The sequence below is a fragment of the Tenrec ecaudatus genome, chromosome 8 (genome assembly GCF_050624435.1).
Source record: "Tenrec ecaudatus isolate mTenEca1 chromosome 8, mTenEca1.hap1, whole genome shotgun sequence".
In the NCBI taxonomy this organism is placed as follows: domain Eukaryota; kingdom Metazoa; phylum Chordata; class Mammalia; order Afrosoricida; family Tenrecidae; genus Tenrec; species Tenrec ecaudatus.
In genome coordinates, this window is record NC_134537.1 from 44,895,165 (window position 1) to 44,999,583 (window position 104,419).

The 104,419-nt window shown below is 44.8% G+C and overlaps 1 protein-coding gene across 1 annotated transcript; it reads right to left on the reverse strand.

Moving 5' to 3' along the window:
- Positions 1-3,104: 3,104 nt before the first annotated feature.
- Positions 3,105-68,249, reverse strand: PARP14 (poly(ADP-ribose) polymerase family member 14). The gene is made up of 17 exons (XM_075556328.1): positions 67,937-68,249; positions 63,453-63,586; positions 61,742-61,775; positions 57,593-57,847; positions 54,819-55,055; positions 44,640-46,894; positions 36,469-36,702; positions 35,711-35,929; positions 33,287-33,365; positions 28,599-28,748; positions 20,720-20,782; positions 20,232-20,399; positions 19,190-19,396; positions 18,503-19,102; positions 17,175-17,308; positions 4,677-4,851; positions 3,105-4,283 (listed from the first exon to the last, which is right to left on the reverse strand). The coding sequence occupies exons 1-17, from the start codon at positions 68,121-68,123 to the stop codon at positions 3,994-3,996; spliced, it is 5,421 nt and encodes a 1,806-aa protein (XP_075412443.1). The 5' UTR covers positions 68,124-68,249; the 3' UTR covers positions 3,105-3,993.
- Positions 68,250-104,419: the final 36,170 nt, after the last annotated feature.

A 104,419-nucleotide genomic window follows, 5' to 3' on the forward strand; every position in this document is an offset into this window, starting at 1 on the left:
GTCTCCTCCTTTATCATTTTTGTACCTTTTTTCATACAAATATATACAAGAGGATTTCAAAAAAATCTGTTGAAAATGGAATTAAAAGATGATGGGATTTTCCCACTAACTTTTCATTTGAAGCCCCTCATAGAGGAAAACAGTATTTACATGTCCACATCTTTCCCACGCGCGATTCAGTTACACCAATTCCATTCATCCTGCTGTGTAAGTCACCATGATCACGTCCAGCATTTCCTGTCCCTCAGGAAACACTCAGAGCCTCCCCTAGACAGTGACACACCCTCCCTTTTGCTCTCTATTAATAACCACTAGAAACCTTGGGTCTTGATGCATGTAGAGATTCTGGTTGTTGCGTATAAATTAGATTATGCACTATCTCTTTTGTGACTAACTTCATTTCACATGTTTGCAAACATCTCTAGTCACTCTTTGAATCAGAAAAATATAATCCGGACTCAACATTCATCTTTGTAACAGCAGAGCTACAAGATAGAATGATAGGTATTTATGTATTTCACAGTGGACGTGGGCCTCAAACGTGCCTAGAGCCCGAGAGAGTATCACCGTGGTCTTTGGATCTCACTTGAGGCTCTTGAAGGTGCAGATTCTGGGCATCGCCCTAGAGCAATGGGACCTCCCTCCTGTGGGGCACTGCTGTCCCAGCAGCTGCCTCCGGTCTCCCACATCAACAAGCTCCCCTGCTTTTGCCTTCTAGGATAAAAATCTTACCACCAAATGACATTTTTCAGATGTTTTCTTCCAAATCAGAAGGAAATTACCTATTTCATCAGAGAAATGATGACTGTACATCCTTAATCTAATAGTTCATTTTCTTCCAGTTTTGGAGGGGGAAGAAAGGAGCCCTAGTGAGGTAGTGGGTTACGCATTAGGCTGCTAACCACAAGGTCGGCAGTTCGAAGCCACTCTGCAAGAGAAGGTGAGGCTTCCAGTTGGTCTCAGAAATCCACAGGGGCAGTTCTACCCTGCCCTAGAGGGTCACTATGAGTTGGCATCAATTCGATGGAAATAAATAAGGGGAGTGGGGGCGCAGAAACACTTAACTGTTGGGATCACCTCACTGAGCACAGATCTGATCGCCAGCCATGTCCTAATCGTAGGTAACCAAACCTGGGAACAGGGACAAGTTAGAGAGCAAGTCTCTGTATTTGTGTCTGTTCTAATTCCTTGCATCTAATGTCAGTGCTGAGTTCAGATGCCAGTGGCCAGAAAGTCACTCTGAAGCCATAGGCGTCTTTGCCGATCCATTTGCAAAGAGCAAATTGCAATGAGAGAAATTTCCACGTATCCTTGCTAATGAAGCAGTAACTGTGGCCCCCTCAACACCCCCCACTTGAAGGGCTCACGTTGTGTCCAGCAGCCATGGAGGAGCACCTGTCCTCCAAGCCACCCTGGGTCCCGGGGCTTGTCATCTACACACCCCGGCCCCTGCTCGCTGGGCATCAGCTTTGGTTCTTTCGTGGCATAGCTTCAGTAAAGAGGCTGTCATGGAAACCAAACCCAGAGGGAAAGGCACCAGGAAAGAGTCATTCCCAGGTTGACTGGCATGTCCCTGAATCTGTACCATTAATGGAGAGGGCACATGCTTCGATGGCAGGTTGAGGCCCCAGGGACCAAAGTGCTGTTGATCTGAGAACTTCTTGGATGGCCTCAGCCTTCACCACTGCGCGTGGGTTTCCTCGACCCTGAAATGGGGTTATAATTGTTAACGTGATTATTCCGGGGAATAAAAGAATGTCCAAGCTGCAGTGCGAGCTGTCTACATTGCAGACAGGCTGTTCCTCAACTTCCAGCATCCATTAGATCCCCAGAACGAGACGCATACACCCAGTCATCCTGGGAGTGTTAGGTTCAACTGTGATCAAGCGAGACACACGAGACAGCACATAGCAAGTGAAAACCCGTGTTCTTCTTTGTAGAAAGTGAACAGTAAGAACAGATTCTCAAAGAGGAGCGCTCCCCCTTCCCCAAATCACCCATGTCCACTCTTAGGCTGTTGGGCTACGCTCAGGCCACTACCACTATGGCCAGGGCTGGCCATGGGGAACTCCTAATAGGCCTCGCGGCTAACCCTTTTCACACTGCCCTGACCTGCATGGTTCTCACTTGCTACCTGCACCCACGCTGCCCCAGAGCCCAAATGGTTCCCATCATAGCAGAGTGGGGATAGCATGTTGCACTGCACCTCAGCCCGGATAGGCACTTTCGCTCTGCTGTCAAGATGCAGACTTGGAGGTACTCCGTTCCCCCTGTGGTAGGAAGGCCTTTGTACAAGGTCTTCTGAGTCTGCCTTCGATCCTTGCATGGGGTACCTACCTGCGGCCTTTGCCTTGTTCAGACAAGTGCTACACATGCTTAGCTACACAGACAGGCCTCCCGCTCAGAGGCCCTCACTGCCCAGAGCACTAGCTCTTGATCTCTGTGCGTTTTCGTTCTCTCTCTCTCTCTCTCTCTCTCTCTCTCACTCACTCACTCTCGTGTGTGTGTGTGTGTGTGTGTGTGAGAGAGAGAGAGAGAAGCCCACTGTCTCTCTCTCTGGGCGAGTAAGTTACTCTATGTGGGCGTTAGTAATACCAATCTCTCCCCTGGATAAAATTTGTTCTCATCACGGGGACCCCAGGTCCAGAGGTCATGCTTCACTCCAGACTCTTCTTGCTGGTGGTGAGGTGTCTCCCAGAGTCTCTCTGGAATGGGTGTGTGTGTGTGTGTATATATATATATATATATATATATATATATATATATATATATATATATATGCCTACTGGACTGTCAAAACTGATACATTGCCTAGCTGACTTGGAGAGGACCGTGAATTATTACGCCACTGTGCAAAGCTAACTGACTAATCTCTTGCAAGATGGTGGCCCAGGCAATCATTTTACAGGAGTTGCAAAAGGATGGCAGAAAAGCCACATAAAAGCGAGGCATTGGACTACAGGACCTATTACCCTACCTGAGAAAACCAGTCTGCTCAGTCAACCATGTTTGAATCTAAAATTTACTCAAAATCAAGTTATTTTAAAACATACAAACACGCCTTTACCACTCAATGAAAATCAAATTATGAACAGACCACTTAATTCCTTTGGCTCATTTATCCAAAGTGCTCTGAAATCATGAAAAGCTAGGCTACTAAGGAAAAAACAGTATGTAACAACCTTGGTAAATCATTTAATATTTAAAAAGTAGAGGCGTTCACACACAAGATGCAGGCGGCACAGCCCCCCTTTCACTGGGCAGAACTGGGACAAGCGTGTGGAAGTGCTAACCAGGCAGATTTGGGTCAACCTTAAAAAGGACCTTAGGCACTGACACCAGGGCTGCTGCACTGCACGACTCCACGGGACACACTTCTCTGGACCACGGGCAAGTCCCAGCCCCTGGAGGTGGGAGGACACAGCCGCCCTGCAATCCCAGGGTCCTGATGAGCTGCCCTGCATGTTACCAAGCTTTGGACCACTAACCGCAGAGAGCAGCTCAACCCCCACCCAGCCATTCCTCAGGAGGAAGACGAGGCTACCTTGGAAACCTCTCTAGGCTCACCACGAGTTGGAGTCAACTCGATAGCTGTGGGCAGACTTTTCCAGTCTCAACATGTATGGAGCATCTCCTGAATATCAGACCTAACTTCAGCCCAGGGTAAAACATGAAGACAGAAGACAGCAGCTCTCAGCCACTTCCAATACTGTTCTTTCTCAGCACTGCGCCATCCTGATGTGATCGGAGCTCTCTGCTCAGCAGCAGCTCAAGGTCCACCGCTGTGCCCCCTGAAAGGTAGGTTCCATCCAGATTTTGACAGGGAAGTTGAAAAAAACCTCATTTCGGTGACAAAGAACGATCCATCAAGCTCAGAAAACAACTGTTAAGGGGTGGGGGTGGGGGAGGGGTGGGGGTGAAACCCACCCGAAACTTGTTTTACAACTAGGTCTGCATCAGTGAAAAATGTCTTTGGGGAAGGAAGCAAGAGGGTTACTGTGTGAAAGTAATGAGGTACTCTGGGTAAGCCTGGTAGTCTGAGAAGACCACAAATAAACTTGGGTTGTTCACATTATCTGTGACAGTGTCGTACAGGTCAGTAGGGTCATGCGTGGTCTTTGGAGGAGGCACAATTAATGAAGCGTTTCCAAGTGTGTAGAGGCCAGTCAGCACCCGCACGACATACATGTACTTCCTTCCATTTGGGTCTGGTCGGGAGTACGTGTTATTGGCAGAATAGTTAGCGTTGATGGCAAAGTAAGTTCCTTTTCCAAATGCCGTAGCTGAGAAGAGGAAAAAACAATGTTAAGAATTACAATGGAGTGTAAAATTGATCTGTTGGCCCTATATATCAAATCATGTTGAAATGATGTTTAATTTTGCTCTTTGAAGCCTATTATTTATTTATTTATCCATTTATTTATTTATTTGAAGCCTCCTTTTTAGAAAAAAACAAGTTTAAAAAATCAATTATCAACCTCCACCCCACCCCACCCAGAAGAACAGGACAGTCAGTTCATAAAACAGCTCATCCCATCCTGAAGCTCTGACTGCAACATGCCACCCCTCCCGCCCCCACTACCTAACACCCACCACAAAGGAACAGAACGCAGCCCATACCATGCTGGGGTGCCCATGGCTGACCCCATCGGGAGTCACTCATGCTCACTTCTTACCATTCTTTCCAGCGTAACTGCGGTTAAAGCCGTTCTGGTTGACATGTGGCAATGAGGCTGCATCTGTCCCATGGAAGAGGAGCTTCTCGTTGTTGGTTTGGCCATTCTTGTCATCCATGGTTTTTTTCTTTGCCTGGTAGTAATTCCAGAGACTTGGATTCTGGATCCTTTCAATCTACAAATTACCAAAGAAAGGGAAAGAAGATCTGCCCGTGAGGAGAGCGCTTGCCCAAATACAGCAAATGAAGAAGGGCCACTGTCTAAGAAAGTGCAACAACTAGCAAATCGGACACCAGGTGGCAGGTTTCCATATTCAGAAATCCTTCTGGTGGCCGTGTTTTCTGATAGCAGGCCTTGGGAAGAATGTGGGTTTGATTTTTCACAGTTTGTAATATACCAAACAGCAAGCGCACACAGTGTTTAGGATCGTAAGGCATTGTTGGAATGCAAGTTGTAGAACAGATGCATAGTAAGAAAGAAACACGAAAGATGAAGCAGAAATAAATTGAGTCCTATGTAGGATGGGTAGAAATGGGGTAAAGAGGATAAGGATCGAGAAGATATTTTGCTAAAGATCCCTTGGTATGGAGTTTTGATTCTCTGATCGTATAAATGCCTTGCCTATTCTAAGTTTAATATACATTTTTAAAGGAAATCCAACAAAACCACAGAGAAATTTTTTTTAAAGTATTCGATGACATAATGGCTGAAATAGCTTAGACGTGAAGAAAATTAGAAACCTGCAAATCAAAGGGGCTCAATAAACTCAAAATACAAGGGGGAAAAAAGAACCTACTCATATACCAAAGCACATCTCAGTCAGAATGCTTAAAACCAGTGATTAAAAACAAAAATCTTAGGAAGGTGGGTTAGAAAGGGGGAACTCATTACAAGGATATACATATAACCTCCTCCCTGGGGGACGGTCAACAGAAAAGTGGGTGAAGGGAGACATCGGACAGGGCAAGATATGACAAAATAATTTACATATTATCAAGGGTTCATGAGGGACGGGGGTGCAGAGAGGGAGAGGTAAAAATGGAGCTGATGGCAGGGGCTTAAGTGGAGAGCAAATGTTTTGAGAATGATGAGGGCAATGAATGTACAAATGGGCTTTATATAATTGATGTATGTTTGGATTGTGATAAGAGTTGTATAAGCCCCTAATAAAATGATTTTTTTTAAAAACCTTAAAAGCACGCAGAAGACAAAGGCATTATTACATATAGAAGCAAGCTCCTCCCAGAAACAGCACAGGCCAGAAGGCAGTGCAATAAACCCCAAACTCGCTGCCATGCTGTCAATTCCAACTCATTGTGACCCTTTGTAGGCTGTCTAAACCTGTATGCCTTTACTGGAGTAGACAGTCTCTTCTTTCTCCCTTGGAGTGACTGGTAGGTTTTCCATTAGTGGACCAACACTTAGCCTGCAGTACCACCAAAACTCCTTGAGCATGCTATAAACCAACAAAGCAAACTCTGCCACTGTGTCACACAACCCTCCCGATTGCTCACATGGAATGAGAGGTATCATTGCTGATGTTAGATAGATGTTGGCTGAAAGCAAAGAACACGAGAAAGATGTTGACTTGTGTTTCATTGACTATCCAAAGGCATTCTACCATGTAGATCATAACAAACTATGGGTAGCCTTGAGAAGAATGGAAATTCCAGAACGCTTCGTTGTGCTCATGCACAACTTGTACATGAACCAAGAGGCAGTTGTTTGAACAGGGGGAAAAAAGGATACTGCATGATTTAAAACCAGAAAAAGTATGTGTCAGGGTTGTGTCCTTTCATCATACCTACTCTGTGTACTGAGCATATGGTCAGAGCAGCTGGAGTCTATGAAGAAGAATGTGGCATCAGGATTAAAGGAAGGCTTATTAACTACCTGCAATACGCAAATGGTTCAACCTTGCTTGCTGAAAGTCAAGAGAACTTGAAGCACTTGCTGATAAAGATGGAAGACCAGAGCCTTCGAGATGAATTACAACTAAATGGGAAGAAAACAAAAATCCTCACACCTGGACCAACAAACACCACAATCAACAGATTGAAGATGTTAATTTTATTGTGATCTTCATGGCGTGTTGGTGTTGTCAGGTGCCATCAAGTTAATTCACAGAAGCTGCAGTCAAGAAATCAAATGCCAAGGGCTAAAGTCGATGTTTTAGAAATGATGGCAACATACCATATGTGCAAATATGCTTGAGACAATTGATGTATGGAATGTGGTAAGAGCTGTAAGAGCCCCCAAGTAAATGACTTAAAAAAAATTTTTTTAAAGAAAGAAATCAAATGACAGATTTCACTGGGCAAATCTGCTGCAAAAGACCTCTTTAAAGTGTTAAAAAGCAAAGATGGTAGTTTGAAGACAAAACAAAGTTCAATACTACCAAATCTGCACTCAGAGGAAAATGACCTTGAATAAAAGCATGGACACACGGGCAGGATTTAAGAGCGGTGGGGAAAGGATCAATACGTTGGTGGATCTAAGTAAGTATGACTTATTAAAAATAAAATGCTTTATAGAATTTCATATGCAGACAGAATTAAAGTACTTATTAACAAGAGCTCAAAAGGCAAGAGTATCAAAAAGAAGCTAAAGCGTTCAAAGACCATTGCATTGTCTGCGTAATGACAAACCTAATTTACATTAGGGTTCGAGTTGATAGTGCCTATTGTGAACTCTGAAGTAACCAATGCAAAAATAGCAATAGATTGTATAATCATGGAGAAATGTATGGATTTGTGAGAAGAGATGTAAGAGCCCCCAATAAAAGTATCTTTAAAAAAAAGTATAACCAAGTATCTAGAAAATAGAATATTAAAGATACTCCAAAAGAAAGAAGAGAGCAAATGGATGTGATACATAGAAAACAAAAAGTGATATGATATCCTTAAACTCAAACATACCAGTAAAAACATTAGCTGCATACTGACAAAAAAGACTCCAACTTTGAGATAAGAGTTGTATGAGCCCCTAATAAAACGTTTAAAAAAAAAAAGATTCTAACTAATAAGACAATTAGGTTATTTTTTTCATTTGCTCAGACTTGATGGAGAAAAGTGAAATTCAACTACATGCTGCCACCAAGAGATATACCTTAGATATCGATTATAGGAAGAATTAAAAGAGAAGCTATAACATGCTAACGACAAAGGAAAGTTGGCATAGCAATTCAAATATAATGATATTGGCATTTTACATTTAAAACAATTTTATGGATACTGTGCATACAAAGGGGCTTCAAAAAATTCACAGAGAGATTCTATGTCACTGAATTCAATTTTTCCATGGACTTTTAGGGCCCACTCCTATATGTATGTACTGTTTTCCTCGGAAACATTAGAGGCCAGAAGGCAATGAAGTGAAATATTTAACATGCCAAAAGAGAGGCAAAACTGTCGACCAAAATTACTATACGTAGTGAAGCTGTCCTTGAAGGATGAAGATGAAATTAACACATTCCCAGAATAATGGAAGCTGAGAGAGTTCACACCCATCAGAGAGGTCCTAAGGTAAATACTAATGGGATAGAGATAGAAGAGGAAAGACACTAGAAAATAATTCACAGATGCCCCATAAAGAGAATGGATGAGTAGAAGGGCTACTGATAAGGTATTCATGCTTGATAATTCTAATTATTTTGTTCTTCATACTTTTTAATGACAAATGTAAAAAAGGTGGGGATAAAATTACAGCGTACAAAAACAAAACAATTTTAAAATTAGAGTGTACATGAAACATAAATATGTAATTAAAATAACAATGAAAAATAAGGGAGGGCCTGGAAGGATTTTGTGCTGTGGTTGGGGGATAGAATGTTGACGGTTATGTATACTTATACTTTTATGTTTGTTAAGTCTAGTTGTATTACAGTGTCATTTAGGGACACTGTTTCCTTGTTGATCTTCTTTCTAGAGGTTCAATCAAATATTTAAATTAGTGTGTTGAAGTCTCCAACTATTATTGTAGTGGTACCTATAGACACAATTTCTTGTGTTACTAAAGTTTACAAACTATTAAATGTAATTGGAGTAGCACAATGGATTTAAAAAATAAATACCATGATCCAACTCTGTGCTGTTTACAAAAGACACACTTTAGGTATTAAGACACAAAATTGGTTGAATGCAAAAATATGGGGGAAATATTCCAGGCAAATAATATCCAAAAGAGAGCTGGAGAGACATTTTAATGCCAGACAACTAGACTTTAAGAAAAATAGGGGGTCAATGTGACAAGGGAAAAAAGGGTCAGCCAAGTTAATTTCATCTTTATTCATCAAGGATAGTATCACTGGGTATAATATTCTTAGTTGATCGACTCTTCATTTTTTTCCTTTCAGCACATAAAAAAGGGCCAATCCATCAAGATTTAACAATAAAAAAATATATAAGTACCCAGTATCAGAGCACCTAAATATGCAAAGCAAACACTGATAGAATTGAGGGGTATAAAAAGTAGCACTACCTTACTTAATAGCTGGAAATTTCAACATACTACTTTAAATATTGGATGGAATACCTAGAAAGAACAAGGAAACAGTAAACTTAAATGATGCTATAAATCAACGAGTGTGTGTGTGTGTGTGTGTGTGTGTGTGTGTGGTTTTATTGGGGGAAACCAACAAGTCTTAAACATATATAGAACACTCTACCCAACAACAGCATAATATATATTCTACTCCAGTGCACATTAACTATTCTTCAGGATAGATCACATGTCAGGTCACAAAGCAGGTCTTGATAAACTTAAAAAGATTGGAATCATGTAGAGTATTTTCTCTGACCACGTAGAATGAAGATAGAAATCAATAAAAGAACGGGGTAAAACATGGAAAATACACAATTATTTAGAAATAAAGTGACACACTTTTAAACTACCGATGGATCAAGCAGAAATCAAATGAGAAACAATGAATTTTCAGAGGTAAGTAAAAATGAAAGAACAATATATCAAAATATATACGATGCAGTGAAGACAGTATGCATGGGCTAACTAAAAACAATACATTTCTGCATTCAAAGAGAAAAAAGAAAAGAAAACTCTCAAATCAAAAGCCTAACTCACTAATTGAATGAACTAGAAAGAGAAGAGCAAATGAAGTCTAAATCTCTGACAAGAAAGTAGGTATCAAAGATCAGAAAAGAAATAAAATAGAAAAAAAATAGAATCGACAAGAACCAGATGTTGTAGGGAGAGGGGAGCAGGGAGGGAGGGAGGGGGAAAATGAGGAGCTGGATGCCAGGGGCTTACATGGAGAGCAAATGTTTAGAAAATGATGATGACAATGAATGTACAAATGTGCTTTACACAATTGATGTATGTATGGATGGTGATAAGAGTTGTATGAGCCCCCAATAAAATGATTTTTAAAAAAAGAACCAGATGTGTTTTTTAATATCAATAAAAGGAACAAAACAACTTTTGCTATACTAACAGAGAAAAGATGGGAATACTAAAAAAGAAATGAAAATCGACATTACAACTAACCCAGAAATAAAGATACAATAGTATGAATAATTAATTGTACGGCAACAAACTGGCTCACCTAGATGAAACGGACAAGTTGTTAGACGCACACAGCCTACTCAAATTGACCCGAGGAAACAGAGAACCTTATTAGCCTGTAACAAGTGAACAGATGGAGTCAGTGATCAAGAACCTCCTAACAACAAAAAAGTCCTGGACCAGATAGCTTCGATGGGGAATTCTACCAAAAATTCATAGAATGGACATGAATCAATTAAATAGTAGCAGAAAAAAAATGCTCCCTAATTCGTTCTATGAAAGGAGCCCTGGAAGTGCCTGATTAAACTCTCAGCTGCTGAAAGATCAGTTCTTTGAACCTGCCAGTTGCTCCACTGGAAAAAGGTGTCCCAGGCGACTTCCATAAAGATGTACAGGTTTGCAAATTCTCAGAATCAGCACCATGGCAGTGAGTTTGGATTTTGGTCTGGGTAGTTCTGTGTCCTATAGGGTTGCTATGAGTTGGAATTGACTTGTTTACCATAAGTGAGTTTCAGTCTATGAAACAAACAACCCCATTGTCAAACAGGGCAACGACACCACAAAAAAGGAAACTATCTTTGATAATACATACAAAAATCATTTTTAAAAGACTAGCAAACAGACTCTAAAAGCATATTAAGAGCCATATACCATGACTAAGAAGGATTTATTCCAGAGTAAATGATGATTCAATATTTAAAAATCAATAAATACAATGCACCACATCAGTAGAAGAGAAAATCACATGATCATTATGAATACAGAAATAAACATTTGATAAAATCCAAAGGCTTGACGAAAGCCCTAAAGAATATTAGAACAGAAGAGATATTCCTCAATGTGATTCAGAGCATATTTGGAAAGCCAGTAATTTAACATTTAATAGAGAAGGACTGAGAGTTTCTCCCCGGAAATGTAGAACAAGATTAGGGTGCCTGCCCTAACCATTTCTATTCAATATTGTATTAGAAACCTTAGCCATAGCAATAAGACCTAAATAAATGTCTCCTTGGAGAGATCAACCAGCAACCTGGTGGCATGTTGATTACATAGGACCACTTCCATCATAGAGGGGGCAATGTTTTGTTTTTACTGGAATAGACACCTACTCTGGATATGGATTTGCCTTCTGTGCATGCAATGCCTCTACCAAAACTACTATTTGTGGCCTTACAGAATGCCTCATCCACCAGCATGGCATCCCACATAGCGTTGCTTCAGATCAAAGAACTCACTTCACAGCAAATGAAGTGCGGCAATGGGCCCATTCCCATGGAATCCACTGGTCGTATCATGTCCTTCATCATCCTGAATCAGCTGGCTTGATAGAACAATGGAATGGCTTCCTAAAAACACAATTACAGTACCAGCTAGGTGGCAACACCTTGCAGGGTGAGGGCAGTGTTCTCCAGGAGGCTGTATATGCTCTAAGTCAGTGGCCAGTGTATGGTGCTGTGTCTCCAGAATAGTCAGGATTCACGGGTCCAGGAACCAAGGGGTGGAAGCTGGAATGGCACCACTCACTATTACTCCTATGATCCACTTGCCGCATTTTCACTTCCTGTCTCAACAACCCTGTGTTCCTCAGGCCTGGAGGAACATTCCCACCTGGAAACACAGCACTGATTCCACTGAACTGGCAGCTAAGAATAACCCGCCGACCATTTCAGACTCCATGTCTTTGGATCAACAGGTCAGAAAGGATGTCTCTGTACTGAGTTGGTGACTGATCCTGATTACCAAGGAGAAATTGGACTGGTGTTACATAATGGAGGTAAAGAAGAATATGTCTGGAATCCAGGAGATCCCATAGGCCAACTCTTAGTGCTACCATGCCCTGTGATTAAAGTAAATGGTAAATTACAGCAACCGAATCCTGACAGGATGCAATAATGACCCTGAGCCCTCAGGAATGAAGGTCCAGGTCACTCTTACCCCCACCCCGACCCCCCAAGGCAAAATAACCATGACCAGCTGAGGTGCTGGCCAAGGGCAAAGGTAATACAGAATGGGTAGTGAAAGAAGGTAGTTCTACCTATCAGTTATGACCATGTGATTAATTGCAAAAGGGAGGTTTGATTGTCAGTATTTCTTCTTTATATGTACTTATTGAATATCTTTCCCTTGTTCATGTATAATATACTAGATACAAATAGATCCAGTGTATTTTCATTTATATGTGTGCTATCTATGTGATGCTGGGTGTAATTATAATTTCATTAATGTCTAGAAATTATATATAGCTAAAGAATTGTGTACAAGTGCCAAGTTGGCAAGGGGTGGTCTGTGATAGTTAGGTTTATTGTGCCAACTAGGCTTCCATAGGAACATGTGGGTAGAATTTAACCACGTCACTGCTTGATTGAAGGGTGACCGAGATAAATGCTTTCTGAAGCTGGCCTCTATCTCCCTTTTCTCCCTGGTGATCTGACCAGTGTGCTGCTGCTTGAGCTAGTCCTGTACCTCAACCATGTGCAACACTACCAGGAGGCTGAGCCAACCCAAGGATCCTGTAGCCTTGCTGTGCCATTGCTAGAGCTTGAAGCTCCTTTGAGACCCACTTCTCCACACTGCTCGTGAATTATGTCAGTGTGTGTGCAACACTAGAGCATGAGAATTCATGGGGGCCTGCTTTGCTATGCTCCTGTGCTGCCTGCAGGCCGGCTCTCCTGTCTGCTTCCTTGACGTTGGGCCAGCAGCCAGCGTGAATTGAAGGACCTTCAGTGTATTAACTGTTCCATGAAAGTTAGCTGAATTGAGCCCTCTGTACCACTACTGTGTGGATTAATTAGCTGTTATATTCCTCCTTGTTATATAAACCTGTGTGTGTGTGTGTGTGTGTGTGTGTGTGTGTCCTGGTTCTGTTTCTCTAGAGAACCCTGCCTAACACAGAAGTAAAGAATAGGTATCCAGACAAAAAAAAATGCAACATTCCTAGGGAGTTGAGTTGATTCTGGCTCATAGTAGCCCTACATACGGATTTCCAAGACTAACTTGAAGGGAACCAACAACCCCATTTTTCTCCCACTGGTGGATTTAAATTACCATCCTGTGGTTAGCAGTCCCACACTTAATAAACAGGGGCCTTCAGGGGCACTTCCAGATTGGAAATGAAGAATTAAATTATCTCTATTCATGTACAATATGATCCTATATGTAGAAAACCACAAATAACCCACAAGAAAACTTCTAGGCTTTTGGTATCTGTTTTTCTGTTTGCAGGACATGAAACCCAAGATTGATGAACCTATAGAGACACAAAGTAGAATAAGGGTCCTTAAGAAGGAAGAGAAGGTTTAGAAACTGACTGTGGTAGCAATTGTATAATACTGCTTGATGTGATCGAACTATGGAATGATATGATAGCTCCCAGTAAAATGGTTTCGGAAAAAAAAAAGGGTGATGTGCATATGAAATCCAGGAGAGGTAATCTATAGAGACCGTATGAAATGCAGGAGAGGTAATCTACAGAGACAGTATGAAATCCAGGAGAGGTAATCTACAGAGACAGTATGAAATCCAGGAGAGGTAATCTATAGAGACCGTATGAAATCCAGGAGAGGTAAATCTACAGAGACAGTATGAAATCCAGGAGAGGTAATCTATAGAGACCGTATGAAATCCAGGAGAGGTAAATCTACAGAGACAGTATGAAATCCAGGAGAGGTAATCTACAGAGACAGTATGAAATCCAGGAGAGGTAAATCTACAGAGACAGTATGAAATCCAGGAGAGGTAATCTATAGAGACAGTATGAAATCCAGGAGAGGTAATCTACAGAGACAGTATGAAATCCAGGAGAGGTAATCTATAGAGACCGTATGAAATGCAGGAGAGGTAATCTACAGAGACAGTATGAAATCCAGGAGAGGTAATCTATAGAGACTGTATGAAATCCAGGAGAGGTAATCTACAGAGAGCGTATGAAATCCAGGAGAGGTAATCTATAGAGACAGTATGAAATCCAGGAGAGGTAAATCTACAGAGACAGTATGAAATCCAGGAGAGGTAATCTACAGAGACAGTATGAAATCCAGGAGAGGTAAATCTACAGAGACAGTATGAAATCCAGGAGAGGTAATCTATAGAGACAGTATGAAATCCAGGAGAGGTAATCTACAGAGACAGTATGAAATCCAGGAGAGGTAAATCTACAGAGACAGTATGAAATCCAGGAGAGGTAATCTATAGAGACAGTATGAAATCCAGGAGAGGTAATCTACAGAGACAGTATGAAATCCAGGAGAGGTAATCTACAGAGACCATATGAAATCCAGGAGAGGTAATCTATAGAGACTGTATGAAATCCAGGAGAGGTAATCTACAGAGACCATATGAAATCCAGGAGAGGTAATCTACAGAGACCGTATGAAATCCAGGAGAGGTAATCTACAGAGAGCGTAACTGGATTAGTGGTCCCTGGGCGGGAACTGGGGCGATCATAACAATAAGCGCAAGAGTGAAGAGCAGGCTCTAAAACTGACTGTGGTGATGAGTGTACAACTCTACTTGCTGTGATTAAACTATTGAATTGTGTGATGTGTCAAATATACCTCAATAAAACAATTTAAGAAAGAAAGAAAACTTCTAGAGCGGGTCTAGGCAGTCAGCAAAGTTTCAGATGACACGACAGGCAGACACACGTCACTAGTGTTTCTACCCAACAGCTGTGAAGAATCTGACATGGGAACGAGGAAAACACTCCATGACAAGAGCATCCCAACAAAGAAAACACATTGGAATAAACAGCCACAGATATGAAGGGCTTAAACAATGAAAATGTGAAAATTATACCACACTGCTGAAAGAAACTCGACCTAAAACACCGCTGCCATAGTCTACGCTTGTTCGCAGTGGCCCTGTCGGACAGCATAGACCTGTCTCTTTGGGTTTCCAAGGTGATACATTTTTACACAGAGCAGATGTCTCATCTTTCTCCTCATGTGGGGCTGGAGGGCTTGAACTGCTGAACTTGAGGTTAGCAATCCAATGCATAGACTACTCTATCGCCAGGGCTCCCCAAAAGAAACTAAAGAAGGCTTAAATAAATGCAAAACCATTTCTTGGGTTCGATGACAACATTACTAAGGTGTCAATACTACCCAAAACAATCTATAGATTCACTGCAATCTTCAATAAAACTCCAACAGCTTTCTGTACAGAAATGGGAAAAACACTCCTCAATGTTATACAGAATGGCAGCAAGTCTTGGTCCCAACTAGCTAAAGAATGTCAGCTAAGGCAATGTTGAAAGAGAAAGCAGAGGAGGACTCACGCTTCCTGATTTAGAGCATATTATACAGGGATAGTAGTCAAAACAGCCTGGTGTGGTCCAAGAATAGACACCTACACCACTGGAATAGAACTGAAAGTTCAGAAGTAAACTCACACATCGATGGTCAACTGATTTCCGACACAGGTGCTAAGTCAACTTGATAGTGAAAGAAGAGTCTGTTCCATAAATGTTGCCAGGAAAACTGGGTTTCCACATTCAGGAAAAAAATGAAGCATGACCCATGCCTCACACCACACACAAAAACAAAATCAAAATGGATTAAGGACCAAGAGGAGTAAAACAATACATCTTCACAGAAAATGGAAAGGCTTAGCTTTTAACAATAGATTTTTGAAGAACAAAAGTATAAACAAATGAAAAAATAACCAATGGGACTGCATAAGAATTACAAGCTTAACATTTTAAAAACTGCTGTTGTTGAGAATGAACACTGCAAAGCATAAACCAATCCCACAGTTTCGACACGATATTAATGTGCAGTCATTCTGACCCTCCTTCTCCAAGTTGTTCTCCCTGCTCACACAAACCCACTCTTCCTTAAGGTGGCTATCTAATCTTTGAATGGCCAGTGTTAGTTTACCCCCAAAGCGTTCATGGTAGGCAGGCAGCAACCAGTGCTTCTGGTCTCATGAAAAGGATGGAGTTGTTCGCGAAGGTAATTAGCTAAATATTCCATGTCCTCCTTCTATTCTTGATCCCCTGCCTCTGTTGCTCCAGGTGACTAGAGACCAATTGTCATGCCTTGAATCGCCACTTGCAAGATCAGCAGATTGAATCTATCAGCTGTTTTCTGGGAGAAAGATGAGGCTTTCTGCTCTTAAGAAAGACAATCTTGGAAACTTCACGGTGCCAGTTCTACCCTGTTCGATAATAGGGTCGCTGTAAGGCGGGGTCAACTTGATGCCCATGGGGTTTTGTTTTGATATGTGTGACTAAAGTGATAACCACACCTGAAAGATTAGCAAAGAACCCAAAAAGGCAGTGGGCCTCCAGGACAGTTGAGAACTTTCACACAGGAAAGGGGAGTGGCCTGACCCTGGGGACACTGGAAGTCTGAGGCTGGGCGCACTCCTTGAATTTTGCCTGATGCATCTCTTCACAGAAGAGGATGCTGCCTGCCTAAGAAGAGGAACAGAAGGGACTGACCTCCCTAGGACCCTCGGCCTCCACACAGAGGTTATGCTGCTTTCCAGGCCAGACAGGCAAGATTAAAATACCAAGGCCCACCCCCACCAGAGTTGGAGAGAGTATATTGCACACAAAATGGTGTGGCGTTCCATCTTTTTCCGGATGGCTGGGTTGTATTTCCACCACTTTTGGAGACTTCTTCACACTATCATATAATAGCATTTCTGCAGGACTGCAATAGCCGTGGCAGTCCTGAGGGTGCATTCAGATATGGGCTGGACCGCTAACCACAAGGTGGGAAGCTCAGCCCCACCAGCCCCGCCGGGAGAGAAAGACGAAAAGGCTCTCTGCTCCAGGAAGAGTGATAGCCTGCAGTCTTTTACAGGGTTCCTATGGGTCAGGATCGAAGCATGGGGATGAGTTTGGTTGTTAGGGGCTTTTTTTGTTGTTGTTTTTGTTTTGTGCAGGGGGGAGAGGGGGGGGTGTTCTTTTGTTTTGTTTTTTATACTGCTTGTGTCCATGATGAAGAAACTCCATGTCAACAGAAGACTTACCTTCAGTATTTTGAAGTTTGAGCAGGTCTGGTTAAACATGCTGGCCACGTTTTGGTATTCCGAATGGCTGGGCTGCAGCTCCACCAAACAGGAAGTCTGCTGTTTCATATCACTCCAGTTTTCCGGGTTCTTAGCTGCGAAAACAGACATTGGAGGATTTACCCAAACCTCGAAGGCTCATCTCCAGATTCCACATTCCTGGTAAGCTTTGAACCCCTGAATCTCTTCTGTGTTCTTGCTTGACAATCTACCGATTCTGTTTGTTGAAGAAGTTCCTTCTCTTTGCAGGAGAGTGTTTGCCAAAATGTAGACCACACACAATCAAAGACCAAAACCCAAAGGAAGGCTTTGTTTAAAGAGCCAGCCCCACAGAGCTACCAAATCAGAGTCGCCTGCATGTAAATCCTGCAGGGTCTGGATGGTGCTAAGAGATGAGAATGGTCAATATGGTGTAACTCAGCTGCATGGTTTGTTCGGTGTCTAACTGTCCTAGTTTTTAAATGTAATAATCTAGTTCCCTATAATGTGTGAAACAGTCACTACTGTTATGAGTTTACAATTATGAGTTTCTATCAGAACTCCTCACCACCACAATCTATTTGTTCATTATTCTTCCCAGTGTCCTTAAGTGCTTGGCAACTGACCGGTTGGGTTGGCAGCTCTGTTCCCTCCTCTGCTAACACAGCATATGAGATTTGTCAGGTCCCCACGATTGCTCAGAGTCTAAGGAATTAGTTCCCACTGAGACCACAGAGTTGAATATAGTATATTTGTAACCCAATTAACCAGTTTTCCATGGAGTTCAAAGGCAAGAACGAACCCTCTCTACACCAGACAGACATTTCTATCTTGGGGAGGAGATCCATTTAGCAAACTCTGGAACCTTCTGGAAGGAGTTCCCACATGCTCCTGGTCCTTCGGGGTCCTCAGTCACAGACACAGAAAGAGGGCCCACACTAACTAGCTTGCCTTCTTCATTTCTGCCTTTGACTCTTCCTCCAGGAGATAATGAGCCACTAGCCGTTTAAGTGCAAGGCTTTCCCTCCCCTGACCGCAGGGACTATTAGCTCGCCAGCAGAACTGACTCTGGGAAACTTGTCACCCAGAGCCATGAAAACAAGTGCAAGGCTTGATGACCGTTACCATTTGGTTGGTCAACCTCAGGCAGGTGGGCATGTCCACGCTGCCTTTCTCAGGCTATGGCACACATTCCGCCAGCCCAGAGTCCATGTTTAAGATTTTGTTCTGCAAGGCTTACTTGAGTTTTGAGTAAAATTTGGACTTGGGTACCAAAAGGTCAAGAGTGGATGTAAAATCAGGGAACCCACCTTCAGCTTTGTTGATGCGCTGGATAGGTAAGGTGTTTCCTTGTGCATCTGTAGCGAGGTTCGCCTTCAAGTCCACTGTGTAGTTCTGTTTATTAATTTTGATATGCACTGTGCTTTGATTGCCTTTCTTTGCTTTTTCCAATTTCAGATTGGTTATTTTGTCAAAAGGATAGAAATTGTTCTTGTCGTTATACTGCCATTCTACAAATTCACTGATACACTCAGCCCGCGTCTCCTGCTCTGTGGCCTCTCGGACTTTTTTGATCATTTTCTCAATTTCACTGGTGGCTGTCTTCACATCGGTTTTAACTCCCGATACTTCAAGCAAAGGTTTCTTCGGATCCAGAGAAATAGTGATATTTAGGCTCCTCTGCAGCTGATTCAAATCCCGATATTCCTCTTCATCAAAGTGTTTAATACACTCATCTTCATTGGGGACCGTGAAAACTTCCTTTTTCATCGCTTCCTGTATCCAGGTAATAGCACTTCCCACGCTTTTTTCATCTTCACCACACACCTGAAAAATGACTGACTCTGTCTTCTTTTCCAAAACCAAAGGAGTTTGTTTTTTGGGAGACTTCTGCGAGAAACCAAAATAGGCTACAACAGAAGAAAAGAGGAAGATGAGGTCTTTTCCAAGTAACATCAAGATTAAGACTATGCGTGGCATCGAAACAAACAACTCACATGCAATTTTAGTTATCATCGACAGGTAGGAAGAAGACTGCGGCCCTTCTCTTTTTTTCATGTGGGCATAGAACACATCCAGCACTGGGGTCAGCAAGATAACAACTTTAACCTGTTTCACAGAGTTGGCGGATCCTTTCTTGACAAAATCTTCAATGGCGTCCATCATGGCTTTAGCGACCTTGTCTGGGGATTGTTTGGCATTCCCTAGAAAAGCAAATAACAGAAATGAGGGAAAATAAGACGAATAAAAGACCCAACTAGAAAAGGCTGAGGAGTAAATGAGGGATTCCAACTCTTGCAGAGTAAATGCCCACGACCTGTCGTCCGTCGAATGTTCTAGCACGATCTCAGCAAGCACGTGTTAAGTTTTAGATATCATGGAAAGGTTTGGGACCACAATGTCAGGAAGCCACAATGGACAAGGTTGCCTGTGGTGTCTGACGTTCATATCTGCTCCGCTGATCCGTCCGATTACAGAGAACAGTCATTTCTCCTTGGCCTGACTTAAACTAAGCTCATTTTTAAAGAGACCAGAAACTCTAAACTATTAGTTATAATCTATAATTATTTGCATAAAGCTATCCAAAGGCTTCTGGGAAGGCTTCCCTGGCATATCCAGTGAGATGTTCACTGTCGGTCAGGCTTCAAAGTTGCCACCCAGGGCAGGTCCTTTCCTGTGTTCAGGCTATTCTCTGTCTATCTTTCTGTCTAGCTGTGTGAGCCACAACCTGTCCTAGGTAACCAAGCCAAACCAACAGAGTAGAACTGCCCCCACGGGTTACCAAAATGGACTATCAGACTCATTTTTCTCCCAAGGAGTGAAAACAGCCGAAACTTTAATCCATTGTGCCACTAGGGTTCCTTATTCCCTATGTCAGTGGTTCTCAACCTGTGGTCATGACTCCTTTGGGAGTCGATCAATCCTTTCACAGGGGTCACCTGAGACCATCGGAAGACACATCTTTCCGGTAGTCTTAGGAACTGAGACACCGCTCCTCTCTCCATCTCCAGGTGGGTCTGCCCACATTCGCCCACAAACCTGTTCCAATGGCTGGGAGGCAAATGGATGCATAATTCATTTTCTCACACTCTTGCAAGATACAGGTCACAGATTTTTTGACATCATTTCCTCCAATGACATGGATAATACTCTTGCACTTCAGTAATCCGCCTTTGGTAATTATGTAATCATTGTTGCTCTGTTGAGCTGGAAAACAGAGGACACACAGAAGCAAAATTAGACGGTGATTCCCTTCTTTGTTCACAAAGCAAGATGTCTAATTTGGCTAACAGAACATTAATATGAAAAGAGACTCCAAAAGTACATCTGCAATGGGCTTTTCTTATATAACTTCACTTTCAAAAATAGTTAGTATTACTTGTTGCTTCTAATTATGGGTTATTGGAAGTGTGATTTTACGGGTTGTCTTGGTGGTGTTTCCCCAGTTCCAAGAGGTTTCCTAGCCTTCCCACATTACACCGTGTTGTCTTCCACAAAACATATAAAAGACACAGCATGCGACTTACCTTGAACAGCACATTCTTTCTCCACATCTTGTCCAGCACCTTCTAAAATTGCTTTGGAGACTCCTACATGAGAGAATTAAGGTTGGAATATACTTGAATAAAGACACCAAATGTGAGTTTGGATCAGAACTGTAGCCTTGTATAAATGTTTCTACATCACCAAAGAATCTTATAACCTGAGTATTTCTGACAACTAGAAAGAAAAACAAATGGTGCTACAGGAAGTCAACTGCACTTGTCTGTCAGTGTCTCATACTGTGGTGCCTTGCATGTTGCTGCTATATTGGTAGCTACACATTCAGTAACTGAAATACCAGCTGAGTCATCGATGGTGAACAAATTTCAGCAGAGCTTCCAGATTGAGAACGGACTAGAAAGAAGGAAGAGGTGGCCCATTTCTGAAAAATTAGCCCTGAGAAACTTATGAATGGTAGCAGAACAATCGTGTGCTAGAAGATAGGTCTCTCAAGTTGGAAAACTCAAAATATGACTGAAGAAGAGCTGCCTTCTCAAATTAGAGTTGACCGTAATGATGTGGATGGAACTTTCATTTACCGATGGGCATGACTCAAAATGAGAAGAAACCACTGAAAATATCCACTGATAACAAGGCATGGAATGCACGAAGTATGAATCTGGGAAAGCTGGAGGGTGTCAAAATTTAAATGGGATGTATAAAAATCAATATCGTGTTAGTAAACTAAAATGTACTGGTATTGGGCATTTTAAATTAGATAGTCATGTAACTGGAATGACAGATTCGAGAAGAATGGCAATGCATTTATCACCAAGAGGAATATTTCAATATTGTTTTGAAGTACAATGTTCTATGTGATACAATGTACACACCTATAAAGTCAATTAATGCTATTAGTCAAATTTATGTACTGACCACCTATGCTTGTGATAAAGAATTTGACCGACTTCTTCAGTCTGAAATTGGTCAAATATGCTATCAAGATGTATTAATAGTTATTGGAAGTGATGGGATTCAGCGGGTGTCCACCAGTTCAATAGAACTGATACCTAATTTTTTTGTTGCATTCAGTGAACTTGTTATTAAAATGGCACTTGTAACCAGTGTGCACAAATCAAGAAGTAAGATAAGAGTTCCTGGGCAGACACTTTTGAATTAGTTTCTATTCAACCATCAGCGAACCTCACCATGGACTAAGCAATATGGTAACCTTAGATGCAGACTTTATGGGGAACATGACATCCCCTAAAAGCCACATCAGAAGGATTTGTGGAAATTCCACTGAATGAACTGGGCCTTACCTCAAGACAACCCGAAGCCCTTGGACTTAAGACTGAAATTCTCTGATGAGAGGAGAAAGAAATGACGGCCACCCTCGACTGTGAAATTGGCAGGTGTTGAACCTTAGTTAGGATCCCTGTCTTAGCAGGTATCCAATGAAAGGGGACAAGAGCCACCGTGCATTTACTGTCTTTATGCCCTTCTTGCATTAATATGACATGTACTGATCTGAGAGGCAAGGTTCTCCCCTTGTGTAGAATGTTACAGGGAACTTCCCCCTAGCACCAATGCCCATGCTCAATGTAAATGAAACTCAATCGTGTAAGAATTCAATCTGTGCGAAGCATCAATTCATAGACTGCAGTCCACAGTTGGACTATCCGCTTATAACCTCCTTTCCTCAACAGTACCTTGAATTCTGTGCCATTGGATAAGTTATTGTTATCAATGGAATCACTTTATATCCCAGGGGGGTGATTGGTAATGTTTTTTCTTTGTCATCAAATGATAACAAGACTGCTAAAGTAACCTAGTAACAAGCAGCTGGATTCTTGGCTCCCACTTAATTCTAGCCCCAATCCAAGAACAGTTAGTTCGTCTAGCAAAGCCCTGCTCAACTCCTGCCTGCATGAAGCCAGCACTGAAGATGTGGTGCTACAGCAACATGCGGTGAAAAAGCAGATGGTGCCCTGCTATCGACTGGAATAATGTCTGAGGTCAAAGGCTTATACTCAAACAAGTAGCCATATAAGAGAGGAGTTGACTAAGACCACATGGAAAAAGCACACCAGCCTGTGTGATCCAAAATCCAAATATGATGAAGGGAAAGGTATCAGAGTTCAAATTATGAACACCCAATTTGTAGAAGGCTGTGCAAGGAGCCCCGAATTCATCTGCAGATTAAGCCTCTGGCAGATCCCCTCTGACCACAGTCAAGGGACTAGAACAGTTTTGCTGTCAGGCAGAGATAATTATAAATTGATCATGGTAGATAGAACTATGGTATAATGTGATACCTGGTCAGTTGATCTCCCTCTTGACCCAACCGGAATTTTCTCTAGGTTTAAATAGTTCTCACTTGCTCCATGACAGAAATTTTCTCTATAGCTTATTTTAATATTGCTGGAATTCTTTTCTTTCTTCTTGTTTATTATTTTTATTTTTTCTATTCTGATTTTGTCTTTTATTGTTTCTGATATTTCCCAGTTTATTAAAACACAGACGGATCGGATGTACAGAGACAATAACTGATACAATGGTTTATCGGGGATGTGGGGTAAGATTGAGGGGAATTGGGGAGCAAATAATGAATGCAGGAGGGGAAGGGTGCACTAGAACTGATTGTGATGATGTATATACAACTTTTTAAAAGCAAAGCTAAGATATGTGAATTTTATATCAGTAAAACTATTAGGAGAAAAAAGAAGCAATATGTTAATATCTTAAATAACAGTTTTATTGTTTTGTCACATTAAAAATATTTTTCATTCATCTTTTAAGACTCTTATAGCAATCTAGTTTTGTGTGCCTCTTTTATTGTTCTTATTTGTGTATTAGCTGTGTGAAACAATAAACTACCTTATGGTACAGTATTTGTTATACTTAAAACAGTCATTAGGGCAGCCAACTGGTTGTTAAGTTATCTGAATTCCACCAGTATTACTGGTGATTGGAATGCAAAAGTTGGAAACAAAAAGGAAGGACCAACCCACCAACACACTGCCACTGAGTTCCTTTTGACTCATAGCTACCCAATATAGCGTTTCCAAGCTGTGAATCCTGGCAGGTCCAAATAGCCTCATCTTTCTCTTCAAGAGCAGATGGTGGGTTTGAATCACTGGCCTTGCAGTTAGTAGTTTCATGCTTATACGCCAGCACCACTAGGAATCCATACTGAACTCAAACTCACTGCCAGTGGGTCGACTCCAATTCATAGTGACCCTGTAGGCCAGGGTAGAAATGCCCCTGCGGGTTTCTGAGACTGTGACGCTACAAGAACATAAAGCCTCATCTTTCTCCTGCAGAATCACTGATGGTTTCAAGCTGCTGACCTTGTGATTAACAGCCCAATCCACTATGCCACCCGGGCTCTCCACAAGACTCCTTAGTAGCCAAGATATATATGACCTTGGCAATATAAGTGAAGCTGAAGAGTACATGATCGAATTTTGCTAATACCTTTTTTTCAACAACATAAATGGTGAGTATACACATAAATCTCACCAGATGAAATCAAATTGACTACATCTGTGAGAAGCAGATATAAAAAAGCTCAATATCATCAGCCAAAATAAGGCCAGTGGCCAACTGTGAAACAGACTAGCCATTGCTCATACACAAGTTCAGGTTGAAGCTGAAGAAAATTAAAACAAGTCGATGAGAGTCAAAATTGAATAAGCGTGGTGAGTCGATCCCACCTGGATTCAGAGAACATCTCAAGAACTGATTCGATGCACTGACCACAAATGAGCATGCATCAGATGGGTTAGGGGTGATGACAAGACCATTACACAGAAGGGAAGCAAAAGGGCGCTCAAAGGACATGAAAGAAAGAAAAAGATCAAAGTTGATGCCAGAAGAGACTCTGAAGCTTGCTCTTGATCATAGGGTAGCTGAAGCAGATGGAAGAAATGAAGTGAAAAATTGAAGAGAACATCCCAAAGGGCAGCTCGAGAAGACAAAGTACAGCAGTGTAATGAGATACGTAAACGCCTGGAGTTAGGAAATGAAAAAGGAAGACTCTACTCAATGTGTCTCAGCTGAAAGAACTGAAGAAGAAATTAAAACCTTGACTTAGAATAGTGAGAGATTGAATATTATTCAAAATATTGAATAATGTAGGAAACATCAAAAGAAGGAAAGATATCTATGGTCACTACCAAAAAGAACTGGTTTATGTTCTACCATTTCAAGAGGTGGCATATGATCAAGAAGGGATGATACTGAAGGGAGAAGTCCGAGCTACACTAGAAACACTCGTAAAAACACGGGTCTGGGAATTATGGAATGCCAATTAAAAGGTTTCCAAAAAATCTATGCAGTGCTGGAAGCACGCAATAGTCTATCCCAATAAACTTGGGAGACAGATACCTGGCCAACCAACTGGAATGTGCCCATTCCACACATAATGCGCAAAACCAGGCCGTTTCATTCTGCTGGGCATCGGGTCACCTGACTGGCAGCGGACTCCAGGGGACCGAGCGACAGCTACACAGGCAATCAGTGTGCAGCTCTGCAGCTTTAAGCCCCAGATTTCATCTTCCAAACGGGGGGCTCGACCTCCTGAGGTGCTGTTTTAAAGAACAGCAAGGCCTGCAGCCCGGTGGGCAAGAACGCTGTGCTGATGTTGCTGCTGGCCAATCACGTATGGTCTGTCCTGGCCACCAGGCGGCTCTCCTGATCTTAGGCTGATGCAGACAAACCTGGGCAGGAGAGGAAGTAAGTACGAGAGCAAGCTGGCCCTATTCCTACAGAACAGCGGTTCTCAACCTTCCTAATGCCGCGCATGACTCTTTCATACAGTTCTTCATGTGGTGGTGACCCCCCAGCCGTAAAATTATTTTTGTTGCTACTTCATCGCTATAATTTTGCTACTGTTATGAATCGGGCGACCCCTGTGAAAGGGTCATTTGACCCCCAGAGTGGCCGTGACCCACAGGTTAAGAACTGCTGTTATAAAAGAAGATATGCCAAGTGTGTTCGATTTACAAAGAAGAACGCTATTCCTACTCACAACTTCTTAAACTATTCAAACTACAGAAATCCATATTATTTTCATAATCTATTCAGAGAGCAGTGCCACCTGCCCGAACTTTGAATACTGATAGTAACCAAAGAGCATAAGTCTGTGACTTTGAACCAACACTTCTCCTCGCTTGGCAGCGATCACATTATCTGACATTTTGCATTTAGGACAATAAAAAATTTACTGTAGGACTACTTTGCACATGAACAATGTATGTCCCGCAGTAACAAAGTCATGGTGTGAGGCAAGATGGTTAAGGTAATGTTTCAATTTGACGAGGCCATGGTTCTTAGTGATATGGCAACAATACAATGATGTAATTTGATCTTGATCGTCACGTTGAGATAGTTACTGCCAACCTGGCTGATAAACACATGTAGGATTAACTGAAGGGCAGAGAGATAAATGGCTCTGTGAGCCTTGCCTTCCTAGTTCTCAGGTCTCTTGCTTTCTGATGGTCAGACCAGGGTGCAGCTGCCTTAGCCAGTTCCCTGCTTCAGCTGACAAGGCTCAATAAATCCCTTAGGAGAAGCCACATGGACCTGCCCTGATGCTGGAGCAGCCCCTGTCAGTGGTGAGATGCTTACATACTCACTGATTTGGCTTTTCTCCTGCAGTCGGCATCATTGCATGTATTTTATGAGATTGAGGAGGACTTTGTGGATTGGTGTTGGACATACGGGCTATGTTGGACTATGGGCTTGGACAGCACTGGGTTATGATGCTTTCTTAATGTACACTTAACCTTTATAGAAAACTCTCTCTTATGCATATGAGTTTCTGTAAATTTGTTTCCCTAGTTTACCCAGACTAACGCACACATAATGATGTTATTTGGCAGCTACGTGATGATGTAACTCGGCAGGTATACAATGGTGTAATGTGGTAGTTATGTAACAATGTCATCCTCCTGTTTTGTGATTTGCCTCCATTTTCACATAACATTGATTTTTGCATAATACCCTAGCCTTTGGAACTTAGTCATGTGGGTTAAGTGAGAGGTTGGTATATAAGCTATTGCTATAAGAAATATTAGGGCAAGGAGTATTTTGATATATACCTTTACACTTTTTAGTCATGTGAAATCATTGGCTGCTAGGCAACCAATTTCTGTCAGTTTCTAAAAGAACCTGAAATTAATGAGATGTGAAGCTATAAATCTTCCAAATAGGATTGCTAAAATCTGTCTGTTCCCGGTTTAGATATTTTTTCATGGCTAGAGAAACATCCTATTAATTCTCAAAGTGTTTGAATTAATCTTTAAAATTAGGCGGGTAAAGCAGAACCTGATAGTGCCCTTGGGTGAGTGGAGCTACATTACTGCGTGGGATGTGCTACTCAGGAGCCGGTCAGTGAAGCCCAGAAGGTCCAAGTGGTCCCACCCCAATGTAGGCCTGCAGTGCTGCCCCATGACCTCCTCCAAAGCCTATGTCAAGATAGGAAGCTGAAAAATGATGATGGCAGCATATGTACAAGCATGTTTGGTACAATTGATGTATAAAATGTTGTAAGAGCTCCCAATAAAGTGATTTAGTTGGGGGGCAGAAGGGTATCCTCCTGGAAAAGAGAACACCAGAGGACCACACCCGGGCTTGGGGATTCCACTCCCCTGGATGCAAAGCCCTAGCAAACAGGGGTGCTGAGATCCAGGGATGGGCGGGTCCACACAGTGAGCAACAGTCATCCCTCACATCTGGAGAGAGGTTGATGGCAGAGCCAAGTCATCTGGCCAGCACCAGAAAAGAGAACCAGTCACCTGGACCACGCCAGGCCTCGCTTTCTAGTGTATGCCTTCACGTACACGGGTTGCGACCTTGTAAGGTTTGTTATTTGTTGTTTCTCCCCCGTGTACCAGTTTGGAACCCAAGCAAACATTAAAAACAAAAAAGAAACAACTTAGGAATTAAAAAAAAAAACCAAACCAATAATCATCTAAATTATTGATAATCCCTAAAATGTGTAAAATAACTCTATTTTCATCTAAGTAACATATTTCATAGTAATGTAACCAAAAGAAACATTTTTGCTGGTACTAACACGATCATTTATTTTAACAAATGCCAATGGCAACAGCTGACAGTTGTTCCCTACATCATCCCTCAGGCACTATCGTAAACACTGTTGATTGGCTTACCCTTTCACAGCAAACTGTGAAGCGGACCCTTACTTTAGAGAGGAGAAAGTTAACGTTTACAAAGGTTAAGCAGCGTGCCCAAGGGGGGTGGATGTGTGTCTCTTTGCCTGTCCAGCATCCTTTTCGGTTTCTTTTGATAAATGGGTCCTGACTTCAGTAGAAGGGGCCACATTCTTCCCCATTCAAAACCCAGACTCACTGCCATTGAGTTGATGCTGCATCGTATGGACCCCTGCTGGGGTCAGAACTGCCGACCGTGTGGGTCGCAGTGCATCTCGTAATCACGACACCACCAGGGATCACAAAGTTAATTTTCCTAGTCACAGTGATGGGTCATATGCCATACAAATATTTTTATAGATAAACACAAAGAGGTCACCTACCATACAAATATTTTTACCTTTGTAACTATAAAAATATATAGTCTGGTTGATCATCAGAAGCGATCAAATTTACCCAGGTACAAATGCCCTATTTAGCTCACCAGAAGGAGCAAACATATGGCTACCAACTCTTAATCTGTAGCTAAACAAACAATCCATATCAGAACTTCTCCAAGCGACACTGGTACACACCGTACAAAAATAAGGCTTAGTAAACTGTGAGCAACCATGTCAAAATAATTTGCAGATGATTGATTCGTATTACTAAGTCATCGACTATAGAGACTCTCTCCATGGGAGCTTGGGATCTATCTATCATGCTAACTCTCACACCAGTCCAAATCATACAAGAAAAGTACCTGCTTTGAGATTAAATCCCTTTGCGGTTGAATTTACAATCACATCTGCATCTTCTTTGGTGATATCACCAGAGGCCACCTGGAAGATGATGGGACCAATACTCATCTCGTGCACTCCTGACTTAGGGCTAGTCACGGCCCCATATAAGCCTGAGGAAGAAAAGAAAGGGAGTCAATAGCCACGTGATCGAGGATAAGGGTGACTGATGTCTCATGGGCCTTCAGTCCATCTGTCCACTTTTTCCTCTCTCAGCGATGCTTGTAACCGTGCCCTTGGCCCTGAGCTCTATTTTTATTATTATTATATTTTTCTTACATTTAAAGATTTTTTACATTTTTTATATTTAAAGTTTTTAGAGCCGTTTTATTGAGATATAGTTCACATACCATACAATTCAATGCCTAGTTTAAGAGAATTAAGCAATCATCACCACAATCAATTTTAGAACATTTTCTTCAATTTTGTACTCATTGTTATGAGCTCCCATTCACACACCCCTAAAGAACATCCCTCCCTGCTATAACTCTAAGAAATGACTAATTTAGTTACTGTCTCTATAGATTTGCTTGTCCTGGATTTCCTACAAAGAAAACAATACAAAAAACACAACAAAACCAATAACAAAATAAAACACAGGAAAATCTCCGTCCAAAGATAGCAGAAAATAATAAAAACTAGAAAAAATTTAAATGGTTCATAGGGAAAGCAAATGATAAGATGCTACAATTTAACCTAATTATTGCTGCAGTAAGCTACTCTCCAGTGTACTTTGTCCGAGGGCAAGGCTATTTACTACTCTTATCAATGGGCGGACATAAGTTAATGACGGTCTAATCCTCATGAGAACTCTGCAAATGGATTTTGGGCTTTCATTGTCATCCATAACCTTCTGAAAACTAGGTCTCAGAATTTAAGCTCTAATACAATTCCCTTCTCTGATCTTGGATTTTATTATTTACAATCCTTGTATCACTCAGGCGGGTGTGCTTTTTCATTTGGACTTGGCTAGCACCTCTCTTAGATGGCTGCTTGTTTTAAAAACATTCAGTACCCATGACATTATTCTGACAGCCAGGTACCCTCTGAATTCTTTACCACACCCTTTATAAGGGTAAAGTATCGAGTAGGCCACATCCTAAGCACTAATTGTTCTTATGTTAAGGATTATGGATAAGTGTAAAGAGCTCCATTTCTGACACAGTATTTGAAAATAAATATATAATGTGGACTTGTGTTGGCCAAGGAGAGGTAAGTCCACTAGAGCATATCTCTCCAGCATAATTAAAATAGTGGGTTAAAAAAATTTTTTTCCCACTACTCAAGGACTCTGAAAAGTCAACAATAGTAGGCAGATTGAAGAGAGGAGTAAAAACATCAAGAATCAACTTGTATAGGAGTGAATAACCTTGCTTTTGTTTTCTTCTTTTCCCCCCAACTTTCATGACAAAAATGCACAATAGGTGCGTGCAGCAAAATTCCTCAACGAATCCCTGCCTTTGTGGCCAGAGCACCCAAAAAAAGGAGTCCCTGTTACCTGAAGAGTGTAACAGGAAGTGTTCTATCTATCTATCTATCTATCTATCTATCTATCTATCAACTATCAATCTCTCCAGGGCCAACCCAAAGGGTAAGCCAATTTTAAAAGTCCACAAGAGCACTGCAGAGAGCTAGAACTCTGAGAGATATTCTGTATTTCAGGGTAGAAATCAGAAATAGGGAACCCTATAGTCTGAAGTGTGTGTGTGTACGTGCACGTGTGTGTGTGTGAAAGAGAGAGAGCCCAGTAACTCTTTCATTCTCTCTCTCCACTTTGTCCCAAGAAAACCCCATCTTTCTGGTCAGAGTACCTGGAAAATTGATATCCGAAAGACAGAAAAATATGAAGAGAATCTTAGCAAGAAGAATCTGGAGGAGTGGACTCTCTGATTCTACATACAAGGGGGTACCCCAAAAAACCTGGAATTTTTTTTCCAAAGCTATGTACTAAAAATGTTTTTATATTTTTTTTACAAAACACCCTTATCACCTTCAAAGTACTCTCCATTACACTTAATATATTTGTCAAATCTGCTATTTCATTCTTGGAAACATTTTTTAAACTCATCTGTTTGGATGGCAAACACTACCTCCCTTGTTTTTTTCTTCACCTCTTCTACATCATCAAATCGCTGTCCTTTCATGTCCGTCTTCATTCACAGAAACAAAAAGAAGACACACAGAGCCAAGGTCGGGTGAGTAAGGTTCATGGGATAAGAGAGGCATGCGGTTTTTGACACACTGAGATGGCTGTGTAAGCAGGTGCATTGTCGTAGTGGTGAAACCAGTCCCCCATCTGCCACAAATCAGCCCTTTTTTGTCACACACTCTTTCCCTATCTTTTCGGAACCTTTAAATAGAAAGCTTGAGTAACAGTCTGACTTGGTGGAACAAACTCCAAATGCACTATCCCTCTCACATAAAAAAGAAGGGAAAAAAGAGCATCATCTTGACCTTTGATTTCTCTTGATGAGCGTTTTGGGGCCGAGGTGACAATGGCGTTTTTACCACTGACTTGATTGAGGTTGGCTTTTGGGGTCGTAAGAATAGCACCATGTCTGTCACCAGTAATGACCTTGGAGGCGGAAATCTTGTCTCTGTGGAGCTGTTCTTTCAAAGCAGCTCTTTTTCCAAGTGAGTCAGAACCAGAGGAACAGATTTCGGAATGACCCTTCTCATCCTCAAATCTTCCATTAAAATTCACTGAACCGAGCTCCAAGACAGTCCAGATAACCTCTCCATGCTTTCAAAGGTTTGTTGTCGGTCTTTGAGCACAAGTGCATGAATTTTGTCTACATTTTCATCTGTTCAGTAAGTTGATGGACATCCAGAACAAGGTTTGTCATCAGTCAACATTTCATGTTTTTTGTAACCAGAAAACCATTCGTATACACTTGAGTTTTTCCCATAGCGCTGCCGTTGTAAGCTGTGTTCAATATCACAAACGTTTCTGTGGCGTTTTTCCTGAACAAGAAACAAAATTGCACAGCCACACGCTGTTCTTTTAAATCAGTCATCACAAATACATGAGGTTGGCGCAAAACTGCTTTTATGAAAAAAATTCACTGTGACCTTCCCTGTAAGAACTTTCCAGGGGATGCCAGAGTGCACTAACTCAGAGTGAGTTGCTGGATGCTTGCCTAGCAGGAAAAATGCATACTACAATAGCTCTGCCCAGTGGAGCTTTTTCCTAGTTTGTTTGTTTTATGAGGGGTACCCCTTCGTATGCACCGGAACCAATAGCAGGCTCACCCCTGACCATGCATGAGGCAGAACCAAAGCAACATAGCAAGAGCTCTCAGAACTGAGCTGACATTTGAACCACTGCCAGCAGAAGAGGAGACATTGTAGAATGAAATAATACATAATATCTGAAATAATGGAATAAAACTTAATATCTGAAATGAAATATCTACTGGTTTCACTCAATAGTACAGTGGAGAATACATAGAAATGGATCAGTTGGGGGGTGAACAACAGAAATGCTGGTGAAGGGAGATAGAGGATGGTGTAAGATATGAAAATAATAATAATTTATCATTTAACAAGGGTTTACGAGAGTGGGAAGGAAAAAAGAGATGCTGATACCAAGGGCTCAAGTAGAAAGAAAATGCTTTGAAAGTGATGATGGCAACAAATGTACAAATGTGCTTGGCGCAATGGAGGGATGTATGGATTGTGATAAGAGTTGTAAGAGCTTCCAATAAAATGACTTTTTTTTTAAAAAGAAAGGAAGAAAATGATGATGGCAACATAGGCACAAACATAATTCATACAATTTTGTGTGGATTGTTAGAAGAGCTGTAAGAGCCCCCAGTAAAATGATTTAAAAAAGAAAAGCAAGAACGAAATAAGAAGGAGAACATTGTCATGGAATTGAAATAAAAGATGATAAGCCAAAAGAGAGAATGACATGGATCAGTGAGCTACTTGAAATATGATCGACAGAAATTATCCAATCTAAAACACAGAGGGGAAAAAGTTTGAGGGGGAAAGATCCGCCGGGACTTGTGGGAGACCATTAAAAGGTCCACCATTCATAGGCATAAAGTCCCAGAAAGAGAGGAAAAAGACACCAGTGCAGAAAAAATTACTGAATGCAGAAATAATGACTTAAAAAAATTCCCCAAATTGATGCAAGATATACACTTTCAGATCCGAGAAATCTGAGAGAGGCTCAAGATAGCAAAAGTCATCTCTATTCTATCCCAGAAAGGACGGCCGAGAGGATGCATTTGGTTGGTACTGTTCTTCTAAGTTTGTCTAGTTCTGAAAACATATATCACATCATCCTTATCAAATCATCCCTATCTGAAAATGTTGCGTTGATTATATAACTTGGTCTGCCTTCTGTTTCTCTCCTGATCACATGAGCCTGGCCAGGGGCCTGCATGCTCAGGTGGATGGAATATACCATATATACTTGTGTAGAAGCTACTTTTCAGCACATTTTTTATGGAGTTTTTGTGGTACAATTAGGTGCCTCGGCTGACAGTCGGGTCGGCTTATACTAGAGTATACACACTAACACCTATCTCATGTATCACCAGGTGACTTTTAAAACCATCAATGCCTGTCACTACCCTTCATCTATTACTGACAGTTACTTAGCAACTAGAAAGCATTTCTCAATTGCAAAGCGTTACTGAACCTTGCTTATCTTCATTCTTGGGGATTTTGTCGCTGACGAGTTTCCCATGACGCCTTTTGGTAAATTCATCTGAAAATGCCTGGAAAGACAAACACAGTTTTGACCACTACAATCCTCAGGAAATGCAAGACTTTAATCATCGATCTTTAGATCCAACATGGCACACAACTTTAAAAAAACCCATTGCTATTGAGTCGGCTCCAACCCAACCCTACAGCGACCCTATAGGACAGAATAGAACTGCCCCATTGGATTTCCAAGGCTGAAAAATGTATGGGAGCAGATTGCCCTATCTTTCTCCCATAGTGCAGCTAGTGAACTTGAACCTCTGACCTTCTGGTTAGCAGTGAGCACTTCAATTACTGTGCCACCAGAGATCCTTGCATACGTATTTAAAAGAGAACACTTTTTAAAAAAAATCATTTTATTGAGAGTTCAAACCCACCAGCTGCACCAAGGGAAGAAGACTAGGATGTCTACTCTGGTAACGATTTTCAGCCTCAGAAACGCGATACAACACTGCAACTCTGCGCTATCGGGTTGCTATGCATCACATCGGGATTGCCTTGATTGCAGTGAGTTTCATGTTGGGGGGTGAGCTTTTCTTGTGTGCCGGGCACTGAGATAGGTAGCAGATGTATAACAGAGACGGATGACCTTTCCTTGCCATTCTCAGCATTTAGTGTCTCCCATTTGGTTAGTTTATTGGGTATAAATCTTGATTTCCAAATAGTTTCGATTTACAGGAAAAAGTGGAACTACTCAGCCTGTTCCTTCATCCATATCATGTCACACGATGCAAGTCCCAGGGAGCTTGCTACAAAGAATTTTCTGATTCAAAGCTACTGTACAGGTTAACTAAGTGGATCATATACTGCATATACTCGAATATAAGCCTATCTGAATATAGCCGAGGCACTTAAGTTTACCACAAAAACGGCATCAATAATGTGCTGAAAAACTTGGCTTATAAGCAAGTATATAGGGTAGTTTGCTCCTGCAGCTTGATTTTCTGATTTGAATTTAGAGTAGATCTGCCTGCTTCCAAAGAAAAATTAAAAGTATGACGTAACATTTCAGATGGTCTAGGGAAATCTCTTGCAATCTTGAATGATGTGAACATCTTGCGATGTCATGACACTGCCCACACACTTCATGTGGTCCATTCCAAAGGATTGCGAGGACTTGGAGGGCGGTGGTCATGGCTCAGAGAGCTAGCTCATGGTGACATGGCAAAGCCCAGTCTAGAGTACCACCCACAGCTGGTGCTCAATAAATGTGCGCGGGCAAATGAATTTGCTATGACTGAAGAGGGTCCCAGCTCTACCACTCCGGTCTGGATACGGGGACTTCATTCTAACCATATCCTTCAGTGGAATCATTTTCCCATTGATAGGACCCTAACTGTACTTTTATTATGTATTAAGAGTTCTTTGTCCATACAAAAGGGCATTCTCTCTATCTAAAAAGGCTGAAAAGGCTGAAGGGTTATATCCACTCTGTTGAAATATGTAGGCTGTGTTTAAATTCTGACTCAAACCAATTAGCGGTACAAACAAAATAAAGCAAAATTAAATAAGTTGAAAATGTGAACATTGACTTGATCATTGAGGAAATAAATATTTTATCAATTTCTTTCAGGTTTGGTATAGTATCGTAATTAGGACTCTTTTTAAAGGAATTTTTATTGCTTAAAATAAACAGTGGGAAGGTGGAGGGAAGGTGAGGGAGAAAGGGGGAACAGATTACAAGGAACTACATATAACCTCCTCCCTGGGGGACAGACGGCGGAGAAGTGGGGAAGGGAGATGTCAGATGGTGTAAGATATGACAAAACAATAATAATTTATAAATTACCAAGGGTTCATGGGAGAGGGGGTACCGTGGAGGGAGGAGGAAAAATGAGGAGCTGATACCAAGGGCTCAAGTAGAAAGCAAATGTTTTGAGAATGATGAGAGAAACAAATGTACAAAAGTGCTTGACGCAATGGATGTATGTGTGGATTGTGATAAGAGTTATACAAGCCCCCAATAAAATGATTTAATTTTTTTTTAAAAAACCACTGAATTATTTATGGGTGAGAGCTATGTATGGGACTTCTTCAATGTGGAAGAAGAGGAAATGAATAGAAATAAAGATGAGAAAATACTGTCCACAATATAATAATTGTTAAAACTGAATGATGGACACAGAGTGCTAATTACACATCTTTGTTGATATTTTGTATGTTTTAAGTTTCCATTAATAATACATTTTTATATCCATAGTTCATCTGAAATTTGCGATGCGATTGTAATGGTTTACCTACTCCCTTGTATTTCCACAGGAACGATCCTTGAAAGGCGCACTTTATGAGAGCAAGAAGACATTTGAGAACACTGGGGCTGAGTTGCCAAAATAACCAGCAACAAGTGAGACTTTACCTGAATATTTTCATGATCACTTGGATGTAACAGAAAGTGAACTTCTTCCACAGCTTTCAGCCGCGTGCTGCTAAATTTTAACACTTCTGAAACAATTAATTCGGCAAAAACGGTTTTAGGAAATCCCAAATTTCCTGTTCCGATAGCTGGGAATGTAATTGATTTTACTGACAAGTACTCAGCGTTCTCCAAGCACTGTGTGATTAAGTCTTCCATAATCTGAAAAGCACAAAGCACATGTGTATAAGCCGTGGCCGAGAAAGAGGAGTTAGAGCAAAATGAACAAGAATTGAGCAACTTTGACTATGACATCTGTCGATTCCTTTTTGGTTTTAACAGAGGCTGTGGGCAGTCAGAAAGGGAATTTTAAGAAATGCAGGAGCCAAGGGGAAAGGGAAAAGGACAATAGAGACTCTCCACCAAGATTCAAACGCACTCAAGAACGATGGGGGCAAACAAAGCACCTGCTGTCCGGACTCCCAAATCTGCCCTCCCCCCACCCTCTCCTTCTCTTCACTAAGGGATCATCTTCAAGAACCCTCACCTGAGGAGCCCCGACCATGTTTGAGAACTCACATCAAGCTCTATTACACTCCAGTCTGCAGAGAAGTCAGCTATCGCTGAAGTAAATTACCATACGCTGCCAGGAATGTGGCCTGATTACACAAGAGTAACGTGTATGCTCCAATCGACAGTATACTGAAGGAAGAGTCCAAAGGAGTGCCCAATTATCTGAAGAATCGAAAACCAGTGTCTACCTTCCGAGATGATGCGTTGTTGGCCCACGCTGGTGGCACCACATGCAGCACATGCTGGCAGTGTAGATTGTAACCACTGGTCGTCAGTATTGTGCCATCACCGACGAGAACCCCTTGTCCGACTTGGTTCAATTCCACCTGGAGCTGTGGCCCAGCTTTTTCTAAGAGAGCCCGAGAGAGGGGCCCTCGATCAAGCCCCAGGTCCGTGGGAATGGAGTTGACAACAACATCAGTCTAAAGACAAAAGCAAACATTTGTTTCAAATTCTAGCAACAGCATTCGCCCAAAATTACTGTATTTGAACCACTGACCTTGCACAATGGGGGAACACTATAATGCTTAGGATTTCATAGATCAAAATGTATAATGAGCTAATAGTCACAGACCTTTAAAACCCTGCCTGAGTGGGGCACTGATATCAGGGCTCAAGTGAGAAGAGAATGCTCTGAAAATGATGGTGGCGGCATACGTGCAAATGTGCTTGACACACTGGATGAATGTGTGGATTATAATAAGAGATGTAAGAGCCCCCAATAAAAATACTTAATGAAAAAATCTGCGAGGCTGAACTATATAAGAATGTGACTTCAAAAAAATAAATTAAAAAAAAATAATGTAACTTTAATATCGGAGTAAGTCTCATTAACAAATTGCTGTATGCCGGGATTTGGAGTTTCAAAGGATAAGCTCTACTCTTAGTTTTTCTCTCTAGGACGATCGATCCTCACCTCCTGCTGTGGCATATCCTGACTTGCTGATGGGAAAGACTACCTGGAATATTTATGGAATGAACAGGTAGCATCACCAAAAGTGGAGACGCGATGCAGGTTGTCAAAATTTAATCTTACCTGGATTCCCCAATCAATTCCCATGGAAACAACAGCCAAGAGCTCAAATGGCATATTGCATTAGGCAGATTTGCTTCAAAAGATCCTTTAAGTGTTGAAGAGTGACGTTATTGTTTTTAAGACTAAGATGTGTTTGATCCAAACGTTGTGTTGGTAATTAATGCACGTGAAAATTGGGAATTGACTGAAGAAGAGAAATTGTAAGTGTACACCTTGGAATGATAGTATTTGCAAAGGAAACTAAAAATAGCATCAGCATTGGAAGAAGCGAGCACAGTGAGATTTCTTCTCATGCGCTTTGGATATTTTATCAGAAGGGAACAGTCCCTGGAGAAAGGCAACATGCTCTCTAGGGAAAGCAGAGGATCAACAAAAAGAGGACGCCCCTCACAGCGCGGATGGACACAGTCACTCCAACAGAGGAATGAATGACTATCAAAATGACAGAGGTCTAGCAGTATCTTGTTCTTTTTTATGATGAGTCGCAGATTCCTATTAATCTTCTTAGTTCATATCGGGTTATTAAATATTTGTAATACACATTTTGATGCAAGTATTTGTATTAGAATTTTTTATATTTTCCAAAATATCTATTAAAATACATCATTAAAAAAACACTGCATGACAAACTAAGACCTTTTTTTTTGTTGCATTTTTCTTACTTTTATTGGGGGCTATTACATCTCTTATCACAATCCATGCATTCATCCAGTGTGCCAAGCACATTTGCACACGTGCTGCCATCATCATTTTCAAAGCATTCTCTTCCCACTTGAGCCCTTGATATCAGCTCCCCATTTCTTCCCCTTTCCTCCCCTGCCTGACCTCCCTCACGAACCCTTGATAAGTTATAGATTATTTTCATATCTTAAATCATCCTCCGTTGCCCTTCACCCACTTTTTCATTATTCATCCCCCTGGGAGGGGGTCATATGGCAATCATTGTGATAGATTTCCCCTTTCTCCCCCCCCCCACCCTCTCCTAATCCTCCTGGTATCTCTACTCTCATTGTTTGCCCTGGGGGATTTATCTATCCTGGATTCCCTGTGTTGCAGGCTCTTGTCTGTAGCAGTGTGCATGCTCTGGTCTAATCCAATTAGTAAGGTAGAATTGAGGTCATGATAGTGGGGGGAAGGAAGCACCAAAGAACTAGAGGAAAGTTGTGTGTTTCATCGGTGCTATTCTGCACCCTGACTGGCTTGTCTCTTCTCTGTGACTGGGTGTCTAATTGTCTACAGATGGGCATTAGGTCTCCACTCCATGCTGCGCTCCTCACCATCCCCCTCATTCACATCGGGTATGATTTTGTTCTGGGTCTTAGATGAATGATACCTGACCCCATTGACACCTCATGATCACCCAGGCTGGTGTGTTTCTTCCATGTGGGTTTTGTTGCTTCTGAGCTAGATGGCTGCTTGTTTATCTTTAAGCCTTTAAGACCCCAGACTCCATATCTTTTTATAGCCAGGCACCATCACCTTTCTTCACCACATTTGCTTATACACCTATTTTGTCTTCAGCAATCGTGTTGGGAAGGTGAGCATCACAGAAAAGAGACAAACTAAGACTTGTCAAAACAAAACAATATATAAAATGTTATGGGTCTGCTAAAGGAATCCAGAGAATAAGTGGGGTGTGTGTGTGTGTGTGTGTGTGTGTGTGTGTGTTTAGAAAATGTAGCCTTCCATCATGAAAAAATATATATGTGTGTGTATATGCTCACCTTCGGTGATGCTCACCTTCCCTGACACGATTGCTGAAGACAAAAATGGGTACATAAGCAAATGTGGTGAAGAAAGCTGATGGTGCCTGGTTTTCAAAAGACAGAGCATCTGGGTCTTAAAGACTTGAAGATAAACAAGCAGCCATCTAGCTCAGAAGCAACAGAGCCCACATGGAAGAAGCATGCCAGCATGGATAATCATAAGGTGTTGATGGGATAAGGTATCAAAGACCCAGAACAAAAAAATCATATCAATGTGAAGTGGAGACCCAAAGTCCATCTGTAGACAATTGGACATCTCCTTACAGAAGGGTCACAAGCCAGTCAGGGTGCAGCATAGCCCTGATGAAACATACAACTTTCTTCTAGTTCTTGAATGCTTCCTTTCCCCCACTATCATGACCCCAATACTACCTTACAAATCCAACTAGACCAGAGCATGTACACGGGTACAGACAAGAGCTAGAAACACAGAGAATCCAGGACTGATACACCCCCCGAGAGCAATATTGAGAGTAACCATACCAGAAGGGGAAGGGGAAGGTGGGGGAAGAAAAGGGGAACCGATCACAATGATTGCCATATGACCCCCTCCCAGGGGGATGGACAACAGAAAAGTGGGTGAAGGGAGACAGCAGTCGGTGTAAGATATTGAAAAAAAAATTATCAAGGATTCACAAGGGAGGGAGGGGGACAATGAACTGACACTAAACGTTTAAGCAGATAAAATGTTTTTAAAATGATGATGGCAACATATGAACAAATGTGCTTGACACAATGGGTGGATGTATGGATTCTGATAAGAGCTGTTAGAGACCTTAAAAAGTGATTTTTTAAAAAGATGTGGATGATCCCACCCCACCGAGGCAAAGCACTGGGGGAGTGCAGCGGAACAGCAAGGGAATGGAGCGGCAAGGTCCCCAGGGAATGCTGAAGGTGGACTTTGGGGCCAGGGCGTGGTGCCCCAACAGACTGGACTGGAAAATGCTCCTAAAGCCCAACAAACAATCCTTGAATTAACTACAAGCTTTTCTTTCTTGTTGTGTTGTGTTTTGTTCTTTGTCAGTGGTTTGTTGTTGCTGTTTTGTTGTATACTGTTGCTTGGTTTTGCTCTGTCTTGTTTTTGTGCATGTTATTATCTCCGCAGGTCTGTCTAAATAAGATAGGCTGGATGAACAAGCTGGAGGAAAAACAACGGGACCGACAGTTCCGGCAGGAAATGGGATAGGAGGAGGTGGGGGATAAGGAAGTGGTGTTAACAAACCCAGGGACAAGGCAACAATAAGTGATCCAAATTGGTGGTGAGATGGGTGTGGCAGGCCTCATAGGGCATGATCAAGGGTAATGTAACGAAGAGGTATTGCTGAAACCCAGGTGGGGACGGAGCATGAGAGTGGGACAGGAGGAAAGTCAAGGGAAATAGAGGAAAGAGCTGAGAGGCAAAGGGCATTTATAGAGGTCTAGACAAAGACATGTACATATGCAAATATATATCTATGAGGATGGGGAAATAGATCTATGTGCCTATGTTTATGGGGTTGGCATTAAGGTGGTGGAAGGACCTTGGGCCTCTACTCAAGGACTCCCTCAGTGCAAGAATACTTTCTTCTATTAAATTGGCATTCTATGATGCTCACCCTCCCGACACAACCGCTGAAGACAAAGCGGGTGAATAAACAAATGTGGTGAAGAAAGTTAATGGTGCCCGGCTATCAAAAGAGACAGCGTCTGGGGTCTTAAAGACTTGGAAGATAAACAAGCGGCCATCGAGCTCAGAAGCAACAAAGACCACATGGAAGAAGCACACCAGCCTGTGCGATCACGAGGTGTCAAAGAGATCAGGTATAAGGCATCATCAGACCAAAAAAATCTTACCATAGTGAATGAAGGGGGAAGTGCAGAGTGGAAACCCAAAGCCCATTTGTCAGCCACTGGAGATCCCCTTGCAGAGGGGTCTAGGGGAGGAGATGAGTCAGTCAGGGTGCAATGTAGCACCGATGAAAAATACAGCTTTCCTCCAGTTCCTAAATGCTTCCTCCCCACCAACTATCATGATCTGAATTCTACCTTGCAAGTCTGGATAGAGCAGAGGTTGTACATTGGTACAGATAGGAGCTGGAGGCACAGGGAATCCAGGGCGGACGATATCTTCAGGACCAGGGGTGTGAGTGGCGATACTGGGAGGGTAGAGGGAAAGGGGGTTGGAAAGAGGGAATCGATTACAAGGATCTACATGTGACTTCTCCCCCTGGGGGATGGACAACAGAAAAGGGGGAGAAAAGAGATGTTGGACAGGACAAGATATGACAAAATAATAATTTATAAACTATCAAGGGCTCATGAGGGAGAGGGGAGAGGGGAGGGGGAAAAAAGAGGACCTGATGCAAAGGGCTTAAGTGGAGAGCAAATGCTTTGAAAACGATTAGGGCAAAGAATGTACAGATGTGCTTTTTACAATTGATGTATGTATGGATTGTGATAAGAGTTGTATGAGCTCCTAATAAAACGTTTAAAAAAAAGATGTGGAACATAAGTTAACATATGATCCAGTTGGTACTCTTCAATATAACTAATATAATTGAGAATTAAGTCTATGCAAATATTTCTGTGCAAATGTTCATAGCCATATTATTTACAATAATGAAAATCAGAAATACTTCAAATATCCATGAGCGGATAAATTGAAAACCAAAATGTCATGAATCTATATCATGGAATATGGATCATTCATGCATATAATGACAGGGACAAACCTTGAAAACATTACACCAAGTGGAAGATGACAGACACAGAGAGAGCACCCGGGACCTGCTTCCATTTATATTCAGTCAGTAGCATAAGTGCATCTGCTGGTCAGAAGTTAGATGAGGGCCTGGTTAGGCCTGAGGGAGGGGCACGTACTGGGATGTGACTGCTGGTGTATATGGAATTTCTTTGGGGTTAAAGAAAAAGTTCTAAAATGGACAGTGGTGCTGGTTGCACACGTCTGTGAATTTAGTAAAGACCATAATAGTACTGTATATTTTAATGGGGTGGGGTATAACTTGCACCCCAATTAAGCTGTTTCACAAAAGGAGGAGGATTGGCCATGACTGTGAAAAACAAAAAACTTCATTTTCACATGTGCTGTGGGAACATGCTGACCAGAGAGGATGTTCAGGTTAAAGCTGCGTTTCCCCACATTGCACTGGGCCCTGTTTGAATGGATGCTTAGAGATGACCACAGTGAAGCATTTGGCAAATTTGTAAAATCTAGTTCATTTCATTGAAATATCCTGGCATAGATTCCTAAACTTATCGGACCTACTGGTCCCTTTTCAGGAAAAAAAAAAAAAATCTCAGCGCCCCCCCCCCCCATGGCAATGAAATACTTTTGTGTTATAACGCATCATCAGGACCAAGTGCAAATATTTGCTTTTGCAGCCCCCCTGGATCGTTCCAGTGCCTCCCAAGGGCAGTGTCGCCTACACTGGAAAATACTGCTGTAGAACATAGACAATTGCATTTCCCTTAAAGTAACGAGGGTGCCTAACACCCAATGTTGATAAGACTTTGATTATAGTTTTTGAATAAAACAATTAGATCTTGATTGAAACTTCCACCGAATTATGATTTTTGCTATTATGCTAGGAAACTTGGTTTTCTAGCTTTTGGTTTTTAAAATTTCCCTCTTAAGGTGTAGAATGCAAATGAGACCAGTGTAGGAGTCAAACGGGGATTCACTAAGTCTGCACCCTCAGCCCTTCCCCCAGCCCAAGGTGGGCAGAGGAAGAGGTAATTACATAATTTTCTCAGGTTGAAAGGTTGGGGTGGAAAACAAGCAATTACAGCAACGCGAAAGAGGGAGGTTGGAGTGGAGCCCCAAAGACCATTTGTAGACAATTGGATATTCCTCCACAGATGGGTTACAAGGAAGGGACAAGGAGGGTGCAGAAGAGCCCAGACGAATGCTTCCTCCACCCACCCCACTACCGTGACCCAGTTCAACCTTACAAATCCTGCTCAACCTTACAAATCCAGCTAGACTGGAGTATACACATTGGTACAGATAAGAGCCCTCAACACATGGAATTGAGGACAGATAAAACCCTCAGGAACAGTAGTGGGAGAAGCCATATCATGAGGGTAAGGGAATAGTGGGGAGCGGGGGAAGGAGTAGACAGGGGAAACCCATTACAAGGTTGGATATATAGACCCTCACCAGAGGGACGAATAACAGACATGTGGTGAAGGGAGACAACGGACAAGATAACAATAATGTAAATGATCAAGGATTCCTGAAGGTGGGAGCATAGGGGAGGGAGAGGAAAATGAGAAGCTGATACCAAGGGTTCAAGTAGAAAGAAAATGTTTGGGGAATGTTGATAACAACATGTACAAGTGTGCTTAATACAATTGAATGATAAGATTTGTAAAAGTCCCCTAATAAAATGATTAATAATAATAATTAAAAAAACGTTGGGATGGAGGCTAGCCTGTCAATCAGGTCCCAGGCTGAAGGTGCCTCCTTGTGGGCGTGACCTCCTCCTAAGGAGGGTGCTGGGAACCTCCCCCTCTCTCCCTGCCTCCACCTTCCTGTTGGTAAGCCGCACGGAGCCACCAAGAGCCCTGGAGGTGCTCTGCTTCCTTTCTTGAGGCTTCCAGGGTTGGACACTGCTTCCAAGCTTTGCATAAGGTTTTCAGTGGTGGCTTCTTCCCCGCCAAGTGGGGAGCCAAGTCCTTGTTCATTTTCTGTTCTTCGTCTGGAAGCTGTACTGAGACCTGGCTGCTTAGAGCAGCGGTTCTCAACCTTCCTCATGTCGCAACTCTTTCATACAGTTCCTCATGTTGTGGTGACTACCCCCTGCCCCCGAACCATAAAATGATTTTGTTGCTACTTCAGAACTGTCATTTTGCTGCTGTGATGAACTGGGCGACCCCTGTGGAAGGGTCGTTCGACCCCCACAGGTTGAGAAGTGCTGACTTAGAGTGACCCTGCTGGCATTTGAATTACCAGTGACATCGCTTCCAGCAGCACAGCAACACACAAGCCACCACAGTACGACAAACCGGCAGACAAGTGGTGGATCACCCTCTTAGCCAGTCGAAAACTGTCCCTGCAGAAAGCCCAGACCTTCCCCAAGTCTATGTTCCCTTGTCTACCACCTTCCCTACTGGTACGGAGTGCTGAAATGCCTCCTTTTCCAGGTCACACACGCAGCCTCACACGATTCCTGTCCCCTGCCTGCTCCACGTGCTAATTTCCCCGTATCTATCACCCATAAATTTGACCGCCCAAACCACCTAACATTCGCCACAAGATGCCAGCAGAGCAGACACTGAAGAAGTATAGAGAGCCACGCAAAGGTTAGGTCTTAGTACGCTTTCCCATTTACTGGCAATCGGATTTCAATATACTTGCATTTCCTAGAAATAATTGGACAAATCTTTTCGCAAATTACATGGGGAAGGAGCTCGTATAGCCAGGCAAAGGCCTGGAGGCACAGAAGTCTCGCCTATATATATCGCCTATAACATGGACTCATCTTTGGCCCCGGGTGAGAGAACAAGGGGCCAGTTGGAGGTCCCGGCCTTTGGTGGGATAGGGACACTCACTCACCATCACATTCTGCACATCTCCTTTCATAAGGTGGAGCTGCAGGCCTTCGGGGGATACCAGAACATTGCTGGTCCCGGGATCATTTCTCGGCATGGCTTGGCTTGCTGCTGCCGGCGCACTAGGCAGGACAGTATTAGTAGGCTCTGTTGCTTTAAATACAGTTTTCACAACTTTAGCAAAAGCCTCGACAGTCTTCTCAGATGAATCCACAAGGTAAATCTCTTTCAAATTGCGTCCGTCCCTGTGGCACTGGAAGTTTTCCTTGATGGCCAGCACGATGGTCTCCGCACACTGATCCAAAGGAAAGCCGAGCGACCCAGAGCTAATGGCTGGGATAGCAATGGACTGGGCCTTGTGTTTTTCAGCCAGACTAAGACTTTCATCCACTACTTTCCTTAGCAGGGACAGACACCACGGGACATCAAGCAGGTCCCACCGGGGCCCAACTGCATGGATCACATGCTGGCAGGGGAGCTTTCCGGCTTTGGACATGATGGCGCTGCCTTGTGGGAGCCGGCCCTTCGCCTTTATCAGGTGGTCACAGTCAGACTGGAAGTCAGGGCCGGCAGCTTTCGAAAGCGCACCGGCCAGGCCTCTGTCGTGCTTGAGGACCTCGTTCGCAGCATTCACCAGCACGTCTACAGGAAAGCGGGTCAAGTCGCCCCGCTGAACCAGCAGTGAGACTCCAGGAGCCAAGAGAGCCTTTGCACAGCAATGCTGCCCAGCTGCGTGGCCACCATCCGCCCTCTCCTCATCTTCCTGAAGTTCAATAAAACAACCAAAGCGCCTCTTGGTCTCACCCTTATAATAGCGGTCTTTGTCCTGGAAGAAATGGCGGGCTGCCGGACTATTGATGCAGATGGTTTTCAGACAGATTGAATCCTGGATTTGGTGGATAGTCTTTACTCCTTCCAGGACTTTGGTCTTTGAGCCAATTAGTAAGACGCTTTTCCCCTTGTTTTCCACTTTGAAAATTACCTGCACGTTTTTCTTGGCCTTCACTTTTGACCAGATGGGCTTCTTTTCTGACCTTATGTACTGAACAACTAATGAAGACTGTAGTTCAATCAATCTCTCGATTTTTGTGTTTTCTTCTACAAAGTCAAAAAGCAAGTGATAGCTTTCCTTGACCTCTCTCGCCAAGCCCGCTATGATGACCTCGGCTTTGGTGTCGGAAGTTACCTCATCGATGGTCACAGTGGTGGACGGGGAGTTGTGTTTCTTATGCAAGCTGTAAATGTGCCCTTTCCATTTCTTATCTTTCAGAACATCCCTGTCCTCAATGTCAATGCGTTTATAATGTAAGGCATTGGTCATTTGCTGTTCAGCATCTTGTAGACCTTGAGGAGAACAGCAGGTTAGCAGCACAGCTTCATGCTCTAGCTCATAAACAGCTAGGATCTCCTTTGCTATGAAGAGAGACATAGAGAATTCTTCACTGTCTATCTGCTTCAGAAACTGGAAGATCTCCCAGGGCACCTGAAGGCTTTTCTGAAACATGGAGTGTGCCTGCTCCTGAATGTTGCACTTCAGTTTGTACACATCAACCTGGGGCCCTTTAAGGAGCATGTGCCCAGCACTGGCATCATAAGAAATCTCTACCTCTGGACACTGTGTGTGTAGACCCTTCAGGAAACCACCGAGACACAAAAGGGAATATTTTCCTGGAGAAATGGCCATTTTCTCCTTCAGGCTCTGCTCTTCCCTCCTCACTTTTTCAACGATGCTTGCTATTAAGGCGTTGATTTGTGGCTCGATGCTTCGCACATCCTCCGAGTTCCCTACAAGGGTAACCGTCTCCCCAACTGCATCATGCTCAATCAAAACCTTGTCATCTTCAAAGTCATCTTTTATGGTGTTCCATATTTGGGGGTCCACTTGCATTGTGATAACTTGATATTGAGAGACGATGGCCTGGAACGCTGTGGAAACATCTTCACTCCACTTAGCGATTCTTGGTCTTCCTTGATTGATTAAGGTGGCTGCAGGCCTGATGGTGACAATACCACTGGGTGGGTCCCAGGTTAGCTCACAATGGTAACGCTCCATTTTATTGTCCATCTCCTCAATCAGGTGCTTATTTTTCTGTAAGAACTTCCATAAAGGAAGAGGAACTGACTTTTCCAAAGGTGCTGGAAGCTTGATCATGGGTTTCTCCTTGCCGTACAAGGCCGTGCCCAAAGAATGATAGTACGGGAATATAGAGAGTGGCATATTATTGAAGATAAGTTTCTTGGTCAAGATGGTGTCCAGCACTTGAAAGGAAAGAAATGAAAATAAATTAATCCCAATGTGATATACTTCAAATCAATAAAAACTTTCTTGTTCTAGAGGGGGTAAAACTTACGTTTTTGAATCTTTATTAGAAAATGACACTACTTCCAATGTGTTCAAATATCAATTTACATTTACTAACACTGCACCAAAAAAATGACACCCTGAAAAGTTAAATCCATTACCATCTGGTCAAATCCAACACATAGCAACCCTACAGAACAAAGTAGAACTGCCCCCAAGGGGTTCCCCGGCTGTAGATCTTTAGGAATCAGATTGTGCCTCTTTCTCCCAGAGAGAGGCTAGTGGGTTCAGGTCATAGCCTTTTGGTTAGCAGCTGAGTTCTTAACCGCTGTGCCACCAGGTCTCCTCATAGTGCACTGCTGCCCCTTACTTACAGGAGCCCTGGTGGTGTAGTGGTTATGAGTTGAGCTGTGATCCGCTTGGTTGGCAGTTCGAAACCACTAACGGTGCCTTGGGAAGAAGACCGGGTTTTCTATTCCCATGAACAGTGACAGTTTCAGAAACCCACAGGGGGTTGCTATGAGTCAGCATTGGCTCGATGGCAGTGAGTTTGGCTTGGTTATGACATGTTTAAGGAGTCCTTGTGCTGCCTCGGGTTAAGCATCAGGCTGCTATCTGAAAGGTCAGAGGTTCAAACTCTGCTTCTCTGCAGGAAAAAGAAGAGGCAGCCTGCTTCTGTAAAGATTGACAGCTTTGGAAACTCACAGGGGCAGTTCTGCTCTGTCCTCTAGTGTCTCTCGAGTCAGATAGCAGTGTGCATCCATGCTTAATGGAATAAGTATTTTCGAGTACAGCAAGATTGTTCTATGGTGCAGTTCTGTCAAGTGAATGTTATTTTTCTGGTATTACCTATATATCACCGCCATATTAAGAAATAGAGGTGCTTGGTGACAAGCATGGGGATAATGTTTTGCCCAGAATCAAGAATATAGTGATACTCAAAACAAAGCTCTCTAATCATCATACTATTTCTTCTTCTTCTTGTACAGCCCCACAATTTTAGCCTTCACAGATGACTACGAATCCGTGGAGATTTCTAAGGGGAAAACTTGTAACCATTCCTATAACTTACCACGGGTCAGACCCTGAGGATAAGGGTAAGTAAAAAAGTATCGCTACAAAACCATAGAAACCTTCATTAAACAAAAAGATCAAAATGTGAAGCCATAAGTCATGCACACCTGTCCCACCTAGATCTGTACACTTCTAAAGGCAGGGTTCCCATTGCTCAAATCCTTCTCTCTTCAATTTGCACCACGTCAAAGCACCTTAAAGGGACTCAAACTGTATTCCTTTTCTGTGTTCTTTGAGGGGCCGAGCACAGGGCTAGAAGGTAGATCGGGTGAGGCTTTGAATGGGATTCTCCTAGGGCTGCCCTCGCGGTCTTCGAGAAGGGCTAGTTGCATTGTCGCGTGGGAAAGACTCGCTCAGCACCCTCTTCCCGCACTTCGGCTCACCGTTGCAGTATTCAACTTCCACAGAACTTCTTCCTCCTATGTTCTTCAAGGAAATGCCCAGATGATCCCTTGGGATCCCATAAAATCTATTGCCATAATCTTCTAGGGTGACTTCTCTATCTTGAATTTAACTGTCCCAACTGAGGGCTTCCGACGCACTGTTTTGCCTGGGCCTTTTTGAGAGACACCTTAAATGAGACTAAGCCAAGTGATTTGCTGAAAGGATTTGTCTCCAGTCATCCACTGATCACAGAGACGTGTTTAAACGTGGTTTCTGCGGGATAAGCTTATATATACATGAGCTAGAATGCTTGTAGCAACACTTTTTTTACTTACTGCTATACTCTGTACATGTTTAATTGATTTAACCCCCACGCACGCAACCTTTGAGGTATAGACCCCATTGTTATCATGCATGTTTTATAAATGAGGAAACAGAGGCTGGGAAGGTTAGACCCTGAATCGGTTATGTCGACGATCAAAACCCAAGCTAAAATAAATAAATAAACCCATAGATAGATAGGTAAATAAATAAATAACAAATTTTTAAAAACCTAAGCTAAGATTCATGTGGATGTCTGTCTGAAGATATTATTGGATTCCTTTGGCTAGGATCTTATTGAGAATATTTACATGTGTGTTCATGAGAGAAAGAGATCTATAGTTTATTTGTTTTTTAGTGGCGCAGCTGCCTCATTTGGTTATCAGGATTCCATTTCATAGAAGGAGTTTAGAATTCCATCTTTTAGAAGAGTTTCAGGAGAATTTCTGTGAGCTCTTCTTGGAATGTATGGTAGAATCCACCAGTGAAGCTATCTGGGTCTGAGTTTTTTGTGGAGAAAGGTTTTGTTTCAATGACATGATCCATTCTTGTGTTACAGGTTTGTGCCAATGTTCTACTTCAGTAAGACAACCCCACCATTGGGGTGTGAGTGTGTGTGAGTGTGTGTGAGTTTCAGGGTGGTGATGTGTTCTGAGAAATGTGTTCATTTCTCCTAGGTTTTCAGACTTGTTAGAGTGCAATTCTTCATAGCATTTTGTTATAACGCCATTTAGTTTCAGGCGGCTGTGCTGTGGGATGGGATTGCAGCACGTGCAGGTGGAGAGCAAGGTGTGCAGTCTTCAGTATGTCTGCTTCTGTTAGATTTGGAGGCTATGCCGCTGGTATTTCAAAGGCCACCGATGACACCCACAGTGGACAAGTTTCAGCAGATGTTCTAGACTAAGAAGAGACGATAAAGAAGGAATAGGCCATCAATTTCAGAGGGGTCAGCCCTTGAAGATTTTATGAATTGCAATGGAATGCTGTCTGAAGCAGTGCTGACAGATGAGCCCCTTCGGATGAAAGGTTCTCAAAATATGACTGAAGAACCGCCTTGAGTAGGATCAGCATTAATGATGCAGATGGACCAGAGCTGTTAGGACCATTATTTGCTGGTGAGGCAGAAGAAACAGCTGCAAATATTCATTAATTAACAGAACATGGATTGGATGAAGTGTGAATCTTAGAAAAATGGAAGTCATATCAGAAATTACATGGAATGGATGAAAATCACATTAGTAAGCTGAAATGATCCACTACTAGCCATTTTGAATGGGACAACCATGTGGTTTACTTTGCCAGGAAAATAAATTTGAGAGAGTGACATCACACTCATCTCCAAAAGCACTTCTCAGGATCTATTACTCAAGGGCAGTGCTGTCGACAGCAGAATCATATCTCTACAGCCACAAGGAAGAGAAGTTAAATGCAACTATTCAAACTTCAGCACCCACCACTAAAGCCAATGAAAAAGACATTGACAAATTCTACCAACTTCTGCAGTCCTATATTGGTCAAACACATCATCAAGTTGCATTGATAATTACTGGTGTTTGCTATTCAAAAGTTAAAACAAAGAGCAAGGATCAGGAGCTGGAAGATATGGCATTGGTGACAGGGACAAACTGAATCGAAACGCAAGGGTATTGAAAGAATTCAGCCTCGAGTGTTCAGTTGGAGCAGCACTGAGACACTGGCAAAAGCAAGGCTCTAGGAATTGATGGAAAACCACCTAGAAGGGCTGGAATGAACGAATGCAGTGGTAGACGCCCTCAGTAATCTATGCTCAGCGATTTGAAAGACAGTCCCAGGGTCAATTCACTGAAAGCGGTCCACATCTGTGCCTACTCCTAAGAAAAGTAACCCAGAAGAACGCGAACACTATATCACCATATCATGACTAGCATGTGCAAGTAAAATTGCTGAAGCCAAAGATTTCAAACGGTTGCAGTCGTACAAACAACAGGGAGGTGCTAGAGAGCCGAGCCAGCTCCAAAGAGAATGTGAAATAATGGCTATCATTGCTGCCATCAGTTGGCTCTTGGCTGAAAGCAAGCAAGATCAGAAAAAGGTTGCCTTGCATTTTCTGGGCCGTGCAGAGGCATTCGACTGTGCGGATCCTAACAAACCCTGGGTAACCATGCGAAGACGAGGAGCGCCACAAGCCTTCGTGTGCTCCTGAGGGACTTGTCCATAGACCAAGCAACAGTTAGGCAGACGGCACCAGGTGATGCTTCGTGGCGGAAGATCAGGAAAGGTGTGATCAGGGATTGTATCCATGTCCCGTACTTATTCAATCTATATGCTGAGCAAATAACTGAAAAGCTGGAATACACGAAGAAGGCAACGTCAGGATTGGGAACGGGTCATCGACCAGCTGAGACAGGCAGATGACACCATCTTGCCGGGTGAACGCAAAACGGGCTTGCAGCATTTACAGGTGAAGATCAGTGTGCAGTGCACCGGCATGTAGAGAAAACAAACGCCTCACAACAGACATCATGGTAAGTGAAAGAAAAGGTTGAAGTTGCCAAGAACGTCATTGTCCTTGGTGCCACAGTCAACCCTCACGAAGGCAGCAGCCAAGAGTCAAATGACGCGCGGCACTGGGCAAATCTGCTGCACAAGCGCTCTCTCTCTCCAGTGCTAAAGAGCAAAGATGTCACTTTGAGGACAAAGGTAAAGTTAGCCCGAGTCATGGGATTTTTCCATCACCTCACAGACCTGTGAAAGCTGGGCAATCGATACGGAAAAGCAGAGAGGCTTTGATGCATTGGAAGCATGATGTTGGTGAAGAATATTGAAAGATCACGTACTGCCAGAAAAACACAAAACTAGTCTATCTTGGAGGAAGCATAACTGGAAGGCTCCTTAGAGCCAGGAAGGTGAGACTGCATCTCACCATCCTGATTTGGAGGTGTTTTCAGGAGGAACCATGCCCAGAACAGGACACCATGTGTGGTGAAGGAGAGGGTCACGAACAGAGGAAGCTCCTCAGTCAGACTGATTGACACTGGGCCCAAACCTAACCATCGTGAGGATGGGCAAGACTGGGAAGTGTCTTGTTCTCACAGGAAGAGCAGGCTCAGCATTCCTCGAGCTGAGGAACAGAAAAGAGTCCAGGCAAGCACCCGATGGGCCTCCATTGGGGAGCAGTAACACACGGGGGAGGGGTCCACACCATGATTAACGAGAGCAGATCACAAGGGCAGCATTTACACGGAAGGCAAGAGGGACAGGAAAGAAGAAGCAACGGAAACAGGGAACACAGGAGCAGGTGGGACGAGGCCATTGCATTGTGGTGATTGCAAAGAGTGTCAAGTAACAAGACAGTGTGTGAACTATTCGTGGAAAATGAATTTGCTCTCTAAACTTTCACCCAAATCACAATAAAAAGTATGCTTTCCAATCTGATTTTGTGAGGTTGAACCAAATAATTTCAGAATTAAGTATATTATCTATATCTAGTAGCATCCATAAGATGCAATATTGGGGGAGAGGGGAAAAAGAGCTTATACCAAGGGCTCAAGTAGAACATGTTTTGGAAATGATGATGGCAACAGCTGTACAAATATGCTTGGTAGAGTTGGTGAATGGATTGTCATAAGAACTGTAAGAGGGCGGGTGGATGGATAACAGAAAAATGGGTGAAGGGAGATGCCAGACAGGGAAAGATATGACAAAACAATAATTTATAAATTATCTAGGGTTCATGAGGAAGGGGGAGGAGTGAGGGAAGGGAAAGTGAGGAGCTGATGCCAGGGGCTTAAGTGGAGAACAAATGTTTTGAGAATGAGGAGGACAATGAATGTACAAATGTGCTTTATACAACTGATGTATGGATGGATTGTGATAAGAGTTGTTTGAGCCCCTAATAAAATGATTTTTTTTAAAACTGCAAGAGCCCCCAATAAAAAGATTTTTTTTAAGATGCAGTATTGTAAATAAATTATTTTTAAATAAACTGCCCCTAGAAGTGACCTCATTGGTGGCCCATGGTAAGTAATACAAAGACCCCACAAGGAAAAATGATGCTTTGGGGAAAATGTAGGGGACATGGAGACATTAAGAGCATGGATTATGGAGCTAGACTACCTGGGTTCAAATCCCAGCTTTGTTCCTAGCAGGCCTTTCTGTGCCTCGCTTGTGCAGTGAGGATGCTGATGATCACAGCACTCCTAAGCACTGCCTGTGGGTGCACTGTACAGGGGTGATGTGAAATGTTAAGTTGCAAGTATAAGCAGCAGCTAGAGAGCAAAGGGAAAGCCCGCGTCTCAAATGGAGTCCAGGGGACAAATGCGTTTCAGGGAGGAGGCAAAGTCAGTGTAGTCCGTGCAAAGAGGGGAGTGGCCTCTAAAAACACCCCACACGGCTTTGTATTATTTGATCTTCATCAGCTGGTGCTTTAAGCCCTCTTCGCTTTCACATGCTTGGTAAAGTAGAGGGTCAGTCCGAAAGGGGAAGGCTCTCAAGGAGACAGACTGACGCAGTGGCTACTGACGCAGGGGCTTAAGCATAGCAGCAATCTTAAGATGGCGCAGACAGGGCACTGGTCCATTCTGTTGCGCATAGGCTAACTGTGAGTGGGAACTGCCTGGACCGCACTTGGCGACGTTACTCGTGATACGAAGACCCTGGTGGTGCAGTGGGCTACGTACGTGCTGGGCTGCATAAGCATGGGGTCAGTAATTCGAACCCACCAGTTTCTTTGCAGGAGTAGGATGTGAGAGTCTGTTTCTGAAAAACTTACAGCCCTGAAACCCTATGGAGAAATTCTACTCTGTTCCGTGGGGCCACAATGAGTGGGCTCTTAGTCATAGACGTGTGATGTCGATTCTGAAGAACAGACTCAGGATCTCTATGCCCTCAACGTGTCTGAAAGCCCGGAGCCGCTGAACAACAATGGATCTCCCAGCAAGCTTGCATTCTAGCTCTATACACCCTTATTAACATTTCCCCCAGGTTTAGATGGACATGGTTTTCACAAGACCATTCTAAACAACAATCACCTAGTAGCTCAGCAGTATTTTAAAGGTTCTGAAAGGCATATGCGCTTCTCAGTCCATCACAGGTGGACGCTAATGAAGAGATAACTTTATAGCTATGTGGCCATACCACCCTGCACGTGCCTGGTCTCATCTAAAGTTAGAACCACTGCACATAATTATGAGCAGCGTACCCTGGGTGGATAGGATTGTTCACTAGATTCCCAGTGTACTATGTGAACACATAAGTAAAATCCACCTGAATTCAATTGAGTGTTGAATATAACACAGACCTCCAGAAGAAGAAACACGTCTGTCTTGCAAGAAGTCTTGCCAGAGTCTGGATAGAGCAGAGGTTGTACACTGGTGCAGATAGGAGCTGGAGGCACAGGGAATCCAGGGCGGATGATACCTTCAGGACCAGGGGTGTGAGTGGTGATACTGGGAGGGTAGAGGGAGAGTGGGTTGGAAAGGGGGGACTGATTACAAGGATCTACACGTGACCTCCTCCCTGGGGGACGGACAACAGAAGAGGGGGTGAAGGGAGACACCGGATAGGGCAAGATATGATAAAATAATTTATAAATTATCAAGGGCTCATGAGGAAGGGGGGAGCAGGAAGGGAGGGGAAAAAAGAGGACTTGATGCAAAGGGCTTCAGTGGAGAGCAAATGCTTTGAAAATGATGAGGGCAAAGAATGTACAGATATACTTTATACAATTAATGTATGTATGGATTGTGATAAGAGTTGTATGAGCCCCTAATAAAATGTTTTAAAAAAAAAAGAAGTCTTGCCAGAATGTTTCTGAGACGAGAGGGTGGCAAGCCTTCATCTCACCATCCTCATTTAGACACGCTATCAGGAGGGAACAGAGCCTGGAAAAGGACATCACGCCTGGCCAAGTAAGAAAGCGGTGGACCCTCCGGGAGATGCACTGACACAGTGGCAGCAATGAACTGACCCACCATCAGCGGTAGGTGTGAGTGTGGAGCAGAATGAACAGGGCTTTATTCCGTGTATGGGGTCCCTCAGTTGTGGAGGCAAATCAACGGCACCTAACCACACAACATCATTTCTGCCTGGTACGATTTATCTAAACAGACTAACAGGTCGTACCTTTTCGGTCGAAAAATCCAACTATCGCTGAACTCTCTTGAGGAAGGATTTGAACACTCTCAACTCTTCCTCCTCCGTGATTGGGATTTTCAAAGAAAAGTCTTAACCAATAGTCTTCAACACCAGGTGGCAGGTTTTCAACTCGGATGGCTTTGGTTGTTTCCAGAAGTCTCGGGGAAAAGTCAAGTTGCTTGTCTTTCTGATAGGTGGCACACTTCTCCATAAATTTTATGATATCTACAAACAAAAAATATTTGAAAATCACAGTAGTATCTGTCTGGATATCACAGACATGTCTGACTATGAACGAAGGTAAAGACGGACAAGTTAAGTACTTTACTTTTTAGACCAACGAATCAAGTTCCTATATGAAAACTTATACCTGTAAACCTCCTAGCTTCTGAATAAAATAGGATACACCCATTTTATTAATGTTTTAATAACTTAGTTTGTCCCATTGATTCTGCATCCTTGTCTAGTCACAGGCCTCCCCAACCCTTCAGAGTGCAAATCTCATCACTTGACTCCTTTCTCACGTCCCAGGACTTACATGTGTGTTTACACACCATGGCGGGGCTTCCCTTACCTTTTGCTATTTGGGTCCAACGTACCGTGTCACTCGTCTTATTTGCCATGTTGTCACGAAAGCTCGCCATGACCTCGGGAAACCCTGCATTTTCTTTGAAACCTCTAACATGTCTTTTCAACACTATGTCCTCTGCTGGAATGCCCTTCTTCATTACAAATGTCAGTCCTTTAGGGCGCAGCCCAAGTGTCTCTTTCCAATGAATCAATGTTGACGGCAGACCGACCACGTGCCGGGTGCTGTTGGGTCCTAGTGGCTCAGAGACTAGTGCGGGAGGGCCTCATCTTTAGGACGTTCCCCACTCATCATGGATCACGTATTTTTTTTAATCATTTTATTGGGGGTCCTTACAGCTCTTATCACAATCCATACGTCAATTGTATCAAGCACATGTGTACATATGTTGCCATCATTATTTTTTAAGCATTTACTTTCTATTTGAGCCAGCTCTTTTTTTCCCTCCCTCCCCCTGGATGACTTCTAGAAAGCAAGCCAATTACCTCTTGTGGGATCAAATGAGGTGGGCAAACTGATCCTGGGAGACACAGAGGGCTCCCAGACTAAGCAGTCTCTATTCTGGTTGTACAAGAAGAAGAGCGGTTGACCCCACAGCTAGGGCGGCAGGCATTTCAGGCAGGGGAACAGCAACGGCAAGAAGGAGTATAGTGCCTTTTGGATCCGATGAACTGTAAGTGCCGGGTTATAAACTCCGTAGGGAGGACCACGCAGGGCAAGAGACCATGTCATCCTCACACCTCTTGCATACTCATTTCATCCACATAGGAATTTCCTGCTCCACCTCAGGCTGTGACTTCCTCAAAGGCAGGTGGCATCAACTGCAGTGGCATTGTGAACAAGCATTATGCTGGCAACCACGCGGGCAGTAGTTTGAAACCAGCAGCTGCTCCTTGGGAGACAGATGAGCCTTTCTACTCCTGTAAAGAACTGGAGTCTCTCTCAGAAACCCACAGGGACAGCTCTACCCTATTCTACAGAATTGCTATGAGTCTGAATTGATTCAAAGGCTGCAAGTCTGATTATTGGTGGTTTTCTCTTCTTCTTTTTTTGGTACCCACAACAACCAGACTGGCACATGGTAGATACTAAAGATTTTCGATCAGTTAGCAAAACCAAGTCCATGTGGTTTTCCCTTTATCATCATAAATTTGAAATACAATTGTTCCCTTTACTCAGTCCTTACCATAGATAGGCAATATATAAGCACTTTTCAAACATCTCATTTAATCCTCCTGGAAACTCTATTAAGTATTATGCCCACTTCATAGATGAAGCATGTACTCATCCCTGCATTTGTGAAGGAAATATATGGAGTGAGAGAAGAGATTGCCTGGGCTAAAATCCCAGTTTTCCCATTTAGTAGCGCCCCTGAGCTTCTGTCTCATGAACTGTGATGTGGGGATAAAAATAATCATCTCATAAGGTTTTTGAAAAGGATGAAGTGTCACCTGCTCTCAACAGCAACATCAAGATGTTGCATTACTTCCACTTGAAAGTGGTTGCTGTTTGCTGACAGCCCACTTATGTTTTCCACTAACAGATGAGTTTATTGATGTAATGAGCTTAGTATAGCAAACGCGGCATGAGTGTTTGCTATTATATTATCTTTCAGTCGTCTGTTCCGGGGATACTGATCGATGAGTATTCTGAAGGAAACAAGATAGGTGAAAATGATGATTCCACAACTTGGAACACATCTAGGGCTTCTAAGACTGACTCTGGACAGGACAGACAGCCAACCTTCCATCTGCGGAATGGCTGGTGGGTTGAACCATGGATGGTCTGGTTAGCAGCCCAATGCCTCGCCCACAGTGCCACATGTACTAAATATATCAAAGCAAATTTTGTTCTCTTTCAAAATAACTTAAAAAGCACCCATATAAAGTTGAGGTCCTCTTATGAGTTATTAGAAATAGTCAAATGTCCAGGGATGGCACATTATCAAGATATTCCAAGTCCCAAGCCACTTGCCATCAAACCAATTCTGACTCATACACTCAGGCAGAATAGCAATGGCTCGTGGGGGACTTTACAGAAACAGACTGCCTCTTCTTCCTCCTCTGAAGTGCTCAGTGGGCTCGAAGGCTTCTGTGGCCCGCCCAGTCTTTACCCACTGCACTCCCAGGACTTGGTCTCAAATACTGGCCAGCGAAGTGTCACTTGCTCTTACCTATCGGTCTTTGAAAAGTAACAACAGCAAGATCCAGATCTCGGATTAATTCCACTTGAAAGTCGTTATTCTTTTCTGACAGTCCACTCATGTTCTCCACTAACAATATTACCATGATGTCATTCACATGTTTCTTCAGATTTTCAAATGCAATCAAAGACAAAGCATTTTCACATTCTTCTGGAGCAGCTTCCATGTTTTCACCTCTTTCTTTAAGAGAGAGTTTTGTAGCCAGCTCTTTAGACATGTCTGCGCCTAGGCAGGGAAAAGGGAATACAAGATGTTATGTTGCCTACTGAGGTTTTAGCTGAGTAAGTTCTTACAAGACATTGCCTTCTGGCCTTCCCAATGTCTTTATTAGCTCAAATAAAAGCAGATTTGATATGTATTATTCTGGCAGATCTGTGTCTGACATTGCTAGTGAATATTATTGTAAGCTTTGCCTGACCACCAACTTCCATTGTTTGTGTAAATAGTGTCCAGTCATGTAAGGATTTAATCGGTGCAAGTCAATAATCCGTGTTTTGTGATTTGCAGTTAGCCTACACTTGTTTCATCACCCTTTCTTAATTATGTTTTAAATACATTAGCATGGGCTAAATCAATGACACGATAAACAGAAATGACCTTATGCTCCAGAGAAATGATCGATAAGATCATTTAAAACAACAAAGATGTCTCTAAGGTGAACCAGGGGGAGATAGAAAACAATTTAAGAATGGATTTGGGGTTTGCACTGAATCCTAGCTTCAATCTAAGAACAACTAGTTCTCACAATGTGGCCCTGCTCCAACTCGCCCTCCAGAAGGAGACATGGAAGATGTGGATGAGACAGCAAAGTGTAATGAAGAAATAAGGTGGCACCCAGCCATCAGAAAGAATAACATATGGGGTCTTAAAGGCTTGTTTTCAAACAAGCAGTCATCTAAGTGAAACATCAAATAAACCCACATGGAAGAAGCACATCAACATTCGTGATCCTAGGATTGTAAATTATATAATCCAAATCCGAAGGAGGGAATGGTATAGGACCTTAAATTGTGAAATTCTGGTGTGCAGAAGGTTGTGGATGGCAGTGGAAGCCCAAGATGCACTTGCAGGATCTACGAATGGATTAAGCCTCGCTTGATCCCCCTGTGACCCTGAGGGATGGGACTAACATGCTACCAGACAGACAGTATTACAGAAACAATCAGAGTAGATTAAAATGTTCAATCGGACTTGGAGGGTTAAAACTTTGTCATTTGACTTCCCTTTTGATACACTTTGAGCTTGATCTGGATTTTTTGTTGTTTTTTAATTACAGTTTATTTATGTTGTGTTTTGTTATTGTTGGTAGCCTTCTTGATTCTGTTTTGTATTTTTCTGGGGGTTTTTGTATGTGAAACCCAAGATGGGCGAATCTATAGAGACAATAGATCTCGGGAGGGGGTATTAATGGGGTGCTGACATCAAGGAGGACCAGAAGGAAGAAGCTGTTTGGAAACAGATTGTGGTAGAGATTGTCCAGCACTGCTTGCTATGGCTGAACTATTGAATGGGATCATATCCTGATGTCCCAGTAAAATGGTCTGCAGGTGGGAAAGCAGATAATGAAAGATCCTTTAGCTTTATTTAATTAAAAATGAAATGTAGCTTTAACATTCCGAGCATTTGGTTACTATCATTAGAGCCAGGGCTAGGTAAAAGCAAGTTAGGAAATGTGTCTACACTCCTTAGGACAATGGGAAGTACATTAGAGGGAGAACAATGGGAAGTACATTAGAGGGGCGACAATGGGAAGTACATTAGAGGGGGACAATGGGAAGTACATTAGAGGGGGACAATGGGAAGTACATTAGAGGGGGGACAATGGGAAGTACATTAGAGGGGGGACAGAGGGAAGTACATTAGAGGGGGACAATGGGAAGTACATTAGAGGGAGAACAATGGGAAGTACATTAGAGGGGGGACAATGGGAAGTACATTAGAGGGGGACAATGGGAAGTACATTAGAGGGGGGACAATGGGAAGTACATTAGAGGGGGACAATGGGAAGTACATTAGAGGGGGACAATGGGAAGTACATTAGAGGGGGGACAATGGGAAGTACATTAGAGGGGGACAATGGGAAGTACATTAGAGGGGGGACAATGGGAAGTACATTAGAGGGGGGACAATGGGAAGTACATTAGAGGGGGACAATGGGAAGTACATTAGAAGGGGGACAATGGGAAGTACATTAGAGGGGGGACAATGGGAAGTACATTAGAGGGGGACAATGGGAAGTACATTAGAGGAAGGACAATGGGAAGTACATTAGAGGAAGGACAATGGGAAGTACATTAGAGGGGGACAATGGGAAGTACATTAGAAGGGGGACAATGGGAAGTACATTAGAGGGGGGACAATGGGAAGTACATTAGAGGGGGGACAATGGGAAGTACATTAGAGGGGGGACAATGGGAAGTACATTAGAGGGGGACAATGGGAAGTACATTAGAGGAGGACAATGGGAAGTACATTAGAGGGGGGACAATGGGAAGTACATTAGAGGGAGAACAATGGGAAGTACATTAGAGGGAGAACAATGGGAAGTACATTAGAGGGGGACAATGGGAAGTACATTAGAGGGGGGACAATGGGAAGTACATTAGAGGGGGGACAATGGGAAGTACATTAGAGGGGGGACAATGGGAAGTACATTAGAGGAAGGACAATGGGAAGTACATTAGAGGAAGGACAATGGGAAGTACATTAGAGGGGGACAATGGGAAGTACATTAGAGGGGGAGGACAATGGGAAGTACATTAGAGGAAGGACAATGGGAAGTACATTAGAGGAAGGACAATGGGAAGTACATTAGAGGGGGACAATGGGAAATACATTAGAGGGGGGACAATGGGAAGTACATTAGAGGGGGACAATGGGAAGTACATTAGAGGGGGACAATGGGAAGTACATTAGAGGGGGGACAATGGGAAGTACATTAGAGGAAGGACAATGGGAAGTACATTAGAGGGAGGACAATGGGAAGTACATTAGAGGGGGACATTGGGAGGTACATTAGAGGGGGAGGACAATGGGAAGTACATTAGAGGGGGACAATGGGAAGTACATTAGAGGGAGGACAATGGGAAGTACATTAGAGGGGGACAATGGGAAGTACATTAGAGGGAGGACAATGGGAAGTACATTAGAGGGGGACAATGGGAAGTACATTAGAGGGGGACAATGGGAAGTACATTAGAGGGAGGACAATGGGAAGTACATTAGAGGGGGACAATGGGAAGTACATTAGAGGGGGAGGACAATGGGAAGTACATTAGAGGGGGACAATGGGAAATACATTAGAGGGGGGACAATGGGAAGTACATTAGAGGGATGCTTCTCTGAGAATACACTTGGAGAGTATAAGCAACTCTGTAACAACTCTAAAGACATAAATTAAAACAGAGTCAAGTTAAAATCTATGAAACCACAAGAAACACAGATTTCTAGATTTGTGGAAATAGTACAGGAATAAACATACAACTACAAAATCCATTCCTGGCTTTTATATTTGCATATTTGAACGGAAGCAGCCACTTACAAAAGAAGAGAATGTTTTAGGAATTGCAACAACAAACCGTGGGCTCTAGGTAACCCACTCCCAGATCTGAAGCCTAGAGCACAGTGATCCTTTGAAGAATCTGGACCTTCTTCAGAAAACCACACAAACTAGGTTCTACTGCTTAAGGGCACCTCCACGATGCTGTTGTTGGATGATGTTGGACATAGCAACCAGACGCACAACACATCAATCACACAGATTCTTGCTTCGTCATCTCAGCTGGACAAGGGGGCGGGGGCTGAAGGGGGACTTTAAAGGTCATTCATCACCTGGCACTTAGTCGTCCTGCCCTCATGGGCAAGGTGTCTCCTAGTCCCATAGAGAACTGCTTCCACCCTCCCGTTCTGAACTCCTGAGACTCCAGGGACTCCCCCAGTGTCCTCCCTCTCTCTGCACAGCTGGCTCCCGGCATGTAGATGACACTGCCCAAGAGGTCTCCTAGCTGAGCAGTCCCTGCCTGTGGTGGTCAGGAAGAGAGGCATGACCTCCACAAACACTTACTTTCATGCAAGCACACCTGTTTCAGGAATGTCAGGGTTGGCTCGACTGAGACTTACCTGGGTCCTTGGCATCTTCTTTGGTCTTGGATTCCTAAAATCCAAACCATATACGGGAGCATTAATACATTGCTAAGAACTCATTATACATTAAGAACATGCCCCTGGGGCCAGCGAGGGAATAAGGTAACAGAGATGGTGAGAAGCTCTGGCTGTGAAGCTGTGGAAGACATCTCAGGTAATTTGCATGGCATATCCAGGTCCTGGTCACAGAAACCATTGATAAAAATGAAGTGAACATAACAAATACTTCAACTCCTGGCAAGGGTTAAGATAAGACCTAAATTCGTCTACCAGGCGGTTTTTCTCTACTTAACATTTATTGGGTGATTACTAAAGTATTTTATGTGTTTTATAGGGGCCAACTCATTTAATTCGCAATCCCATCTAACTCATTAAAATAAGTGTTTTAACCAAAACCATTGTTTAAGAACAATCCAATGAAGTAGAGGCTAACACTATTCCATTACGCTGTACACTTGAGGAAATCCTTAATGCCTGCAGGATGATACAAGAGCATAAGAAAGACAGCAGGCTGCAGGTGATTCAGCATCCAGAGAAGAGCTCAGATCCCAAACCACCATTATCGTAACCTCCACCTCTAGACTCTTCAAAGAGCATCTCGACTCAAAGAGCAAAACGCCCCTTCTTCAGTCTTCCACACCCACCTCTCCCTTCCCTCGACCCCGCCACATTCATGTTGCTTTTCTCACACCACCAGTTGTATGGATACCGCTCAGTCCTACCCTCCCCCCTTGCTTCCCTTTGACTCACTCCTCCTGATTACTCCAGAGGCTGGGCTCCCGAGGGAGGACAGGGAAGCATCCTCCCAAGGGAAAGCAAAACGGGATCAGCCAAGTCACTGAAAGTCACCCAACTCAGTGCTGTCGTCCTTTCATACCCTGAGAAGCCCAAACAAGGATGCATTGGGTCAGGTGTCCGGCTGCCAATCCCCAGGTCAATAGTCAAAACGACCAGCAGCTCCAAGGGGCAAGAAGATGTGTTCCGCTCCAGATGTACTGCCTCGGGAGCCTCTTTCCCGTAGGGTCACCACGGACCAGAATGGACTCCACGGCAGAGACTTTTGGAAAGTCCAGACGCTCCCTCACAACAGCCCCACCTGCGTCGGAGCAGACCGATGCTCCACAAAGTTCCCAAGGGCCAAGTCTTCCAAAGCAGAGAGCCAGGCCCTGGCCTTCACGAGTCTTGACAGGTTGCTTCCTGACTGTGTGTAACAGGTGGGCACCATGCTTCTGGGGGAGCAGGTGGTGGCAACCCTATTAGTGACCCCTGATGAACAGAAGGTAACCTTGGAGGAAAAGAGCCGAGACACTGAGGTTCAGCCTGACCCATGTGGACTGAGCCAGCCTCAGATTGTAATGAAACTTCATTCAATTTAATGACAAGAGAAAATGGGTATTCAAAAGAGACTGCCGTACTCTTTCAGAGCCAAGTTATAACCAAATGAAACGTATACATCTGAAACAGGGTATTAAAATATTAGAAATCAATTTACACTCAGCTTTTCCGAAATCCAGTGAACTTTATAAAAAGGAGATCCAGCTTCCCACTACTTCCTGTTGCTGCACACTAATTTCTACAGAGGAGTGCAATCATATAAACACCCGGGTGCCTCCAGAAGACAGCAGTGCTACACACTCTCGGCCGCACCCACCAGCCGCTCCAGGCAGGAAGGGTGAGTGCATCTTACCTTTGTTGGACTTTGCCGTCTAGAGCCATCCTGGGTTCCTTCTGGAGACGTGGGCAACTGAACAGTTAACCTGAATGTTTCCTTCTCTGGCCATACCAACTCATGGTTCTCTTTCTCCAGAACTCTCTGCCGAACTGCAACGTCCAACAACCAAAAGCAAGGGGAAACAGTTTTTAATCACCAGATTATTCTATGGTTTCCACAGTTGTTATCGTTTTCAATCAATAACTTGGTCAATTTCCCAAGAAACGCTTTATTGTCGTGAAAAGATAAGGCACTGCACAGACATGACTCTGAATTCCATCTCTCGGTTTATTTTGCAACGGTGAGCAAGTTCCTGGCTGCCTTTGTCCCAGTCTTCTTGTCTAGAGCAAAGGGTCATGGTGACCACTCCCTAGGAACGTGGTGCAGGTTGAATTGAAGACACATTATTTAAAAACAAACAAACCCAACAATGAGAACAGTGCCTGACAGTTGGCACTCAAAATCGTAGTGGCTTTTAGTGAAAGAACAAAAGCACCCCTTACCGAAAGCCGGTGAAGACCAGGCGCTGGGGCCTGGCGTGGTGAAAGCAGTGTTTTAGGAGGGTCACTTTGATGGCCAAGAGCAAACTGGATTGGTGGGACCAGGAGCCACTTAGGAAGCTATTTAAATAAATTACCTAACATCCTGTTGAGGGTGTGTGCCTCAGAAGCATGTGGATGAGAGTAGACGGAGGAGACGGGGCCGGATGGCCGGCATTTCACAAGGAGGAGGAGCACGTTGGACGGGTGGGCTCTAGTGAGAAAACAGGACAGGGCACAGAAGACTGCAAAGCCCTGTCACTGTGTGGCCACGAGGAAGTAGCGCAGTTTCACTTTGAGAGCGGAGTAGAATGCCCAGTGAGCAGTGTCTGCAAATCTGCTTCATCATAGCTTGGGAGCCAGGTGGGGGGAATTCAAAGAGTAAGAAAGAGCCAGAGAGGGGAGAGAGGAGATTCAGTGTATCTTGGGAGAGGTGGAGGGTATGAGTGAGTTTCAAGGAGACCTGTGTGGCCCACAAAGAAGTCAATGAGAGGGGACCTGCTGAGTGACAGATGAGAGGGAATTCCTGATTTCATTCTTAGTCAGGGTGACCAGATGATTGCCCATGGACTCTTGAAGGGCAAGGCTAAGCTACTGTGAGGACCATGAACCAAGAGGACCCAAAAAACCCAAGGGAGAGCAACTATGTATAAGGCATGTTACCTAGCGTATTAAAATGTTATAAATCAAGGTATGTGGGAAACAGAACTGTTAGGCAGACTAGCGCAGGGCTAAAAGATGTCCATTAACGCATGCCCAGAGAGCCAAGCACGGGACAAGGAGTGGCGCACTGCACATGCTCAGAGGTTCAGGTTTCTGGCCGGTAGGCATGGGTGGGTGCTAAACCTGGATTGGCCCACCTAGGCCAGGTGAATTCAATTCAGCCAATGGGGTCAATCAGGGGTCATCCACAATGCCTCCCCCTGGAATCCTTGAAAAGGCAGGAACCTAGAGTAGAGACACAGAGAGAGAGAACTGTCTGCGTGACGCTGAGCAGCTTCTGCCAGGCTGCATGGTCGGGAGGAGTCCTATGGGTGCTATGTAAACCTGAAACTTCTAACTCTCATAAAACTCACTTGGATCAAGAACCAGGCTTCGGCATGAATTCTTTCTCGTGCGGAGCCAAGGACCGAGGTATAACTCTAGGTCCAGAGAGATCTAACAGAACCAGGAAGAGAGTGTCTGAGTACAAACTCAACAGTCATATGTAAGGAGTCTGGGAGGCCGGGGCTCCCGTGGAGGGAGCCTTCACGTTTGTAAGTTGGAGGTGAGTTCTAGTCAGTGTCCTAAGTGAAAGTTATTCCACACGATGTCTCCCCAAAATAATGCCCGTTTTAAGCTGCTCCTTGTAAGCACATGGCTTTTCCTATATATATGCTTGAAGGTCAACTGCTTAAAGGCTATCAGCCCGAAGGTTGTCTGCCATCAAAAGCAATCAGACCCTGTAGACTGTCCCACCCTAAGTAGGGCCCCGTCCCTCGAATGGGGATCATAGATTGTTTCCCTTGAGAAGAACTCCAAGACATCTAAGGTCAAGCCAGCTCAGGGATGACCAAGGTTAGGCTGCCATCTTGATTGTAAAGTTGGCCCATCTTGTTACGTTTGTCCCTTCCTGTCACATGTATGCCTCTAGTGCCTCCTCTTCCTATAGCCAGCTCTGTCCCCCTCATGTTACATGTATGTTTTCATACAACCCCTTCCTGTTATGTATAAGCTTACGGTGGCTTGCTTGCCCGAAATTATATAAGTCTGTTAGTCAATAAAGAATGGTATCATTCTGGTTCTGGTGAGCCATATCTTGTCTGATGACTCTTTAACTTACCCCTCAATTAGACTAATGCCCCTTGACCCATTCAGCTGTGGAGAGGCTGGTCCCCCACAAATTTACAACCAAAATTCCCAGATATCTAGTGAGCCATATAAAAATGATCGTACTTCCTATTACTTCTTGTCTGCTCCACTAGAATTTCTACAGAGAAATGCTGTTTTCTGTACACATCACAGTGATTACATGAATAAAACTGGGTTGTACATAATGGTAATGGGTGGCCTGTATCCATGTAGGCCACTCCTAGGGGCGTGGGGAGGGTGTCCTCCACAGGGGAGACCTATAGAGAAAAGCACATGTCCTGGGTCTGCAATGACAGGTCATTCATTGTGCCCCTGGGTAAATACTTGATATCATGCGAACAAACTGGCCCCTTGTCTAGGAAACCGAAAGTGAATAGGGACTTTCTAAAGCCCTGAGAAGTTTAACCTGAACATGTTTTGTGTTTTCGTAAATTTGGAGTTCTCCTGCTGGGGATGATGGCGTAGGGGCAGGAACAGCGAGGGAGTGGAGAAAGGGGATGATGAGTTGGGAACTTGGGAGGAAGAAAAGACAGGCAGAAAGACTGTAAAATCCATTCTGCTGTAGGGGACTAGTGGGTAATTACTGTATCATTACAAAATTATATTTTGGGCTGTTTGCACCAGTATGTTGATTGCAGTTTCTAAAATCTGTTCTTTCTGTGTTCTCTTGGGGCTTGTCAGTCAACAAACAACAGGGATTATGGCAGATGGGCATGCCCCAAGGTCCCCGGTGCTCGTGAACCAGCCACCTCACATAAACGTCTCCAATTGAGCTGGGCACTGCAAATGCTTTTAACCTGTCTTCGGTCGAATCTGTGCTCCCACTGCAAGGACGACTGAAGACAGGGAGATTCTAAAGAAGGAAGGCTAGGTCCACTGGAAACCGGGAAAATCCCCGGAGAAAAAAGCCTGGGGGAAATGACTCATAGCCCAGAGAGCACGCCTTCTTGACATGAACTTGGGCGAGTTTGCACTTTGATTTCATTAGGACATCTGTGCGCAATGGTCTCCTGTCCTCACTCTCCCACCTTTCCTCCAAGCACAGCTAGGTGCTGCTCCTATCAATGTGTCATTTGTTAACCCTTCACATGCCTGCCTCCACCTCCACCCACAGGAGTGCAGGCTGAAAGCTGGTCCGGACAGAGGACCACTGCCTGTCTGTGAGGTCCGTCAGCGGCGTGGAGGGGGACCCTGGATTTTAAGCGAGTCGGTAAATAAGTGGGCTTGTGGGCTCCAGGCTTCATGCACAGAAATGGTCTAGAGCTGCTGGGAGAGCCCAGCCATGAACTGCCTGTTGAGGAAACGCTTCCCACCAAAGCTCGAAGACTCGACCCAAGATCAATTCAGAATGTCCTCTGTCTTCGTGTGCTGATGGACTGCACTGCCGCGCGCCTTCTCCAGCAGAAAGAACAGCCCCTGAAAATCCTCTCTCTGTACTTACCCGGGGCAACGTGCCTCTGCCGTCCCTCTCCACAAAGGGCCAGGACCCCTCAACCTCAACCACCCCCCTGCCAGCCAGTCGATGCCGACTCACAGCGACCCTATAGGGCAGGGCAGAACTGTTCCTGTGTGTCTCCCACACTGTGACTCTTTACAGGAGTGGAAAGTCCTTTCTCCCGAGTGGCAGCGGGTGGTTTCAAACTGCTGACCCTGGGGTGAGCAGCACCCCCCCCAACCCACTGCGCCACCAGGGTGCCACAATTTTCATCACCGTAGGGGAATCCTCGTGGGCTTCGGGTTTCCGAACCCCTTCCCTGCGAGTGGCGGGATCAGAGAGGTAGGCGACCAAGCTGAGCAGCTGTGGGACGAAGCCCAGGCTCGGTGCGCGGCGGATCGGACGCACCCAGGGCACCCACCGAAGCCACCTGGGGCCGGGGCCGGGACCCCAGGAGGCTGCACAGCGTGGCGCCCGGGTCTCCAGGACGCCTTGGCTGTGGTGGGCCAGGGACTTGCTCTCGCTCCGCGGGCGCCCCACAGACCGCCCGGAGGAAGCGCACCGCCGCTACACCCCCTGCCCCACCGCCGCTAGGTCCCCCGGCTCCCGGTCCCTCGGCCCCCGGCCCCGCTCACCTTCCCGCTGCGAGAAGATGGCCAGGAAGGCGCCCGGGCTCCCGGGCTCGGCGCGAATCACACACTCGCCGCCTCCCGATCGCCGGGCGCTCTGGAAGTACACCAGCAACTTGTTGCGCAGGTTCTTCGGGGGGTCGGATCCCCAGGACCCCTGGACCAGGAGCGGGAAGGCGTAGGGCTCCGCCATCCTCTGCCCTGCGCTCGCCGGGGCCAGACTGCCGCTCCCAGCACAGCTTCCGCGAGTTAAGACGGCTTGTTTCGCTTTCGATTCTCAGAAACCCCATCCCTGGACTTCCAGTCGGCCTCTGCCTGTAAACAGCCGCCCTCGGGTGGCACCCAACGCCCGCCCCGCCCCCGCCCCCGAGCGCCAGGCCCGCGGCAAAGGTGGCTCTGCCCCTCCACTTGTGCACAGGAGTCCCCTACCGGGGCGGCCACTGGCTGCCACTCACCCAAGCCACAGCTGAAATCGGCCTCTGGGTCACAGACGTGGGGCACACACGGACAGTTTCATGTTTGCCACCGCACATGTTGCTGTCACGGAAAAACTCCAGTGCTTTGGAATGTGTGCTGCCCGTTTCTAGATCTTTCAGTAATCGACGGAATAACTTTCAGAACTTTGCTTTCCCTGGATGGGTGGTAGTCTTCCCCCCCCAATACCCTAGTTCAGCAGTTCTCAGCCTGTGGGTCTCGACCCCTTTAAGGGGGTCAAAAGACCCTTTCACAGGGGTCGCCCTATTCATAACAGTAGCAAAATGACAGTGATGAAGTAGCAACGAAAATAATTTTATGGTTGGGGAACTATATTCAAGGGTCGTGGCATTAGGAAGGTTGAGAACCACTTCCCTAGTTCCTTGTGAGTCCCAGCGCTGGACCTGACTCCACCAACAGGGCCCGGCGCTCACAGGGCCCACGCTGCTGTGGGGACACAGAGAAGCTGTGACACAGAGGAGCAAGTACTCTTGAAAGAAACAGGTGTTTCTGGACCAAATTAGGAGGGACTCCTGGCCTAGGTGGAGGGGTCGGTGGAGGGCTCGTAGCAGGTGGTGAGTAATCTGAGACCCAAGAATGATCGGGGAACAACCTTCAGAGGGTTGAGAACTAGGAAGTGCCATGCCTTTGCAGCAGGTCCGTCGCTCTGGCTCTGTGTGGGGATGAGACCCAGGGCAGGGAGGCGAAGGAATCAAGAAGAAATCCAAGCCTCGTGTTGCAGTATTGAAAGATTCTATTAAGTTAAATCTTGAACGGTGCAGGAAGCAACAAAAGAAGATGGAAAAAATACACAGTCACTGTACCAAAATGAACTAGTCAACCTTCCACTGTTTTAGGAGATAGCATATGAGCAAGAACCAATAATGTTGAAGGAAGAGGTCCAAGCTGCACTGGAATGTTAGCTCCAGGGATTGATGGAAAATCAAGTAAAATGCTTCAGCAAGCGGACGAAGCACTGGAAACACTCATTCATTTATGCCAGGACACTTGGCGGACAGCTGCATGACCAACAGTTTGGAAGAGATCCATATTTGTTCCCATTCCATAGACAGGTGACCCAACCGAATGCTCGAACTATAGAACAATATGGCTATCCATGCAAGTAGCAGAAAAGTGGGTGAAGGGAGACGGCCGACAGTGCAAGATATGACAAAATAATAATTTATAAGTTATCAAGGATTCATGAGGGAGTGAGGAGCGGGGAGGGAGGGGAAAAATGAGCTGATGCCAAGGGCTTAGGTGGAGAGCAAATGTTTGAGAATGATGAGGGCAATGAATGTATAAATGTGCTTGACACAATGGATTTAAGTATGGAATGTGATAAGAGTTGTATGAGCCCCTAATAAAATGATTTTTTTTAAGTTTGCTAAAGATCATTCAACAACGGTCGGAGCAGTACATTGACAGGGAGCTGCCAGAAGTTCATGCTGAATTCAGAAGAGGTCTTAGAACAAGGAATGTCATTGCTGATGTCAGATGGATCTTGGCAAAAATCAGGTGTGCATAAGGTACAACTATTGGTCTGTTTTCATATGGTGGGAAAGAGGATGATAAAAATTGAAAGAATACATGGAACTCAGCCAGTGGACCAGGAAGCATCAATGTTCCCAACCCTGAGAGCAGAAGAACTAGTTGATGCCCTGCTACCACTGCCAGCTGCTCTAAAAGGCATATTAGAAGGAACGGGAGAAAAGTGTGAAACAAAACTAAAAATCATTTTAAAAGATTAGCTGAGTGGTCAGATAAAAACCAATTCTAATCACCAGTTAAGAACCATGGAACTAAGCTCACCTTTGTGGCTCAAGTTTCAGCCAAACAATAGACAGGCCTCCCCTTATCTCACTAAGAATAATCAGCCATTTCAAATCAAGAGGGCAGCATTTCATCCAGGACAAAGTTCCGAGCCATGCGGCAAGAAGGAGGAATGAAAGCCGAGAGGAAGCAGGATCAGGCCTGGCATGCAGCAATGCAGGGGACTGCAATGAATGAGGGGGGGGGGTTGAGATGTTGAAAGTAAGGTGTGCTCCATCAGTCTGCACCCAGTTCACAATAAAGAGTAAATAAACAGATACAGGACAAAGAGCCAGGGCCACCAGAGTGACAGGGATGATACAAAGGCAGCATCACTTCGCTGTGAAATGTGAAATCTGCCTTCCATTTCTACTCTTGGCTTGCCAAACACGCTTAGGTAGCCGAGGAGCATGAAGATATTGTTATACAACTGATGTGTCCCCCACACCAGTGAATGTAATCCCTGTTTGGGAACAAGGCCTTCGTTATTTGGTTAATGAAACCATATCCGGGTATGATGTGCCTTTAATTAATGACTTTTGAGAGATGAAAAGAGCAGATTTTGCCCAGAAAGGGAAGCACAAAGGGGGAAGTAACATGGTACATGAAGCTCACCAAGGACCTGGGGAACAGAAGTCGGCAAGGGCCAAGGACTTCCTCTCAGAACCGACAGAGAGTGCTTTCCCTCAGTGCTGGCGCCCTGAACTTGGACTTTAGTGTCCTAAATCGTGATGAAATAAATTCCTGTTTGTTTTTAAAAGAAGAAGAGCCTAGATTTCGAGATTACATGGAAGGCAGAACCTACAGGAGATGAGCCGTGACAAAGGGAAAGCTTAGGAGCAAGTCCTTGGCCAGAATGGATGGAGCAGTCTCGTGGCCGTTATCACTGGGTGGACCAAAGAGTGCTCACAGTGGTGGGAGGGAAGCCAGGAACATATCCTTAACGCACGATGAGAAGGCATTTCAAGTCAGAAGGAAGGGTTGTCCTTCAAATGCTGCCGATGCATCAGGTCAGGGACTGTGTCTTGGACTGCTGGTGAGTCCCTGGGTGGTATCATTGATTACATAATAGGCTGCCAACCCAGGTGTTTCAAATCCACCCAGAGACGCCCTGGAGAAAATGCCTGGATTGCTGCTTCAGTAAGGGCACAGCCCCAAGCCCCCACGGAGTGGTCCGACTGCGCACATGCGGTCACCACGAGTCAGCACAGACTGGAAGGCCAGGAGCAAGCACTCTTGGGGGAGTGGGGGGGGAGCAGTGGGCCGAGGGCTGGATCAAAGGGAAGGAAATCGAAACAACAGTTGTCATCTGCTTTTTCCAGAAGTGTGACTGTGAAGCAGAAGAAGGAAGAAACTGGGAGAGTTGCGATTTGTGTTTTCGGGCTTGGACGAGAGACACTTAAGATGGAAGAAAATCTTCAGCGTGTTTAAATCATGGTAGGATGGAGGACAGGGAAGCTTGAAGATCAGGTTGCAAGGATGGCGGGAGGGAATCCTGCCATCATGAGTGTCTACGATACATGGAAGTAGCGTGAGAGGAGAATAGAAGCGGGGGATTTGAATCCTGATGGGAAGACACAGGCGTTTTCCCGGATGGGTTGGTTTCGTTTTCTCTGTGAGGAGGTGGTGAGGGCTGTTAGATTTCCCCAAGGTTTATTCTTCCTATGAAGGATCTCCCTCACCCCAACCCCCGCCCCCCAAAAACCCCATCATTGTCATCAAGCCATTGTCGACTCATTGTGACCCTACAGGACAGGGCTGAAATGTCCCTGTGAGCTTCCAAGCCTGCAGCTCTTCCTGGGAGTAGAAAGCCCTGTGTTTCTACCACTGAACAGCCGGTGGTTTCAAACGGCTGACTTTGCAGTCAACAGGCCAATGCATAACCTCCCCAGGACACCACCACGCCTTACGTATTGGCTCTTTATCACAATGAAACTGAAGTTCCAGGGTGAAGGGTTAGCGAGAAAGGTCAAAGAGAGTTACGTATTGTGATTTCCGTTCGTTGCCAGGAAGGTAGTGCTGACTTGTGACGTCTCATGGGTAACAGAATGGCGCAGGCCTGGTCCTGCCCCATCGTCAGGCTGTTGGGCTCGGTGAGCCCAGTGTCCTGGCGGTTATGCCCAGACATCGCAGTGAGAGTTTCCCGCCTTTCCCGGGCCCTCTTCTTGATCAAATATGATGGCCTTTGCCGGCGATTGGAAGTTCCACATGGCATTGTCCAAAGGAAGCCAAGAGAGGTTTTGTCATTCTTCCTAGACTTTTATTCCAGATCTGTAACAATGCTAACCAATATTCTCTCCTGCTTCTGGCTTTCTGTCTGCAGGTGGCACTTGTCACCTAGTCCAGACCACTCTGATCCCCAGTAAGGCAAGCACAGCTGGGAGAAGTCAGAGGACCAATCACAATCTTCAGCCAAGCCGTTTCCCTCCAGCGCATGGTCTCCCTTTCCCAGTACCCAAACCAAAACAGGAACTCAAACTCACTGCTGATCCCCTAGGACAGAGTCGAACTGCCCTCTGTGAGTTTCTGAGACTGCAACTCTTTCGGGGAGTAGAGAGCCTCATCTTTCCCCTGCAGAGTGGCTGGTGGTTTCAATCTGCCGATCTTGCTGTAGACAGCCCTCTGGTAACCCAATATGCCGTCAGGGCTCCACAGCTAAAGTCAGTGTCCCATTCTCCCCACAGTTCAGAGGTCCACAGGTGGGCAAACAGCTTCTCTATTGTCTCATGAGACTGTTTCACAAGGAATAAAATGAGAGGAGGCAGAATACCACAGAAGTTCTGTTATTAGACTATTTGCTCCTTCTTGGACTTTCTTTCCTTGGCTTTCCTGATCCTGCCATCCTGTACCCTTCTTGGCCTTATTTCCCTGTGCTCAGGAGTGATGACTAGAACTTGGTGACATAATACATGATTGAAAGTTAAATGAATCCTTGAAAGAAATTGTGTTAGTCTGGGTAAACTAAAGAAACAAATCCATAGAAACTCATTGGTGTATAGAGGAGTTTTATATAAAGGGTAATTGTACATTAAAAAAGCATCCCAACCCAGGCCAGTACAAGCCCCTAAGTCCAATATTAGCCCATATGTCTGATACTGATCTATAAAGCCCTCTTCAGACTCACAAAACACATGCAATGATGCCAAATGCAGGACGATCATAGGCCGATGAGTAGAAAGTCTTTGGATCCAGTGGCAGTGTAAGCATCTCAGTGCTGGGAGGGGTCTCAATCCTCTATGATCTTCTAACCCAGGTCTCCCTTGGCGTTCTGAGAGGCAGAGGCCATCCATCCCCCCACGAAGCCTCCTCCTGCATCTGGGAGCAACCATGTTCCCCATGACTATTCCTTGGTTCTCCTTCCCTTCATAGCCAGTTGGCATGGCACACAACCCATGTCTGCATGTGTCCGCTCAGCTTCCCTGGCCCTACTTTGTCTAACGTCTCCTTTGGACTTCTGTACAAACTTCTATTTCCTGGCACAGGTGCCCATCTCTCCGGGTGTAGTGTCCATTAGGGACGGGATTGCTTTCCAGTCACAAGTTATGGGCACCTGAAGGTGGAAGTCACTGTATGGTAGACACACCCCGAATTCTAGTCTTATTGCCTGTGCTCAGGTCGTTTTCAGAAGCATCATCCTTTTCAAACCTCTGCAGACAGTCTCCAATATCGCTTCACTCTGGCAGGACAGTAATCCCTAGTGGTACATTTTTCCAAGCAGGAGTCATTCCGTGTCACTAAAAGCACAGTTAAGTTTAGGCTGACGGAAGTTTCTGCTGTAAAGCTCACAGTACACTTGACCTTTCCAAGTTTGTGAGACGTGAAAAATAAAGCAGAGTCAAGATTCTGCCTAATCGCCCAGAGGGTAACCACTGAAGCAGACACACATACATATATCTCAAGATAAACATTAAGTATCCGAAGGAATATCAGCTAGAAACATTTTAATTTGCCAATGTACCATACTGTGACACCCATGATATGTTGTTAAATATCTAACAATCAGCTCTCTGAGAAAAAAAATTTGCACCCTTGTGCATGTGTTTATTATAAATTTTACTGATAGAAAATAGGGATAGCATACAATTTACAACAAGAAGAAGACAAGTAGAAGGCTCTTTGCTGTAAATTCTAAATAGACAGTCAACTCTCCCAGAATGCTTTAAAGGAGTTCTGCCAAATTCTTGTTTTGGGGAGCCATCCTGGGTCGCAGTGGATGAACGAGTGTAGCGTCATCCTAAATGATGGCCAATACAAATGCTTCTGTTTACCTGTAAGAGGAAAAGAGCAATAAAGTCAGAACTTCTCCGATTAGTCCATGACAAGAACTCCGGCTTTGCTGAATTGGATGCTAATTTTTGAATACTGTACGAATATTTCTTAATTTGTTTATGTTAGTTACAATATAATGGCTATCAATATCATCCATTTTAAAGTTAATCTGTCTGACTAATATATTCTTCATCACTCTTTTAAAGACTAAACAACAAAACAACAAGTCAAGTCAACAAAGTCAAGCTCATTGCCATCGAGTCTGTTGTATCCACAACGACCCTACTGGACAGAGCGGAAGTGCCTCTGGGGGTGTCTGAGACCGACTCTTGATGGGAGTGGAAAGGCAGCTGACCTTGGGGTTAGCAACCCGCTGCATCACTCGGCTGCCACCAGGGCTTCCTGCTTGCTTACTATAGGTGGTAATTAAAGAAGGTGCAGTTCTAGGAGGATGCCGACCAAAGGTCTTCAAGGTACAGTTGCTCACATACGTTGAAATTATTTGGTTTGCAACAGGAACATTTTGTGAACTGGTCTACAACATCATAGCACCATTCTTAACTTGCGCCACAAAATGCACATCTGGGACAATTCTAAATGCAAGGACAAGAGGCACTTTTGCCTGCAGGGGGCACTGCTGTTTTCACAAAGGTAAAGAAAGCAAAAAAAGACTTCAGTGTTGCTTGCGCTGTGGGGTTCCAAGCAGCTTTTTGCTTTAGTTGCTGTTACACTTGCTTTTATCATCAAGCCAAGCCTTCGTCACCTAGGAATAGACAGTGGAGGGGTAATGCCAGCCATTTAACACAAAGAAATGGGACACAGAGAACATGTAACCTCAAATCCCTCTTCTCTTCTACTCCTAAGCCATCTCTCCTCTTCAGGAGGCGATCTCACCCACCCCATGGCGTCAACTCTCCAACTGCAAACATGACTCCCATCGCTGTAGCTCTAGGCCAGGGCCCGACTCGTCTAAGCCTCACATTTCAAACCCCCCCCCCCCCCGAATGTCACACAGACTCCTCAACCCTAGCTTATCTAAAAACCAACTCCAAAAAAAAATAAAATAAATAAAATAAAAAAAATAAAAACCAACTCCAATGTCCTCTTGTTCTAACACACACACGATAGATAGATAGATAGATAGATAGATAGATAGATAGATAGATAGATAGATAGATAGATAGATAGATAGATATAGAAGCACAACCAGGGTGCTCCTTAGAGGCAAAGATGGTGAGACTTTGTTGTAAGTACCTTGGAGACCAGGCCCTGGAGAAAAACAGCATGCTCGGTAAAGTAGCAAGGTAGCAAAAAAGAGGAGGACCATGGACAAAATTAATTGACACAGTGGCTGCATTGATGGGCTCAATATCAGAACAATTGTGAGGATGGCACAGGACCCGACAGTGTTTTGTTCTGTTGCACATGAGTGGGAACCGACTTGACTGCACCTAACAACAGCAGTTTACATGTATAGTACATGTGTACACATATGTCAGAGCCAACTTGACACGTCCTAACAACAGGAGTCGGAACGAACTTGACGGCCGTGAGGTTTTTGGTTTGGTGGAATTCAGGGGATGGAATATGAATGTAAATGCCAATAGAAATGATATAGAGTCTGCATTTCATTTTGAATGCAATGGAGTGTCAACTAAAGACGGTCAGGAGAGGCTGAGGGGCTGTGGAACACAGCCTGCACGTTGCCGGGTGCTGGTGGGTTGGTGCCGACGCACAGGAGCGCTATGTGTGCAGAATGAAACACTGCCTCGTCCATCCTCACAGCTGTGCTTTCTACTCGAGCCTGTGGTTGCACTCACCGTGTCAATCCACTTTGCTGAGGATTTTCCTCTCTTTCCCAAATATGCTGTCCTTTTCTGGGGACTGGTCTCTCCTGATAACGTGTCCAAAGTATAGGGGATGAAGCCTGACCATCCTCGATTCTAAGGCTCATTCAGTCTGTACCCTTCCAAGACAAATTTATTTGTATTTCTGACAGTCCTTGGTACGTTGAATATGCTTCATCAGCATCATAATTCAAATACACGGATTCTCCTTTAAGCTTCCTTGTTCAATGTCCTACTCTCCATGGGTGTATTTAGACCTCTACAAATGCCCTTTGCCTCCTAGTTACTTCCTCTATTTCCTTTTACTTTCTCCTGTCCCACTATCATGTTCAGCCTTCATTTGGGTTCCAGTAATTCTTCTCGGTTACATTGTCCTTGATCAAGCCCTACCAGGCCTCCTGCATCCTCCATGCCATTGATATTGGATCACTTGTTGTTCCCCTCAAGATTGTTTATCCCACCTATCTTATCTAGATAAACCTGCAGAGATAATAATATGTGAGATATAATAATATGTGTTTGGGCCGGGTCTAGGCAGCCCCCATCTCCTCTCTCGCTGAAGACAGAGCATCAAAGGCCCCATTTCCAGCCTCTCAGGAAGATGAATGACCTATTGAAGTCTGCATCTTCTGCCCCAACATTCCAAGGAGTACGTTGGCAAACAACATTCCAGGGAGTAGGTTGGCAAACAACAAAGGCACTTCCTATGGATCACATCCTGACTCAAGGTCCTGCAGCTGCAAGCAACAAATCTCCCTTCTTGTTGTCAATGTAGACCTCCCTAGCTCGAGCCCTATAGATCTTCCACTGCCTCACCAACAAGCTGCGATTCCCTGACCCAACTCATTGGGTCTCAGAACTGCCCAGGAGTTCAAGATGCTCCTGTCCCTTCCTCTGCTCTCCCTTCCCTCCCAGGAGCTCTTTCCCTGCCCTAATAAAGGCGTTCTTAACCTTATGTTCTTTGTCTCAATCCCATCTCTGTTCAGTGTCTCAGTGTTGACCTCTCATCATGGTGCTCGAAACCCGGGAGGAGTAAGAGGTGTTTTGACACGCCTCCGCCCTCCCTTGGGCGAGTGCAGTGCCCCTGTCTCCTCCATTCCCCCTTTTCTTGGACCAGACCCTCTCAGCTGCCACTCACCACATCTAAGAGTGAGCACCTGACAGCGCCTGAGTACGTTTACTTCTGCTATTCCGGCCACTCGCTGCCCCTCGCTGCTGGGTTCTTTAGAGGCTTTGTTCATTCATTTCATTTCTGAACCGTGGGCCCAAGGCAGAGCCACATGCAGAGGACAGCACTTGGGGACATCTGATTCTCTCCACTCCTTTTCTGGGGCAGCTGGGGAGCCTTCCCCTTCCCCTGTTCCAGAAGCCCCATTGAGGCTAATTGTCTAGCTTGGTCTCTTCCAAGAACCCTGAAGCATGGGAAACAAATTCCAAGCCAGACTCCTCCACACCTGTAGGTTGCCTCCTGGCTAATCTCTCAACTCATGACTTCACACTTAACACTAGATCTCCCCCAAACGCCTTGTTTTTTACTGTAATTTGGTTTGGCCCCAATGTAAACTAGATAATGGGTCTCAATGGCCAGAAGACAGTACTTTTGATTTCAACATTTTGACCAATCTTAGTAACTTTTGCCAGCAAACTGGCAAATGGCCTGAGGTCCCCTACCTCCAAGCTTCCTTCCTTCTATGCTCCCACCCCTCTCTCTGGACTCCCTGTCACCCAGTTCTTTGAGCCCAATACTCTCCTAACCAGAAACACTTGCCAGCTCAAACAGACCCACCGCTCCCCAATCAGGCCTCTGACAGTACTCACTCATCTTTCTCTGACACCCTGACTCCTTGTCTGCGCCCCCAGTAAGGCCTCCTCCATATTCTGGGTGCTCTTCACCATCCCCTCCCCGCCCCACTCAACTCCCAACCACACCCTCTGTCGTTTCCGGCCTTTTGTCTCTGTGTTTACTTTGTGTGATTTCTGCCGATAACAGGACTCTTGGCACTGGGCCTGGCAGTCACTGCACCCTCTGATTGGACTAGAGCACAGAGTGAGTCTGACCTTCTTCTACCTGGTTGTGTGTTTCGTGCTGGCAGTTCTGCGGTGCCTGCTCTCAGACCTCATCTAAAATCTGCTCCCTCCTGAACAAAGGCCTCAGACCTCCATTCAGCAGGCCACAAAGCCAGGCCCCTCCCCTCCCTAGCTTCCTGCAGTGTCTTTCACTGTCACTCACCCAAGGTTCAAAGTCGCAGTTAAAGTCGCAGGCCTGGGCCAGGGAACCTTCCTGTTACACGGGGAGTCCAGGACTCTCCCACTGGGCCCCTAGCTCAGACCTGGACACCTCTCAGGGTTACTGGGCCACCTCCTGACTGACGTCCTTCTCCTCTGACCGTACCCCTTGCAATTTAAGACCACCCCATGGAAAGCTCACTCTCTAAGCCTCCAGGGACAGTCCCTTGGGATGCCTCCTGAACTGGGCCTTTCTGCAGATATTCGCCCTAAGCATCCGGTCCTTTTCTGTAGCCAAGTGTGGCCACAATCTGAATTGGACAATGCGGTGTGCTGGCCAGGACTTTCAATTCCACCATTCTCCGCAACCTCAACAAGTGCTGTCACAGACTCAAAAAAGATCTGAGATTCTGTACATTCAGGCTTTACTTTTCCTCCGCTCCTGTCCTTCCTTATGTGTCACTTGTCACCCAGCCCAGCAATTTACCAACCCCGAGCCCAAAGGGCAAGCCGGCAAGCCCAAGCCTTCATTGCTGCCCTGAAGCCGGCTGGAGGGAGGGGTCAGAAGGCTTCAGGCAACGGCAACTTCAAGAGTAACTCTATCCTTGAAATGAACAAAAAAAAAGAGTAACTCTAACTGCCTGCCTCTGGGACCCTGCTTCACATGTGGCCAGGAAGGCCACTGGGCTGAGCATCGTCCACATCCCCAGCCACCCACTAAGCCTTGCCCATCTTGCGGTCAGCAAGGCCACTGGAGAAGTGACTGCCCCTCGGTGCCTAGCCACGGAGGGTCAGTCCCTCCAAACCTTGAACTACTATTAACACTGCTTGAGTGGCCACCGATGGGAAGCCCCTCACTCAGTGACCCCAATCACACACACACACACACACACACACACACACACACACACACACACACACACACACTCAGTCCCCCACCCTCTAAAACCCAGAGTGATGACCAAGACATCAGGTGGCCACTTTTCTTTTTGGTGATGAGTTGGAATTGCCTTTTTAGCCCTTAGCTCCTCCTCAGGCCCAACCCCCCTAATAATTTCGCCTTTGTTCTTGGACATAGGGGGCTCCCCTCTTTCCCACTCCTTCTTAGTAATGCCTTCAGACTCCCCACAGGTGGTCAGGTGGTCACAGCAGCCTTTAGTGAGGCAGCAAAGGCAACTCCCAGCAAACCTTTAACCCTTTGCTGACACTTAGTTAATACTAATTTCATATTCACTGAAACTATGTGAAGGACATCAAGCTGACAGTTCCTCAGGAACACAGGGAAGCAACAAAGCAGACAAGGTCACTCATTCAAACCTGCCACCCCTGCCAGTCCTCTAGACTCTGACCTGATCCATCAAGTCCATCGTTCCCTGCATCTAGGGCCGTGCTCTTCTTCAGCTCCTACAGCCTGTGCTTTGTGTCTCAAATCACACAAGGGTGTTCACACTAGACATTAAGTGGCACTCACATAGCCTGTACAGGCCTCAGGCCTCTAGAAAAGTTAAAAAGATGAATGGAATTATAAAAGGTCATCTGTCTAAACTAACTGTAAAACTATACCAGTCATAAAGAGACCTGCTTCCACGAGCCCTAACTTGAATCCACACCACTCCTCGCTCTTCCTCTTTCCTAAGCCCCTTCAAGTTGATGTATGGCAGGCCTAGTTTAACCAACCATACCTTACCAGACACACTACCACCACTGGCAATGACTTACCCTATATCTCTCTCTTAAAAACTTTTCTCCGAGGACACAGACAGGTGTCTACGTTCCCCTGATCCTGCGTAACCTGACCTACCTGCAATCAACCTAGAAGACCCTGTTCTGCTGAAAGAGCTCCATCCTTGACCTCTGCAACCCAAGTAAAAAAAACACACATCGTTGTCCTGACGACTCCGAGAGCAAAGTCCTCGAAGACCTCAATTGGCATCATCTGACTCGGGTGAAGTTAACTCCTGACCCACCATGACCACTACTCCACTCAGACGGTGGGCCCTACCACCTTATGCTTGACTAAAACTTCTTCTACCTAATTTCTTATTCAAATCTGTTACACCCTATCCCTCCCTAGTCTCAGACACACACACGTAGCAATTCACAGTTCAGGAAACAATCCCTGAACAAAGCCTGCTAACAGAATACACAAGTTGTTATTAAAGCCAAACCAAAGTCATCACCACAGCTAGTGTGTTACTTCACAAAGCACGATAAAAGTCGCTTTTCTCTACATAAAGTTAACAAACATAATTGTTAATACACCAGCTCATTCTCACACTCCTATATTCACTACAACAACAACTCATTCTCACACTCCTATATTGAGTATCCATACAACATTCATTTACATTCCGTGCATGTGCCTGCACACACTCACACGCCCACTCACACTGATTGGTACAAACTCGCTCACTTATGTTCATGCATCCGCATGCCCCACGTCTGCACACTCACCCATTAGGGCACAGCATGGTCCAAACACAGAACTTTAACAAACAACTCCAGCTGATCATAAACTCCACCTCAAAGTCTTTCACCTCCTTTCAGCAACGACTTACATCCCTGGCACAGGTAACCCTTCAAAACCATCATGCTTTAAATCAGTTAACAGCTAACACAAAGGTACCTACACTAGATCAATAAGTCGAAAGTAGTTAAATAAAATGTTAAAGCACTTCGCACCATGGCCGATGAAATTAAAAGAGGTCAATGAAGCACCACCAGCCCTTCCTCATGGTTTCAAAGTCCTGTCATGACCTGTATCATGCCCCTCTGGTAGTAGAACCTCTGATAATAATCTGTCTACTATTACTTCTAGCTCTGTGTGTGCTTAAATTTTTGCAGGAATGAATAAAAGATATCTCCAACCTGACCTTCAATCAGCTTCTTCTCCACTCTTACAGTCCGCTGTTGACCAGCCAGCTGGGCCCCAAACCTTCCAAGTCTTAATCAGCCCCTTCTTTGTGCTATCTCACCTGGAAGTAGTTAAGACAGAACATGTTGCCCCATTACCACTATTAAGAAGTTTGGGATGTTTGGGCTGGGTCCAGACTAGGCAGCCCCCATCTCCTCTCCAGCCCCTCAAGAAGATAGAACTTCAAGGCCCACCTTTCCAGCCTCTCAGGAAGATGAATGACCTATTGAAGTCTGCATCTTCTGCCCCAACATTCCAAGGATCTTATCTCTGCAGACCAAGGTTGTGCAGCCCCTGTCCCAGCGAGGGGGTTCTAAATGCAGCGGGAAGCAAGGCCATTGAGATAAACAATGTAGCCAGTTAGGGCCTGAAAGCCACAGAGAAAAGTAGGTCTTTATTATGGGTCTGATAATCCCATGTGGAAGTGTAGATGGTTTTCCTGTGAAAGCTGCTAATGTCCTTTAGGATCCTCATTCTTGTCAAACTTGTTAATCATCTCCTGGGTCTGTCGCAAAACCTTGGTTAATGATCTCCCCCGCCTCCTCCACCACACCGACCTGCCACATGATTTGAGCTGTGTAACTTGTGCTTTTTTTTAATGGGTCTTTGAAGCAGTTTGGAGGTACTAAACTCCGGTTTCCCTTCTTTTTTTTTAAATCTTTTATTGGGGCTCATAAGGCTCTTATCACAGTCTGTACATACATCAATTGAGCAAAGCACCCTTATACATTCGTTGCACTCGTCATTCTCATAATTCACCTTCCACTTGGGTTCCTGGAATCAGCTTGGTTTCTCTTTTTTTCCTCCATCCCCCTCCCTCCCCGATCCCACCCCTGGTCCCTTGATAGTTTATAAATAATTATTATATCTTATCTTACACTCCCCGGCATCTCCCCTCACCTGCCTCTCCATTGCCCATCTCCCTGTCCTGGGGACCCGGTTCTCCCCCACACCTGAGCCTGAAGGAGCGGGAACCTGGGCGTCACAGAAACCTTCTTCCGGCACCCAGAGCACTGGGGACTTAGTCACAGCACGGACAACAAACAGAGCAAGAAGTGGCTGTGCCAGGAAACGAAACTGAAATAGGAGGCCCAGGTCTGTTGCATAGGACTTGATTGTGTCCCAGTCCGCCCCCCCCTCCCACCCCGCTGGCCTCCACGCCTATTCCTGGAAATGAGTCCAACGAGAGAAACTGTGAGAAGATAGCAGCAGACACAGCAGGCTTATTTGTTCTGCCCAGGAACTGAAACTGACCCAGGAGCTCTTCAACTGTCAGAAGAGGAAACAGAATTTTATTTTCTGGAAAAACAACAGATGCTGTAAAGTAGATTGCATTTATTATGCATTAAAATGTCTCCTTGACTATCCCTTTGACTTCTCCCCTCCCAGTTCCATAACTCCATAAAGTCACCAGTCAGTCCTGCCTCTCCCCTTCATTGCAGTCTCATTGCCCTGTAGGTTGGCGTCCTCATAGTTCTCTGGTCAGAACTATTGACATAGGACACTAGGACTCGGTCCTTTTCCCACCTCCCACTAGACCTTGCCTGGACTTGCCAGGAGGGCTCAATCACGCCCAGATTGCGAAGCTCCATCCCCGCAGAGTCTGACTCAGTTGGTAGAGGTTGGACCAAGAATTGGCATTTCTAATATTAGGTCCCAGGTGATGCTGATACTGCTGGTCTGGGGACCAAGTGCTGAGAGCCACAGTCTTAAAAAATCAAGTTCCAACTCCACAATGTAACTGTCAGATATTGCTAGGTAGCTGGCTTAGGGACAGGGGGTTGTTTCTCCCATGCAAAGGCCCTCATAGAGGAGATTGGAAAGAAATCAGGCAACCATTAGATACCTATAAAGACCCCAAACTGAACATGCTCACTCTCAAACTCTCGAGAGCCAGTTGGGAAGTACACCTGGGCGGACCAAACTAGGCCCAGGCTCATGACATCACCAAGGTGGGCTAACTCAGCCAGTGGGGTCAACCAATACCATCAACCATGCCTTGCTCCAGCCAGGGGGTGGGCTAGAATAAAGGCAGGGAGGTGCTGTGGGACGCTCTCTTACCCTGCTCCTGGTCAGAGGCAGGTAAGGGGGGAGGGTCTCCTCTCTACCCCTCCAGCAGGTGCACGCGCACCCTGCTTGCTCCAGGCCTATACGGGGCCCACAGCCTCTTGGCCCACATGCTCTCAGCCTCTAGGGTTCTTAGGCTTCTGGCCTCCTGGGATACCCCCACCCCACCCAAGATTCACATGGGTGCTCTTTTCCACATGGTTGTTTGGGCCCACTAGTGAACCCCTTTGAGACTGTCAAACCTGAAACTTGGTCTGTCCTTCATACAAAACCACTTGACTCACAAAACAGACTTTGACGTGAATTCTTTCATCGTGTGAAGCCAAGACCCCTAACAGCATTTCCAGTTCGACTTTGCCCTCCTCGTGTCCTGTCTTCCCCACCAGCCAATAACATCCATTCGCATCTTTTCGGAAGCCCAGTCTGTGCTGCGTTCTTGTGGCCTTTACATTGGCTTTCCTCTCTCCAGAATTCTCTCCACCTCACTGCCTTTCTCCTTGCAAAATCTCTTAGCTATCCTTCAAGTTCGCACGCAAATGCCATGGCTGTCCTTGATAGAGGGGGGAAAGAGTTACCCTGCTCTTCATCAGCGGACTAGAAATGTCCCAGAATGCAAGATTTCTCGAGTTAGAAATCCAAAAGGTGACAACTCCCTCCTGGAAGGGAGAACTCCCTTGAGCTCACTCAGGAGGACTGCTCTAACCCAGGAAGGTGGGCAACAGGCCAGGGAGTGGCCAGGCACGCAGCCCCCCCCCTTCAGACCACCAGTGATACGGGAGCGCGTGGTCACCAGGTAAGCCACGAAGGGTGCCTACGCGGGTGCTCTGCTGCAGGAGTAAGTCATCCTGCGCGTCCATGTGTAGAGGCTCCGGTAAGAACTTGGCCCCATGCATCTGCCTCCTCCCGTTCCTGTCTGATCCTGAGTACGTGTGGTTGGCAGAAAACTAGCATCAACAGCAAAGTAAGCCTCCTGGCCTTAGACTGCAACTAAAGAGGACAAAGGCCTTTCTCAGAATGTAGAGCGACACGATATGTAGAGTCATACCCAAATGTGACAACGTAACAGTGAAGTTCCTGCTCGCCAGCCGCTTTTCATTTCTAAAATCCACTCCACCTGATCTCTCAAAGCTGCTGATGTCCTGAAGGGTGAAACACAGCGAGCTCCATAGGTCAGGGATATGGATAGAGCCCTCAGTAAAAATGATTAAATTTTTTAAAAGATAGCTTTCAGTTTTTAGGAAAATAATTTCCGAAAGGCATATATGATTATTTTATAAATAGTTTTATTGGCACATGACTTACATAGCATATGATTCCATAGATCAATGATATTAAGGAGAATTGTACAATCATTACCATATCAACTTTAGAAAAGCCCCCTTGCATTAATATGATAGGTTTTAATCTGATAGGCAAGGAGCTGCCTTTGTAAGAAATGATACAGGAAATTTCCCCCTAGCACCAACCCACATGCTCAGTGTAAAAGAGCTCAATCAATTAAGGAATCAATATGTACAAAGCAACATCACATGGATTACAGCTAGCAGTTGGACTGTACTCACATAAGCCCCTCATATCAACAGTACCTTACAGTCTATCTCATTGGATAAATTACTGATGTTATCAATGTAATCACCTAATATCCCAGGGGGATGAATAACAATTTTTTTTAACATTTTATTAGGGGCTCATACAACTCTTAGCACAATCCATACATATACATACATCAATCGTATAAAGCACATCCCTACATTCTTTGCCCTAATCATTTTCAAAGCATTTGCTCTCCACTTAAGCCCTTTGCATCAGGTCCTCTTTTTTTCCCCCTCCCTCACCGCTCCCCCCTCCCTCATGAGTCCTTGATAATTTATAGATTGTTATTTTGTCATATCTTGCCCTATCCGGAGTCTCCCTTCACCCCCTTCTCTGCCGTCCATCTCCCAGGGAGGAGGTCACATGTGGATCCTTGTAATCGGTTCCCCCTTTCCAACCCACTCACTCTTTACTCTCCCAGTATCGCCCCTCACACCCCTGGTCCTGAAGGTTTCATCCATCCTGGATTCCCTGTGCCTCCAGCTCCCATATGCACCAGAGTACAACCTCTGCCCTATCCAGTCCTGCAAGGTAGAATCCGGATCATGGTAATTGGGGGGAGGAAGCATCCAGGATCTGGGGGAAAGCTGTGTTCTTCATTGGTACTACATCGCACCCTGACTGACTCATCTCCTCCCCTAAATCCCTCTGTGAGGGGATCTCCAGTGGCCGACAAATGGGCTTTGGGCCTCCACTCTGCACTTCCCCCTTCATTCACTATGATATATATATATATATATATATACACATATATATATATGATGATGCCTTATACCTGGTCCCTTTGGCACCTCGTGATCGCACAGGCTGGTGTGCTTCTTCCATGTGGGCTTTGTTGCTTCTGAGCTAGATGGTCGCTTGTTCACCTTCAAGCCTTTAAGACCCCAGACACTATCTCTTTTGATAGCCGGGCAGCATCGGCTTTCTTCGCCACATTTGCTTATGCACCCGAATGTTTTTCTTTTTTGTTTCTTTGGTTTTTCACTTTCTGCCTTTTGTTTGTCTTCTGATAGTCTTGTTGGTTTTTGTTTTTGTTATAATGTGACTGCCAAAGTAAGCCAGTCGTTCATAACACTTGGACAAGCAACATAGATTCTGGGCGCCTACTTAATTCTAGCCCTAATCCAAGAACAGTTAGTTCTTATAACATGGCCCTGCTCAATACTTGCTTTCATGAAATGATGCCCGAAGATCACTTGAGGTAAGACTGCTACCGCTTCAAAGTGTGGTGAAGAAAGCAGATGGTGCCGGCTATCAATTGGAATCGTGTCTGGGATCTTAAAAGCTTGTATTCAAAGAAGCAGACATGTAAGGGATGGGCCAACTAAATCTGCATGGAGGAAGCACACCAGCCTGTATGATCCAAAAATGACAATCGGAAGACTGTGGGAACCCAAAAGCCATCTGCAGAGTGTCCAGTCAGATTACGCCTCTGGCAGATGCCCTCTGGCCACAGGCCAGGGACTCCAGCAGCTTTACCACCGGACATAGATTATTGTAAACTTGACTTTGGTGGAGGGGCCACGGTATAATATAATACACGGGCAGTTGACCTCTGTCTTGACCCAACCTGGATTTGCTCTAGGCGCAAGTATTTCTCACTTGTTCCACAACAGAAATTTCTTCTCTGGCTTTTAAAATATTGATGGCGGTCTTGTCTTTCTTACTCGTTATTTGTATTTTTATCTTTATATTATTATTATTTTCTTCTTGCCATTTTGTTTTGGTTTTGATTGTTTCTGTTGGGCTTCCCAGTTGGTGAAGCACAGGAGTGAATGCATAGAGACAATAACTGAGGCAATGGTTTATCAGGCACGGGGGGGGGGCACGGGGGAGGGAATTTGGGGAGCAGGCAAGGAGTGGGGGAGGGGAGAGAGGTTTTAACTCTTGTTAAAAGCGATTTAATTATGGAACTGTGTGACGTGTGAATACTATATCAAGAAAAACCACTAACCTTTTGGTTAGCACTCAGGCACTTAACCAGTGCTCCATCTGGGCTCTGTTTTACATAGTCACAGGTAAAACTGCATAGCTTGCTTTTGGGTGTGGAATTAATCTGAAAGGGAATAATTGTTTATCTGTGTCGAACAGGTTTTTGTGCACTTAACAATGAGTCTTGCAACTCTCTCCACTTACTCCAGCTACCTTGCTATTCTCAACAGCAGAGTCGTATTGGCCAGATTTGATACAAGAAGAATAGCATTCTCACCGCTTTAACCTTTAGGTCTTTATACCTTGCAGATGGCATGTTACCTTCATTGGGATATATGCCACGCTCATTTGCTACTTCCGAAAATTTCTATGTAGACTCAACAGGAATGTTTCCTGCAGCTTCAGGCAAATATGTTGTGCCATAGAGATAATGAAAACATTTCTAGAATAATGTGAGCCAGGAAAAAAATCTAAATACTCAAATCATTTTACTATTCTGTTCCAAGAGGCCAGCTGCAGTGACTCACTGGCAGTGAGTTGGGCTTCAGTATACTGACGGATGTGCCCGCTATCACTGTCTTTATGCCTATGAATGTGGGTATTAGGATGAATTCAGAAGATCAAAAATATCATTATTGACTATGAAAAGCAGTACGTTGTGGAAGTAAGTCACAGACGCCAAGATACTTCCTCATCTGTCAACTGAAGGCATTTCTAAATCACCTCCAGAACTATCATGCTGCTCCTGTGAAGTCTCCCATGCCACCCAGGGCATGACTGTGGGCAGGACCACACCATCCGAACTCGCTGCCCTGAGGCCTCTTCCGACTCACAGGGACCCGATAGAGCAGGGTGGACTTGCTCCTGTGGGGTTTTGAAATGAATGTTCCACAGCTGTAGGAAGCCCTGTCTTTCTCCCAAGGAGCAATGGGTGGTTTTGAAATGCTGCCCTTGCAGATCGCAGCCCAGGAAATAATCCACTCTGCCACTAGGGCTGTGGATTACAGAAAACAGAAAGTAAAAATGACTAGACTTAAGATTCGCATTCACTCCTTTTTGCTTTTACCCGGCACTGTGCCAGGACACACAAGCCCAGGGATTGCTGCTTGTACCAGACTCATGCTGGATATTCAGGGAGATGGGCAAGTGCAAAATTCAAGTGTTTAGACTCCTAGGCTTTTTATTCTGACCTTGACAGCAAACACTAACAAGAGACTGTTAGGTAGCTAGCTCAGGGACTGGAGTGCCCATTGTGCATGATCAGAGTTTTGGGCCACTGTCCAGAAAGGGGTGGGATACCTAGGTGGTCGTTAGACCTGGATTGGCCCATCTGGACCAGGTGAATTCAATCCAACCAATGGGGTCATCCAGGATCGTTGACCACGCCTCCCAGTGAAGGACTTGAAAAGCCAGAATCCTTAGTCTTGTGACCCCTTGTGCTTCTCAAGCTGCTTCTGGAGGCAGTGATCTCCCCTGGCCTCGGGACTCCACGTGTGGCCACGAAGTGCCCTGAGGGGCCTGTGTAAAACCTGAGACTTCTTCCAACTTGTACAAAACTCACTTGGATTCCAAGCCAGGCTTCGGAGTGAATTCTTTCTCATGCAAAGCCAAGGACCAACGTATTTCTCCCACGAGAGAGCTCTAACAAGACCACAGTCAGGGCACAAGTCCTATAACTAGAGTCATAAGGAAGACGGGCTTAACATTAAGACCTCTACTTCCCTTGCTAAAGATTCCTGCTCACTGGTCACATCTGTGATGGACTGAGGTGCAAATAAAATAAAAGATTCTCCAGTTGTGTTATTCTGAGTAGACTAGAGAAACAAATCCATGGACACACACGTATATAAGAAAGAGGCTTATATACAAGAGCAATTGAACATTGAGAAAACATCCCAGCCCAGTCCAGATCAAGTCCATAAACCTGACACTAGCCCATGTCTATAAAGTCCTCTTCAGACTCACGAAACAAATATAATGACGCCAAATGCAGAAGATCACAGGCCAGTGGGTAGAAATTCTTTGGATCCAGTGTCATTGGAAACATCTCAGTACTGGCAGGGGTCTCTGTGGCTTCTCCAGCTTCCGAGGTCTGGTAGCATCCATGTGGCTTGCTTTCTGCAATGTCTCCTAGGAAGTGGCAGAGAGAGACTGGTGTCTTCCGCCTGCAAGAAGGAAGTCTCAGATTTCCCAGAATTCTCAGGAGAAGGCCATGCCCACACAGAAGTCTCATTGGCTATCTCCAGATTATCAGCCTAGACCACCCCTACCCTCTTAATCCTTAAATTGACACCAGATTAGGTGACTACCACAGCAGTCAATCTATAGAGGGCTTACACGGGGCTGCCAGTCCCCCCATAGTAGGAGAGAGGAGTGTTGGGGGCCATCTAGAATAATTCCACTCACCGGTTATTGTGAGGTCTTGGGAGATGTCTGTAGATGCTTTGTGCTGACATCTGTGCAGTCTCTTCTTAACCGTGGATTTAGTGATGAACAAATATGGTCAACTGTCAGCTGGTTCTATCTAAAAGAAATTACCATGAAAACAGAGACAGGGTCCTATGGGCGTGAAGACATCCCTCAGTCTCTCACTGCTATCTAGTCGATGCCCACTTGTAGCATCCTATAGGACAGGATAGCAATCCTGGAGGACAGAGTAGAACTGCCCCTGTGGATTTCTGAGATGGGAACTGTTTTTAAAAGAACATTAAACCCCTCCCCCCAGAAGAATTTGTTTCAAAGGACGGCATTGAATCTGCAGCTCCAGGAGAGGGACATATCTGATCGGAGCACACGGGAGCAGAGGAAGGGGGAGGAGGAGCGAGTGGAGCACATCCTGGCCCACCAGACCTTGAGGACGATGTTCCTGATTAGAAAAGCCAGTTTACAGAGAGGACCACATGGCCAGTCCCACTATGAGACATGACATCCCTCACTGACTCATAACCCTACAGGGGACAACACCGGAGACACAGTGTGGGAATTGCACCCCATCTGATCCCGCCACACTGAGACAAAACACTAATGGGGTGCAACAAAATAGGAAGAGAACGGAGCGGCAAGGTCCCCAAGGAATGCTGAAGGTGGACTTTGGGGCCAACGTATGGTACCCCAACAGACTTGACTGGAAAACACTACCAAAGGCCAATAAACTGTAAGATCTCTCCGGAGATAGAGTTACACCAGGGATCCAGGGAAGGAAATGACAGAGGTGGCTCCAGTATTAAAAGGAAGTTCACTGACCTTCCTGCCACGCTGATGCCTACCCTAGGTTTCAGACCAGTAACAGTTATCTCTTGCTGCTGGGCCGTCCGGACCGGGCGCCTTCAATCCTCCTCTTCCATTACCAGCTGCCAGCTGGCTAGTGGGTGCCTCCCCTCCAGGTTTTGGGCCTTAGGACACAGGCCAGCCCAGTGGCCAGTCTGCTCTCAATGGACGCATGGCGTCTGAGGAGGCTCATTCCGGTCGGGGCAGTTCCTTGCCCAATGACCCGGTCACCGGCAAATGTAGCACTTGGTACCTGGTTCAAAAGTCTGGGTAACCTGGGAGGCCTTCGACGGGCGTCTGCTATTGAGTGCAGCTAATACCTGGGCATGCCTAATGAACTTTCTTTTCTCCTTCTCCTGGGCTCGAGCCTCGCTTTCCTGCTCCCTGTTGTAAAAAGCTGTGTTGGCACAAGCCACCATCTCCTCCAGGGTAGCTCCTTCAGGCTTTTGCACTCGTTTTTTTCAACTTTCTTGTGAATGTCCCGTGCGGCCTCTGTGTGAAATTTGTCCTTGAGCAAGACTTGCCCCTCATAGGAATCAATATCTACAGCAGCATGATTCTTTAGCGCTTCCTTTAGCCTCGCTAAGAAGCTTACAGGAGACTCGGTAGGTCCCTGGTGAATCGCTGTCACCTTGGCATAATTAATGGCCTTTTGCCTACCTGCCTTTAGTCCACTTGTGATGCACATCAGGAAATGTTCCCGCGCCCACTTGTCCTGAGGCTCACTATGACTCCAAGCAGGGTCTGTTACAGGTACAGCAGTTTCCCCTACAGGGTACCTTTCATTCATCACATGTAACTCCTCTGCAAACTTCCTAGCACCTTTGAGCACACGCTCTTTCTCAAAGTCCGTCATGGTCTGTCCCAGTATGATCATGACATCTTTCCAGGTTAGATCACAGGCTCGGGGGAGGTGCTGGAAGTGTCCTATGTACTGTTCGGGTTTCTTAGAGTAACTGCCCGCGTCATTTTAAAAATGCTTGAGTTCAATTAGGGTAAAAGGCTTGTAAATTGCTTGGGGACCAAGCTCCCCTGCTGCCTCTACTACAGGTAGAATACTCTGGGCTGCTTCAGGGTTAAGGCAATAGATGCCCCCTAGTCCAGAGTCCCTCGGGGGGTCCTGGGTGCACTGGGAATAAAGATCTTTGTTCTTCCTTAAAAGGAAGAGTGCTCTAATATATGGCATCTCCCACCACTTTTCCATCGTTCCACAGAAATGTTCTAGCTGCTGCAAGGTTGGAAGGGAAAGTGTACCATTGGCTGGCCACGACTCCCCTTTCTCTAAAACATACTGTGGCCAAATAGAATTGCAAAGTGTAATCAGCTTCTGTTTGTCCAGCTTCTCCAGATAAAATCTTTCCCAATTGAACAGGATGCATCCGAGGGGGCAATCCCTGGGTATCGGTATCGAGCTGGTCTGTCCCATCTGGAAAGCAAAGACACGAAGATTATCAAGAGCTGATGCCTCAGGGTTAGATAATCGCAGATTCAGCGCTCACGTCTGGAGTGTCGTGAATCTGAGACCTTAGGCAGGTGCCCCTGCCCAAGGGAGGAAGAGTCGGAGACCAGTCGCGACATTTTTGTCCGACCGCCTTCTAGATCACAAGCTATGGAGGGCCACTGCATGGCGTGGCACCCCGGCCTTCAAAGACGCCTGCTGGCAGGAGCAGACTTCCAAATCTCTGAAGGGAAGGGACATCTATCCGGCAGCTTGGGAACCTCTAAAGAATCGGAATCTCTGGCTGGAGCATCCCAGCAGCAGAGCTGTATTAAGAGCTGTCCCAGAAAGTTCCAGAGGCAGCATCACTGGAAGGTGAAAGTTAACAGTTACTTGGGCTCGGCTTCCGAACGCCTTGGGCCTAGGCCTGGGCCACGGAAGACCAGCCGGTATCAAGGAACAAACCCACACAGGTAGAGCACCAACGCAGCTTGTTTGGAAGACCAAGGGAAGCTGAAAGGGAATATAGGGGAAAGGGGGAACATTTGGCTCCAAGACTAGAGCAGGGGCTAGCTCCCGGAACCGGAGGAGGGGCTAGCTACCCAGGCACCGCCCCTCCACGTGGTTGGAGCAGTGGGCGCCATCTTGGCAGGGTCACGTGCTCCATTGACCCGTAGCAAAAATGGCGGACACCAGGCAGCGCCATGCTGCCAGGGTGCGGCGACTCACGTGGTCCAGAAAATGGCGGCTGCCACTTGCGGCCTAGAGGGAGATCAGCATGGGGCAACTGAGATGCAAAGAGGTTTGTGAAATGGCCTTCAACCCACAGCGTCCCAGCCCCCTCCCAGGAATCCAGCCTGGGGAAGACATGCAAACTCCCAAGAAGGCGAGCACAGAGAGACAGACGTAAAATCCCAAACACCAAAAGGAGGAGAGGGGTACAGGAGTACATTACTGATGTCTTCATGGGTCGCCTCGGGGAGCCACCCATCTCCCAGACGTTGCCAGAGCACTTCAGCCTGACTCCTTCCCAGCTACGCACCGTCTTGTATATCCGATGTCGCGGCACCACTTAATGTAAGATCTCTCTCCAGGCTAGAGTTACACCTCGGTCCTTGGCTCCACACGAGAAAGAATTCACCCCGAAGCCTGGATCATGATCCAAGTGAGTTTAATGAGAGTTAGAAGAAGTTCCAGGTTTTACGCGGCACCCATAGGATTCCTCCCGACCATGCAGCCTGGCAGAGACTGCTCGGCATCACGCAAAGATCCTCTCCCAAGTTCTCCTCCAAAGACCTCCTCCAAGTTCCTTCCAAAGTTCCGTCCCCAGTTCCTCCTCTCTCCCCCTGGCTCCTGCCTTTTCAAGGATTCCAGGGGGAGGCGTGGTGGATGACCCCAGATCGACCTCATTGGCTGGATTGAATTCACCTGGCCCAGGTGGGCTGATCCAGGTTTAACGCCCACCCATGCCCACCACAGGAAAACCTAGGTCTCTGAGCATGTGCAGTGCACCGCCCTTTGTTCTCGTGCTTGATTCTCTTGGGCATGCGTCAATGGTCGTCCCATCCCTGCCTATCTGCCTAACAAACGATCCTTGAACTAACTACAAGCTTTTATTTCTTGTTGTGTTTTGTTTTGGTTTTATTTGTTATTGGTTTGTTGTGGTGGTGGTTTTGTTGTATATTGTTGCATGGTTTTGCTCTGTCTAGGTTTTGTGCATTATTTATCTCGGCAGGTCTGTCTAAATAAGAAAGGCTGGATGAACAATCTGGAGGAGAAAACAATGGGACCAACAGTTCCAGGGGAACACGGGAGAAGGGTGGTGGGGGGAAAGGTAGTGGTGTTAGCAAACCCAGGAACAAAGGAACAACAAGGGATCCAAATCGGTGGTGAGAAGGGTGTGGTGGGCCTGGTAGGGCATGATCAAGAGGAATTGCTGAAACCCAAATGAAGACTGAGCATGATAGTGGGACAAGAGGAAAGTCAAAGGAAATAGAGGAAAGAGCTAGGAGGCAAAGGGCATTTATAGAGGTCTAGATAAAGACATGTACATATGCAAATATATTTATATATGAAGATGAGGAAATAGATCTATGTGCATATATTTATAGGTTTAGTATTAAGGTAGCAGAAGGACATTGGGCCTCCAATCAAGTACTCCCTCAGTGCAAGAATACTTTCTTCTGTTAAAATGGCATCCTATGATGCTCAACTTCCTGACTCAACCACTGAAGACAAAGTGGGTGCATAGGCAAATGTGGTGAAGAAAGCTGATAGTGCCTGGCTGTCAAAAGAGATAGTGTCTGGGGTCTTAGAAGCTTGAAGGTAAACAAGTGACCATCTAGCTTAGAGGTAACAAAGCCCACATGGAAGAAGCACACCAGCTTGGCAAACATGAGGTGTTCAAGGAATCAGGTATCAGGCATCATCAGAACAAAAAATCTTACCATAGTGAATGAGGGAGAGTATGGAGTAGAGACCCAAAGCCCATTTGTAGGTCACTGGATATCCAAATGGGGAAGAGAGGATGAGATGAGCCAGTCTTGGGGAGGGGATGAGCCAGTCAGGGTGTGATGTAGCAACGATGAAACATATAACTTTCCTCTAGCTCCTAAATGCTTCCTCCTCCCCCACTATCATAATCCCAATTCTACCTTACAAATCTGGCTAGACCAGAGGATGTACAGTAGTACAAATAGGAACTGGAAACACAGGGAATCCAGGGTGGACGATCCCTTCAGAACCAGTGGTGTGAGTGGCGATACTGGGAGGATAAAGGGAGGGTGGGTTGGAAAGGGAGAACCAATTACAAGGATCTACTTGTGACCTCCTCCCGAGGGGATGGACAACAGAAAAATGAGTAAAGGGAGATGTCGGGCGGGAAAGATATGACAAAATAATAATTTATAAATTATGAAGGGCTCACGAGGGAGGGAGTAGCGGGGAGTCGGGGGAGAAAATGAGGAGCTGATGCCAGAAGCTTAGGTGGAGAGCAAATGTTTTGAGAGTGATGAGGGCAATGAATGTACAAATGTGCTTTACACAATTGATGTATATATGGATTGTGATAAGAGTTGTATGAGCCCCTAATAAAATGATTAAAACAACAACAACAAAAAGAACATTAAGTAGAATGCATTTTGTTATTGTTCAGCAGAGCATCTCCAGATTCGACACTGATCAATTCCCAGAGCTGTACAATTACCCTCACCTTTTTTTCCAAGTTGTTCTTCCCCCATTAGCATAAACTCACTGCCCTTTTGTCCCATCTGCCATCCGTTTGATCCCACACAGATAGATATTTTAAAAGCACACTTTGGCATGTCTTAATCCTGCAGATATTTTATCTTAGTGAGTTGTGGGAAAGAGAACTGGGAAGAAAGTGTCTGAGGACAAATTTTCAACATCCATACTTTTTAATCATTTTATTGGGGACTCATATAACTCTTATCACAATCAATACATACATCCATTGTGCCAAGCACATTTGCTGCCCTCATTATTTATGTTTAAAACATTTTCTTATTACTTGAGCCCTTGATATCAGCTCCTTATTTTTTCCTCTCCATCCCCCTCCCTCCTTTCTTCCCTCATGAACCCTTGATGATTTATAATTATTATTTTTCCATGTCTTGCACTTGTCCATGTCTCCCTTTACCTCTTTATCTGTTGTCCATCCCCATGGGAGGGGTCATAGATAGGTTATTGCGATCAGTTCTCCTTTCTCCCCCCACCTTCCCCTTACCCTCCTGGTATGGCTACTCTCAATATTGGTCTCAATGAGTTTATCTGTCCTGTATTCCCTGTGTTTCCAGCTCTTACCTGTACCCATGTACATGCTCTGGTCTAGCCATATTTGTAAGGTAGAATTAGGGTCACGATTGTGGGAGTGAGCAAGCATTAAAGAATCAAAGGAAATCTGTATCAACATTCATACTTTAAGGAGTCTGGGAGATGCATCCCACGCACATTCTCCCAAGTAAAAGTTATTCCCTACAATGGCCCCATAATGATGCCAAATCTAAGGTGCTGTCTGCAAACACATGTTTGCTTACAAAACTCTTGAAGGTCAACTGCTTGACAGCTATCTGCCTGAAGATTGTCTGTCATCAAAGGCAATCAGACCCTATTTTCTGTTCCACCCTAAGTAGGGCCCACTGCCTTCTGATAAGGATCTTAGCTTGTTCCCCTCCAGAAAAGCTCAAAGACATCTAAGGTCAAGCCAGCTCAGAGATGACCAAGGTTAAGCTGCCATCTTGACGGAGTCAGTCAGCCCATGTTGTTACGTATGTATGTGACTTCCTGTCACAGGAATGCCTCTAGTGTCTCCCCTTCCTATTGCATGTATACCCCTAGCTCAGCCCCTTCCTGCTACATGTATGCCACTTGTACAACCCCTTCCTATAACGTTGTGCTTACCATGGCCTTTGTGCCTGACATTATAAAAACTCATGAGAATACATTATGCACTCTATCTCTGCTCAGACCTGGTTCCTGAAGCAATTAAGGAAGTGGGCCCTTGCATGCTTTATATTATCTGATGTCTCTTTAATTTAGCTCTCAATTACACAACTGCCCCTTGGACCCACTCAGTTGTGGGGAGGCTGGTTCCCCACAGTGAATGAGCTTTATTGAAATTTTTGCCTTGTGTCCTAACCTCATTTCTTTCTTTCTTTCTTTTTTTTTTTAACTTTACCTCATTTCTTTCTTCAAAAGTGTTCAATCACTAAAACTTTCGGCCTGTACAGGTCCACATTCCATGTATTTCAGTCTAAAATTTTTTCCTATACCTGTATATTTTCCTCACAATTGTACTCTAAATTCTGTATCACACTAGATCAATGCCAATACCAATGGAATTACTAAATGTTGCATGAAACTTACTTCAATTGTTTTTCAACAAGATGATAATACTGCCTCTGAAGTGGGCCAGGGCTCTATGAAAACTTTAGCTCTACAAATAGATCTTGAGCTCAAACCCAGCTGTCATCCCCAATCTAAGAACAATTGGTTCCTAGGAATGTGGCCCTGCTCAGTACTCACCCCGTGAAGTGACCACTTAGGACTGTAACGCTTTTTAAAAATTATTTAATAAGGGGCTCATACAACTCTTATCACAATCCATACATACATCAATTGTGTAAAGCACATTTGTACATTCATTGCCCTCATCACTCTCAAAACATTTTCTCTCCACCTAAGCTTCTGGCATCAGCTCCTCATTTTCTCCTCCCTCCCTGCTTCCCCCTCCCCCATGAACCCTTGATATTTTATAAATTATTATTTTGTCATATCTTGCCCTGTCCGACGTCTCCCTTGACTAACTTTTCTCTTGTCTGTCCCCCAGGGAGGAGGTCACATGTAGATCCTTGTAATCAGTTCCCCCTTTTGAACCCACCCTCCCACTATCCTCCTAGTATTGCCACTCACACCACTGGTCCTAAAGGGATCATCCACCCTGGATTCCCTGTGTTTCCAGTTCCTATCTGTACCAGTGTACATCCTCTGGTCTAGCCAGACTTGCAAGGTAGAATTGGGATCATGATAGTGAGGGTGGGGGGAAGCATTTAGGAACTAGAGGAAAGTTTTATGTTTCATCATTGCTACATCGCACCCTGACTGGCTCCTTTCTTCCCTGAGACCCCTCTGCAAGGGGATCTCCAGTGGCCTACAAATGGATTTTGTGTCTCCACTCTGCACTCCCCACTCATTCACTATGGTAAGATTTTTTTGCTCTGATGATGCCTGATACCTGATCCCTTCAACACCTCGTGTTTGCCAGGCTGGTGTGCTTCTTCCATGTGGGCTTTGTTGCTTCTGAGCTAGATGGCCACTTGTTTACCTTCAAGCCTCTAAGACCTCAGACGCTATATCTTTTGATACCCGGGCACCATCAGCTTTCTTCACCACATTTGCCTATTCACCCACTTTGTCTTCAGCGGTTGAGTCAGAAAGGTGACCATCATAGGATGCCATTTTAACAGAACAAAGTATTCTTGCATTGAGGAAATACTTGATTGGAGGCCCAATGTCCTTCTGCTACCTTAATACTAAACCTATAAATATATGCACATAGATCTATTTCCTCATCCTCATATATAAATATATTTGCATATGTACATGTCTTTATTTAGACCTCTATAAATGCCCTTTGCCTCCTAGCTCTTTCCTCTATTTCCTTTGACTTTCCTCTTGTCCCACTATCATGCTCAGTCTTCATTTGGGTTTCAGCAATTCCTCTTGATCATGCCCTACCAGGCCCACCACACCCTTCTCACCACCGATTTGGATCCCTTGTTGTTCCTTTGTCCCTGGGTTTGCTAACACCACTACCTTTTCCCTGACCTCCCCTCTCCCATGTTCCCCTGGAACTGTCCGTACCATTGTTTTCTCCTCCAGATTGTTCATCCAGCCTATCTTATTTAGACAAACCTGTGGAGATAGTAACATGCACATAAACAAGAGAGAGCAAAGCCAAACAACAATATATAACAAAACAACAACAACAAAACAAAACACAACAAGGAAGAAAAGCTTGCAGTTAGTTCAAGGATTGTTTGTTGGCCTTTAGGAGTGTTTTCCAGTCTAGTCTGTTGGTGTACCATGCCCTGGCCCCAAAGTCCACCTTCTTCATTCCCTGGGGACCTCGTGGCTCCATTCCCTTGCAATTCTGTTGCACCCCCTTAGTGTTTTGCCTCAGTGTGGCGGGATCAGATTGGGTGCAATTCCCACACTGTGTCTCCGGTCTTGTCCTCTGTAGGGCTATGGGTCAGTGAGGGGCATCATATCTCATAGTGGGGACAGCTATGTGGTCCTCTCTGTGGACTGGCTGCTCTAATTGAGAAGATCATCCTCAAGGCCTGGTGGGTTAGGATGTGCTCCACTCTCTCCTCCTCCCCCTTCATCTGCTCCCGTGTGTTCCAATCAGATATGTTCCTCTCCCGGAGCTGCAGATTCAATGCTGTCCTTTGAAATAAATTCTTCAGGGGAGAGGGGTCAGGTGTCTACTTAGTAGTTGGGATTGGGGCCAGCCCCCCAGACCTCTCCACTGGTCCCCTACTCCACACCGGTATGTTGCATTCACATCTTGCATCACTTGGCTTAAGGACTATAACTCTTTATGGGAGTAGAAAGCCTCGTCTTTCTCCTGCAGAGCAGCTGGTAACTGCAAACTGCTGGCCTTGCAGTTAGCAGCCCCACTCATAGACCACTACACCACCAAGGCTCCTAAAATATCCCTAAATATTTCTAATTATTTTCCTTCTTTTTAATACTTGGTGTTAAAACCAATATGTCCTGGTCCTGAATAGACTTAATTACATAAGCAACAGAGAGAAATATACAAGACCATGGGATGACCTTGAGGATTCCAGAGCATGTCATTGTACACCTGCTCCTGTAGAACTTGTGCATGGATCAAGAGGTAGCTGTGAAAACAGAACAAGGGAATACCAGGTTGTTTAAAATCAGGAAAGGTGTGTGTCAGGGTTGTATGTACTCATCATAGTTATTCAATCTGGATGCTGAGCAAATCTTCAAAGAAGCTGGCTTATATGAAGAAGAATGGCATCAGGATTGGAGAAGGGCTTATTAATAGTCTGAAATAGGCAAATGACACAACCTTGTTTGCTGAAAGTGAGGAGGACTTGAAGCACTTGCCGATGAAGATCAAGGACTATAGACTTTAGTACAGATTAAAAATCAGTGTCAAGAAGACCAAAATGCTCACAATTGGACCAATAGGCAACATCATGATAAATGGAGAAAATGTTGACATTGTCAACGACTTTGTCCTGCTTGGATCCACAATCAGTGCTCATGGAAGCGGCAGCCAAGAGATCAAAGATGAGTTGCATTAGGTAATTCTGCTGCACAAGACCCCTTTAGAGTATTGAAAAGCAAGGATGTTATTTTTAGGACTAAGGTGTGTCTGCCTCAAGCCATGGTATTTTAATTGCACCAAATGCATATGAAAGCCGGACATGGAATAAAACAGACCGAAGAAGAATCGATGCATCTGAACTGTGGTGCTGGGAAGAATATTGAAAGGACCACGGACTGCTCAAAGGACAGACAGTTCTGTCTTGGAAGAAGTCCTGCCAGAGTGCTCTTTAGAGGCAAGGATGGTTGATTTTCTTACATACTTGGAACGTGTTTCAGGAGAGACCAGTCCCTGGAGAAGGACACCATGTCTGGTCAAGAGAGGCCAGGGAGGAGAGGAAGCCCTTAAGGAGATGGACTGACACCGTGACTGCAACCACGGGCTCAACGTGGGAGCAATGGTGACGCTGACGCAGGACTCGGCGGTGCTTTGCTCTGTTGTGCATAAAGTCGCTATGGGTCGGAACCAATTCAAGGTACCGAATAACAGCAACAACAAGTGTTTTAGCTTAAGTAAGCTCCTCGGCCTATTGGGATTTTGGTTTCCTCATCTCACAGAGGAGAGGGCCCTAATATGAAAGACCTGCAACCAGGTTGGCACACTCTGTCTCAGCGACCCTTGCGTGGGTCATCTCCATTCAGTGTAGGGACGTCCTGGCCCTGACGGGGTCTTGCTGGACCCTGGGTCACAAAGGCACAGGAGATCGCAAACACTTTTCTGTTGGGTGTAGAGTTCTCTGAAAGGGACGTCTTCCTATTTACTTAGTGGTAGAGAAACCATTTGGACTCCTTTTGCTGCTGCCTCTCAGACAAGACCACAAACTTTGGAGAGGCTATCTGAGTCGATGGAAGAAACTTGAAGCTGGGTGAGGGCCAAGTAGAAGGCTGAGGACAAAGATAAAAAAGAGTCGTCAGCAGTTCTCTGACTGCTAACTTCAAATAAGCATCATGATTCTCAAATACGGGCAAATTGGTCTCCATGGGACATCTACCAATATCTGGAGATAAATTTGATCATCACAACCGATGGGGTGTTACTAGTAGCTAATGGCTAGAGGCCAGGGATTCTGCTAAGCTTCCTACCATGCATGGGCAGTCCAGAATGTCAGCAGTACTGTGGTTGAGAAACTCTGAGAGCGAGCAAGCTCCATAAACAAAGTCCCATGCCAAGCATCAGAAATAAAGAGGGCAGAGCCAGCTTCTTACCGTGTAGTATGGGGCGTTAAATGAACGCAAGGTTTGAAGACGGCTGGGTTTGACTCCTATTCCTTATGATCTGACCTTGAGTCTTCCACCCACCCCTGACCAGGTCTGCAGCTTGTCCCCCCACAGAAGCTGCCAACCCTTGTAATTGTCTGCCTGCAGTGTATTGGGGCAATTACATGGTTAGTTTTAACCATAGCACCTGCTAAACGCAATCTTGTTTCTTTTCACTCTAACAGCACTTACGCCAGTGGTCTGATTCCTCAGAAAGCTAAATCCAGATGTTTAAAACGCATAAGGATAGAGTATTGCTTCAAGATTACAATGCGGTATACTGAAGGTTTTCTTTAAAGATTAAGTGAATCACTTGTTACCAAGACAAATTGGTGAGCCAGAAGTATTTCTAACTTTTGACCCGACTTTATTTGGCTTGACATTATTTTTATAATTCATGTATTAAGTTTTGTTCTTTAAAAAGCTACTGTTATCATAAACTAATCATGGCCCTATTAGGACCCCTGGTGACGGTGGGTACGTGTTGGGCTGCTAGCCGCGGGTCAGCAGTTTGAAGCAGTAGTCACTCCTCGGGAGAAAGACGCCGCTTTAGTACCACTGCTCCACAGGGCTTTCAATGACCACTTCCTCAACCGGGGATTGCCAGCGATTTCTTCCGCTGGGCACTTGAAACGCCAATTTTTCAATGTTAGCTGAGTGTACCTCCTAGGGACTCTTCCCTGCTGCTGCTGTGGGGTGCTATAGAGTCAAGTGACTCAATAGTGAGTTTGGCTTAGTTTTATGACCCCGTTAAGGGTAGATTCATAATGTATGGGGTGGGGGAGTGAGTGCAAAAGTCTCAAAGTGGAGGCTTGATTCCAGTTGCAGTCCTGATATGAGCCTGATATTCATACCAAGTTTTCAAACTGCCTTTTTAAAAAGCAATTATCAGAGGGTGAAGAGAGATGCCAGACAGGGCAAGATATGACAAAATAATAATTTATAAATTATCAAGGGCTCATGAGGGAGGGGGTAGCGAGGAAGGAGGGGAAAAAAGAGGACTTGATGCAAAGGGCTTAAGTGGAGAGCAAATGCTTTGAAAATGATGAGGGCAAAGAATGTACAGATGTGCTTTATACAATTGATGTATGTATGGATTGTGGTAAGAGTTGTATGAGTCTCTAATAAAATGTTTTTTTTTAAAGCAATTATCCAGGTTCAGCCTAACCCCCTGCCCTCCACCCAAAAGCTGGCCAGAAAATTTTGTAATTTCAAACAGATTAATAAAGAATTAATGTCATCAATTTATAGCATCGGTAGTTTCAAAAGGTAGGGATTAAAACCTAGTGTTCTGTACAAATGTATATTCTTCTAAAGAGTTTCCTAAGATTCTGCCCAGTGAACTAAAAGAAGTAACCAGTTTTTTGAGGAGCTGTGGTGGCCGAGTGGATTAGGTGTTGGGCTGCTTCACAGCAAGGTCAACTGTTCAAACCCACCCAGAGCTCCGTGGTTGAAAGTGAGGCTTCTTACTCTTACAAACATTTGTCTTTTGGCTTTTGTTAGGTCCGTTCTGACTTACAGCGACCCTGTGTGCAACAGAACACAACACTGCCCCGTCCTGCGCCATCCTCACAATTGTTCTTAGGGTCGCAGTCACTGTGTCCGTGCCAATCCCCCGAACTGAGAGACTTCCCCTTGGTGCCTGGCCTACTTCACCAAGCACGATATCATTTTCCACAGACTCGTCTGTGCATGTGGAGATGAAGTCTTTCCATCCTTGCTTCTAAGGAGTCTGACTGAACTCTTCCAAGACAAATTATTTGTTCTTCGGACAGTCCGTGGTATTTTCAGGATTTTCGCCAGCACCTTAATTCAAATGCATCCGTTCTTCTTAGATCTTCTTATTCTATGTCCAACTTTCATTTCCAAATGAGGTGGGTGAGGCACACCTTGGTTCTCAGTGGCATCTTTGCTTTTCAACACTTTGAAGAGATTCTGTGCAGATTTGCCCCATGTTATATGCCATTTCACTTCTTGACTGCTGCTTCCATGAGCATTAATTGCGGATCCAAGCAAGATGAAATCTTCGGCCACTTTTGTCTTTTCTCCATTTATCATGATGTTATCTACTGATCCAGGTGCGTTGATTTGGGTTTTCTTGACCTTGAGTTCAATCCATACTGAAGGCTGCAGTGGTTAAACTTCATCAGCAAGTGCTTCAAGTCCTCCCTGCTTTCAGCCATTAGGGGTTTGTCTTCTCCATATTGCAGGTTGTTAGTACACCTTCCTTCGATCCTGATGCTGTATTCTTCTTCAATAATCATTTATATCTAGTGACCTATAGTTAAGATCTGAGATAGTGCTATGGATTCTCTCCTTGTATCCCAGATTCCAAATTCTTCTAAATTAACTGAACAGTGAGTTGATCAAGTAGAAATATGAAGGGTTAAAGTGTAAAGAGGGATTTATTGGAATAGGCGCCTTGTGGCTCACTTCTTGACTCCCCAATTTATCGTGGTTGAGAATGGTATTTGTTAGTATTTTCCTAGGCATTTTCCAAGCATGTTTGCATGTTGTATCCAGTGCATTCCTTTCACGTGCTTGTGTTGTATTCCTTCTAACCAAGTAGCTCATAGGTTTGCTCTTTCCTGGAGACAGCAAAGTGTTAAGTGCAGTAAACAGCAGCGAATCTTAACGCCTGGTGGTATCTTGGTTACACACTGAGTTGCTAACTGAAAGGTCAGCAGTTCAAAACCACCAGCCACTCCCCAGGAAAAAAATGAGGCTTTTTACTTGTGTAAATAACTCGGAAACCCTTAGGTGCCGTTCTATCCTGTCTTATAAGGTCACCACGAATCAGAATCCGAATTGATTCAAGGGCAGTGAGTTAGGAGTTTTTTTGGTTACCACCTAGAACCAGAAACACAAGCAGTACTAAATTATAACTTAAGGATAGCAAACAAAAATCTGAGTTTTCTCCGAATGATTGCTTTGATACAACTCTTTGGAGGTGCAGGGACATCAAATATCTCAATATTTTAATCCTCTTTCTCTTGGGAGATGAGGGGTTCCTGATTTTGGTGCTCAGTGAGACACGGGGTCATGCCGCACTGGAGAGGGAGAGATGGCATGAATGGCAACTCTAGGAGAAAGGAGGGTCTGCGGTGGCCTGTGCCTTTCTCTTTGGAGAGCTGAAATCTGAAGTTTCTTTTCATCTTTACATTAAGATGGAAACGTATTGATAAATGTAGCTTTCACAGCTGAACGTGGCAGCTGTAACAGTTTATTAGAGCTTCCATTCTGAGTACTAGATTTTGGTGAAGGCTATGGCTTAAACAATGAAAACCTTAAATCCATTTTTGAGTCTCTACATAGACTCAGGCTCCTTTGGGGTCTCTCTGATTGTAAGCCAGCAAGTGAATGATTTTGCCTCAGGCAGAGTGTATTTGAAAGTGGATTGCTACCATTCTCCTAGGCAGCCACGGAAGCAACTGCCTCATCTTTAAGAACTTGTCTGGGGGCACTTGGGGGCATGACCAAGGTCACATGTACTATGACTGGTTTATGTAGAG

Excerpts from the sequence above, each read along its gene's own strand:
- PARP14 (XM_075556328.1), bottom strand. The coding sequence starts at position 68,123 with ATGGCGGAGCCCTACGCCTTCCCGCTCCTGGTCCAGGGGTCCTGGGGA. Across the intron at positions 46,895-54,818 it reads TGGATTTTTCGACCGAAAAG|TGCTGGACACCATCTTGACC; the intron begins GTACGACCTGTT and ends TTTCCTTTCAAG. Across the intron at positions 20,783-28,598 it reads GGGATTTAATCTCAAAGCAG|GAGTCTCCAAAGCAATTTTA; the intron begins GTACTTTTCTTG and ends TCTCTCATGTAG.